Here is a 117,048-nt window from a genome sequence, read left to right as displayed (position 1 = left end):
AAGCAAAACTGAGAACCAAAGGAAATATAGACAATTCCCAAATCCATTGGTTATAATGGATAGATAAAGCAGACAAAGATCAATACAGATATGAAAACATTGAACATTGCCTTGTCCAGTTTGGCTCAGCGGTTGGAATGTCAGCTCACAGACCAGAGGGTCCCAGGTTCAGTTCCCACTAGGGACATGTACCTTGGTTGCAGTTTGTCCCCGGCCCCAGTTGGGGTCCTGTGGGTAGCACCCACTCGATGTGTCTCGTGTCAGTGTTTCTCTCTCTTTCTTCCTCCTTTTCTCCCTCCTGCTCTATCTGAAGGTAAATGCAAGGATGTCCTCAGGTGAGGATAAAAAAAAACAAAAATTGAACATTAATCAACATGATTTACTTGACATTTATAGAACACTAAAACCAACAATTGCAGAGAACATATTCTTTTCACATGTTCATGGAACATTCACCAAGACAGAGTATATGCTGAGCTATGAAACAAAATCAATGAAAGTTATACAAAGCAATGGAAGTTATACAAAGCATGACATTAGACCACACTGAAATTAAAATATAAATAAATAACAAAACCTTAAAAATTTCCAATAGCAGCATTCTGTTAATTAATGGGCCTAAGTAATCACAAGAAAAATTAGAAAATTGACCATTTGATAAATAAGACACCAAAAAAGTAATGCTTTGAAGGAAATATATAGCATTACGTGTATTTATTGCAAAGAAGAATATATTTAAATCAGTGATCTAAGCCACCAACTCAAGAAACTAGAAAAATAAAACCCACAGAAAATAATAACAAAGAATTGAAATCAATAAAATGGGCAAACAATAGAGAAAAGCAATAAAACCAAAGGTCAGTTCTTTATTTTATTTTATTTTATTTTTATCCTCACCTGGGGACATTTTTCTATTTTTTGTTCAGGTAGAGTGGGAGGGGGAGAGAGGAAGAGAGAGAGAAACATCGATGTGAAAGGGACACATCGAGTGGCTGCCACCTGCACGACCAACCAGGGCCGGGGACAAACTGCAACCGAGGTACATGCCCTTAGCGGGAACCGAACCCAGGTCTCTCGGGACCGCAGGCCGATGCTCTAACCGCTGAGCCAAACCGGCCAGGGCCAAAGGTCAGTTCTTTAAAAAGATCAATAAAATTTATAATTCTCTAGCTAACTTATAAAGGCAAAAAGAGAAAAAATATAAATTAACATAATCAAGAATTTATTGATTTTTTTTTTTTTTTAAGAGAGAGAGAAATCAATATGAGGCAGATGCATCAATTGGCTGCCTCATGCATGCCCCTCACTGGGGACTGAGCTCAAAACCCAGGCATATGCCCTGACTGGGAATCTAACTGGGACCTCTCAGCCCATAGAACAATACTCAGTCCACTGAGCCACACCAAGCCACTGAGCCAGGCCATAATCAGGAATTTAAACAGTGATATTCCTTTAAATTGTACAGCTATTAAAAGAGTAATAAAGCAATATTAAGAACATTTTTACCTAACAAATGTGATAGCTTAAATGTTACAAATTTCTTTAAAAATTAAAGTTTCCAAAACAGAAATGAAAATAGACTATCTGAATAGCTAAAGAACTTGAAATTGTAATAAAACTTTCTCACAAAGAAACTCCAGCCCTGCCCTGGCTGGTTTGGCTTAGTGGTGGGAGTGTAGGCCCATGGGCCACAGAGTTGTGGGTTTGATTCCAGTCAAGGGCACATACCTTGGTTGCAGTTCGGTCCCCAGCCCTGGTTGGGGTCATTTGGGAGGTAACCAGTCCATGTGTCTCTCTCACATCAATGTTTCTCTCTCTCTCCCCCTCCCACTCTAGCTGAAAATAAATGGAAAAATATCTTCAGGTGAGGATTTAAAAAAAAGAAACTCCAGTCCTAAATACTTAAAGAAGCAATATCAATCATATACAAACTCTTTCAGAGCATAACAAAAGAGGCAATACTTTCTGTCCGATTTTATGAGGCCAGCCTAACCAAACTTTTGGAAGAAAACACAGGAAAAAAACTTTGTATGTATGGGGTAGGCAAGCATTTCTAAGAACACAGAAAGCATTAGCCATAAAAGATAAAATTAATAAATTGGACTTCCTCAAAATTAAAATAGTCTGCTCTTCAAAAGACACTATTAAGAAAATTAAAATAAAATGCTCAGAGTTGGAGGAAATATTCACAAACAATTTATCTGATAAGGAGTCCTATCCAGAATTATGTAAATTAAGGAACTGTAAATGTTTTTAGATGTTGTTGTTATCTCCAGTTGCTGCTGTAATACATCACTTCAATCTTAGTGGCTTAAAATAATACAAATTGGTTATTTTACAGTTCTGGAAGTCTAAAATCAAGATGTCAGCAGGTCTGTGTTCCTTCTGGAGTTTTATAGGGAGAATCCTTTTTTTTTTTTTTTTTTTACCTTTTTCAGCTTCTGGAGGCTGTTTGCATTCCTTGGCTTGGGGCCTCTTCCTTGCATCACTCCAACCTCTTGCTTCCAATGTCAGCTCTCCCACAACGGACCCTGACCTTTCTACATCTCTCTCTCTCTCTCTCTCTCTCTCTCTCTCTCTCTCCTTCTCTCTTATAAAGACCCCTTGTGACTATTTTGGGCATACCGGAAGGGAGGAAAGGAGAGGGAGAGAGATAGAAACATCAATGAGAGAGAACATCAATTGGCCGCCTCCTGCAAGCCCCTCACTGGGGATTAGGCTCATAACCTGGGCATGTGCCCTAACTAGGAATTGAACCTGTGACCTCTTTTTTTTTCTCCCCCAGATAGAGCAGGAAGAGGAGTGAAGAGAGAGAGAGAGAAACATAGACATGAGAGAGCACACCGACTGGCCACCACCCATATGACCCCAACCGAGGCCAGGGATAAACCGCCACCGAGGCACCTGCCCCCAGCAGGAACCGAACCCGAAACTCCCTGGTCCACGGGCCAGCGATCCAACCGCTGAGCCAAACTGGCCAGGGCAAACCAGGGACATTTTTTTTTATCCTCACCGGAGGACATTTTCCATTTTTTGTTCAGGTAGAGTAGGAGGGGGAGAGAGAGAGAGAAACATTGACATGAAAGGGACACATCGAGTGGCTGCCACCAGCAAGACAAACCACGGCCGGGGACAAACTGCAACCGAGGTTCGTGCCCCTAGCGGTAACCAAACCCGGGGCTCCCTGGACCACAGGGCAATGCTCTAACCGCTGAGCCAAAATGGCCAGGGTGAACCAGGGACTTCTTGATGCATGGGTTGACGCTCAACCAATGAGCCACACCAGCCAGGCAGATTCTTCTTCTTTTTTAATTAATATTTTTTATAATAAACTTTTTAAGCTTAATAAATAAAATATTAAAATGCCACTCTACAGTTTAGAAAGCTCACAAACTAACCTATAACTAAACAAGAGTGGGAACAAAAGACTAGTTTATTAGCTAGTTATTTGTTGCAATAATTCTATTAAAAAGAGTACAGTGGTTTGAACCAGGGTGATGGCAGTGATGTGGAGAGAAGTGGATAGATGTGCAGTATATTTTGCAGGTGAAATCCACATATGCTGAAGATCTTTAGGAGGATGAGGGTAAAGTGAGCATCAAGGATAATAAAAATAGACTAAATACACCAAGTGTCTACTGTCCAGTCTTTGTTCATATTTAATCCTCACAACAAATTTATAAGGTAAAATACGCACCCACATCTTACCTACAATCCATTTCTCCAACCTTGGGAGGGGAGTAGAGGCGGCAGTCCTTGGGACCTGGTTTACATAAAAATGGAGCGGGTGCCCGGGGAAGGGGACCTTAAACGGAAGAAGTAGTAGGGTAGGCGGCTGCAGGGGCAGGGCCCGCCCATGATTGGTCGAGCTGCCAAGAGAGGGATGTGCAGATCAGCCTCTCAAGCGGTTGGGAAGCAACTGTCCTGCTTAGCCACTCTGCTGCGGTCTCCTCCTTCTCTGAGACTTAGGTGGGGAATAAGCGCGCCGAGCCTGGGAGGATGAGGTGCCTGCTGTGGCCTGGAGGCTCTGGAGGGCTCCATCTGCTCCTCTACTTCCTGCTGCTGCACAGTCGCCCAGGGGCTGCAGAGACATTAGTGGCCACGGTCAGAAGGAAACCTGGGGGTGCGGGCAGGACCAGAGAGCGATCCTGAAAGAAATGGGCCAAGGGGCCTCAAGGTTAGGAATTTAGGAGGAAAAAGTGTTTAGGGACGTGAAAAGAGATAAATGTAAAAAAAAGGGGGGGGGGCTCAACCTTGGGGAGGGGGCTCTGCATATGGGATCTAGACATAAGAGAAGCGGACCCAGGGGAAAACTGGAAGTTCGGGAAGAGAACGGGAAAATGGGCCAAGGGATCTATGCGACCAGAAGAAGCAAGACGCGCCGCGTGGCCAGGGAAGAGATGCCCAGGACTGAGGGAAAGTCCGGGGACCAGGATCAGGATCTCTAAGTATAGGAGCAGGGGCCGCGGGTATTGGGGTCCTGGTTCCGGAAAAAATTTGGGCCGAGAGGAGCTACCTCAGAGCCTGGTGTCTGCTATCCGGTTTCTGTTAAGAAGGGGAGGGCTTGCCCTGGCCAGTTTGGTTCAGCGGTTAGAGCGTTGGCCTGCGGTCCAGAGAGACCCCGCTAGGGCGCATACCGCAATTGCAGTTTGTCCCTGGCCCTGGTTGGTCGTGCGGGTGGCAGCCACCCTATGTGTCCCTTTCACGTCGATGTTTCTCTCTCTCTCTTCCTCTCTCTCCCTCCCACTCTATCTGAACAAAAAAAGAAAAAATGTCCTGGGGTGAGGATTAGAAAAAAGAAGAAGAAGGGGAGGGCTAGGCTAGGGTAAAAACGGATGCCAGAGGAAACGGTCCAGCCTTCTCTTCCCCCTCGGCTTTGTGCCAGCCGGGCAGACCAACGCAGACTCTTGCCTGAGCCTCTAGCGACCAACTACGCAAACTCGAGTATTCCCGGCAAATTCCTGGTCTGACGCCAACTCTCCCCTCCTGATTCTGGGGTTTAGAGGCCAGTGCAGAGGACTAATGAAGAACTGTGGGAGGAGGCCCAGTGGCGGATGACAGGAGGGGGAGAGCGGGGTAGAGGGGTAGGAGTCGGGGTGGAGGACGGTTAACCTTGTGGGAATACCTTGCCCTCTTTACCTCTCCGAGCCGCCTCCACGCCAGGCTTCAGCCACCTCTCAGCACCACGGACAGCGCCTGGCGTCCTGTGGGTCTGAGCCAGGTAGTTCCAGTCCCCTCTTTCCTATCAATCCTGGGAGCGCTGTCTCAGAGAGTGATCTTCTCTTCCAGGAATCCGTTTCCTTTTCAGTAGGGTGCTAGAATTTTGGCTCCTTCATAAAGCCAGGAAATTTATATTAGGATCCATTTGATTGGGGAGGAGAATTCCCTTTTCTTTCTTTTTTTTATTTTTTTATTCTCACCCGAGGACATTTTTCCATTTTTGGTTCAGACAGAGCGGGGAACATTGATGTGGGAGAGACACATCGAGTGGCTGCCACCCACACGACCCAACCAGGGCCGGGGACAAACTGCAACCGAGGTACATGCCCTTAGTGGGGACCGAACCCTGGTCGCCCTGGACCACAGGCCGACGCTCTAACCGCTGAGCAAAACTGGCCAGGGTGAGAATTCTCTTTTCTTAAGGCCTTTGAGTAATGATCCATGGTAATTACACTACAGAAAAAAACGAACTGTCTGCCAACCCTATCACGTGTCCTTTCCCTATTCACACTTGGGTTAACTGTGGCCTTCAGGACAAGGATCCAGACACTCAAACCCTATACATACCAATACATTCTCCTATAAGGATTCCAGGCCCTCTCTCTAATCCCCTTCAGGCTTCAAATCCTTCCCCGAGAGGCAGTTCACCTGCTTCCCATAACCACCTGTTCACCTGGTTATGCATTCCATGTGTGTAGCTATCTGAGTCTTTGTTTACCCTAACCTCCACAGGCTACTCTTTGCCTGTAAACTTGGTTCTTACCTGGAAGTTGGTATCAAAGGTAAATGAGGTACAGGGGCTGAAGAACAGGGCAGGTGGTGATGGGGGAAGGGAAAATGGAAAGGAGCACTTGAAAGGAGGATGGGTCCAGCTGGTGTGGCTCAGTGGATTGAGCATTGTCCCATGGACTGAGAGGTCTTGGTTCGATTCTCAGTCATGGCACATGCCTGGGTTTCGGGCTCAGTCCCTAGTGGGGGGTGTGCATGAAGCAGCCAATCGATAGATGTATCTGTCTCTCATTGATGGCACATGCCTGAGTTGCAGGCTTGATCCCCAGTAGGGGCATGCTGGAGGCAGCCAAAGATGTTTCTTACATTGATGTTTCTATCTCCCTCTCTCTCTAAAAATCAATTTTTTTCACATTTTTGTTATTTATTGATTTTTAGAGAGAAAGGAAGAAAGAGGAAAAGAGATAGAAAATCGATGAGAGAGAACATCCATTAGCTGCCTCCTGCATGCCCCCCACAGGGGATTTGACCCACAACCTGGGCATGTGCACCGACTGGGAATTGAATCAGTGACATCTTGGTGCATGGGTCAACGTTATACCACTGAGCCACACTGGCCAGCTGGGACTCTAAAAAATCAATATTTTTAAAAAACTGCAAACTTCCGGTCAATATGGTGGGTAGGTAAACGCAGTATCACGTCCTCCCACAACCACATCAAAGTTACAACTAAACTACAAAACAACCATCATTCAAAACCGCCTGAAATCAAGCTGAATGGAAGTCCTACAACTACAGAATTAAAACAGCAGCCACATGGAGACTGGTAGGAGGGGCGGAGGCAGACGGGCTGGTCCCACACCCATGTGTGGTGGATGAAAATCAGGAGGATACCTTGGCTGGGAAGGTCCTCTCTGAGGACTGAGGGGTCCGCATCCCACACCAGGCACCCCTCTCAGGGTTCCAGTGCCAGGAAGAGAAGTCCCCATCACTTCTGGCTGGAAAACCAGTGGGAACTGAGGCTCAGGGAGGCTGAGGCAGCTAAAGCCCCAGGCAGCTCCTGTTAAAGGGCCCGTGCACACCAATCAGAAAGAATATATGTACCCCCATGTTTGTAGCAGCACTATTTACAATAGCTAAGATCTGGAAACAGCCCAAGTGTCCATCAGTAGACTAATGGATAAAAAAGCTGTGGTACATATACACAATGGAGTACTACGCAGCTGTAAGAAAGAAAGATCTCTTATCCTTTGAGACTACATGGAGGGACCTGGAAAGTATTATCCTAAGCGAAACAAGCCAAACAAAGAAAGACAAGTATCATATGATCTCACTTATTTGTGGAATATAATGAACATAACAGTCTGAGGAATGGGGTAGTCCCAGAGACGTGGAAGTGGGGTACAGGCTGACAATCCCCAGAAGAGGGGGGGGGAGATAAACCACAGAACTTATATGCATGTATGCATGAACAATGGACATGGACAACAAAGCTGGGGACAGGGCAGGGGGGGAGAGGGAAGGGGGATCAGTGGGGGGAAAAGGAGAAACATCTGTAACAAAAAGACATAAATTAATTTATTTTTAAAAAGGGGCCCCTGCACAGACTTATCGGACTCACTCCCTCTAAGATTGGAAGGGAGGCAGCTCGAGGGGCGCCAAAGACATACAGGGAAGAACTCAGCTATTTGGCACTGGAGCGAGGGCTGGAGAGGGGATTTTCTCTGGGACAAACATGCTGTCAGAGGCCTTTGTTCCTTTGGTGAGCCCTTCCCTGGGGCAGCAGACCACCACCATATCTGGGACTCCAGCAACCTGGCTCACACTGGTTGCCCTGCCCTGGTGATTCCCTAGACCCCACCCCACCCAACTTTCAGGCCCACCCAAGCTGTTGCCAGTTGCTTTACCATAGAATTGGCCTGTCTTGGATCCTGCTTCAGGTTTTCCTAAATTCTTTCAAACAAGCAGCATCTGGTCTCAGCTAGCCCCATACCTCTTGTTAAGTAATACATAGAAACAAACACAGGGAGGCAGCCATAATGAAGAGACAAAGAAACAGGTCCCAAAAGAAAGAACAAAAAATATCTCCAGGAAAAGAACTAAGCGAAATGGAGATAAGCAACTTAACACATGCTGAGTTCAAAATACTGCTTATGAGGATGCTCAATGAACTTAGTGAGAACCTCAGCAAACTTAGTGAGGGCCTCAAGAACATAAAAAAGGACCAGTCATAAATGAAGGATGCACAGTCAGAAATGAAGGAAGCACTAACTGAAATAAAGAATAATTTACACAGCTTCAATAGTAGAGTAGATAAAGCCAAGAAGCAAACCATCGATTTGGAATATAAGGAAGCAAAAAACACCCAATAAGAACAGCAAAAAGAAAAAAGAATCCAAAAAAATGAGGATAGTGTAAGGACCCTCTGGGACAACTTCAAGCATGCCAACATTCGCATCTTGGGGGTGCCAGAAGGAGAAGAGCGAGAACAAGAAATCGAAAACCAGTTTGAAACAATCATGGCAGAAAACTTTCCTAACTTGGTGAAGGAAACAGACATACAAGTCCAGGAAGCACAGAGAGTCCCAAACAAGATGAACCCCAAGAGGCCCACACCAAGACACATCATCATCAAAATGCAAAAGGTTCAAGACAAAGAGAGAATCTTAACAGCAACAAGAGAAAAGCAGTTAGTTACCTACAAGGGAGTTCCCATTAGGCTGTCAGCTGATTTCTCAAAAGAAACTTTGCAGGCCAGAAGAGAGTGGCAAGAAATATTCAGAGTGATGAAAAGCAAGAATCTACAACCAAGATTATTCTATCCTACAAAGCTGTCATTTAGAATCGATGGCCATATAAAGAGTTTCCAAGACAAGAAAAATTTAAAGGAGTTCATCACCACCAAACCATTATTATATGAAATGTTGAAGGATCTTTTTGAAGAAAAAGATAAAATATATGAACAAACAAAATGGCAATGAATACATATCTATTGAAAATGGAATCTACAAACAAAATGGCAGAAAACTTCCCTAACTTGGTGAAGGAAATAGCCATACAAGTCCAGGAGGCACAGAGAGCCCCAAACAAGATGAAACCCAAGAGGCCCACACCAAGACACATCATCATCAAAATGCAAAAGGTTCAAGACAAAGAGAGAACAGAAACATCCTCAGAGATACAGAGAACATTTTGTTGGTTGCCAGATGGGAGGGGGGTTGAGGGAATGGGTGAAAAAGGTGAAGAGATTAAGAAGAACAAATTGGTTGCTAGACTGACAAACCTCAACGAGAAGGGGGTTGGGGGGTGGGAAGAAATAAACCAAAGAATTTACATGCATAACCAATGGACACAGACAACAGTGTGGGAAAAGGCAGGAGGGGGGCAGGAGTGGGGAGGAGGGGGTCAATGGGGGGAAAAATGAGGAACATCTGTAATACATTCAACAATAAAGATAAAAAAGAAAAGAAAAAAAATTAAAAACAAAAAAATAAAAAAACTGCAGATAAGCCCTGGCCAGTTTGGCTCAGTAGTTGGAGCATCAGTACCCAGACCAAAGAGTCACAGGTTCATTTCCCAGTCAAGGGCATGTATCTGGGATGCAGTCCCCAGCCCTGATTGGAGTCACGTAGGAGGGTAGGAGGCAACCAATCGATGTGTCTCTCTCACATAAATGTTTCTCTCTCTCTCTCTCTCTCTCTCTCTCTCTCTCTCTCTCTCTCCCCCCTCTCTCTCTTTCTCTCTTCCTCTTTCTTTCCCTCATTCCCATGCTATCTAAAAAAAAAAAAAAAAAAAAAAATCAATAGAAAAATATCCTCCAGTGAGGATTTTTTAAAAAAAACCCTGTAGGTATGAGGTGCCAAGAGCACATCAAGAATGATTTGGAGGTCCTGTGTGGGGTCTTCAAGAAACAACTCCATGAGCCATTAGTGATATTTGCAAAGGGAGACCAGGTGAGTGTTAGCAAGCCCTGGTTCCATTTGTATCCCCTGACTCTTCTAGGGGCAAGTAAGAGGAGAAACTTCAGCTCCTACTCCCCAAGATGGGACTCACGTGTCTTCTCAAGAATTTTAAATCTTTGATTTTGTGTCCTATCTTTTTCCCTCTGGGGCCCTGACACCTTTTTCTGCCTTCTTCTTGACTCCCGGCTTCCCTCCGCACAGAGCCCAATGGTCAAGGTGAACAGGGATTGGTGCTTTACCTCCAAAGTGGTTTCGAGGTTCCTGAAACAACAGGTAACCAACCCTGTCAAGATGAGGGGCTCACTTTTTCTAGGGAGATTGGAGTCCCCAAGGACCTGTTTAAATGAAGAAGAGAATGGGTATTGAAGCATGAATGGATAATCCAAATAAAAGATCTTTTTCCCAATTGAAGAGTACCCCCACTTTCCTTTCTTCTCTCTTATAAACCACCTATGGTATCCATAAGATACTGTGACAGATTGGGAGGGCAGATGCTGGGAGCCTCTAAGGATGAAATGATCTATAGGATCATGTATAGGCATTGAAAACTGCAGTGTTTTCACCCAGCTGGTGTGGCTCAGTTGGTTGAGTGTCATCCCATATACCAAGAGGTCACTGGTTTGATTCCCAGTCAGGGCACATACCTGTGTGTAGGCTGGATTTTCCAGTAAGGGGAGTGCAGGAGGCAGCTGATAGATGTTTCTATCCTCTCCCTCTCCCTTCCTCTCTCTGAAATTAATAAAGACATGTTTTTAAAAAGAAAAGAAAAACTGCAGTTTTCAAAATTAAGTAAAATGTCCTCCTTTTCTCCATACACTCCCTGTTTATAGTAAGGGACAGCAAAGTTCCTTTGGATAAATGGGAATGGTAGCCCAGAGGCCTCCACATTCAGAACACACACACACACACACACACACACACACACACACACACACACACACTCCATTTTCTTGTACTCTGTGGCCTGGGCTAGTCACCTGGTAAAGTTCAGACTTATTTCCTTGAGATGCTTGAACTCTTCAGAATCCAGGTTGGAAACACCCATCTAGCACTTTCTTGTCTTTCTAGATGAGACACTGGGACCCAAGCTGGTCAAGGCACTTACTCAAAGCTGCATAGCAGGTTCATGGCAGAACCAAGATTGGACTCAGCTCTTTCCCCTGCAGCCCCTGCCTTTCCTCTGTGGGACCACAGTGGGGGTTGGGCTGTTCCAAACATCAGTCTCCTTCATATTGACAAAAGTCTTTTTGGGGGAACTAAGGCCTAAATTACAAGAAGGTGGCAGCCAGAGGAAGATTAAAAGAAAGGCCTCCCAGGCAGAGAGTACTGACTACAATGGCTAGTGTTCTGAGACAAGGATACTTTGGCATGTTAGAATAACAGATGAAAAGGTCAGGAGTAGAATATTAGGTTGGAGAAGTAGGCCCAGGACTACATACAGGGTCCCATGGTAAAAAACTAGAATTTTATTTTAAGTGTAGTGGCAAGTTAACTAGGAAATTTTAAGAAAGGGGATTTCATATGTGGTATACAATTTTAAAAGACCACTCTAGTCATGTTGGGGAATGGATTGTGAAGAGCAAGGGTAAAAACTGAGAGGCCTGTAAGGAGCCCATCATTCTGGTCCAGGGGAGACTGATGTGGCCTGACTGATAATGGTAGTGGAACTAGCCATCACTCCATCCAGAGGCAGCCTGCACCTCCTTCTCGCCCCTCATGCTCCCCTGGGAAACTGGTTCCCTTTGTTCCCACTCCTGTAAGGTGGCAGTTGGGCTTCCTAAGCCTGAATTGGTTGCTGAGTCAATGCCCTCAGAGCTAAGTGACAGACCCATCTGTGAGGGACTAGTTACCATGGTGCTTCTGCAAATGCAAACAAGGTGCTGTCATTCTTCAACCCTGAGTCCAGGGGAAACATCACAGGAGCAAGGGTGAACTGTATGTGGGAACCATGGGGACAGGCAGTTGGTGGGCTGAGTCACTGGGTTTACTCAAATCAGACTGTCATTGAAGCATTTGGGGAAAGAGAATAGATGAGGGAGGGGCCACCTCCCCACATACTGATTTCAATTCTTTGTTTTTTTCTTGTTTTAGGGTTTCTTTGAGCCACTGTCCCCCCCACCCCCACCCCTACCCCCACTGTGGGCCACAACCTTATTGCTGATTGAGATCTTGTGTGAAACATCCCTGTCCCATTGTCCTCCAAGGGGGCAGTTTAGGAAGACGAAATCTGGATCATTAAAGTGGACTTCCATGCAAATTCTTTCTGTGACTAGTCTTGAGGCAGTATGGGTGGGGTTTGGGCCTGGCCAGAGCGTCTGAAGTGAGAGAGGTGGACCAGAAAAGGAGGTGGGGGTGAAGAGAGCACAGCTCCTTGGTGCTGGTGGAGACTGGTCTCTGTCTTGTTTTCCTCCCAGTGACCATTCCTGAAGTAGGGAAAGTGAGGGTGGGACTACAGCAGGGATGTCAGCCTTCTTCACCCACACCCAGATACACTGTGTGATCTAGTTGCCCACCTTTCATGTCAGACAGGCCTACACCCTGCTGTTTTATAAGAGTCTTTACCTCTAGCATTACCACCACTGCCAAGAATGGATACAGCTCCCAAGAATCAACAGAGAAGTGCTACAAAGTGTACACACATTAACTATTTTGATGGCTCTTGCCAGTTTGCTCCTAGTAGCTTAAAAATATTGAAAGGGAGTGGGTAAATCTGACCACCCATGCTCAGCCTAACCAAACACTGGAATATCCTATTTGCAGAGCTTTATACTTCTTTTTTGTTTGTTTGTTTGTTTGTTTTTGCATTTATCTTCAGATAGAGCAGGAAGGGGAGAGAAAGGAAGAGAGAGAAACATCGATGTGAGAGAGACACATCGAGTGGTTGCCACCCACATGACCCCAACCAGGGCTGGGGACAAACTGCAACCTAGGTACATGCCCTTAGCGGGAACTGAACCCAGGACTCTCTGGTCCGCAGGCCGATGCTCTAAGTGCTGAGCCAAACTGGCCAGGGTGAGCTTTATACTTCTTGAAGTAGTCTCACTCACTGGATATTCACAGGTATAAGCAAATGAGCAGGTATCAAGATTTGGTGTCTACAAGGGTAAAAGAGTTGTATACATATACTAATAATCACTCTATAGCTATAAACATAAGTTTGTATACTTTACTGGATATGTTATAATTTAATAAATGATAATAACCTATGAACCTCACAACAATGTGAAAAGTGAATAAGAGAAGACAAATGACTTTGAAAAGAAGATGGGATCGCTTGCTCTACCTGATATCAAGACTTAGTATGAAGATGTAATTTAAAAAGTATGGTATAGACAGGTAGATCTAAGAAACAAAGGGCCCAGAGATAGGACATACAACATGGACACCCTATTTATAATAAAGATGGAAGGAAAGAGGGTGATCTTTTCAAGAAATAGTTCAGGAACCAATGGGTACCCTTGTAGAAGAAAAATGAACTTTTTTCCATAACTTAAAACACACATAAATAGAATCCAGGTGGATTATAAGCCAATGTGAGGAATTAAACAATGAAGTTTATCCCATAGCTTTAAGCCATTAGTTTTATTTCACTTCTCTGAACTCCTACTCTGAAAAATTCTGTGGATTAAGCATTTAGAAGATAGTATAAGACAATAACTTCATGGCCTAGTGGTTGGAAAAGATTTCTTAAAGAGGAAACAAAAGTGCTAAAAATAGCCCTGGTCGGTTCCCATCAGGGCACGTACCTCGGTTGCAGTTTGTCCCTGGCCCTCCTGGTTGGGTCGCGCTGCAGGCAGCCACTCAATGTGTCCCTTTCATCTCTCTCTCTCTCTCTCTCTCTCTCTCTCTCTCTCTCTCTCCTTCCCTCTCCCATTCTTTCTGAACAAAAAATGGAAAAATGTCCTCAAGTGAGGATAAAAAATATATATGGTACATTTGATACATTAAATTAAGATTATCTATAACCTCTCCCTTACAGCTGAAGTAAGACAGTTTGTGGGTATATTATTTTCTCTGCTGCCACCTGAGTGCAAACTTCTTCCAGCTGCCTGTCCTGATAACAATGGAAAAGAAAGAATTTTCGAAGTCAGTGGTTGTCCAATAGAAATATATAATTATGTATGTAATTTTAAATTTTCTAGTCATTTTTAAAAAGAAAAAGAAATAGGGCTATGTCACTTCTCCTCTTCTCTGCAAATGATTCTATTGTAAGCATACAGTATCACCTAAAAACATTTTGCTTTAAAAAAAATTTAAACCTGAACCAAAACTTTAGACGTAACTTCCAGTTTATGGGAAATACAGGATATATACAGGGGAAATTTATCATGAGGAAATAACCAGACTAATCCAGAAGAAAAGCTAACCTTGTCTCTTCAACAAGAAAATATCGAAAATTGGGCATTGGGGGTGGGAGAAACCCTGTTAATGCTAATTTAAACATAATTAAGAAACATGACAAAACAAAATGGTGGTCTATGATGCCTATTTTGAACAAAACAGCTGAAAAGGGCATTACAAAAAAAAACAAAAACAGAGACATTTGAATGTGAACTGAGCATCAAATAATATTTGGGCATTATTATAAATTTTCTTGGATATCATAATAGCATTCTGATTATGTGAGAAAATACCTTTATTTCTTGGAGATGCATATTGAACTATTTATAAGGGAAATATGTCTATTATTTACTTTTAAGTACGAAAAAGAAGCATATGTCATAAGGAGTAAGACCAAGTGGGAATTCTAATGAGGCACTTATTTGGTGGAGGAAGGATGTGGTGGGTGGGTCCCCTGCTAAGACAGTGCTCTTACGCCACGTATGACGCAAATGAGCGTAAGAGCCGGGGGTGGAGATGTCGTCACCACTCGCCCTGGGTTGGCCAAGTAGCAGTGAGAGGGGCGTGTAGACCCCGCCTCGTAGGTGGGTGGGGAGTGGCAGGCCCCGCCTTGGACCCTTCTGCGGGCTCGGGCCAGCGTCGCAGCGGCTCAGGCTGGGGAGCAAGCGCGCGGAGCCCGGAGGGATGCGGCGCCCGCGGCGGCTTGGGGGTCCCGGGGGGTCCGGGGGTCTCCGGGTGCTCCTCTGCCTCCTGCTGCTGAGCTGCCGCCCGGGAGGCTGCAGCGCCATTAGTGCCCACGGTCAGGAGGAAAGGGGGGAGCCGGGATGGAGGAGTATGGTGCCGGGAGCAAAACTCGGTGTGGGGTGCGGGGGGTGTCTCAAAGGTGGGAAGCTCTGGTGGAATGTGTGTGGAGTGGGGTAGTGGGAGGCACTGTGAGATGAGGAAGATGAGAGGACCTCTGAGAGGAAAGGGGCGTAGGCCTGGAGGTAGGGCTGGAACACGGGGGCAGGACCTCAGAGAAGTGGGCTCGGGAAGATTGTGTTTGGGAGGAGAAATGGGGATGCATGTGAACAGAGGGACCTAGGGACAGGCTACAAGTCCGCGGGAGAAGCAAGTCGAGCAGAGGCGCCAAAGAAGTGGCGACCGCTGCTGAGGGGTGGAGGGAGAGAGGACAGGAGGAGGGAGGGGGAATCCTGGTCTCCGGGCCATAGGAGTTGGGGCCACAAGCTTCGGAGTCTCAGCTCCCTGTAGAAAATCAGGCCCAAGGAAGAATCGGGGTTTCTCTCTATGCCTAGAGAGGCCGATTGCTTTGATCTGATCTCCGACAAAAGGGGGACAACTGGGGGAGGGGGCAGAAGAGGGTGAAGAAGGAAGGGTCCTCTCCCGTCCCCCTCCCCACAGCTTGGCCCGGTGCTGACTCACATCTTAGCGGACAGAGACAGTCAGCGCTGACTCACGGGCCGGGGAAGGGTGGGGGCGAGGGGCGCGTGGGAGAAGGGGTGCAGCCTAGTCGTCTAGCGTCCTCCTTCACCAGGGACTTGGAGGCAAGTGAAGGGTACTTCCTGTGGCGCTGTGTTGGTAGGATGGTAGATGAAGGCTGGAATGGTGGAGGGGTCACGTCCCGTGGAGACTCCTCACCCTGGCACCCCTCCCTCCTCCTTAACTGCTTCCAGGCAAGCCCTCCGCAGCTCCAGGCTCAAGGATTCAGGACCGCGGACAGCGCCAGCGGCCTGGGGCCTCGGACAGTGCCAGGAGCGCTGCTTTAGAGTCATCCCACCCTTTTCCCTTTCTCACCCAGAGGGAAGATGTGCTAGGATTTTTACCTCTTCTGCGTCCTGGCCTCTCATAGTTAGGATGCTTTTGGAGATTTGAGAAAGTCCCTTTTTTCTCAGAATTTGGCCACAAACTCCCCCATAGTAATTCTATGAGAATAGAAGCTTATGTTCCTACCCCCATGCACCTGGAAATCTCCTTTTCCCCATCATTCATTTAAGAAGCTGAACCTTTTAGGAAAAGGATCTAAGACTCACAGATCCTTCAAATCCAAAGCCAGACCCTGTGGTGCCTTCCTTTAAGAATTCTAGACCTCTTCCCTCTTCTGTTCTCCTCTCAGTTTGAACCTTTCCTCAGGATGAAAAAAGGACCCATCTGCTTCTCCCTTTCCCTGCCTGTCCATTTTCTGACCATTCTATGTGCGTGGTTGTCTGAACCTTTGTTCCCCTGTCCCTCTAGGCTGTCTGTTTGACCACAGACTCTGCTCTCACCTCGAAGTCTGTATTCAGGGTGAGTGAGTTCTGGGCCTAGGATTTACGAAACGAGGACACAATAAAGATTTGAGGGGGAGGCCTGGAAGGGAGAAGGGGTACTGGGCTTTGGCAGAAGGGCTACTGGCCTGGAGGAACAGAGCCAAGAGAGGAGATAAAGAGTCCTGCTCATTTGCAACCTGGACTTTGGAAGGCCTTTTGTTCACACCTCCTAGTAACACAACTTTTGTGCTTTTAGATGGCTTATTTGGACAGTGCCAAGTGGGAGTGGGGCAGGCTCGGCCCCTTTTGCAAGTCACTTCCCCAGTTCTTCAACGCTTACAAGGTGTGCTCCGACAGCTCATGTCTCAAGGTGAGGTCTGGGTGCACTGGAGGAGAGAGACTGGAACATGATTAGATAAGGGTGGGACAGTGAGGGGCCACCTGACTCAAGGATTTCTCTTCTGTCACATTCATTCCTGGAGCCTCACCTTCCCAGGCCTTGCTGGAGAAGGAGGCAAAACAAAAGTGGGGTGGAACCCTAGAGATGGACTGCTCACATTTTGACTCTCTGGAGGAGTCCAGAGGAGGCTTCTAGAAGAAGCCACCGAAAGAGGCCTGCATCTCTCTTTAGGACCACCTCACTCCCTAGAATTGAGTGCTCCAGGGCCGTGAATTCTGGAGTCCTCAACCAGAACACTCGACTCATCCAGTTCACTCATTCAATAAGTATTTGTTGGGTACTTACTATATGGCAAACATAGTTTTAGGTGCTTGGGATGTATCAGGGAATAAAACAGACACAAATCTGTCTCCTGGAGTTTACCTTTGAGGCTGAGAGGAGGCAATACACTGTATAAATTAGAAAACAAATAGTATGTTGGAAGGTGATAAGTGCTATGGAAAAAAATTAATATTACAGTAGGATAAATAGATCAGAAATAGTGAGGTTGGAAGCTAGAGTATACAACTGAGTGATCAAGATAGACCTTATTGAGACTATGAAATTTGAACAGAGATGTCAAGGAGGTGGAGGTATTTTGCAGGTTAACTGAGGGTAGAATGTTTCAAGCCGACCAAAGAGCAAGAACAAAACCTGTAAGGTAGGAGCATGAGTTCGAGGAAAATCATGGAAAACATTTCTATGGTATGGTGGCAGAGCAATGATAAAGAGGCAGAGTAAAAGATGCAGTTATGTAGGTAACAGGGAAGGGATGCAGGTCACTGTAGGGCCTTATAGGAGAATGTGTGGACATTGGCTTGTCTCTGAGTAAAAGAGGAAACTATCTCAAGATTTTGAGCATAGGGGTGCATGATCTCACTTCTACTTTAAAAAGTTCACTCTTGCTGCTGTGTTGAGAACAGAAAGTAAGGAGTTAAAGGTAGAAACAGAGAAACCATTAAAAGCTACCACAACAACTCGTATAAAATATAAATGTGGCAGCCTGGCAGGTGTGTCTCAGTTGGTTGAGCATCGTCCCATGCACCAGGAGGTCACTGGTTTAATTCCTGGTCGGGGCACATGCCCAGGGGAGTGCAGGAGACAGCCAAGCGATGTTTCTATCTCTCCCTCTCCTTTCCTCTCCCTGAAATAAATTAAAAATATTTTTTAAAAAGGTAAGTGTGGCATGGAGCCAGGTGGTTGCAGGGAGGTAGTGAGGAGTAACAGAATTCTGCATGTATTTTTTGAGGTAGTGAGCATGATTTCATGAAATACTGGATAGACTGTGAAAGAAAGAGGACACTTAGGTTTTATTGACCAAACTACTGGGTTGATGAAGATGTCATTAACTATGCAGAAGGATCAACTTTGAAGAAAAGGTGTTTAGTTTTGAATATATTGAGTTGAAGATGTCCATTCAAGTAGAGTGGGCAGCGAGGCCATAAGATTGGGTTTTAAAAGAGAGAGAGGTCTGGAGTGGCGATATAAATTTGGAATTCTTTGATATATATATAGATGGTAACTAAACCTATGAGGAGGATGAGGTAATCAAAGGATTGAGTGTTTATGAAGAAGGACCCTAAGAGGTCCAGGAGGAGAGGAACCAACAAGGGAGACTTGGAAGGGGATCCAGTGAAGTAGGAGAAAAAAAACACAAAAGTGTCTGCTGTCATAGGAGCCAAGTAAAAGGGTATCAAGGAGGAAGGAATGATCAACAGGGTCAAAGAATGAGGGTAGGTTGTTAAGTAAGATGAGATCTGAGAATTAACCACTGGATTTAGATACACAGAAGTTGCTGATGATCTTGATAAAAGCAGTTTTGGTAGAATAGTTGGGTTTAAAATCTTGAATAGAGTAGATTAAGAGGAAGTGGGAGGAAAGGAATTGAATACAGCCAGTATAGAGCACAACTTTCAAGGAATTTTGCTATAAAGAAAAGCAAAGAACCCCCGGCTGGTTTGGCTCAGCAGTAGAGCGTTGGCCCGTGGTTCAATTCCAGTCAAGGGCATTACTTCCATTGCGTTTCGGTCTGCAGCCCTGATGGGGATCATGCAGGATGCAACCAATCTCTCCCCACCCCCAACCCCAGTCTATCTGAAGATAAATGGAAAAATGTATCCTCAGGTGAGGATTTAAAAAAAGAAAGAGCCCTGGCCGGTTTGGCTCAGTGGTTAGAGCGTCAGCCTGCGGTCCATAGAGACCCGGGTTCGGTTCCCGCTAAGGGCATGTACCTTGGCTGCAGTTTGTCCCCGGCCCTGGTTGGGTCGTGTGGGTGGCGGCCACTCGATGTGTCCCTTTCACATCGATGTTTCTCTCTCTTCCTCTCTCTCCTTCCCGCTCTGAGTAAAAAAAAATGGAAAAATGTCCTCAGGTGAGGATAAAAAAAAAAAAAAAAAAAAGAAAGAAAACGAAAAGCAAAGGAGTGATGGAGGGTGATGTGAGACCAAGCATTATTTTTAAAGATAGAAGAAATTTCATCATGTTTGTATGCTAATGGGAATAATTCTGTAGAGAACATGAGATGATGATATAGGGTATAAGGGAGAATATGAGGAAGATGTTCTTAAATAGTAATAGGAGATAAAATTTAGTGCTCAAGTGGAGGAATTGGCCTTAAATAAGAACACAGACAGTTCATCTAATGTTAATAGGCATAAAACAGGTATGGAGCCCGGCTGGTGTGGCTCAGTGGTTGAGCATCGACCCATGCACCAAGAAGTTGCCAGTTTGATTCCTGGTCAGGGCATATGCCCAGGTTGTGGGCCAAGTCCCCAGTTGGGGGCATGCAAGAGGTGGCCAATCGATATTCTCTCTCATCGATGTTTCTATCTTTCTCTCCCTCTCCCTTCAAAATCAATAAAGAAAAAAACCACACACACACACACAAGTATGGATGCTAGGAGATCCCAGAAAGGGTTTAGAGCAGTCCAGACTATTAATCTAGAATCAGGGGGTGGGGAGTGGGAGAGTATTCCTGTAGAACAGGCGACTGAGCTTTCCTGAGAGCAGTTTCACGCTGGGAAAAGTTCAAACAGGAGATCTGCCTCAGGATAATATGATATGATGAGATGATGATGATGATGATGATGATGATGATGATGGAGGTTTATTATTTTTTTAAATCCTCACCTGAGGACATTTTCTATTTATCTTCAGATAGAGTGGTTGGGAGGGAGAGAGAGAGAGAGAGAGAAAGAAACATCGACGTGAGAACACATCAACTGGTTGCCTCCCACACGACCCCGACCAGGGCTGGTGATGAACCGCAGTGGAGGTACCTGCCCTTGACCGAAACCAAACCCTCGACTCTGGTCCACGGGTCACCACTCTAACCACTGAGCCAAACCAGCCAGGGCAATGGTGGAAGTTTAAAACGGATGTATACTTTCAACAATAAAAATAATAATAATAGCATGGCTGGTTTGGCTCAGCGGTTAGAGCGTCAGCTTGCGGTCCAGAGAGACCCGGGTTTGGTTCCCACTAAGGGCATGTACCTAAGTTGCAGTTTGTCCCCGGCCCTAGTTGGGTCGTGTGGGTGGCAACCACTCGATGTGTCCCTTTCACGTCGATGTCTCTCTCTCTCTTCCTCTCTCTCCCTCCCACTCTATCTGAACAAAAAACGAAAAAATGTCCTCGGATGAGGATAAAATAATAATAATAATAATAAATAAATAAATAAATAAATAAATAAAAATTAAAATATAAAAATAAAATAACCCTGGCCAGTTTGGTTCAATGGGTAGAGCATCGGCACACGGACCCGAGAGTCCCGGGTTCCGTTCCCGCTAAGGGCATGTACCTTGGTTGCAGTTTGTCCCCGGCCCTGGTTGGAGTCGTGTGGGTGGCAGCCACTCGATGTGTCTCTCTCACATTGATGTTTCTCTCTCTCTCTTTCTCCCTCTCTCCCTCTCACTCTATCTGAAGATAAATGCAAAAATGTCTTCAAGTGAGGATTAAAAAAAAATTTTTTTTAATAAAAATAAAATAAAATAGATGTATAGTGCCTTAAAGTTTTCTACGCACTTTCATTGCCTTGATTGCACTTGGTCTTTGTAACAGCCCCGTTAAGTGTATATTATTTCCACTTTAAAATTGTTTTAAAAACTAAGTTTTAGGATCAACAAAAAGAAGAATAGGAATAATAATTATAATAATGATAGTGGGAGGAGAAGGTCAACGGAGGAAAAAACAAGGGACATCTGTAATGCTTTCAACAATAAAGATAAATTTAAAATAATTATAATAATGATAATAATAATAGCATTTATTGAAAGTTCACTATGTAACAGGTACTATTCTAACCATTTTATATGGTGTTACTTTAATTATCACAACACTCTTAGGAGATATAAACCCCCATTATACAGATGAGAGAATTAAGCTCAGAAAAGTTCAGCAAACTGTCCAAGGTCACACAATTAGTAAGTGGCAGAGGATGCAAACCCAATCTTACTGGGGGCTGTCTGACTCCAAAATCTGTTCCTGAGGGTGGGAAGAGGACAGTTCAGATCACCCACCAGGTCTTTGGACCCCCTCCACTGCCCCTCTGCTCTGCCAAACTCAGTACACTGCAGGGAAGGGGGTGTGGTTTTGATCTCTACTGCTCCCTGTTACTGGGCCAAGCCAACCTTACCCTATCCTGTCCCCTGGCAGGATTGTCCTGGCACGATGACCTCACTCAGTATGTGATCTCCCAGGAGATGGAACGCATCCCAAAGCTTCACCCCCCAGAGCCCCATTCAAGGGACAGGTAAGCATTCTTTCTCAGCCACTAGCACCACAAGGCTGGAGGGTCTGTGGTCTTCCTGATGGACAGAGGGAAAGGGAGGGACATGGGCACCAAGGTCAGCAGGCTGGGGCATGAATACAAGAGGCTCAGGAATGATCAGACACCCAGTAGGAGCTGAGTTCATCCCCAGGGATCCAGCAAAACGGGTATTTTTTAAGTGTTGTGAAAAACTTGGATAGCTGGTACTTTAAAAGAAGTGTCAAAGTAGGCATCCTGAAAAATTAGAATGTTGTTGGGCTGAAGTTGCTTCATGTTCAGTTTCATTATTGTGTGGAATTGTGTAGGGTAGAAGATAGTAGCATCTTTCTGTGGTTAGAGCCTCTGAAGGCATTGTTCAGACCCTGTAAAGCAGAGAAATGTACATGAGGGCATGGGGCACAGATGATGATGCCAGGATGAAGAAAGCAGAGTGGGACAGGGGTGCAGAGTATTGAATATTTTAACCTATAGGTCAAGAGCCAGGTGTGGGGACATGCACACAGGGCAATGGGGCAAGCTGCAGCCACTGTTTATCCAGAGAGGCTCCAGGCTGCCTTCCCCTGCTGCTGTTCTCCCCTTCTCCAGCCCTAGCTTCTGCCTCTGTGTCTCAGGGACCTAGACATGCTTAACAGAGAGGATACAACCTCTGCCCCAGGCTTGGCCTTCTGGCCCTGCTCTGTTCTACTCTCTCCTCCCCTGGCTGCCTTATTTTTTAAGAGGTCAGGCTTACTCTAAATTACTCAGACAGGCTGAGCCTGCCTAGCCCCACCAGCTCTGCCTTGTAGGCTCCCTATGCTTTTGCCCCACACAACCAACCTCCTCCCCTACCACACACATTTTGCTTTCCTCTCCAGATCTGGCTTGGTGCCCAGGAGACCTGGTTCTGCTGGAGAGCTGCTTGTACAGGGCATCCCCACTGGCTCCACCCCTGCTGCCCCTAACCGACTTCCTGGACCTCCAGTGGGTGGGGACAGAGCTGGGGCTGGCTCCTCCCTGTCCTCTCTGCAGGCTGAGCTGCTGCCCCCTCTCTTGGAGCATCTGCTGCTACCCCCGCAGCCCCCTCACCCTGCCCTGAGTTATGAACCTACCCTGCTGCAGCCCTACCTGTTCCATCAGGTGAGCCCTAGACACTGCCCCACCCCCACCCCGACCCCCCAGCTCTGATGTCTACTCTTACCTGGATCTCTGGTTTCCCACAGTTTGGCTCCCGTGATGGTTCCCGGGGCTCAGAGAGCTCCCCAGGGATGGTCAGTGTCAACCCCATGTCCAAGGCCGAACCCCCTGCCCTTTTCAGCCGAACTGCCTCCAAGAGCATGTTTGGGGCTCACCCTGGCCACTCCTATGGGGACCCTCCAGGGCCTTCACCTGCTCAGCTTTTCCAGGAGTCAGGTCTGCTCTACCTGGCCCACGAGCTGCCAGTGCCCAGCAGGGCCAGGACACCAAGCTTGCCAGAGCAAGGGGACAGCAGCCAGGCAGAGGACTCCTCAGAGGGCGATGAGGAGGAAGGACTAGAGGGTCTGGGGAAGAAGCCTCCTTCCCCAGCAGAGCAGCCAGGTAACAGAGTCCTCAGCATCCACTCCCTGCCTTTGGGGGCTGCTTTGGTGGGCTCCTTCCTGGCTATCTGTGCACTTGTTAATTTGTCCTTAAAGTCATTCATACTAACATTTAACTAATGTTTACTGATAACCTGATCTATGCCAGGCAGTATGGATACAGTAGGGGGTGGAGCTGACATGACTCTTTTGCAGATGGAGAGTCAAGATGTCCATGGTGGGCTTGAAGTTTGGTCTTAGCCCCAGGAAAGTCTTTCCCCCAGAATGTGGACAAGGGCTGAAAGGGGAGGACATTAGTGCCCTGGTGTTTGAGAAAAAGCTCTTAAATGTGTTAGTCCCATTCCACCCCCAACTCACGCAGCTGAATCCCACAAGTTCACCTTGCCACCAGCCCTTAGCTCTGTGTCTGGCTCCCAGCAGATGGGACTCTGCAGAGACTGGCAGCTGTGCTGGCCGGCTACGGGGTGGAACTGCGTCAGCTGACCCCTGAGCAGCTCTCCACTCTCTCGACCCTGCTACAGCTGCTGCCCAAGGGTGCAGGACAAAATCTGGGTGAGTGTCCAGGCAGAGAGATAGCAACAGCCTCTTGCCCCACCTCTCAAGACCAAATGTAGCAGCCTAGAGGGGAAGGGTCAGGGTCAGGGAATAGAGTTCTTTTGAGACATGGGGACATTGCCAGAAAAGGGCCAGGAGCAAGGGGGTGCAGTGATGAGCAGAGGGGTTAGACCAGGAAAGGACTGGAGGGCGGAAGCAATGGAAAAAGAAGTGAACGGGAGGTGTGAGCAAGAATCAGGGCACACTGGGAAGGGTGGGGGGATGGTAATGAGGACCTAAAGAAGGACGTGGCCAATTTGAAAGGAGAAAGCAATATTTATGGATAGAGGGAAGACTGAACAGATAGCTTGGAGAAATGGGCCAATGACAGAGGAAAGAGTTACTAAAACAATTAAGAAGCATAGGGACATGAAGCCATGCTAAGGATGAGACCAATGACAGGGTCTGGTCACTGACTCAGAGGAAAGAGGCCACAGCAGATGTAACAGGCTCAGGCCTCTGGTTCTTCCTCCCACCTGCACTGTGTGGACTTTGGCCTTGGCCCTTTGCCCAGACTCTCGTTTTTCCTGTCTCTACAGGAGGGGTTGTAAACATTGGAGCTGACGTCAAGAAAGTGAGTTCCCAGCACCTCTCTGATTTATAAGTGCCCCATGGCAGCAAACCCCCTTGCTGAAATCTAAACCTCTGGATCAGGACCCAGAACCTGTATCCTCCAACCCCTCGTTTTGGGGAAACCAAGGCCCATAGCCTGCAAGTCATTGCCTAACTTTCACCTCAAGTTGATGGCAGAGCTCAGACTAGAAGCTAGAATTCTTCATTCACTGCTTGTTTCAATGCAATCATTTGAGACCATGCTCTGAGGATCCCTAGGGAAAGAGTGGAGCAGAGAGCAGGCAGGTTCGTAATGCCCCTAGCACTTGAGGAGGTCTATTTCACACCTAAGATTTTGTGGCCAAACCAAAATCTAAAAACCTTTGCCTGCCTAGCACCTTCTACCCTAACCATGCTCCAGAGATTGCCCCCACTCCAGCCCCATCCTGTGGATTATCACCGATCATGTCCCACTCATTCAATCTGTCATTTATTCATCTACTTGGCTTGCTTTTTGGAGTGCCCTCTATGTACCTAACCCTGCACTGGGCCCCTGGGATAGAGAGATAAACGAGTCCTAAGCACCACTGTAGGGAGTTTAGGGTCCAGGGGGTAGACCACCAGCCCTTCCACTGTCCAGAGACCATACTTCTATCATCTCTTCTAAACAGACAATGAAGGAGCAGGTTCAGGGTGGAGACACAGTGGAGCCTCTGCCCCCTACACCCTCCCTGCCTGGATACCCCACTGCCCACCCCACCTCCAATAAAGCCCAGCAGATGCTGAGCTCTGGATCCCCTGAGCCTCCCAAAGCTGCTGGTCCCCCTGCCATGCCTATCCTGATGGAGAAGAAAAGTCCACTGGGCCACAGCCAGCCCATGCTGGCAGGGCAGCCTTCAGCTCGGCCGTTGGCAGAGGAGTATGGCTACATTGTCACTGACCAGAAGTAAGGGCTCCAGCCTGGAGAAGTCTTCCAGTGCCCTGGGGGGTGGGCTGGCCTGTCTGGAAGGAAGCAGAGAGCAGAATCCAGATGTGAAGTAGACGGGGGTGGGCTGCTCTGCACCCTTGGAAGTGGCCTGTTTCAAGAAAGAGGCCAAGAGGGTCCCCATCTCCTTCCTCTGCCTGCTGCCCACCTCCAGGCCCCTGAGTCTGGCTGTAGGAGTGAAGCTGCTGGAGATCCTGGCTGAGCATGTGCACATGTCCTCAGGCAGCTTCATCAACATCAGGTGGGATTGGTATCCTGGCTGGGGAGGAAGGGATCTAGAAGGCAGCTTGAGTGGGGAGGTGGCTGGAGGAGTTCAAGGAAAGAGGGGAAGAGTCCAAGGTGAGGTCAGAGATGCTCCCAGCTGCATTCAAGGTACAGCCACACCTAGCCCTGCTGCTGGCCCCATCCAATATCTCCCTGACCTCAAACATTCTGTAGGGCATCTCTGATCAGCTCCAGCCCCATCCTGTAATTGGGAGAGGGTAAGAGCTGGACTCTCTTTTAGAGTCTTGTGTCTGTGGTGGGTGAGGTAATAACATAGCTCCTATTCGGCAGTGTGGTGGGACCAGCTCTCACCTTCCGCATCCGGCACAATGAACAGAACCTGTCTTTGGCTGATGTGACCCAGCAAGCTGGTAAATTCTGCATGGCCCCAGCCCTAGTAGGATATACCCAGGCCCATGACTGATGCTCTCCTTGAAACAGTCCAAGTCCACATGGGCTCTGCCTGCCAATTGGCATGCATGACATGGGATGGGTACCACAGGGGCTGGAGAGAGCCTGACCTACCTCCTTCCTGCAGGGCTGGTGAAGTCTGAACTGGAAGCACAAACTGGGCTCCAGATCTTGCAGACAGGAGTGGGACAGGTATGAGCTAACTGGACAGTCAGGCAAAGCCCCAGAGGGCTGACATTGCCCACAAGAGATGGAGGCAAACTTGACAAAAGAACCGGAGCTGAAACCTTGAATACTTGGCTAGTCCGCTCGCTTCTCCAAAGCAGCTCTTCCCCATGCAACTTTTTCCCTGGCCAGCAGATGGCCCCAGTGGCTCTTCCCTGTAGGATCTGCAGCTCGCTTGGCAGAACTAGCTGAGATGTCCATAGCCTTCAGAGCAATCTAAATTCCAAGGACAACCTTGCACAGAAAAGACATTAAACTCAAAATATATTTCTATTCTGCATCCAACACTGATGCCTCACAGTCTATTACTCGATTCCTTGGGTTCTCTATGTCCATTATTAAATGCAAATACGCTGGTGAGGGTCACCCACTAAGTCTCCTACAGCTCAGTGTGGCTGAGTTGGTCTGATGGGGATTGACAAGGAGGTTTTGGGGTCCATCTGAGCCCTCTGCTTATTCCACCATACCCCTGCCCTCCCAGTTTTGCCCCAGGAGTTATCCTAGCAAGGAGCATGGCATGGGACAAGGGTGAGAAGCAGCTCCTAAATCTCTCCCCACCACTGCCCCCCTTGATTCTAGCCTTGTTCCCACAGAGAGAGGAGGCAGCTGCAGTCCTCCCCCGACAAGCCCGCAGTGCCTCTCCCATGCGCTCGGTGCTGCTTACTCTGGTGTCCCTGGCGGGTGTGGCCGGGCTGCTGGTGGCTCTGGCAGTGGCTCTGTGTGTGCGGCAGCATGCCCGGAAGCGGGACAAGGAGCGCCTAGCAGCCCTGGGGCCCGAGGGGGCCCATGGTGACACTACATTTGAGTACCAGGTGGGCAGTCCCAGAAACTTGTTGCGGAGAGGGAATGGGAGGAGCTTGGGAGCCTGGGTCTCACGTGGGATTTGGGTGAGGAGTGAGCACCTATCTCTTGGAATGTTTGGGGGGGCGGGTGCTGGAGGAGCCCCAGTGGGGTGTTGTGGGGTGTTTTGAATGGATTGGAATTGGGAGTAGATGATCCCTAAGTTCTTCCCAGTTCTACAATTCTGGGGTTTCTGGGATTCCACTCTGTAATATCTGAGGTTGTCGTAGGCACCACTCATGCAGAACAGCCCCCCAAAAAGACAAGGGCCAGGGCAGGAAAGTCTACCCCAGAGGAGATGAGTGTCATCTCAAATCGATCAAGGATGAGCCAGAATTGAACCCAGGACCCTGTTAAAAAGCTTCAGGCAACCCTTGGACTCCTCCTGATCCTTCCTTTGCAGGACCTGTGCCGCCAGCACATGGCCACAAAGTCCCTGTTCAACCGGGCAGAGGGTGCGCCAGAGCCTTCTCGGGTGAGCAGCGTGTCCTCCCAGTTCAGTGATGCAGCCCAGGCCAGCCCCAGCTCCCACAGCAGCACCCCGTCCTGGTGTGAGGAGCCTGCCCAGGCCAACATGGACATCTCCACAGGACACATGATTCTGGTCAGAACGGGCTGGGCCCAGAGGGGTGAGGGGACAAGATGGTGGGAGAGGCAGGGCTGACAGAGTGGTCCAGAGCCACACTGTGGTGTCCCTGCAGGCATACATGGAGGACCACCTTCGGAACCGGGATCGTTTGGCCAAGGAGTGGCAGGCTCTGTGCGCCTACCAGGCAGAGCCCAACACCTGTGCCACTGCCCAGGGGGAGGGCAACATCAAAAAGAATCGTCACCCGGACTTCCTGCCCTGTGAGTGAGTCCTGCCCGCTGACCTCTCTCTGCTGGGAGCTCCGGAGGGCATGAGGGAAGAGGCTGGGCTCCTGGTTCAAACTGAGTGGCAAAGGTGCCAGGACTCTAATAACTGGAAGGGTACATGGGGTGGGATGTGGGGTCTGTGCAGATGACCATGCCCGCATCAAGCTGAAGGTGGAGAGCAGCCCTTCTCGGAGTGATTACATCAACGCCAGCCCCATTGTGAGTGGCGCTGGTGCCTGCCCCCACCTCTGCCCCATTTTTATCCTTCTCCCATAAACTCCATTCCTATGTGATCACCACCCATCCTACCTGAGGACCTGGAATTTGGGTATCCTAACATGGAAATGGGGGGTTCTCAGAATTCCCCAGACCCTGGCCTGCTCCCTTTGACCAACCCTTTCCACAGAGGCATTTCCCATTCTGGTTCATGGTGTATCTTCCCTGCCCCCAGATTGAGCATGACCCTCGGATGCCAGCCTACATAGCCACACAGGGACCGCTGTCCCATACCATCGCAGACTTCTGGCAGGTGGGCTCTTGGAGGGAGGGCTGCTCCAGGGACCAGGAGTTCAGAATGGAGCTTACCTAGGTCTCTGTCCCTAGATGGTGTGGGAGAGTGGCTGCACTGTCATTGTCATGCTGACCCCGCTGGTAGAGGATGGTGTCAAGCAGTGTGATCGCTACTGGCCAGATGAGGGCTCCTCCCTCTACCACATATATGAGGTCAGCAGGACCCCGTGGCCAGGGGACAATAGGAGCAGGGAAAGTGGATGATAAGCATTCATACAAGTATAAATACAGAGGTGTATAAACATACATATGCATACATATGTATGCATATATTCACATACACATACCTATCTGTGGGTGTGGGTGTGCCTGTCCAGGGCCCAAAAGCATTTTTAAGGACCTGTCACGAAAGCTACAGAAATAAAACTATAAAACTGCTGAAACTGAGGCAGGACGCTAAGAGCCAAGAGACAGCAAAAATAAGTATGCCCAAAGACCACGATTAAGAGCTACTTCAATTAAGCCCAACTTAGCTCTGTTTCCTGGAGGTCAAAGTGAAGGAAGCAATACTATTAGTCACAAGTTACTTATGGAAAGTAGAAACAAACATTTTCATTAGGAGAGAGAATAGGTAGGGAGCTGGACTGAGGCAAAGCAGGGGAAGGAGAAACCAATTCCTGACCAATGGGAGGTGACCCCCCCTGTAGGGCATGAGACATTAAAAGCACAACAGAAGCTTCTCTGGACCGGTTTTTTGTTGTTGTTTTTAAATTCTCACCGGAGGACATTTTTCAATATTTTGTTGAGATAGAGTGGGAGGGAGAGAGACAGAGAGAGAGAGAGAGAGAGAGAGAGAAACATCGACGTGAAAGGGACACATCGAGTGGCCGCCACCCACACGACCCAACCAGGGCCGGGGACAAACTGCAACCGAGGTACATGCCCCTAGCGGGAACCGAACCCGGGTCTCTCCGGACCACAGGCCAACGCTCTAACCGCTGAGCCAAACCGGCCAGGGCTAGAAGCTTCTCATCACCAGATGAGCACTGGGTAGTAGATGTCTCATCACCAGATGAACACTCAACAGTCTTTTTTAGAAAGATTTTTATTGGCCTTGCTCATGGCTACAGAAAAAAAAAACTAATGAAAATATTGCAGAATTGTAGTTTGTGTGTGTGTAGCAGACACCTTCCTGCACTATGTGAGGAAGAGGGAGGAGAAACTGGCCTCAAGAAGTTCACAATAGTTATGCCTAGGTGGAAAAGCCGCCAGTTGCCTAAGCAGTAGGTGGGCGACACGGACAGCTAGGAGTCTTGCGCACAGCTGGGACCGTGAGGGTTGGTGGTTGGGTAGGTAAGCTTCCTGGAGGACGTAGAATTTGAAGTGGCCTACCTGAGGGTGGGAGGACTTGGAGAGGCCAAGGAGCGAGCACGCAGACGTGGAAAGGGCCTGACGTGCTCAGGCCTGGACCCTATTCCTGGGCAGGTGAACCTGGTGTCTGAGCACATCTGGTGCGAGGACTTTCTGGTGCGGAGCTTCTACCTGAAGAACGTGCAGACCCAAGAGACGCGCACGCTCACGCAGTTCCACTTCCTCAGCTGGCCGGCAGAGGGCACTCCGGCCTCCACTCGGCCCCTGCTGGACTTCCGCAGGTGAGCGCACCGGAGGGGCCTGGCGAGCGGTGGGGCGTCCACGCGTGGCTCGGAGAGCCGAGGAGACAGCAGCACAGGAGCAGGGTGGCGGGAGCCGGGCTCCCTCACGTTCTCCCAGCCCACCAGCTCCTCCTGGCCTTGAGAAACAGACCCTCCCTGACCCAGAGACTGGCCTCTGACCTCCGTCCAGCCTCCCCCTTCCAGACGGCCTCAAATCAGGACTGCTGCTCGCGTTCTGTGCCCATCCCTCCACCCCTGTGCTCCAGCTCCATTTCTTCTCTATCACGTGTTCTGCTGTCTCCCTATCAGGCCCTCTTTTCCTCCCTGCCTCTCTATCTGGCTCCTTTTACCCACTTCTCCCTAGAGAGGCTCACCTTATTTCTGGCTCCTTCTCTCCCTCTACTTGGCCCTGCCTCCTGACTCTCGCTCTGTTTCCTCCTGTGCTGCTCTTCCAGGCCTGTGGCACTATTCTGTCTGCTCTCCCCTCCCTATCTCTTACTCCCCCCTGTTTATCTCCCCCTCTTTATCCCTCTCTGTCTCTTTGTCTCTATTTTTATTTCTCTTTCTCTCTTCTCTTTCCTTCTCTTACCCTCCCTTCCCTTTCCTATTCTGTCTTCTCTCCACTCTCCCTCTCCCCCTTATTTCTTTACCTCCATGGATCACTGTCTCATTCTTACCCTCTGGCCTATTTCTCTCTATCTGCACCTCTTTCTTGTTCTGTCTCTCCCACCTCTCTTTTTCTTCACCGCCCGCCATCTCTGCCTGCTTATTTCTGCCTCTCTTTGTCTCTGTCCTAACCCCCTCTTGTCCTGTCTATGTCTCTGTCTCTCCCTCCCTTGGTCTGTCTCCCCTTCTCTGTCCTTCCCTTTCCTCTCTCTCTCTCTCTCTCTCTCTCTCTCTCTCTCACACACACACACACACACACACACACACAGCTACCAGTGTCATTTTTGTGATCTGCAGCTAGTATTCTCACTCCAGTTGCATAGTCACAAAAGTGATCATTGGCAGGTGTGGCCGCTGCACAGACAGGACAGACAGGACACATGGGCCCAGGGACCACCCCAAAGACTGCTGGGATAGCTGGGGGTTGTGGGGACACGGAGAAGGGACAAATCAAAAGGAGTGCCTGAGGATCTCTGGATTCTTGGGGACTCAGAGGAATGGGGTGGGGGCTGGGACAGGACGCTGACTGAGGGACTTACCCTGTTCTGACACCAAAATCACAACCAGGTCAGGCCTTCAGCATCCTCTGCTTTCCCTTCCCTCCCCAGAGAGGTGGCTGAAAAGCCTGTCACCGCTGGCAGGGGCCTCCCCCTCACTGCAGCCCCCTCCTGCTTCTCTGCCCCTTGCCAGGCTAGCCTGAGGTCTCTAGGTGCTGGGCAGAGAGCAGAGAAGCAGAGCTGGGTGGGGACCTGGGAGAGTTTCTGAGCCTCAGAACAATGGTTTCTAACTGGGGACCCTGGGACCTGAGGCACAGGCTTCTCAAAAGCAACACCAGGGGCATTAGAGCTATTTCTTGTTTTCCACATTTTAAAAACCTTTATAGAACAGGAACCCATTTTAAGGCTGCCCAGATAAGCTAAATGATAATGTTCCTTTGCTTTAGGCTGAAATTAAGCAAACCCAAATGGCATTAGGCACCCAGAACAAATTAATTGCTACTTAATATAGTATTTATTGAAGGTCCGCCAGAGGGAAGGCAGAATAATTTTTAAAGTCTCAGGAAGTGACCCCAAGCAAGTTCATTGACCTCCCTGTTTCCTTAACTGTGAAATGAGAATGGTGACCCACCCATACTTTAGTGGGTTGTAGCAAGAATCAATAGGATAAAGTCTGTAAAGTCTAGTTTAAGTGCCTGGCACATAGCAAGGCTCAATTAATTCTAGATACTATTTATTATCATTATTATTAAATGATTGGGAACCACTATTGCAACTTCTGTTCAACCCCAGCCATCTGACATACAAGCCAGTACACTAGAAAACCATGTGGACTCCTGTAAAACCAAAGTCACCTGGCCCCGACATGTATGGGGAACAGGAGTGGGGGACCACAAAGTTCCAAGCTTTCTCAGAAACAATCTATTAACCCTTAAGACAGTCCTCCCTAGCCCCGCCCCATTGTGGGTATCAAGATTCTGCTGATTACTCTCAAAGCAAGAAGGTTTCAACGGGCAAGAGCAGGTCAGACTGGGCCACTAAGGGAGGGAGAAATTCTCTGCTCCTAGGTGAGCTGTGGTCAGGGCAGCAGAGAAGAATCTGAGGTCCAAGTGGACCCTAAGTCTGTATATTAACCAACCACAGAGCACCTGTACTGAGGTGAGGCTGATCCAGGGGGACAGGCAGCAGCACAATGTTGTGAGTTGAGAGATTGTCCTGCCCTGGCCAAAGGAACTTTGTGCCTAGAGTTACAGGACCTCGCAGCTGATGAGCACCAAAGAACACCAGAGTGGGGAGGAGGTCCGCCTGGGGTTGTAGAGGAGGGCAGAGGGGCAGAGCAGTGATGTGGCAAGACTGACACCCTTGAAGTCACCAGAAAGCCATCCTCCCTGTACTTCTGGGAAAGGTGGCTGTTAACATTGTTGTGTATTATCATGAATAGTAGCTACCACTTATTGAGCATCTACTGTGTACCAGACTTTGCACTTAGTTCTTTTTATTTATTTTTTTATCCTCACCTGAGGACATTTTTCCATTTTTTTGTTCAGACAGAGTGGGGAGGGAGAGAGAGAAAAAAAAAAACATTGACATGAAAGGGACATATCGAGTGGCTGCCACCCACACGACCCAACCAGGGCCGGGGACAAACTGCAACCGAGGTACGTGCCCTTAGCGGGAACCGAACCCGGGTCTCTCCGGACCACAGGCCGAGGCTCTACCACTGAGCCAAACCGGCCAGGGCTGCGCTTAGCTCTTTACATGGACTATCTCATGTAATCACGTATGAACCCTAAGAAGAAGGTTACTACTATTATCCCCATTTAACAGGTGAGAAAACAGGCTCAAAGAGGTAAAATCAGTTGTTCCAGGTGCATAGTTTGGGCACAGAGCTTGTAAGTGACAAGGCAAGCCCAGTGCTACATATATCATGTCTGGTTCTTTGCCTTCAGCCCTGACTCCTCTCTCCAGCCCTCTTCCCTCCTCTGTCCTGGGCGTGTGGGGGGAAAAAAGAAAGAGAGGCCCACAGGTGTATGTTTCGGCTCTTTCCCTCTGCTGGTGTCCCCTGGCCCTCACACCTGTCTCTTGTTGCAGGAAGGTGAACAAGTGCTACCGGGGACGCTCCTGCCCCATCATTGTGCACTGCAGGTGCGTGAAGAGGGCCTGTGGGACAGGAATAGGGATGGACGGGGACAGGGTGGAGGGGCCCAGGCCAGAGGGCCCTAAGGTGGGGCAATCCTGAAATTTGCCCCTCTGGTCCTACACCCTGTGCACATTCCCATGCACACTGCCCCGTCCCCTTGATGTCTGCCGGCAGTCCACAGCCAGGGGCCACATTCAGCATACCTTATTTTAGTGGCCCATGAGCTAAGAATGGTGTTCACATTTTTTAATGGTTAAAGGAAAAAAAAGAAGAGGAAGAATGTGCAACAGAGACTATACATGGCCTACAAAGTTGGAAATACCATCTGGCCATGTATACAAAAAACAGGCTGGAAACCCGTTCCCACTTCCTCGTGCTGCCTCCACTTCAGGGCTGAGCCAGAGCTCTCCTTTCTTACTGACTCACTGCCCAGGTGACACCCCATGAGTCACAGGCTCCCAACCCAAGGCCCAATTCCCAAGACTCAGGTGCTATAACCATTCCCTCACCCTTAGCTAACTGCCGCCCTCTCTGAGTGGCTCCACCAGGGTCCTCCCCATCCCAAGCGTTCGTGTCTCCTCCACCCCTCCCCCTTTCTGCTGGATCCTGAGCTGAGCCGAGCCTGTTGCCATCTCCTGTTTCAGTGATGGTGCAGGGCGGACTGGCACCTACATCCTCGTCGACATGGTACTGAACCGCATGGCCAAAGGTGAGGACCTTCCCCAAAGTGCCTGAAGCCCAGCCCAGGCTTTGTCCAGTCCTCCAAGCCTCCCACCCCAGGAAGGCCCAGGATTTCTGCGTCCTGTACACCCTCTGAGCAGCCTGTGCCCCTTGCCCCCAGGAGTGAAGGAGATCGACATTGCTGCCACCCTGGAGCATGTCCGTGACCAGCGACCCGGCCTTGTCCGCTCTAAGGTGACTGTTCCTCTCTGCCCCAGCACCCATGCCACCCTTCCCCCAAACCAGCAGCAGCCTGCCTGCCTCCCCAGCCTGCCTCTCTACCTCCCCCAGGAGAACTGCCCCCTCCAATGTGACCTCCCTGGGGCTGGAGAAGAGACCAGGCCTCCCCATGACCCTCCTCCCACTGCCCTTCCCAGGACCAATTCGAATTTGCCCTGACAGCTGTGGCAGAAGAGGTGAATGCCATTCTCAAGGCCCTGCCCCAGTGAGCCCCCGGGGGCCCCAGTGGGCAGCCAGGCTCTGCTCCTTCTTTGCCTGTGTGAGCATTTATCTGTGTACCCGCTTCTCATCCCCCCACCCTCCCTTGGCCCCTCCCGGGCACAGCCCTTCCCCGAGGAGTGTGTAAGGAAGGTAGGGGGTGGGAAGGGGCAGGCCTGCGAGAGCCTGGGCGGCTGCGGGGGAGCTGGCAGCCAGCCAGGAGGAGGAGTCATGGCAGTCATGGCACCCAGAGCCTTCTCCTGCCTGATTTCCCTGGCCCCTGTCTCTCACCGTCCTGGGTGCTCCTAACATGTCTGTGGGGACACCCCCACCGCCCACCCTTCAGTGTGGACAGAACAGGGTGGAGAGGCCACGACACCCAGCTGCCCCTGCTTTCCCAGCCCCTGCTGCCCACTGCTTGTGGCTCCCTGACCCACTCTGGCCCCTGCCCGTCCTGCCCTCGCCCTCGGAACTCCTCTCCCCTGCTCCCTGCCCTCCTGCCACATGTTGCTCAACTCTTTCCCTCCGGCTCAAGAGAACATTTCTAGAAAAATCTACTTTTGTATCAATGTGAATAAAGGTACTGTGTTGTTTGTGCAGCTGCAACCCGGACTCCTGCGCACTGTCTGCCCTGCTTCCACACTGCAGCCCCGCCCCACCCCCCACCCCGCCCCCACCCCCCATCCCCCCACCCTCCCCCACCCCCGCCTGCCGGAGCCGGCCTGCTGCGTTCCCTCCAGGGTAGAATGGGCGCTAACCGCTAGGCCATCCGTTTTCTGCATTGGACCCAGAGTGGTGCAGCCTCCTAGGTGCCTACATATATTCACTCGTTTAATCTCCATGACAATGCTACCAATTCTTAGCCCGTTGTCTGAGGTACTAGGACTTGTAAGAGATGGAGTTAGGATTTGAACCCAGGCATGCCGAACCTCTTTACTGCTCTCCTCTCGGTTCTCGGTTCTCGGCAGCTGTTTCATGTCCTGGGGCCTCAGGAATAATGTACGTTGTGTAGGACTGAGGTTAAGACTAAACAAACTGCCTGCTTAAGCAAAATCAGCTACACTCCGGTAGACCAAGCCTGTGAGATGTCACCACTGATGTTCACCTGGTGGCAAGGGGCACCTCTTCCCTGTCTCCTTGCTCCCAGAACTGTCCGTCCTGTAAGGTCCCAGAGGAGCCCTCTCTTGTTTTTTTTTTTAATCCTCACCCGAGGACATTTCTCCATTTTTTGTACAGATAGAGTGGGAGGGAGAGAGAGAGAGAGAGAAACATCGATGTGAAAGGGACACATCGAGTGGCTGCCACCCGCACAACCAACCAGGGCCGGGGACAAACTGCAACGGAAGTACGTGCCCTTAGCGGGAACCGAACCCGGGTCTCTCCGGACCACAGGCCAACGCTCTAACCGCTGAGCCAAACCGGCCAGGGCAGGAGCCCTCTCTTGTGTGTCATGAGCCATCACTGGACAAATGTGGTACACATAGATAGAAGACAAAATGAGCCTTGGGCCTGGAGCTACTTGGGAATAGGGCCATTTAACCTTGCCAAGGCTCAGTCCCGCCACCTGGAAAACAGGGAAAGTACCATCTGCCCCTTGCAGGGAGCAAGGGGACCAGCAAGCAGACCACTGGTCCTCCAACGCCTCACCTGGCCTTGGGTGAGGTGCCTACAATTCCAGTATGCTTGACCTCTCAAAGGCTAGAAGTGGCAAAACAGCCACTTGACAAACTTCCAGCAGATTTTTCTCTCTCTCCCAAGATAGAGGCTTGAAATTCTTTCAGGGTAGGCTGTGTCCTTGTTTTGAGAAAAATACACTATAGGCCCTTTGGCTACTGAAGATGAAGCCAAGTGTTTTCCTGGAGTAGGAAAGTTGGTGGGCAGCCACACTGCCCTGCTTGGCAATGGAAATTGCTTGTCCTGTGGCTGGAGGGGCATCTCTACAAGTATCTGGAGCGAGGCACCTGGCTTTCTCCTTCCTGGATCCTGGTGAGTTGGGGGCCTGGACCCTGAGTGGGGCAGGCATGTGCCACTCCATGTGGGAGAGGCGGGCCTCTGAGACTTGCCACTGGCTCTGGGCTAAGGAAACCTATGAAGGGCTCAGTCTATGTACATTCTTACAGGTTTTCACCACGTTCCCTGCTTTCTGTTGTCCCCATGCTTTGAGTCGAGTCATACCTGAGTCTGGTCCAAGCTGTGCTGCTGAGTACTGGGTGGTGGGTCCCTGCGTAAAGGGAACACAGCTGCCTGGGGACAGCCAGGAGGCGAGGGCAGAAGAATGTGAGCATTACTCGGGATTCCACAGTGTACTTGGGGGGCAGCCTGGTCAAAGAGGACACCTGCTGGGAAGGCTTGCAACCTCTAGATGTTTGGGTAATAAAGGGAAGTGTGTCACCCACTGGTCCCATGGGTCCCCGGGCCTCTCTGAAAGGAAGAACACAGGAATACAGCCTACCACCAAGCTCCTGAAACAGCTTTATTGACTTCCAGTGTTTCCCTCTGGTCTGAGCTCAGCCCAGCTGGCTTTGATAGGTCTCTGAGACACAATGTCACAGGGTCTGGCAACACCCTGGCTCCACCATTCCCCTCCCTGGCCACTGGGCTCCCCAGGCAGGGAGGAGGAGAGGCAGCTCAGCTGTGGTGTTGGAGAGAGAACGGGCAGCAGGGTCAGAGGCCATAGAAGCCATACAAGCAGCAACATGCCTGGAGTACCCATTGCATGCCAGTCACACGCACACACACCCCAGAGGGCCCCTCCCTTCAAGCTCTCTGTTGGTCCACACCCATCAGCTTTTTAGATCCTGCTCCGGCTTGTGACCCAGACCCCAGTATTGCCCACAGGAAAAGAGCCTCTCCCAGACGCCACAGGGCTTTGATTTGTTCACGCTAATCCCAGGACTAGCAAGAGGTGTCAGGGGAATGGAAGCACAGACCATTACCCCTTCATCCACATTCTCACCATCCCTGCTAGGGATGTATCAAATGATAAGATCTCCCATCTCACGGCGAGTGATAGGCCAACCTGGGCTGGAACTACATGTCCCAAGATGCACAGCTCCGTAACCACACACCCTTTCCCTCAAGCATGATCTATCAGAAATGAGGCAGGGTGTGTTGCATTCTGGGACTAGTAGTCTTCAAGAGACAGCACCAAACACCCAGTGAAGAGTTTACAGGCTAAGACTACTGACACCTCCCACCCGGCCCCCACCCACCACCCAGGCCCAGCTGTACACTCAGCACAGGTGAGGGAGAGGAATGGAAGGTCCCCTCCCAGTGCACAGGGGAGGGCGCTGTCCTGTTGGAACTGTGCATCGACTCTGGATCCTGGACATCCAGCTCAGAACACATCTGGGGAGAGAGCGGGGGTGGGTGACAGGAGAGAGGGTCAGCAGCAAGCCGTGGTGGATGGCACTGCAGTGCATGCAGACCTGGGCTAGCCCTGTGGCCTCTCCCTGAGCCCTGATGCATGGTGAAGTGGGACGGGGCACAGTCCCCTCCTAGTCCTCCCTCCTGGGGCACCCTGGTCCTATCCCACTTCTCCAGGGTTAGCCGGCCTCACCTCTGCCTAGTCCCGAGGCCTGGGGCTGGCTGAGGCAGCAAGAGGAAGGGAGGAGGAGTGGGCTCCGGTTCCGAATCTGGATGGCCGAGAGGCTCCCGCCCCACCCAGCTAGCCTCCCCGGAAGACCTTATGGCCCTACGGGCCACAGCATCTTCCTCGCCACACTGAGGCCTTCTTGGGGAAGGAAGAAGGGAGTTCTAGCCAGACGGCAGTGAGAGCAAGCGATGCGGCCCACGGGGAATTGCAGAGAGGAGAGTGTGAGGAAGAAGCAGCAGCACCAGAAGGGAAGCAACAGAGACAGTCAGAGCTCAACACTGCACAGAAACCAGGGTGGGGGTGTCCGCAGCTGGACGAGGAGAGCTGAAGACTCCCCAGTGTAGCTGCTGACTTGGGCTCAGAGAACCCCAGGCCAAGTCCTCCTTCCTTGACATCATCAGCAACACAGGTGGCAGAAGACCTGGGCACAAAAGGCCTGCCCCAAACCACTAATGCCCCTTAGAAACCCCCCATCATATAAGAAGTGCACTCTGGCTCCTCAGGATTTCCCACAGCCCTGAGGCCCCCACCCTGGGCTTCACCAGGGACCTATCAGCTCAGCAGAGCAAAGCCCATCCACACTGGAGTCCAGGGGACCTGGAGGGAAACCTGTAGGGGAGCATGGAGTTGGAGGGGCCACACCCTTCTCTGTTCGGACAGTGAGCAGGACCCCAGGTCACCCTGAATTGGGGTGGGTTGAGCCTGAGGATCAGAGGATGAGGCACCGAGAGGCCTTATCCTCCAGGGGTGGACCAGCTTGGGCTGCATCTCCCCTTGCACTCTCAGGGGTCCCCCCCATGCCCAGATCTTGGTACTGGGCCTTGAGATGCCCCTGCCGTCTTCTCTGTGCCTCCCGCCCACCTGCCGGTTTCTTCCCAGCTGCCTCCATCTCTGACAGGCTGTAGGCCATGGCAAGTTGCAGGTCCTCATCATCCTCAGAGAGGTCGCTGTCAGTGGGGCGTGAGGCAGGGGTCTGCTGCACCTGCATGCCCCCAGATCTGGAGGTGACAGACTGTTGCTGCTCGCGACGGCTCAGCTCCAAGCCCAGTGCCAGGTCGTCTGGGATGCCTGCAGGAGTCACAGCCACCATGAGGCCCTCTGGCCCAGGCCAGGGGAATCCTGCCAGGCTGCCTCATGTGGCAATGATGCTGACCACTTCCAGCCCCTCTTGGAGCTGGCATTCATGCATTTTAACCCCTGGCATATTGGTTATGAGCCCAGGCAGGTATTTAGCTCCAGCAGGTATGAGCTATCTGCTTGGGCAAGTTATTCAACCTCCCTGAGCCTCCCTTTTCTCAACTATAAAATGGGATTGATGAGAAAGCCTACATTGTCAAAATGTGCCAATGATTAAATAAGACAGCATAGTGTTCCCAGGGTCGGCAGGCGTGAAAGGGTAGCCATGGCGACCACTTTCTACACAAGGTGTTGTGGCAAAAGTTCAGCTCCACGAATCCTGGGTCCTGAGTTTCATTCCTGGATTTTCTCCTTTCTAAGTAGGACAGAGCCTTGGACCTGGAGGTGCTTGGTTTATGGCCATTAAACTGTGCTGAGGCGCTGCCTCCTCAAATGAAAACTAGGGCGAATACCGACTGCCCTGCTTTCCCCTGGCTGTCTGAAGAATACAGGGGTATGGTATGTGTGCAAGTGCTTTAAAAATAGTAGAGTTCTGCAAACGTACCCCACTAATGATGCCAGTGATTAACCAGCCCTGAGACTCCTCAATTCCCTGCCCTGGCCCCCTTCCCTGCGATCCTGCAAGTCTGGCCTGTGGCTGCCATTCCCTCCCTGCCCCAAGGTTCGGATGGCGGCAGTTCGAGGAGGGAGCTTTGGGGCCCGGGGCTGGGGCTTCCTGCCAGGGGCTGGTGGCAGAGCTGCTCCTCACCATTGATTGTGACTGACTTCAGCTGCCCGTCCTCCTCCACTTCCACCCGTTCCTGCCCATTCTCCATGATCCTGTGGGAGACAGCACAGGTCATTCAGCAGGCATGCCTGAGTCCTACAGGTGTTCGTCCAGGATCTGGGATGCTGCAGTGACAGGACAGACTGCGCTCTGTCCTCAAGGGGCTGACTTTCTAGTTGTATGCAGCTCCCCCTCCACCCCGTATGGTACCAGAAGGAGCCCTCACCTGCGTGTCGTGATGCGGCGTCCTTGGACAAAGGTGGTGGATGTAGAAACAGAGCGAAAAGCACCAGCCCCAGGACTGAAGGAGAAAGATGAGGAGGAGAAATCTGGCATTGGGACAGAGGAGGAGGAGGAGGAGAGGTGGTTAGATGGGGCTGTATGTGGCAGGCTGCAGTCACAGTGGGCCAGGAACCTCAGCTCTCCCCACAGGCAGTGTCCCGGAGAGAAGACTTGGAAGAGCCAAGGACTCAGAGCTTGCCAAAGTGGGAAGGGACAGAACTTACCAGAGTGCCCAGGGAAGGAGGAAGAGAAGGAGAAGAAGGGGCCTGTGTGTCGGGAACCCCGGCTCTGAAGCTCTGAGAAGGGGCCTAGGTCTTCTGCAACAATAAGCAGATTAACGATTATCTGGTGAAGAGATTTCCCCCAAAAAATATGTGAATCCTACTTTTATGTCTAGAAATACAAGCTGCTAAGCCACTGGGTACATTTCTGATTTTTTTCCTTTCTTCTTGGACTTATTTACAAATTAAATTCCTTTTTAATATCATATATGAAAAAGTTCACTAATAAATTCTGTCCACAATAAAGAATAAAGGAAGGAAGTGGGAGAGGGAAAGAGAGAGAGAGGACAAATAGCTCCTTCGCTATAAGAGCAGCATGCCCTGGCCTGTTTGGCTCAGCGGTTAGAGTGTCGGCCTGCAGTCCAGAGAGACCGGGGTTCGGTTCCTGCTAAGGGCACATGCCTCGGTTGCGGTTTGTCCCCGGCCCTGGTTGGGTTGTGCAGGAGGCGGCCACTTGATGTGTCCCTTTCACTTCGATGTTTCTCTCTCTCTCTCTCTTCCTCTCTCTCTCTCCCACTCAATCTAAACAAAAAATGGAAAAATGCCCTCGGGTGAGGATAAAAAAAATAAAAAAGAAGATCAGCATGGTGTGATGTCAGGCAAACACAGCTACACGTCCTGCTCAGCCATCTGCTGTGCCTCTAAGCAAGTTATTTGAATGTGCCTCAGTTTTGTCATTGCAAATGGGGATAAAATGATCTACCTCACAGGGTTCATTCCAAGAAATGGTGTCTGTTGTTGTTTGCAATGGCATTATTATTGTCACATGAGTCTCTGAGCCTTGTTTTCATGGCTGTCATTGTGGGGATCTAACAATGTATTATTGTTGTCATCTCTGCAGTGTCGCTACAGGGTCACGTGAGTTCAGGCCTATGTAAGGTTCTGTCCCTGTTCTCACTGGACCCAGCCCCACAGAATCTTGTCTGTAGAATTCTGCTTCCCTCTCAGCCTCCCCGCTAAGGACTTCCCAGCCGAGGGAGGGCAGGCCTGGAGGAGGAAGTCAAGCCAGTCAGAGGACTCCTGAGCCCACTCACCAAACAGCTCCGAAAAAGGGTCTCCACTCCCGAAGAACTCCCGGAAGACCTCCTCAGGGCTGCGGAAGGTGAAGGTGAAGCCAGGCCCGCCACTGCCAGCTTCTGCCCGAGATGGGCCAGTTCCTGGAGGACAGGCAGGATGAGAGGGGGCTGAGGGCATACATCTTGCCAGAGCCAGGGCACCCCACCTAAGGCATGGCCAGGAAATCCCCCCTTTCCTCCCTGACCTACTTCCATCCCTGGATCCCACCGCTCCACCTACCTGCTCCAGTCAGCCCTTCCCGGCCATAGCGGTCATAGATCTCTCGCTTATGCTCTGGAAGAAGAGACCAGATCATTTCTCTCTCCCTCTGGGATGAGAGCCTCCCCTTTGGGGCTAATATCCTCAGAAGACTGCCCAGAGACTGACACTTGGGAGCAGCGGGGTGCATAGGGGACAGGGGCTGTAGGGTTTAGCAACAGCCCAGCCCTTCTCATCTGTAAAATGGACATAACAGCACCTACCTCCCAGGGTTGTTGCAGAATTCAATGAAATAATCCATGTAAACAGCTTAACACAGTGCCTGATACATAGTAAGTGTTCCATAAATTTTAGCTCCTTATTGCTGTGTTATTATTGATCAGGGCTTAGCCTAAATGTCACTTTCTCAGAGAGGCCTTCTGGGACCATGACAACAAAAATTGCTACCCGTTATTCCCTATCACATCACCCTGTTCCTTTCCTTTTGAATACTCTTGTCTATTTATTTATTTGGTTAATGTCAATCTTCCCTGACCAGAATGTGACAAACCCATCAGGATGAGGACAGTGCCTGCTTGTCCTCCATTGTTCCCCAGTACCCAACAAGGGCTCGAACCACACACACTTAATGAATATTTTTTGAATGAATGAAAAAAAGCCTGCATTCATATTGTAGCTGTGTGATCTTGAGCAAGTTACTTCACCTCTCCCAGCCCCAGTTTCCTTGCCAGTAAAATGGGGGTGATAAATCCTGCCTCAAAGGATGGCTGTGAGGACTCATGGAGATCACACACACCAATGCCTGGCACAGAAGAGGCTTGGCACACACTGGCTACCTGCCCTGCATCCTTCCCTTTGTCCAAGACCCATGCTGCAACTACCAGATCCTGGGGAGCAGACACTGAGCACAGGGGACTAGGGGAAGAATAAAAAGGTGCTTTGCACATAGTGGGTACTCATTTGAAGGAAAAAAAGTCCCAGAGTCCCTGTGGGAGGGGGTCACTTAAATGCCAGCTTGGAAAAGGCATGGCTTTGGGAAGGAGTGCAGTGGGGCATAAAATGGGGGTGATGCCCTGCCCTGACCCTGGCCTTACTGTCCGACAGCACTTCATATGCCTCGGCCACCTCCTTGAACTTCCTCTCAGCAAACTCTTTATTATCCGGGTTCTTGTCCGGGTGCCATTGTAGAGCCTTCCGCCGGTACCTGCAGGAAGCGGGTTCAGAGGGAAGGGTCAAGGGACAAATGCAGAGAACAAAGTGACCCATTTTCCCACTAGCCAACCAATGTCCTTTCACCACTGAGAGCTTGGTCCACCCCAGCTGCTGGGGCTGCCTCCGCTGTGGTGTTTTAATGGCGTCTCTATCTCTCCTCTGCAGCTCGTGCTAGGGTTACTTGTATTAACAGATGATAAAGTGAGAGTGAGAAGGTCCCGGCCCTAACTCCTTCTTGGGGCTCCATGGGGTTGGGTTGCGAAAATGGAGGGGTACATGTGGCCATGGAGGGTAAAGGGGCAGTGGTCTCTCCTAGTCACATTGCCTGGGCATCTCTGCACTGCATCCTGAGAAAGCCCACATCTAGGGACTGGGGTTGGGATAGGAGTGGAAGGGAGGGGAAGGGAGAGTTTACTAAAGAAAGATCCACAGTGCAGCTCCCAGCAGAACTTCCAAGCTATGGATTTTCTCCTACTCATCCAGGGGTCTCTTTCCTCCCTACAGATGTGAAGGGCCAGGTCCCCTGGCACTGCCTCTGAATGGCCACATGGTGCTGGTGGTGGGAGCTGGGGGTTTGACAGGCTTTGTGGTGCACAGCGGAGGCACTTACGCCTTCTTGATGTCATCAGCGGACGCACTTCGCGGCACGTCTAGGATCTCATAGTAGGATGCCATGGCAACTCGTCAGAAGTCAGGCGGGCCTCCCAGCAGCTGCAGGAGAGAAGGAAGAATCAGGCAGAAAGACCCAAGGGCGCCTCCCTGAGGATGGAACCCCCCGCCAGGGTGCCGGGAGGCTCTCTCAGAGGGAAGGGAGCCCACCGGGCTCTGCTTGCGGCGGGTGACTAGGCTCCCTCCAGCAGCCTTATCCGCCCCGCGGGCCGTGCCACCGGCTATCTCGGTGCCCAGGCCCTGGGAGCCCTATCGCAGCCCCCTAATTCCGCAGCCCGGCCCAGGGCCCCCAGCCTGACCGGGCACCCCGCCCGCACCTCCTCCGCCGGAGTCCTCGGGCCCCTGCGGCGCCCCGCGGGGAACCGTCTGGCACCCGCTGCCCGGCTCTCGGCTGCTGCGTAGGACGCTCCCGGCCCAGCTGTGTGCGCAAGCATGCGTCAGCTGCACGGAAACTACTAGAGACTCAGAGAGGCTGGCTTGGCCTGTCACCCGGGGTGTGGGGAGCTGGGGGGGCGGAGGGGAGTGCTGCTGCAGGGGCTGCCGGGAGATGAGGGCGGAGCCGGCTATTTTGGGCTTGCACCAGGACGACGTCATTCCCAGCTGGGACCTGGAAGACCGCGGCGGGCTCCATCCAGGCGTGTGACACTTGCCAACAAGCCAGCTGTCCCCTGGTTCCTCTGCCGCTTTTCTCTGGACAGGCTAGATGATCGATGGTTACTTATCCCGGAGGAAATAGCCACCTCAAGGTCTCACAGACTCCCCTTTAGGCCCAAATCCTCCTCCTTCTTTAGATTCCATCTCTAGTCCCAGGTCCTCAAAAGAGGCTGCCCCGACTTACCTGAAGAAGTCAGATCTGCCTCTTGTAGCATCTTCCGGCATCTTAAAGCACACTTGTCAGTTACAAATTAGCATTCATTTGTTTATTTGATTGACATGCACTTCCTCCACTAAATGTCAATTCCACAGGACAGAGCTTGAGTCTTTTTTCTACTAGAGTATTAGGTCAGTGGTGGGGTTCAAAAATGTCCATTGGATGATTAAATAATAAACAGATGCTGAACCTCTTATTGACAGTTTGACACATTTGGGAAAGTGAGGTTAAAGGGTAAAAAGAAAACAAAACAAGGAAAGGAAATTCCCTGGTTTCAAGATTTTTCTTCCCAAAGTGATCCTGAGTAGACTTCCACCTCAAAAATGATTCCTGCATTCAGGTCTCATGGGAGATTTAGAGAACCTTCCAGAATTGGCTCCTGCTTGATATCATCCAGGCCAATCTACCAAGCATTAATGGAGTGTTTTCTACATAGTAGATGTTGCCAGGATATAAAAAGAAGAATGTGGCCCAATCCCTGCCTTCCCAGAGCTCCAACTTGGTAAGATACCAGCCCATTAATACAGCCCACTGGGAAACCCCAAGGCTTTGGAAATAAAACAGACCTAGGTTTGCAACCTGGCACTACTGTGTGACTTGGGGAAACCGCAAAGGACTCGGTTTTTCCTCCCTAAACACAGGTAACATCTAGGGCTGTTTGAAAGTCAGATGAGGTTGCCCTGGTCGGTTTGGCTCAGCGGTTAGAGCGTCAGCCAGCAGACCAGAGATGAGGTGAGGTACATACATAGAAGGTCTTAGTACAGATCTTCTCTGGCATCATTATTGGACCAAGCAGTAATGATTATGTGAGTCCAGAAGTGTGTTTTAGGCTTTGTGACCCAGAAATACTTCACCAAAGAGAAGAGCTTGAGCCAGATATGAGAAAAGAGAATGGTGTGCATTTGTCCAGTTGTCCTGGCTACCCATGGCCTGAGCTTCCTGCCTACATTTGGGGAATTCCCACTGCGTAGGTCTCGATGGCAGGCAGACCGGCCACCGCCTGCCTAAAAGCCCAGACACTTGCTCTCCTAGACTTCTCGGCTCCAAAGGTACAGGCAAAAGACATGAGCTCTGCCAGTCGGAAGCTCCCACTGGGATTTTGAATCTGGATCAAGTCACAGAGAAGCTGGGGCAGCTGAGGATTTATTTCTGCAGCTGTGGTGGCAGCGGAGCCAGCAGCGGCCTCTAGTGTCTGGAGGAGAAAATGTCAGCCTCAGTGCCTGGGTAGGAAGGGGCCTCACTGCAGTGGGTAGAGGGTACAGGGGTGTTTCAGGTAGGATTCCTATGCCCTTACCTGACTATGGTACTGGCTGCCCAGGTTCCCTTGGTGCCTACCCATTTATAGAGATTTCCTATTGGTTCTCTGTGTTATCCGATATCTCTCCAAGTATCTCTGTGTGTGTTTTCTTTTTTTAATTTGCCAGAATTAGTTTCTGCTGTTTACAACAAGAGTCCTAACTGATCTTGGTATAAGAGGAACAAATAAGTTAGATCACTTTAAAATATTCTCAGTCTCTTTCTTCTTACTTCTCTTATCTCCACAGACATTTGTCTAGCACCTACCTTGTGTGTGATTATATTAAGCATAGGAATACAACGAGGTTTAAGTTCCAGTTCCTGTACCCGACAAGATGAAAATCTAGTTGGGATATAGATAAATGACAGCTGAGGGAAATTATATAAAACACATCTAGCAAACAGGGTTAATTACCTTTGTTAACAAAGAATTCCAACAAGTTAATAAGAAAATACAAACAATGCCTTTTTTTTTTAATGGGCAAAGGGCACAGACAAGACAGTTCACAGACAAGAAAGTACTGACTTTTAAACAATTGAAAAGATGCTCAATCTTATTCATAATGAGAATTATAAAGGAAAGCTGTGACAAAATACTGTTTCACTTATCAAATGATTGACCAAAATAAAAAAGTTTAATACACTGTATGGGCAAGGCTGTGGGCACAGGCATTTTCACATACTGGGAGAGGGAGGTATAACTTCTAACTATGGGGTATTTTAAAATGAGAGTGTGTAGCCTCTGACCAGCAATTGGGATTCTAATAACTATCATTGGACATATGTGCAAAGAAATATATACAAGAGTTACAGCATTCTTTTCAATAACAAAAAACTGGAAACAACCTAAATACCCATTAGTAACACACTGTTAAATAAGCGATGGAGCCCTGGCCAGTTCGGCTCAGCGCTTAGAGCATCGGCCTACAGTCCAGAGAGACCCAGGTTCGGTTCCCGCTAAGGGCACGGGCCTCGGTTGCAGTTTGTCCCCAGCCCTGGTTGGTCGTGCGAGCCACTTGATGTGTCCCTTTCACGTCAATGTTTCTCTCTCTCTCTCTTTCTCTCTCCCCCCGCCCTCTCTCTCCCTCTCTCTCTCTCCCTCCCACTCTATCTGAACAAAAAATGGAAAAATGTCCTCGGGTGAGGATAAAAAAAAAAGTGATGGAATAGAATACAATGGAATACTAAATTGCCACCAGAAAGAATGAGGTATGTTCTGATACAGACCACCTTCCAGATATATTGTTGGGGGAGGGGGGCAGGCATAGAAACGTATCTAGATGTGTATATACATAGATGTCTCTGGAGGGAAACACTAACAAAAAGTTAACAGTGGTGGCTGCCAACAGGGGAACCAATGAAGGAAGCATTTTCACTGTATAAACTTCTTTTAGTTGTTTGTAACCTTCTCTGGCACTTTCTGAACTCTGAAGCATGTGCACATCACTATACAAATACATACAGAATTTTTTTTAAATCAAGTTGGAGAAATAGGATATTGGCAAGCTAGGTGCTACCATACAAGGCAGTCCATGCCAAGTACCAAATGAGTGATAGAGACCCAGTAAGGGCGGGGAAGATCTAGAGGCGGAGCTCCCTAGGGTTGGATGGGTTCTGGGTCACCATGACCTAATCTGGAAGGAATGGCAACAAAAGTGTGTGTGTTGGGGGGGGGGGGCATTCCAGAAGGAGGGAATGGTGAGAATGGAGCTTTGGAAGCAGGCATGTTCCTGATACATCAGAGGAGAGAGAACAAAGGTGTTCAGTGGGATCCAAGGCTGGGAATCTGTCTCTTGTGTCTGCCTGCAGGAGATAATTGTAGCCTGGCTTTAGAAGCATCAGGGATGAAAGCATTCCCCTGCACTGAGGGAGCCCCCAGGAGCCAGGCTGGGTGGCACTCCCAGCTGCCCCATGGAGGTCAGAGTTGCCACCTCCCTATACCCACACCCAGTCCAACCTAGGCTTGCCGGCACCTGCCAGTAGTTTCTAGCTGGAGGCCTTTCGGGGTCTGAGAGGAGATGGACTTACAGCTGAGCAGGGCGGGCTGGCTGGGACAGCGGACAGGAGGGAAGCCTGACCGCCTCTCTGGATGCCCAGCCATCCTGGCAGGTGAAGATTCACCTCCATCTTGGCCCTCCCTGCTGGCCTCTTTCAAGCCCTCACTTCACCTCCTGTGAGATGTCAGGGGTTAGGGAGAGGGCTTTCCAGAGGGCGCTGACAGGCCCAAAATATGGCCCCAAAGATACCTCTGCCCTTGTTCAGCCCAGAAACTAGGTCCCTATACCTTACTTCCCAACACATGCCCTCCACCACAGTATCTGGGCAGGGCAGTGTCAAGAGGAGTATCAGCCCACTCCCTGCCTTTGAGGCACCTGAGTCACTGTCTGGGAATTGGGGACCAGGCAGACCCAGAAAAGGTGGTGTCTGGAGCAGTGCTTAGAACTGTTATGGGCAGGAGGAGAGAGCATCTGAAGAAGAGGGCAGCAGCATATGCTTTGGCCCAGGCTGATCTGGTTAGAATCCTTACTCCTCCCTTTACTGGTTGAGTAACCTTGGACAAGTCACATCACTTCTCTGAGCCTCAGTCTCCACATCTAGAAAATAGGCATTCATTTAACAAGTCTATTTGACAAGTACTGAGTATCTAATGTGTGTTGGGCAACATTCCGGTACTGAGAGTAGAATAGGCCTTGTTCCCATGAAGCTTCCAGTGCAGTGGGTATATCTGTATTTACCTCAGGATTAAACAAGATAATGTGGACACAGGGCCTAGTACATAGTAGATGCTCGAAAAATGACTGATTTCTCGATGTTTGAAGGGCTCCTCCCCCAAAACCCTCTTCTCTTCCCAAGTTTGAAAACAGTCAAAAGAAGGACATGAGTTGAATAGAGACTTGGAAATCAGTTCTCCTAGTGGAAAAAATAAACAGATTTGAAGATATAGCTGAGCTATTCAGCCAAAATGGGCTTCAAAATTCTCCCTCTGAATTAAATTACTTCCCACCGCCAGCACCACACACATACACACAGCTGTGGGCCCCTCTCTTCCCAGGGCGGACCTTCCTCTATGAGCTTAAATCCTCAAATTGAGAATACTTGCTCTCTCTGGACAAATGATTCCAAACTAGAAGGAGAAAATTGCTATGCTAGGCATGCCTCTTTTTTGTTGTGAATCCTCACTTGAGAATATGTTTTTCTGTTGATTTTTAGAGATAGTGGAAGGGAGGGAGGGATGGGATGGGAGAGAGAGAGATTGATGTGAGGAAGACATCTCGATTGGTTGCCTTCCACATGAGCCCCAACCCTGGCCAGGGATTGAACCTGCAACCTAGAACATGCCCTTAACCAGGAATCAAACTATGACCCTTCAGTGCACAGGTTGGTGCTCTAACCACTGAACACCAGCCAGGACTGGGCATGCCCATTTTCTTCTCTAAACCCCCTACCACCCTGTTGCTTCCATTCCATCCTCTACTTACTTGCTGGGACAAGTGACAGGTACAGGTAATAGGTCCCTGGAGAAAGGCAGGAGACACTCCATTTCCAGTGCTAGACCTAGGTGCTGGTATGTATTTTATTTGCCTGTTTTCTCTGAGATCTATTCCCCCACCTTCCCTGCCCTTATCTATAACTCACAGGCTGCACCCTCTTTTTCTTAGTCCCCTTTGCCAACTAGCTTCCGTCTGTGTTCAGCCAATGGGAGACACTGGCTGAAGATTGAGGGTGGAAGGAAGAGAGAAGCCAGGGTATTCCTCTCCTTGTCCCTAAATTGGGGGCACCTCACACAGTGGTTGAGTCTCCTCCATGGCTGTGACTCTTGCCAAACACCCCTCCTTCCTTATTTTCTCCTGCTCACTAGGTAGCCCTGCTGTGGTTTCAGTTCCCACCTGGTGTCCCAGTTCCAAGCCTCTGGCATCACCATCTCATCCCTTGGCCTCCAGCCCTAGGGGTGATAGCACCTTCTTGGTGTTACTCACTTTAGAGTTGGCTTCCTAGCATCCAATCCTGGGAAAGGGAGACTGCAGGAAGGACTGTAGAAGGCAACATTGGGCACTGAATCTCTCTGGAGGCTTGTGGGTAGGGTGGGGATTGCCCAAGTTTCAACAGCTCCAATGGATGAATCCATCCTCCAGCCTAGCACCAGCTAAAGAGAGTCCACAGACAAAGATTTTAGGGGCAGCCATCTGGTTGGAAGTGAGGGCTTGAGGCTGTGCTTGCATAATACATGGCACGTGAGGAAAAGGTCAGTTGTGCCCAGCCGGTGTGGCTCAGGGGATTGAGTGTCCTCCCATGGACTGAGGGGTCGCAGTTCAATTCCCAGTCAAGGCACATGCCCAGGTTTCGGGCTCAATCCCCAGTAGGGGGCATGCAGGAGGCAGCTGATCAATGTTTCTTTCTTACATCTGTGTTTCTATTTCCCTCTCTCTAAACACACACACACACACACACACACACACACACACTAAAAACATATATATTTTTAAAAGGGTCAATTGTCTTCATTAAAAGTGGTGAATGTTGCCCTAGCTGGTTTGGCTCAGCGGTTAGAGTGTCGGCCTGCGGTTCAGAGAGACCTAGGTTCGGTTCCCGCTAAGGGCACGGACCTCGGACCTCGGATGCAGTTTGTCCCTGGCCCTGGTTGGGTTGTGCAGGTAGCAACCACTCGATGTGTCCCTTTCATGTCGATGTTTCTCTCTCTCCCTTCCTCTCTCTCCCTCCCACTCGGACAAAAAATGAAAAAAATGTCCTCGGGTGAGGATAAAAAAAAAGTGGTGAGTGTTAATGGAGCTTGCTGGAAGGTAAGCCCAGCCCCTCCCCCTCCCTCTCCCCCTCCCCAGCCATTCTCCCATGGTTGCTGCCACTGTGCCACTGTTCTGCCTTAATGCCAGCTTCTGTTCTCTCTAAACCCAAACTGCCTGCCTGAAGAAGATAAAACCCCAATCTCTAGGGTAAGCACCAGCTATATCAGCTGTATCAGTTATATCAGACTACTCTGAGGCACCACGTCAGCCCCTCCTGGCTCACCAGGCTCTGCTTGCAGTCTTAGGAAGCTCTGACCAACTTCACACACACGCAGTTGAAAAGCACCTCGCCTCCTGTGCCAGGGTTTCTTTGTTAACCCTGCAGCCCAAGTGTCCATTCTGGACGTGCAGGGGGTTCTTTCCAAATGGACTGAAGGTTTAACCAATGGAAGAGTGGATCAGGGCATAAGTTCTCCCACCCTCACCGCAACTCCTGCCCCTCACCCAAGGAATTGTTCTGAGATGCCATCTACTCAGCTGCATCTATTTTAGGGTAAATTCTCCCTCCTTCTCTGCTTGACTCCCCGTTGCCCCCATTCTGCTTCCTGGAATTGTACCCTTTAATAAATTCTGAAATCAGATCTACTTTCCAGGGAGTCCAGATTAAGATACCAGTCTTCTTATATCCCAGTAAGGAGAAGCCCTCCCGCCATGGTTTTTCCCAAGAGAAAAGACATTTGTGAGACAGTAAGGCCACAGAACTTTATTTAGGATAGACACGAAGGATGTAGTGGCCTCGGGCATAGTTATTGGCAGCATCTTCCTTGCCTGTGATGAGCTGCTCTGGTACGTGCCCGTCCGAACTTCATCTGCAATGAACAGAGTTTTAGGCTCCACTCCTCTGGCAGCCTGGCTCTCAGAGCCCCAGGGTACCCAGTAGAAGTGTGGTCTCCAGGCCCAAGTCCTACCCTGGAGGAGCCCCATTCAGGTTTCTGCTATTACCCTTGCCTTTAGGTGTTCATCAGTGAAAAGGAAAGGGATGTGGGGTGACATTGAAACTTGGAGCTAAGTGACAGTGGTTCTGCAGATCTGGAGTTTTAGTTGGCTGCAGTAGCTGAGAACCACACACTCCAGTGCTCTCCAGTTATAGGGAAGGACTTGCTGTGCTACCTGGGACAAGGACATGGCAGAGAAGAATCATCACTCACCAATCACAGTGGGCTCCAGATCCACAAACACCGCCTGGGGCACATGTTTTCCAGCCCCAGTTTCACTAAAGAAGATGTTGAAGGAGTCATCTCCTCCCCCGATGGTCTTGTCACTGGGCATCTGCCCATCTGGTTGGATTCCATGTTCCAAGCAGTAGAGCTCCCAGCAGGCATTGCCAATCTGCACGCCAGCCTGCCCCACATGGACTGAGATGCACTCACGCTAGGGGCAGAGCAGAAAACACCTTCAGCAGAAAGAAGCATATCATGCCTGGACAAAATTCCTGCCCTCCTTCCTTGAGTGGCTCTCCAGATGAGGGCAAAGGTTCTTGGACTCTGCTCCTCTTGCCCCACCTCCTGTGGCTAAGCATTTACTGGTGGCATTGAGGACCAACAGGCATTGGCTCTGGGGGCTGGACCAAACCCCTCAGGGAAAGCAGAAGATGTGGACAGTTGTCAGATAATAGAGTTTTGCTCGGTGACTAAGCATCTTGAGGAATGTTGAGAGGATAAAATGAGTCTGGCAGAGTACAAAGTCAACTGCCCTGGCCGGTGTTGCTCAGTGGTTAGAGTGTTAGCTCTCAGTCCAAAAAGTCATGGGTTTGATTCTGGTCAAGGGCACATACCTTGGTTGCGGCTCAACCCCGGCCCTGGTCGGGTCATGTGGGAGGCAACCAGTCAATGTTTCTCTCTCTCTTTCTCTTCCCCGGCCCTCCCACTCTACCTGAAGATAAATGGAGAAATATCCTCAGGTGAGGGTTTCAAAAAAAGAACAACCCACATGTGTTTAGAAAGAAATCAGGGGCCACAGGTGAGGGAAGCAAGCTCCAAGTGAAGTTCCAGAGGTCAAAGATAAGAAAGAGGTTTATAAAAGCAAAAAGAACTCTGGATTCATGTTACAGCTAGAGATGTCAGCAAGGAAGGGAAAAGAGGGCTTGGAATGGCCATACATTGGGTGTGGGTGGGTCTGGAGTGGGCTGCGACCAACATGCTTCAAGGCTGGTGGTCAAAGAACTCTTGACCCCTGAAGCAGGACTGTTGGTCTAAGAAAAGAGAAAGATCAGTGTCCCTCCTGGGAAGTCCCATGAGAATCAAGAAAGCTTGACCCTCTTGCTTCATCAAAGATTTATTGGACCTCTACTGTGTACTGAACACTGTGCTGGCACTGTGCATAACACCTAACACTCAGTCCCGATCCTCAAGAACTCACTGTCCAGGGAAGGGAGCATTTCATGAGTTAACAGGTATGTGACAATGTGGTAAGTACTTCTCTGGGTACTACCAGAGTACTTCGTTGCTTGAGAAGTCATTACCACAGACCTTAAAAATAAAATGAGCACATTCATCAAATTTCTCCAAACTTTGAGGCTTAACAATGTGCAGGATATGGAGAAATGTGAACTCTTAACACATTTAAGCCTAGAAGCTTAAAGTGATGTATCTCAAATTAAGACGAATCATATACTATGATACCATTTACATAAATATTTAACTTGTAAAATAATACTATGCATCATTGACAGATAATTTATGTATTTATTATATAGTCTTATAATATGTGTATATCTCAAAAAAAGAAAGCAAGAGAAACTATTAACACTAAATTTGGAATAATGATTCTCTCCGGTAGAGATTAATGTAATTGGAAAGAGATTTTATTTCTTAAAGTGGGTACCAGTTGTTCATTATATTATTCTTTATGCCTTTTTGCATGTCCAAAATAGTTCATACATTTTTAATAAAATGCTTTCTCCATAAACTTGACAAATCGTTGACATTTTTATATGACATAAGGGCCTTCACACATGATTTTTAGATGACTGGGATTAATCCATAAGTTATTTGTATCCCAGCCCCATTACTCCTCCACTTGTCTCAAGCAAGAGTCTTACCCTCTCTGTTGACATCCTCCCCAATGACATGAGGGCAATAATAAGAGCCCCCTCTTAGAATTCCTCTGAGGATTAACTGAAGGAATATATGCATGTCGCCTGGTTCATTTCATGACACATGCTAGGGTGCACCATATGATGGGTCCCCCTACCAACACCCCTCTCCCCCAGTTGCTAGTGTCATGGTGAGAGAAGTTAATGAATTAATCTGGGAGGGATTTAAGGACACAGTTCAGAAGTCCCCAGGTCCAGGAGAGAGCGCTAACTCAGCTTCTCAGCTTACCAACCACCTGGTGAGGCCAAGGCCAGCTGCTGCATCTCCGAGCCTGGCTGGGCTCTGTCTACAGAACCAAACACTGTCCTGGCCCCTACAACTGCTGGTGCATGCAAGGTGTCTCTGACCTCTTGGGTATGTCTGAGGTACTGGGATTGATGCCCCTTACGGTGAGGCAGCAGGTTTGGGCAAAGAAACCTTTCTATGACCTCAAATTATTTCACCTCAGTTGCCCTAGCTCCCTTTTTACTGTAAAAATAGCATACTCTTTTACCTGTACCCAGCAGACTTTGTCATTATGTTGATTAGTTCCCATACATTAAGCATTAATTAGGTTCCAGGCACTATGCTAAGTGCTTCACATACTTTTTAAAATTTAATTAATTATTTTTTTATCCTCACCTGAGGACATTTTTCCATTTTTTGTTCAGATAGAGTGGGAGGGAGAGAGAGGACGAGAGAGAGAGAGAAACACTGACGTAAAAGGGACACATCAAGTGGCTGCCACCTGCACAACCCATCCAGGGCCGGGGACAAACTGCAACTGAGGTATGTGCCTTTAGCGGGAACCGAACCCGGGTCTCTCTGGACCGCAGGCCGATGCTCTAACCGCTGAGCCAAACCCACCAGGGCAGGGTAGGTACTTTTTAAAATATATGTTTTTATTGTTTTTTTTAGAGGGAGGGATAGAAACATTGATGTGAGAGAGATACATCAATCAGCTGCCTCCTGCACGCCCCCTACTGGGGATTGAGCTCGAAACCCAGGCATGTGCCCTGACTGGGAATCAAACCGGGACCTCTCAGTCCATAGGGCGACATTCCATCCACAGAGCCACACCCGCCAGGCAGAGTAGGCACTTTTATTAATCTATTTTACAGATGAGGAAACTGATTCTCAAAGAGGTTAAACAACTAGCTCAAGATCATGAGCAAAATGAGGAATATTCAAAGTAGAGACAGTATGGCTCCAACCATGCTCTTAACTGCTCTTCTGTCCTGCCTAGTGGGGATATGGATTAAAGATATCAAATGATCCCACACCCAACCAACTCTCGATGACTGGTAGCACCCTCCCTCTTCCTCCTCCTCCCTCCCCCCACTAATATGTAACTGCAGTTGAGCAGGGCTATGAGGATGTATCCCCACAACTGGAAGGTGGGACCACAGTGATCTGCCATGGAGCCCAGGGTTTGTAGGTAGTGCCTGCATTTTGTGCTCCGGTCCTGCTTACCCAACACTCCATACTCCTAAATTCAGAACTTTTAGCAGCCCTGCTACTGAACCCAGGCTCAGACCCACATCCTGGTTACCATCACCCTGTCCTTCTCTGCCCACTGCACATGCCCCCACGTACCAGCACATTCGGGAAGGGGAACACTCACATCTGGAAGTCTCTCTCCTTTCCCCACCCTACCTGCCCACACACTGTAGCCCCGAGTACCTGGACTCCCAAAGTTCCCTCACACCACCCACCTGGGTCCACTGGGACCCTCGCTTGCTTGCTCAGCCCCTCACCTCTGCTCACCCCCCCACCTCTGCTCACCATGCAGTTTGGCTGGGGGCTGGCTGGGTTGTCTGTCTGCTGCTAGATGGAAAGCAGGAATGGGTCCATGAGAGACCCACAGCCTCCGACCTCCTTATACTCTCTGGACTGCTCTCAGGGTGGGAATGTTGTTAGAAACATCCCCAGGAGGGCAGGCCTATTGATTTGGTTACCAGGCAGCAGGCAAGTCCTGGGCCTGGGCCCAAATAGGGGAGCGAGGTGGAGTATAGGTGGGGCTATGAAGAGTCTGTGGTGAACTAGAAATGAGTCCTGGGGCAAGAGATCAACATTGGGGCCTTCTGGGTGGGAACTCAGACTATCAAAGAACATAGGGAACAAGAGCTCGGTTTTAGCCCCATCCCTAGCATTAACTTTAGGCTTCAGCTTTCTTATCTGTAGAATGTGGAGAGGTGGTACTGTGAGGATTAAACAACACATACTTCCTAAGTGCTTTGTTATTCTCCATGGGGAAAGCAAGCTGATGAGCAGGGCACAAAGCTCTTTGTTGGTATTTCTCCCTATTTCAGTGCAAGTTGTTACTGGTCTAGCTTGGTCTGATTTCTCCACAGGACTTGCCCTATGGCCTTAGGCAAAATTGTAAAATAAAAATGTTACCCTCTTACTTTTGTTTTCTACACTGTAGTTCTTAAGGCTGCTTCACCCCTTATCTCCTTTTTTTTTTTTTTTAATCCTCACCCGAGGACATTTTTCCATTTTTGTTTTTTGTACAGATAGAGTGGGAGGGAGAGAGAGGAAGAGAGAGAGAGAGAGAAACATCGACGTGAAGGGACACATCGAGTGGCTGCCACCCGCACGACCAACGAAGGCCGGGGACAAACTGCAACCGAAGTACGTGCCTTTAGCGGGTACCGAACCCGGGTCTCTCCAGACCGCAGGCCGACACTCTAACCGCTGAGCCAAACTGACCAGGGCCACCCCTTATCTCCTTTGAGTCCCTTAACAACTTTGTGAGGTAGGCAAGGCAGGGCCTCTATTCCTATTATGAAGAAAAGGAAATTGAAGCCTCATCTGTCTTGCCCAAGGTCACATGGAGGTTAATTAGTGGTAGAATTAAGAGTCTCTGGGCCTCAAGCTCAGTGTTTCTCCTCTTTCCACATGGCAGAGTTGTCACTGTCCCTCATCCCCTTCCTGTGTCTTTATTCTCTTCCTTCCCTTTTAAATTGCATGGTCAGTGGTGAGCACCCTCTTGCATACCCCTCAACTCCTTTGCCTCCCTCTAGCTTCAGCAGCCTCGTTTGACTAAACCATGACCCTACTTAACCCATTTCTTCACCAACTCTCTGCCTGTGTTGGCCCAACGAAACAGTGGAAAAACACAGAACCAACCTGATGGATCTGACTTCAAATTCATGACCTCGGACGGACCCTATTGCTGCCTGGGAACCACACTACATCTCTTCTGTCACTTTTCCAGATAGCAACCATGACTCGAAACAGGAATGCCAGATTTAGCAAATAAAATAATTTTATCTAGCAATCCTACTCAGGATGTAGTTGCTACTGTGAAATCTCAGTCACTGTGGCAAATAGTGGGGGTTATTTTGAGGTAGAGGCTTTTTCAGAGCCCTTCTCATCACAGTATACTAGGGAGTGACCCATAATATCAAGATGATTAACTCTGGTATCAGTTGTGCACTGACGTCTTCTTTCTTCTACCTGGAACTAAGAGGCCAGGATCCCCAGACAGAAGACACAGCCAACAAGCACGTCAAAGGGAACGAAGCCCAGCCTCCCACAGAGTTGATCCATGAAGGCATAGCCCTCAGGAATGATCATCCTGGGGGATTATTATCCTGGTGGAAGAATTTGGGACCTAGAGGGCCCACCGGGCCCAAAAACCTCTTGTCTATCACTTTAGCTTCTCCCAGTTGGGCTCAGAGTCAACTGAGATATCACCATCTCTGGAATGAAAATTATCCTAAAAGCAGATGGAAGGAGGGGCCTTATGTAAAACAGAATAAAGAGACAGATTTTAAAATCATATTAATGTACCTAAGTTATAAAATAAGAGGCAGTCAATACTCTTAATTCCTTCAGAAAATATTTATTGAATGTCTACTATGTGCCAGGCACTGTTCCAGATGCCAGGGATACAGTGGTAGGCAAAAAGAGTCTGTGCTCTTAAAGAGTTGACATTTTCACGGGGAGACACATAACAGATAAAGAAGACAATTTCAGAGAGCTATAAGCACATGAAGAAAACAAAACTGGAAATAGTCAGAAAGAGATGGGAGGGGCTACTACTAAGAAGGAGCAGCTCTCTAAGAAGGTGACATTTGAACTGAGACTGAATGACAAGGCATCAGCCATAGCAGGATCTGGATAAGAGTGCTCCAGGCATAGAAAACAGTGAGTGCAAAAGTTCATAGGTAGGAGCGAGCCCCATGTGTTCAAGGAAACAGAGTGAAGGAAAGAGAGATCTTTAAGATCACAGAGGCAAAAGGGACTTGGAAGGAGAATAGTTTTTATTACGTACAATAGGAGGGTTTAAGCAAGCATCATCGCCTGCTTTGTGTTCTAGAAAGATTATTGCAGCTGCTGTGTGGAGACTGTGTTATAGCAGTTCAATAGTAGAAGCAGAAAACTGGTTAGGAGGCTACTGTAAGGCATTCAGAAATGAGGGAATGGGGGCTTGGACTAGAGTGGGGATGGTGGGAAGTAGCTGGGTTCAAAGTAATGAGACATGTTCATGTGTGTGGCAGACCCACCCACCGGCCTTACCTGTACCCTGCCTCCACTTCTTTGCTGGCAGGGTCCTGATTTGTTTAATTACTCACCACTCACCCTTGCCCTGGCCGGTTTTGCTCAGTGGTTAGAGCATCGGCCGGCAGTCCAGAGAGACCCGGGTTTGGTTCCCCGTAAGGGCATATACCTCGGTTGCAGTTTGTCCCCGGCCCTCGGTTGGGGTCGTGTGGGTAGCAACCAGTCGATGTCTCTCTCTCACATCGATGTTTCTCTCTCTTCCTCCCTTTCTCCCTCCCGCTCTATCTGAAGATGAATGCAAAAAAAAAAAAAAAAAAACCCAAAAAATGTTCTCGGGTAAGGATAAAAAAAAAATTACTCACCCTTCACTTGCTCAAGGGGTGAATATAGAGCAGTTTAAACCATTCATGGTAATTCTATTCCCTCCTCCCAGAGACTGGTTTAGGCATGGGGCTAGTGAGCTATGAGGGGAAGTCCACAAGGGTGCTTTAAGGAAAGGTTTTTCTCCCTGATAAAAGGAGATGTGGGAGGAAACCCCCCCTTTCCTGCCTTAGGACAGTGTCAAGTGAAGACATAATAGTTGGAGTTGCTGCAGGCCTCGTGTGATCATGAAGGAAGATGCTACCAGCTCATTGAGGACGCCAAAGCAGAAAGCTGGAAATACCAGAGTTATTGGTGACATCACTGAATCAACCCTGGAACCTCCCTACACTCAAATTTCATCCTTGCTGTTTAAGCTGATGTTAGTCAGACTTTCCATTCTAACTAATAAAAGAGGAGAAGGAGAGAGGGAAAGAGAGGAATGCAGGGTGATCCTGGGTTTTTAACTTAAGCATGTGAGTGGAAGATGATGTTCATTCCGACTCACAAGCCTAGGACGGAAGCAGGTTTGGCAGGGATTGGGGTGAGGGTATTGAGAGTTGTACTTTGAATGTGTTGTTTGAGATGTCTAATGGGTTTTCAATGGGTGATGTCAAGAAGGCAAAAAGTCACATGAATCTGAAGTTCAAAGAAAAGGTCCAAAATAAAGATATAAATAGATATAAATTTGAGAGTTATAAGTATATAGGTGATATTTCTTTCTTTGTGTTCCATTCTTTCACCATGGTTTGGGAATGTATATACTCTAGCTCTATTCCTTTTGGATAAACCTAGAAATGTCATAACTTTTTATTAAGGACATTTAAATATATACTTAAAGTAGAGATGATATAATAAAACCCCATATACTCATCACTTACTTTCAGCAGTTGCTTTTTCAGGGACAAAACACACACACACACGCACAGAGAGAGAGAGAGAAAAGAGAGAGCCTGGGACTGAGCTATAGGAACTCCCTTTAGAAATAAGCCATCAAAGGCCACCAAGAAGGAGTGGCCAGGACAAAAACCAGGAGAGGGGCTTGGCATTGAAGCCAAGAAGAAAGTTTTTCAAGGAGGAAGGAAGGGTCAACTATGTCAAATTCAGCTGAGAGGTGGAGAAAGATGAAGACAGAGATGTAAACTTTAGCAATATGGAGGTCACCAGAGAACTTGGCAAGAACATCTCAGTGGAGCATGGGAACCAAACCTGCATTGAAAGTGGGGAGGAGAGCAGACGTGGAGATATCCCTTTAGAAAGGTGGTGCTGTGAGGAGGAGGACAGCTGGTAGATGCTCCAGTCTGAAAAAACAGAAGGATGCGCACTAAGGCTCAGCTTCACCTCTCTCAGATGGAGTCAGTGGAGTCATCTGAAACTTTGAGGACCTTGTTGCACTGCTCCAAAATGGAGGTGTGAGATTCTGGGAAGAGGATAGAAAAGATGGAGAAAATGATGGGCAAAGAAAAGAGAAATAGAGATCCAAAGAGAGTGTGGCTTGCTAGACACCCATGCAGGGTAGATGGACTAAGCAGTGGTTCCATGGGAAGAGTGAAGAAGTGTCTGGAATCATCTTCTAGATTCCATACATGTATGTGTCTGTCTAAAAGTTTTCTATCTGGCGATATGGACCATTACCTGCATACCCACCCAGAGCTCATGGTCCTAATTCAGAGGTACCTGTATATATCCTGAGGACATACACACTCACAGTCATGTATGTGTGCATATGTGTGCATGCACACACACACACACAAAATCAGAAGCAGAATCTGCATTCCACCAACATACCTTGGGCATTTTTTCCTCAACCCTTGTCTTCTCTATTTTCCCTGCCAGAAGGCCTGTTTAGTTGTAAATTTCTTGCTACAGGGGACAGGGTAATATAAAAGTATAATGTAGGCTGAACATATGATGTTAAACGGCAACAGACACTTGTCTTCTGTGTCAGGGAGACACAGAATGGTGTGGACTGAGTGAACTGGAGCAGCTTGTTGCTTGTCATAATGTAGCCACCACCCAGTTCCATTTGTTGCCACATTGGTTTCCTGTTGCTGCTGTAACAAATTGCCACAAACTTAGTTGCTTAAAACAACACAAATTTACTATCTTACAGTTCTGGAGACCAGATGTCCAAAATTGATCTTAAGGGGCTAAATTCAAGGTGTTGGCAGGGTTGTCACCTTCTAGAGACTCTAGAGGAGAATCTGTTCTTCGCCTTTTCCATTTTCTAGAAGCTGCCCACATTTCTTAACTCATAGCTCCCTTCCATCTTGAAAGCCAACAATTACATCACTCTGACATTTGCTCCTGACTTCTCTTTCCCTGACTCTGACCCTCCTGCCTCCCTCTTCCACTTACAAGAACCCTTATGATTACATTGAGCCTACCCAGAAAATCCAGAATTATCTCCACATCTCAAGATCATTACCCTAGTCACATCTGCAAAGCTGTTGCCATGTAAGGTAATGTAGTCACAGGTCCTGGGGATTAGGATGTGGATCTCTTTGGAGGACTGTTATTCTGCCTACCACTGTTGCTAAATGGGAATGCAGGCCTGGTATGGCCAGACCTTCTCGTTTGTTTTTGTTTGTTTTTTTCTGTTAAAGCTAGAAATCTGCATTTTTATATGATAGTGCAGAAAAGAATTAACATAGCAGGTCTGAGATTGCTATCCTCAGAAAGGCCTACTTACAAGGTTGGCCATTGGCTGGCATCTGGGAACTTGGCTCTTGAAGTGTTTCCAATCAGCAGTTAACTGACAATGATGGTTCGTTATGCCTAGACTGTTAATGTAAATAATATGGTTTATGCGGAACACCTGCTTTTCTTCTAGGAGTCTGGAATTTTTGTATGTGCTAGGCAGAAGTGCCTATGTGACTGATACCCAATAAAAACCTTAGATGCCGAGTCTCTAATGGGCTTCCTTGGGCAGAAACACTACAGGGGAATGTTTCTCTATTTTGTGAGCCCTTATGGAATGGAGAGGGCATAGATTACTTCAGACTCCCCTGTGTGTCTCCCCCTTACATTCCAGCTGTGTATCCCCCCTACCTTGATGTAAAAAATCTTAGTTGTGAATACAGTTTTATGCTGAGTCCTTCTAGTTCTTCTAGGTAATCTCCTAGCAGAGGGGTGATCTTAGAGATAGCCCAACATAAAAACAATTCTTGAATTTTTTCATATTCTAAATGTTTCAGAGGTTAACACAAAACATTTCTGAGAGCCAAACAAAACATTTCTGAAAGGGAATTTGGTCTTCAGCCTGCCAATTTGTAAATTCTGACTTCTTAGACTTCCACCCTAATTTTAGTCCCATCTCTGAAGTGAAACAATTCAATTGACACACACTTAGCAAATGCCTACCATATGCTAAGCATCATACTAGGAACAAAAAACACAAAGGTGCCCTGGCCGGTTTGGCTCAGCGGTTGGAGCGTCCGCCTGCGGTCCGGAGAGACCCGGGTTCGGTTCCTGCTAAGGGCACGTACCTCGGTTGCAGTTTGTCCCCGGCCCTGGTTGGTCGTGCGGGTGGCAGCCACTCGATGTGTCTCTTTCACATCGATGTTTCCCTCTCTCTCTCTCTACCTCTCTCTCCCTCCCACTCTATCTGTACCAAAAAATAAAAAAATAAAATAAAATAAAATAAAAACACAAAGGTGAATAAGACACAGTCCTTACCTTCAACAAGTTTTCTGTGTAGTAAGATGGAAGTGTGCACGAATAAATGCAGCCATGATGCACTACACGCACTAATATAAGTGAATAAAATGCTCTAAGAATCCAGATAGCTGCTTAAAGTGCTTTGCTGTGTCTGTGCACAGTCCTAAATTCATCTGGTCCTCACAATGTGAAGTTATCCCCGTTTTACAAATGAAGAACCTGAACCTGAAGGTCAAAGACGTTTCGGGGTTTGCCTAAGATAAAATCTCTTTCAGTATTCATCTTGCTGGGGTGAGGGTGCACAAGGGGAAAAGAGAGCCAGGGAAGGATCGCAAGAGGTTATGTGTTCTGTAATTACCAAAGGTTCTTGCTCTGTAGAGACCATGACCCCATTTCCCAAAGCAGCCTCACTCTATGCTGTTGTCAGTTTTCTTTTACATGAATGAGTCTTGTTCTTCCAACCAGATGGTAAGTCCACTGAGAATAGAGACCTTGTCATATTTCACTGTTTTCCTTTCCATGCCCTGCCTAAGAAAGTTGCCATGCTAGTTATTTTATCCTACTGTGTTATGCTGTTAGACAACTCTAGCCCTAGGAAATACTATGGTAGGAGAGGCAGGTGAATCCTTTCCAAGTGACTAGCCAGGGAGACAGACTTCTTAAGGGCGTGCCAAAGGGTACATGAGGCACTTCCTGATGAATTTCACCAATGAATGGAGACAGCTAGAAAACATAAGGTATGTAAGGGAAAACAGAGGTAAATTGAAAAGCTAATTCTTGCAAGAAGTGGAAATTAAACATAGAAAGGAGTAGCTCCTGCTGAGGCCTCCACCTGAGTACTGAGGGTGTTAGGATGCAGGTCGTAGTGGGCCATGGTATTGCTCAATTGATTGAGCCTCGTCCCATGAACCAGGAGGTCCCAGTTTTGATTCCTGGGGCTTGAATCCCAGTCAGGGGCATGCAAGAGGCAGCCAATTCAAGTTTCTCTCTCCCTCTCCCTCTCCCTTCCTCTCTCTGAATATATATATTCCCCCCATGACTGAGGATGTGAAAGTCAAAACCGGCCATGATATCAGAATCTTCATTTTCTTTTTTCCTCTTTAGCGTCAACAAACATTTTGATACTTCACAACAATGCTTTCAGGGTGGAATCGTCTCCTTCTCATGAATGAAGAAGCCTAGAGCTCAGTGACATTAAGTCACCTGCCCAAGGTCACACAGAGCAGTCAGGTTGCGAATCCAGGTGCTAAGGACTTCAGTCCAGAGTTCCCGCGGTTCTGGCAGCAGGAGAGCGGGCAGGTGGCAGTGGCAAGGGCTCACTAATAGTGACGGCACTGATGACGAGGCCACTGTCCGGCGGGCAGCGGCCGAGCTGAGGCAGATTCTCCGAGTTGGCCCTCGCAGACAGGCTGCGGGACTCGGCTCGGCGGGGCAGTCTAGAGAATCGGCACCCTGGGGCTCAGGCTGTGCAGCTCGCGGTCCTCGGCCGCACACAGGCGTTGGCGAAGGCCAGCCGTCCCGGCCAAGGACCGGCAGGCGGCGTGCAGCCGCAGGGGGTTCCTCAAGGACCGGCCGGAGCCAGACAGCCGGTTGGAGCCCCTAGGCAGGCAGGGCGGGGAGGGCACCGGCCAAGACCTGCTGCAGCCACCCAGGGAGAACACTCTCTACGGCACCCGGCCTAAGTCAGAACACCTGAGCGACCGGCGCCCCCATGACGCAGGTGCAGGCGAGATGCGCTCTGGCTCCGCGCCCTGCGTACCTGCAGCGGAGCTCGAGAGCCCGGAGTGTCGGCTCAAAACCGAAAGCGAGGGGTTAAAGCCCAGGTTGCTGCTCTTAACGCAAGTCGTACAGGTGAGGGACCCGGGCTGGACCTGAGGTAGGGGACCCGTTCTGGCCCCACCCCTCGGAGCCGCCTACCCCTCGGGGGGCGTGGCCTCCGGGCCTCTCAGCTTCCAGTGGGCGAGCGAGCGGGAGGGCGGGGGATGGAGGGCCCGCCCCAATATATAAGACCGGTGCCGCACTGCAGCTGGCGCACTTCTCACTGAGACCCGTCACCCGGACTCTACGTGAGACCCACCACCCGGACTCACCATGGTGAGTGCGGCCCGACAGAATCTTGCCCGTCCCCTAATTGCCCCTCTCCTCCAGGGACGCTCCCTCCCGAGATGCTCGGAGCCCTCCATCTGGCGTTCCGGATCTCGAGGAGGTGCGAGGGTGTTTGCATTACCTCTACCCCCACCCCCACCCCGTCCTACTGACTTTGGCCGAGCCGTCTTGTCCACTTTCGAAGGCTGGGGAAGGGGGTGGGTGGAGTGGGATTCTTCACTAGTAGAGAGGAGCTCTCCTGGAGATCCCTTCCTGCTCCACCAAGGATTTGTACCCTAATCCTCCTAAGGGGAGTCACGCGGTCCTGCGCCCAGTTTCCGCGGGCGAGGGAGACCCGTTTGGCTGCCCTCCGCCACTAGCCTACCTACCCGCCCGCCCCCAGCCCTCCTCCCAGTCCCTGGAACTGACCGAACACGTGCTTGGCGTAAGAAAGTGGAAGGGGGTCAGGTTACTTGGTCAAGCATCCCCTTTTCCTCCGACTGTGTGTGCATCCCTTCTACCCACATCCTCCCCCTACCGTGACTCAGCACCCCGCTTCTGAGCCAGGAATGGGGTTCGGTCTCGTGAGGCGAGCTGGCCCCTCTCCCGCCGGAGCCCGGTTGCGCGGACGGGCAGAGACAGCTGTCGCTGAGCAGTAGCGCGGGCCGAGGCCAAGTTGGGGGGAGGGGAAGAGGTGTGTGTAGGGGGTTGGTATTTATAGCCCGGGAACGGGGGCCGAAATCTAATTCTCGCTTTCTGCTGGGATGTAACTGGAAAGAAGAGGGGCAAATAGGGCCAGGGAGTAGGATGGCGCTCATCTTGCTGCGGGCAAGGCAGGTTATCTCTGAGGCCTCACCGCGGGTTCCGCTTCCTCATGAGTATTTGGAAGCCTTCACCCCGCCATTTCCGTGTTGGGCAGGGAGGCTGCGCGGCCTGGTGCTGCACCACGTTGGCGCTTCAGGGGTTACTTTCAGACTGGCACGGACTAGCCTAGGGCAGCGACTGCCACAGTGCTCACAACCCTTATTGCCCTCACCTGCCCTCTGTGCTCACCAGCAATATCGCTGCAGGTGGGGAGAGGAGCCAGATGAGATTGATCCCCAGAGCCAGATGGGATTTAGAGGTGGGGCAGAGGGCATCCTGATGGCAGTGTGGTCAGTTGATGCCAGACTGAAAGGCTGAGACATCTTTGCAGCCCACAGAAAAGAAAGGGGGAGAGGGTTATATGCAATTCTAGTTATTCATCCTCAAAGCAAAGAGTTAATTGACTAGGGGCCGGTAGCTACAAACTCAGGTCTGAAAAGCCTGTCTTTTCTCAGGCTCTTGAGAAGCTGGTTTTATGGGAATAGAGATAGAGGAACAGCTGAAAAGTTGCTTGTCCTTGTCTCAGTTACTGCAGTGTGTGCTGCTCTCATATGCACTTGCCCTCTCCATCCTCCCTGAGTAGCCTATGAATGTGGCAGGGTCATGTGGAGCCACAGCTCTTAATTGACAAGGTCCCCATGGAGAAGTAGGCTAAGGGGCTGGCCTGCCTTACTGGGTGCCTCCAGTTGGGGAGTCCTATGCAGGGAAGGACAGGCTGCAAGCCTTTTCTGACTTCTGTCCAGCCCCAAGCCTCCACTTTTGCCAACTGAGTCATCCTAGCTAGTAGGTGATAGGGTGGGAGAGAGGTTTATGAGGTGAGGACTTATGGATGTAGAGCTTATGCTGTGTCCCTTCTCTTTATCCCTCAGCGTGAATGCATCTCAGTTCATGTGGGGCAGGCAGGTGTCCAGATGGGCAATGCCTGCTGGGAGCTCTATTGTCTGGAACATGGGATTCAGCCTGATGGGCAGATGCCCAGTGACAAGACCATTGGTGGAGGAGACGACTCCTTCACCACCTTCTTCTGTGAAACTGGAGCTGGAAAGCACGTGCCCAGGGCAGTTTTTGTGGATTTGGAGCCTACCGTAATTGGTGAGAAAAGGGGGGGTAGAATTGAGGGGAGTGGAGAGTGACTCTAAAGCTTCTTTCTGGAGAGAAGGTGTCTAGACCTGGCTTTCTCGCCCTGAAAACTCCTCGCCCAGTTTGACTCTAAAGGAGGCAATCTAATCATAGGCTGGCCTGCACAGCAGGTCTGGGTTTCTTTCACACACTGATATCTTAGAGTGGCAGAAGGATGAGCTATTCCACATATCTGGCTGCAGCTACCACATTGAGGGAGGGCGATCCTGGCTGAGCACAGCCTTGTGGTTTGGGCCCTGATGATGTGGTTTATGCCATTGCAGATGAGATCCGAAATGGCCCATACCGGCAGCTCTTCCATCCAGAGCAGCTCATCACTGGGAAAGAAGATGCTGCGAACAACTATGCCCGTGGTCACTATACCATTGGCAAGGAGATCATTGACCCTGTACTGGACCGGATCCGCAAACTGGTGAGAGTCTGGCATGGAAGGGAGGGAGCTTTTGAGATGATGCTAATGGTCAGGAACTTTTTTTTTCCAGGTCTTTTTCAGGAAGTCATCTCTAATTGTACATGTTCCAGAGCATGTTGCTGCTGTGAAATACTCATTAGTCTTAGCCCTGGCTCCTGAGATGTATAGGCTTTTGTGGAGCCAGAAGATAGAGTTCCTTAGGCTGAGAGTTCTCTCTTTCTTGCCTTTCAGTCTGACCAGTGCACGGGACTCCAGGGCTTCCTGGTCTTCCACAGCTTTGGAGGGGGCACCGGCTCCGGCTTCACCTCACTCTTGATGGAGCGGCTCTCTGTTGACTATGGCAAGAAATCCAAGCTGGAGTTCTCCATCTACCCAGCCCCCCAGGTGTCCACAGCCGTGGTTGAACCCTACAACTCCATCCTCACCACCCACACCACCCTGGAGCACTCAGACTGTGCCTTCATGGTGGACAACGAAGCCATCTATGACATCTGCCGCCGCAACCTGGACATCGAGCGCCCCACTTACACCAACCTCAACCGCCTCATCAGCCAGATTGTCTCCTCCATCACAGCTTCCCTGCGCTTTGATGGGGCCCTCAATGTGGACCTGACAGAGTTCCAGACCAACCTGGTGCCCTACCCACGCATCCACTTCCCCCTGGCCACCTATGCGCCAGTCATCTCTGCAGAGAAGGCCTACCACGAGCAGCTGTCCGTGGCAGAGATCACCAATTCCTGCTTCGAGCCTGCCAACCAGATGGTGAAGTGTGATCCCCGTCACGGCAAGTACATGGCCTGTTGCCTGCTGTACCGTGGAGACGTGGTGCCCAAGGATGTCAATGCTGCCATTGCTGCCATCAAGACCAAGCGCAGTATTCAATTCGTGGACTGGTGCCCCACGGGCTTCAAGGTGGGCATCAACTACCAGCCGCCCACTGTGGTACCGGGAGGTGACCTGGCCAAGGTACAGCGTGCTGTGTGCATGCTGAGCAACACGACCGCCATTGCCGAGGCCTGGGCCCGTCTGGACCACAAGTTCGACCTGATGTACGCCAAGAGGGCGTTTGTGCACTGGTATGTGGGCGAGGGCATGGAGGAGGGTGAGTTCTCTGAGGCTCGGGAGGATATGGCTGCCCTGGAGAAGGATTACGAGGAAGTTGGCATCGACTCCTATGAGGACGAGGATGAGGGAGAAGAATAGACCAACTGCCTGGAGCCCACTCACTATGTTTATTGCAAAATCCTTTTGAAATAAACAGTCTCATTGCACGGTTTCTTGTTCCCTCTGTGAGTACTTGAGCTTCTGCTGCCTTCCTCTTTCTGCTGCTGCTGCTGCTGCTGCCCTATTTGCTGCTCATGACCCTTTTCCCTTCCATGGCAGAAGGTGAGACCTGCCAAGGATCTCTGCCAGGCCCAGGAAACATGACCCCAAGGACGTTGATGTAATATCCTAAGGGGCACCCAGGATAGGGAGGAAATGAGGACCGAATCCTGGACCAGTCTTTCCAGCCACAAGCTATTGAAGGATATGAGTCTTCGCTTTCTTTCCAAGTAGAAGTTTAAGTCCAGCAGTCACTGTATTTGTTAGACTAGTACCCTATACTTCCTGCTGCGTCTGCATTCACCGACTCTGGAAGCAAGGCTTGGCCCAGGCACCTCTGTTATGAGGGCTTGGGAGTGGGGCTGAGCTGGCCCAGAGTTCCTTGGCATGGAGCCTAGTCATAAGCTTGGGGGATGGGAGGGAACACGGCCATCTAGAGTTGTTTATGTGACTGCATAAACAGCTTTGCATAGCTTACTGTCTTGCTGTTTTGCTGGGGCCTAGGGCTGTGCCATTAAAAGTCAGGTCATCTCCCCTTTGTTTGTGCTTTCTTTCTGGCCTCAGCCTCTGTGCTAGCTGGTGGGAGCCTCTTGCCAGGGCCCTAGGGAAAATTCCTACTTTGCTAATAGGCACCTCGGGACCCACACTGACATCAGCATGTGGGGGTGAGCAGGGTTGGGGGAAGGAAGCTTCAGTCTCAGAAGCAGGTAATGCCAACCCTGCCCTTGCCCCCCCTTCCTATGATTCAGGTACAAAGTGCCCTTCCCTAGGGAACAGGTTCAAGCCCAGCAAAAGCAGGGACCCTGTTTACTCAGCAGGGTAGGCAGGAAGTGGCAGTTGGATACTGCCACACCACACTGGCCTCATTAATCATTAACCATATGTGAGCTAAAACCGTGTGGGAGACTCGGAGCCAAAATGGCTGCTACCTCCACTCCCTTTGCCCCAGGCTAAGGCTGAGAGACCTGTTACAGTGCTGTCCCAAAGCTTCCCCAGGTGTCTCCACCCGAAGCCCTTGCCTGGAAAACCGGCTGGGCTGCTCTGACTAAGCTACCCACTCCTGGGAATGAAGAAAAGAATAAGTTGAATATGTATTTAGGGGACCCTTGTCCCAGTTCTTGGCATAGAAGCCTGCTCAAGCCAGAACAGCTTTAAGGTTATAACTAAGACAAGCTAGAGGAACTGTCCATTGCCAACCAGCCAGATTTAAGGTAAGGATACCTATCTCATGTGGAATGATGAAGTCACTCCAGTCATTCTTCCCAGGCTGTTCCTTGGAAATGGCAACTAGATTTTGGGCCCCTTGAATCTCTTCTCTCACTCCAGGAACAATGAGACTAAGATCAACACCAAACTGCTTTCACTTTATTCTTCTATTTACACATTCTTCTGCTCCCAGATTTGGAGGCAGACCATGATGTAAGCTCAGCAGTCCTACTCGGATCCTTTACCAGATTCTATCAGTTTCCCTTTCCCCATCCCCTACCCGCCACCCCCCAACTCAGACTCCCTGTCCAGTTCTGGGGGTAAGAGAACAGAGCAGAGACAGAAGACTGAGCTGATTCTCCCCAACACCCCTGACCCCAACTATCAGAGAGCAAGCTTGGATAGACAGGATGGAGATTCCAGTGAGGGATGGGGGCCTCTTTCCAAGGCACAGGGGCCACCTCAACATGGCCACTGGTTCAGATTTGGGTAGTGTGCTGGCCCGGAGCTGGGGGTTGCAGTGCCTCCAACTGACTGAGGAGGAAAGGAATATGAGGGCGCTGCTGGGGGTCCACAGTCATCATCGAGGCAAGCAGCTGCCGCAATGCCAAAGAATGCCTGTGGAAGGAAGAGGGCAGGGTGACTGAGGGGCACTGATCCGCCATGCCGAGGCGCCACCTTCAGTACTGTCAAGGAGAGTCTGAAGTGCTTGGTGCCCCTTCTATTGCTCACCTGGGGCTTTGTGGGATTCTGAGTTGGTTCTGTACAGCCAGGGCCACACTGTCACCCTTCTGGAACACCATGTCATAAGGGCCTTCCCCAAACATCATAGCATATAGCACACAGCCTAGGGACTGAGCATAACTTGGTTAGTCCATAAAATGGGACCAGTGGAGGTTATAACTCTCTTAGTTCTGTAGTGAAAGGAGACTACATAAGCTAAAAGGATTATACTGACTTCAGCCACATGCTACCACGAGGGCACAGAGAAACTGCCAGTTAGCTGGAGACCTCTGCTTAGCCACTGTCTTCAACCTTGACTCTGTACCAACCCTGTTCAAAGGGCAGGGTTTTACCACTTCCTGAGCAATTGAATACAGTGTCAGTGACAGTTCCCAGGAAGGAAGTTGAGGGGGATGGGGTCATACATGGTTCCTGGGGCCCCATGCACTGGAAACCAAAGACCTACTCCTCGACTTCACAGGAGGTACAGAGCAACACTCCTCTCCACCCAGATTCCCACCCAAACGCTCCTCACCCAAACATCAGTCCGCTCATCGATGACACAGTGGCTCTGCACAGAGAAGAGCTCCGGGGCCCGGTAGGAAATGGTGCACCGCTGGGCTGCCCAGTCCTGGAACAGTGGCCCCAGAGCTCAAAAAGTGAGGCACAGGTTATGGTCATGTGACCAAATTGGGGAATGCACCAGAAGAGGTCAGGGATGGAAAGCAGGTGGGCAAAGGAAACTGGAGACTCTTACCTGAAGAGCCAGAGCCTGGCGGGAGCCCTCCACACAGATGCGTGCTTGATTCATGGAACCCAAGTCCATTAAAACTGGCTGCCCCTCATCTCCAAGCAAGATATTGGTGGGCTTCAGGTCCCTGTTGGGAAGTGGAAATGACCCATGAGCATCTCTGAATAGGGAGGCTAGAATCCCAGGGGCAAAAAAAAAAAAATCACAGGGGCTGTTCCTTGGGAGGAGAGCCGAGATCTCTCATTTCTCCTGGTGGGGCTTTCTTTCTGCCCCAGAAAGTACAAAGGGCCCTACCACTGACCTGTGGGCATAACCCTGGGCATGAATGGCCTCAAGGCCTCTGCAGATGCCCAGCAGCAGCTGAAGGATTTGATCTTCAGTCAAGAAGTTGTCTTTGTCTTTCAGCCTTTCTATCTCGTTCCACAGTGTACCTCTCTGCAACACAAGTATCCCCACAGTTGTTTTCTGAGCTTCTGCTCCCTAAGCCTGATCCCTTCTCTATTTCAAAAGTCTATCCATCTTTCACCACACACACCACACCTTACAGTCCCATTTAGATTCCTCTAAACTCCAAATTTGAAGTGGTCAAATCCAGGACATAGCCTCTGCTTCCTAATATACTTGACTGCTCACACAGCCCTTGGATGGTGGCTCTGTTGCAACCCCTCCATAGCAAGGAGACTTTCTGACCTTGAAGAAAGGTAGCAGCAGCCAGGCCTCATGTTTAGTGCCCCGCTCCTTCACACAGTAAGCCACGAGGTGAAGGATGTTGGGGTGATGGAAGAGATGATGCATATCTGCTTCTCGTTGGGCCTCCTCCAAGTCCTGCTGCTCGTGACACAGGATTCGCTTCAGTGCGTAGAAGTGTCCATCATGTAACCCCTCCACCAGGTCCACATAGCTGAACCCACTGTGGGCCAAAGGGGTCAGTGAAGGACCATGGTCATCTCCCACACAGCTTAGACCCAGAGGAATTCCGGGGGGGGGGGGTGTCTTTCCCATTTAGTAGAAACCCTCCCAAAAGTGGCTCTAAGAGAAGTCTTAAGATTATTACACTTTGAGCTCTAGAGCTGGGACATAGTAATCTTTAAGGTTCTGTGGTCATAACCCAGTGCTCTGCGCATGACAGAGGCTCAATAAACAGTAAACAGTCAACATTTATTAAGCGCTGTGAACCAAGCACTGGCCAGACCTTTTATATGCATTATCTCATTTAATCCTCACAGCTCCATCAGTTACACACGATAGTAATTATCTCCATTAAGCAGATGAAGAAACCATGGCTTATCAAGGTTACACAGGTGGATTAGGAGGCCTGGCTACAGAATCTACTCTCTTGACCAGCATGTCACTAGGCTCTGTCAGGTGAGTTAAAAGATAGGTTACAGAATAAAACCTTTGTGACCCTATCATGTGCTGACTACTGTCCTTCAATCACCATAACCCTGGGGACTAGTGATTTCCAAACACTCACCCCTCCCCCAGTTTCTGAATGAAGAGGTAGCGCTTATTGTCAATGATGACAGTTCCCGGAGAGCAGATACACAGTGCGTGGCCCATAATGTCTCAGTCATCCTCCTCAAGCACAGTCTGAGGCTGCCAAAGGGTTCGTCCAGGTTGAGTGGGCTCTTCCAGGCAATGCGCTGGGGGCCCAGAGGATCATACTGGAAGTAAAAGAACGGCAGGGTCGGGGGCCGAGCACGGTCCAGACGACCCCTGAAGTCCTAATGTGGAGAGCTCAGGCCCAAGTCTCGGAATCTGGAGAAAACGGGGACTGGCGATACCACCTCCAAGCAGCTGGGATCAGGTGCTTTAAAGCCTCAGGCCACGCAGCGACTACCAGAACGCTTCCGGCACCACCGGCCCACCTGTGGGAGCCCCGGTCCCCCACGCCCGTCGGGCCGCAAGGCAGGGCACAGGGCAGTTCCCGGGGGAGGGGGGTGCGAGGCTCGGGACCATCCCTTGCAGAGCCCACCCACGGCCTCGGCGTGGAGACCCCGGGGAGTCCAGCTGAGCTTCCCCACTGACCTGGCTTGGGCAGCAAGGACCGGAAGCCGCGGTTGCGTCATCACTCCGCGCCGAGTAACGGCCTGCGGTATCCTAGCAATCGCCTGGCATCCGGAGGATGTTGGGGGCGCGGAGCTGACCAGCTGGGGGCGGGCTAGGCCTGCGTGAGGAGCGGTACCAGGACCCGGGTGAGGGTTCCACACCTGGCCTTTAGTAGGGGTCAGGACGCCAGCACCTACGCCGGGGGGGAGCAAAACCGGGCTCGGCCCGAGGCTCCCGGGACCTCCATTTCCCAATGCCGAAGGTAGGAGTCCTCATATCTCTCGCGCGCTGGGTGGCTGACTACAGTCCAGTGAGGGGGTGGGGGTGAGGAGGATTCAGGGAGGGGTGGGTGCTGGCGACCTGGACTTCTGGAGCTCTGATCAGTACAACCCTGTGGGCTCTGACTTATGTCCCAGCACCCTTATCACTGGTTAAGAGCTCAGGTTTGAACCAGACTAGGGTCTAAATTTGGCCGTAATAATAGCCCACTAGCTGTGTGACCTTGGACAAGTTATTTAATATCACTTTCCCTATCGATAAAATAGGTATATCAGTACCTAAGGTTAAGTGCATGATCCATGAGGCCAGATTGCCTAGTTCAAATCCCATCTCTACTAAAGTGTCACTTTGGACAGGCTACTTAATATTTCTGTCCCTCGGTTTCCTTATCTGTAAAATTCAAATGATAATTAGCTACCTCATGGAGTTGTTTTAAGTGTAAATGATATGTGAAGTGCCTCGAATAATCTGACGCATAGTCCTCAGTAAGTGACAAACAGAAGTATTAGTATTATTACCCTGGTCCTCACGTCCCAGGCTTGGGACTGTGAAAGCAAGAGTAATGGAAATTCCCAAGCCTTGGCACCAAGCAGTTGTCCTTGACATCTCTTATCCTGGCAGGCAGGGATAAATTGGAAAAGGGGCACACATCCAAAGAAGATGGAATGTCCTGGATGGTGTTTTTGCTGAAATAGTGCTCTCCAGAAAAAATATCCCTTTTCTAAGCTACCTCCCCAACACCCCCTTACATATCACTGGGAAGATTTTCCTAGTTTCCCTTGGTTCTGAACCTGTTTTAGCCCCCCGCCCCGTTATGACATTTATCTAGATTTAACCTGCTTTGTGTGGGCCTTGTGCTGGACGCTGTGGATTCAAGATGAACAAAGCACTTCCAACCCTTAGGGAGCTCAGTCTAGTAGAGCACTGATTCTCAATCTCGAATGTGCTTACGATCGCCTGGGAATCTTGTTAAAATACAAATTCCGATTCTATACGTCTGAGTAGGACCTGAGACTCTGCATTTCTAACAAATTCCCAGGTGACGCTGATAAAGCTGGTTCAAGATGTAGAGGATTTTACAAACTAATAGAGTAGTGGGAGACAAAGTCCAGGCTAACTGCCTGGCAACTTGAGGTGGTCTCCGCCTCTCCTTGCTCGCTGAAGTTCCCTCCCAGGAATCCACCACGTGACAGTTGGACCGCTGTCAAAGCGCCATGGCGCTGAGGAAGCCGCTCTGCCTTCCCTCCCTGCTGCTGCTCCTGCTGCTGCTGCTGCTGCTGCTGCCCCAGGTGAGATAAGAGGATTGAGCCAGCCCGCGGTGAGGCTGCATCAGATCTGGTGTAGGAGACAAAGTGAAAATAAGAAAACACTCTGCAGAGCCAGTAGTACCATCTCTCTGCTCTTGGCAGATGCCCACCCACACGCCCATACCTCCCCCTGCCTCTCCTTCAGACCTCTGCTAAGCACGTCTCTCCCTTTGCAGGCAGACACTCGGTCGTTCGTAGTGGATTGGAATCAGGATAGATTCCTCCTGGATGGGGTTCCGTTCCGCTACGTGTCTGGCAGCTTGCACTACTTTCGGGTACCTCGGGTGCTTTGGGCTGACCGGCTTTTCAAGATGCGAATGAGTGGCCTCAATGCCGTACAGTTGTAAGAGGGCTCAGGAAAGCCATGGAGGGGTGGGATTTACTCTTCCTACCACCCCCTTAAAAAGGGGGTTGGGACTGGAAAACTGGGTGGGTATGATGAGGGGTTAGAGCTCTGGGACTTCCAGGCCAAGGGTGGGCCAGGACCTCCTTCCAACAGCTTCCTGGAGATTCCTTGCAAGGCCAAGAGCCCTTATGTCTCCAAGGCAACTCTCCATGCATGCTTTGGGTCCTGTTAATCTCTTCCTTTCTCAGTTATGTGCCCTGGAACTACCATGAGCCAGAGCCTGGGGTCTATAACTTTAATGGCAGCCGGGATCTCATTGCATTTCTGAATGAGGCATCTATAGCAAACCTGTTGGTCATACTGAGACCAGGACCTTACATCTGTGCAGAGTGGGAGATGGTGAGTTAGTTGAAGGGATAGAACAAAAGCTACCCATGTGGGTTTCCTAGGCTATTCCCTTCTGCCCATACTCTAGGGCCACTTCCAGCACTATCTTAATTTTTTCTTAGACAACAAAACCCACATGCTTCTTTGTTGTCTTTGTTTTTGTCTTAGGGGGGTCTCCCAGCCTGGTTGCTTCGTAAACCTAATGTTCGTCTGAGAACTTCAGATCCAGGTGAGTTGAGACAAAAAATTTCACACAAAAAGAGCAAGTAATGATGACAAAATGGGTCATTTGGGTGTCCAAAACAGAAGAGACCATCGCCAAACGGGAGATCATTAATATATATTGAGTGCTTCCTTCATGCCCAGAAGAATACTAGAAACTGGGGAATCAGACAGACCTAATCCCTGCAATGGAGCTTGTAATATAGTAGAAGAAACAGATTTTTAAAATATGTTTTTATTGATTTTTTTAGAGAGAGAGGAAGGGGGAGAGAGAGAGATCGAAACATCACTGTGAGAAATATCCATCAGCTGCCTCCTGCACTCCCCCTACTGGGTATTGAGCCTGAAACGCAAGCATGTGCCCTGACTGAGAATCGAACCATGACCTCTCAGTCCATGGGACCATGTTCAATCCACTAAGCCACACTGGCTGGGCGAAACAGATTTTTTAAAGAAACCCCAAACCTGTAATATTATTGCAAATTATAAAAACACCACACAAGAAAATAGAAGGAGTTGAGATAGTGAATAATAGAGAGGACCTCTTTTAGGAAGGGAGGTCAGGAAATGCTTTTCTGAAAAGGTGACATTCAGTTGACTCTAGGGAAGGAAATGCTCTGGTCATATGAAGAGTGAGGTGCAAATGACCAGGTAGAGGGGATGGTATATTCTAAGGCCCAGGGATCGGAAAGAACATGGCATGGTTGAGGCCAGCATGGCTGGAGCATAGTAGGTAAGGGAGAGAGTGGTATAACATAGATTGGAGATAGAGAGGAATTACTGATGCAGGACCTAGTAGGCCATTGTAAGGGGTTTGCATTTTATTCTTAGCATAGTGGAAAGTCTTTGAAAGAGTTTAATCAGAGATGTGACATGATCAGATTTGTTTTCAGATTACTTTAGCCTGGATATGGAGAATGGATTGAGGGGAATAAGAATAATGGTGAAGAAACCAATTGGGAGACTAAACCTGTAGTTGAGGAGATGATGGCTCCTGGACTAAAGTGATGGTGGTGGAAATGGAAAGAAGAGAGTAGAATTGAGATATAGATCGGGGATAAAATCACCAGGACTTATTGATAGATTTTGATGGAAGGGGTAGTGGTGGGGGCATTGTGAATGGGATCTGAAAAGAAAAGGATGAAGTTTCTGGCCAGTCAAGATGGTGGTGCCATCTACTGACAGGGAGAAGATAGAGAAGACAGGGTGTGGCAAAGGAACAACTTTTTGGGAGAACATAGTTCAATTTTTATAATTTCGTACCTATCTGAGGATATTAAGAAAGCAATAGGATATGTGCATATGGAGCTTAGGGGGAAGTCCGGGTTAAAGATATACATTTGGGAATTATCAATCTACAGATGGCACTTAAATTCATGGATACTAAGATATCACCTGGAGAAAGAGTGTAGAGAAAGAAAAGATGAGAACTCAAGATTAAGTTCCGAGATACCCAATATTTCATGGAGTTTGAATTTCATTTCAGGTGCATATAGGAAGTCATTAGAGCAAGAGAATAATTTTATCTGATTTATGCTTTTTAAAAAGATCACTCTGACCCAGCCAGTGTGGCTCGGTGGTTGAGTGTCAACCCATGCACCAAGAAGTCACCAGTTCGATTCCCGGCCAGGGCACATGCCCAGGTGGTGGGCCTAGTCCCTAGTGGGGGACATGCAGGAGGTGACCAGTTGATGTTTTCTCTCATTGATGTTTCTATCTCTCTCTCCCTCTCCCTTCCTGTCTCTAAAATTAATAGAGGGGGGAAAAAAATAAAAAGATCACTGTGCCCTGGCTGGTGTGGTTGGTTGAGCATTGTCCCATGCACTGAGAGGTTGCCAGTTTGATTCCTAGTCAGGGCACATGCCTGGGTTGCCAGCTAGATCCCCAGTAGTGGCATGCAGGAGGCAGCTGATCAGTTTCTTTCTCTCTCTCTCTCTCTCCCCCCCTCCCTCTTTTCCCTTCCTCTCTCTAAAATCAATTTTAAAAATTTGCCCTGGCCGGTTTGGCTCAGCGGTTAGAGCGTCGGCCTGCGGTCCTGAGAGACCCGGGTTCGGTTCCCGCTAAGGGCATGTATCTCGGTTGCAGTTTGTCCCTGGCCCTGGTTGGGTCGTGTGGGTGGCAACCACTCGATGTGTCCCTTTCACGTCGATATTTCTCTCTCTCTCCCTTCCTCCCACTCTATCTAAACATAAAATGGAAGAAATGTCCTCGGGTGAGGATAAAAAAAAAAAAAAAAATAAAATCAATTTTAAAAATTTAAAAAAAAAAAGATCACTCTGGTAAATGCTTTATATCTGCTAAGGAATCTCCAGGTGCTGTTTCATTTCTTAGGGTATTGGAGAACTTTAAGCCCCGATGGCATTTCCCAAACTCAGCTCACTATGAAATACATTTTAAATGATAAAGTATTGATGGAATACCCACATGCAATCTGTCTCTATTTTTTTAAATGGTAAAAATGGTGAGTATTACGTGTAGTCTCTCACTTCCTTTTTTTATTGATTTTTAGAGAGAGGTTGGGAGAGGGAGAGACACATCACTGTGAGAGCGAAACTTTGATTGGCTGCATAACCCCTACCATGGATTGGGCATGTGCCCTGACCAGGAATCAGCAACCTTTTGGTGCACAGAATGACGCCCAATCAACTGACCCACACTGGCCAGGGCTGCAATCTCTGGTTTTCCCAAGAAAACCAGTAACTTCTCTGGACCGCAGGCCGACGCTCTCACCGCTGAGCCAAACCGGCCAGGGCGAAAACCAGTAACTTCTTTATCGTTAACTCCATGGTGATTTCTCAGACCTCTTCCTCCTTGACCACTAAGCAGCATTCAGCACAGTTCATCACTATCTTTGAAATACATTTTTCTCTCAGCGTCTATGATACTACACTTATCTGGTCTTTGCCCCTCTCCCCACAATCTTTCTGACCACTCCTCAATCTCTTACTGGCTCTTCTCCATTTCCCCTTCTGCTAAATGTTTGAGTGTTTCAGATCTCAGTCCTTGGATGCTTCTCTTTTCTGTCTAAGTTCATGTCCTGGATGATCTCATCCATTTGCATGGCATTAAATTCCACCTAATAACTAATGACTTTGAAAAATGGTAACTCCAGGACCTTCCTTTGGCCCCCAAAAACATATATCCAACTGCCTACTTGACTTCTGCATTGGAAGATCTAAAATTCATAATCATACAACTAAGCTCTTGGTATTGTTTCCCAAAGCAGCTATTCCTACAATTTCCCCATCTCAGTTAATGGCAACCCTATTTTCCAACTCATCAGACTAAACACTATAGTATAATCCTTCATGTCTCTCTTTCTCTCACACCCCACACTCAGTCCATCAGAAAATTCCGTCAGCTTTACCTTCAAAATATATTGAATTCAACTACTTTTCATCGCTTCCACTGCCACCACGCTGGTTCAGAACACCTCTCTCAGCTGGGTTACTTTAACTGCTTCCTAACTGGTTTCCCTTCTTTGACCTTCCCCTATATAGTCTATTCTCAATACAATAGCCAGTGTGATCCTGTTAAAACATGTTTAAATATATATATCAGATCATGTCATTTCTCTGCTTAAACCTCTCCAACAGGTCCTCATCTCATTCAGAATATGAACTATAGATTCCTTAAAATGGTCTACCAGTTCCTACTCTGGCTGGTTTGGCTCAGCGGTTAGAGCATTGGCCCATGGACTGAAGGACTGAGGTTCGATTCCCAGTCAAGGGCACATACCTGGGTTGCAGGTTCCATCCCAGCCCTGGTTGGGGTCAACCGATCAATGTGTCTTCTCTTTCTCTCTCTCCCCCTCCCTCCCTTCCACTCTATCTAAAAAATATCCTCAGGTGAGGATTAACAAAAGTCCACTCTATCTAAAAAATATCCTCAGGTGAGGATTAACAAAAGAAAAAAAAGGTCTACTAGTTGCTAGTTGGCTCAGTTACCTCCCTTACATCTACTTTTCTCATTGTTTGCACTGACCTCATTGCTGTTCTTCAAACCCATCAGGTCTTTTTGCAGAATCACCTTCATAGTAAGGCCTTCCTTGGGTCAGCCTCTAAAATTTAAGCTCTCCCCCAACCCCACCATTTACTTAGTTTTTTAAATCCACACCCAAGGATATTTTTCCATTTATCTTCAGATAGAGTGGGAGAGAGGGAGGGAGAGAGATAGAGATAGAGCAACATCTCCGGGAGAGAGACACATAGATTGATTGCCTCCCAAACGATCCCGACCAGGGCTGGGGACCAAACTGCAACCAAAGTACATGCCCTTGACCAGAATCGAACTCATGACTCTTTGGTCCTGGGGCCAGTGTTCTAACCATTGAGCAAATCTGGCCAGGGCCCCATGCCACCATTTTATATCTTCCTTTCATGTTTTATTTTTCTCCTTGGCATTAACCTACTATATTTTATTTATTTATTTATTTATTTATTTATTTATTTATTTATTTATTATTTTAAAATTTCACCAGAGGATACTTGTCCACTGATTTTAGATAGTGTTTAAGGGAGGAAGGGAGAGAGAGAGAAAGAAACATCAATGTGTTAGAGACATATTGATTGGCTACCTCCTGCACAACCTCAACCAGGGCCAGGTATGGAACCTGCAGCCCAGGTATGTGCCCCTGACCAGGCACCAAACCCATGACCCTTCAGTCTGCAGGCTGATGCTCTAACTGCTGAGCCAAACCGGTCAGGGCAAACCCACTATATATTTTACCTATATAATGTACTATCTGCTTCCCTCACTAGAAAGGAAATTCCACAAAGAGAGATTTTTGTCTCTTTTGTTCTTTTCTGTATCCCTAAAACCTAGAACAGTGCTTGGTGCTTAGTCACCACCCATAATAAAAAGGAATTAAATCTTTTAAGAATACAAAAATATCCTCCAAAATATCTTTAACCAAATCCACCTTCAAGAGTCTGCTATCTGCCCGGCCAGTGTGGCTCAGTGGTTGAGCATTGACCCATGCACCAAGAGGTTGCTGGTTTGATTCCTGGTCAGGGCACATGCCCAGGTTGTGGGCCCAATCCCCAGTGGGGGGCATGTAGGAAGCAGCCAATCGGTGTTCTCTCTCATCGATGTTTCTACCTCTCTCTCCCTCTCCCTTCCTCTCTTTGTAATGTCAATAAAGGGGGGGAGGGTAGTCTGCTATCTGCTAGGCATTGTCCTCAGTGATAGGGACCAAGCAAATGAACTTGACAAAGTTCCTGCTCACTAGTGGGGGAGAACAACAGGAAACAATTACATAAATAAATGTTTAATTATAATTGGCAACATGCTTGAAAGAGAAGTGAGGTGATATGAGAGTGTGTAACAGGGTGATCTACCCTAATCTGGGATATCAAAGGCTTTCTTGAGGAAGTGAAATATATGAAGACCTGAAGACTGGGTTGGAGTTGGCTAGGTAAAGGAGAGTAGGGAAGTGTCAGGCAAAGGTAATAACATGCATGAAAACCATGAGGATGAATCAACAAAAATCACAAATAGGAGTTGAGATTTAAGGCATGACTTAAATTATCTGGACTGTCGATTACATCAAGGTCAGGCAATCTACATTTCTGTGAATTTCCATGCTAGTTCATAGCAATCTCAGGTGTACATCGATTACATAATAATAGCTCCATGAGATGTGTTTAACATTTTTGTTACATTTAAAAAATAAGCTTACAAGAAACACTGGTTTCAGGTTTCCTGTGCTCAAATTTCATTGCCATGCAAATATACTAGTGCTTAGGGTTGAGAGCTTAAAAGTTACTGCTTCCCACATTTAGTTGTGGACAAGTGGGATATAAACTTCAGTCCAAAGTTCAGGCAGCACTGAAGTTGCTGGCATTGTGGGGATGGTGGAGGTGGTGGGCCCTAATGAGCAGAGCACTGCTCCTTCCTTTAGACTTCCTTGCCGCAGTGGACTCCTGGTTCAAGGTCTTGCTGCCCAAGATATATCCATGGCTCTACCACAATGGGGGCAACATCATTAGCATTCAGGTACAAATGGAAAGTTGACTGGGCAAGGGGAAGGAGGTGACAGGGGTCCTTAACCTTCTCTACATCATAGCTGGGCTCCTCTTTTCCTTTTTGCTGGCAGGTGGAGAATGAATATGGAAGCTATAGGGCCTGTGACATCAGCTACATGAGACACTTGGCTGGGCTCTTCCGGGCACTACTAGGAGAAGAAATCTTGCTCTTCACCACTGATGGGCCTGAAGGACTCAAGTGTGGCTCCCTCGAGGGACTGTATACCACTGTAGATTTTGGCCCAGGTCTCCTGAGCAAGGGTTAGGAATGGAGTCTGGGGAAGGGGCACCTCTTCTGATGTTTATCTTTCACCTGTGCCTCCTTTCTGCAGCTGACAACATGACCAAAATCTTTGCCCTGCAAAGGGAGTATGAACCCCACGGGCCATTGGTGAGAAGCCAGAGGGGAGGGCAATCAAGGCAAGAGTCAGGGTTGGGAATGGGTCGAGCTCAGTTCCCCATCATGCTCATGGCTCCTTTCACTTCACACTAGGTGAACTCTGAGTACTACACAGGCTGGCTGGATTACTGGGGCCAGAATCACTCCACACGGTCCATTACAGATGTAACCAGAGGACTTGAGAACATGCTGAAGTTGGGAGCCAGTGTGAACATGTAACTGGAGACACCAGGGTCAACATGAATCTGTAACTGGGTGTTGGGGATGAAAGTTAAGATTCCATGGGTCAGCTGTGCCTTTTCCTCCACCTTCCCCCACTTCAGGTACATGTTTCATGGAGGTACCAACTTTGGTTACTGGAATGGTGAGTTCAGATGTTCCCTGGGGCGGAAGGAGGGAGGTAGCAAGGAATGAGAATCTGAAGGCTGGGTAGTTTAGGATATCTAGAAGGAAGCTGGATACGGCCACCACTGCTCCCTCTGAAGGCAAAAGTTTCTGCATGTGCCTAGATAATATTGAATTAATTAAATTGGTTTAACCCCAGGTGCTGATGAGAAGGGACACTTCCTTCCAATTACTACCAGCTATGACTACGATGCACCAATATCTGAAGCAGGGGACGTCACACCTAAGCTTTTTGCTCTTCGAAATGTCATCAGCCAGGTGCCCTACCACTTCATTAAGCGCCAAAGGCTTTTATTAATTTGGGGGAAGGAGTGCCTAAATTGTTTGTAAAGGGTTCCCAGAAATCACTGGTGGTTGTCTGGGCTACAGAGCCCTGTGAGCACTTCCCACTTGCCCAGCTGGGACTACATGGGGAGATACACACAAGTATGTGCAAAATTACAGGATCTTCATGACCCCTGAAGCCCTTCCCTGGATGCCAGGTTAAGAACCCTGTGCTAGGGTCTTGGAATAGGGGTGGTGTGGTTTTTCTATGGCTCCTGAGAGAATTTGGGCTCAGTTCCAGGAAATCCCCTTGGGACCTTTACCTCCCCCCAGCCCCAAGATGATGCTCGGACCTTTGACCCTGTACCTGGTAAGCTCCTTCCCACTTCTTCTGATTCTACCCTATTATCTTCTAAATAGCCCTCCATTCTGCCCTTCCCTCTCTTCTGAAACTTCCTTTTATTCTGAAACTGCACCCTTATTCTAATAGGATGGGTATATGCTGGATTTCCTGCACTTACTGTGCCCCCAAGGACCTATCCATTCCATCTTGCCAATGACCTTTGAGGCTGTCAGGCAGGTAATGCATAATCCCACATCCAGGGGTTAAGGCAACCTTCCTCAAGGTCTGCATCTTCCCCACAGTATCATTTTTTATCTGTTTATCATAAGTACTCATTCTTCCACACCCAGGACCGTGGCTTTATGTTGTACCGGACCTACCTAATGTACCCTGTTTTTGAGCCAACACAGTTCTGGGTTCCAAACAACGGAGTACATGACCGTGCCTACGTGATGGTAGATGGGGTAGGAACCTAATTCCAGGCTACCTTGTGAGCCCCCTTTTCCTCTCCTCCCAAGCACCCTTTAGTCTTAAGTTCCCCTATCTACCTTTTCCCACTGCCTACCCACATTTGCAGGGGGTCCAGGATAAGCTGGGATGAGAAAGAGTCTGCCTAAGGGTAAGCTTCTAGAATGGATGGGTGTTTGACAGATGGGCTACCTTCTCTTTGCCCTCTGAATGAATATCCTAATGTGGCTTCCTGTTTGGTGGCCAGGAGCTAGATTCTGAGCCCTTCCTGTCATAGATCCTCTTATCCACAGGTGTTTCAAGGTGTTTTGGAACGAAACATGAAACACAAACTATTTTTGACGGGGAAAATGGGGGCCACAGTGGATGTCTTGCTGGAGAACATGGGGAGGCTTAGTTTCGGGTCTAACTACAGTGACTTCAAGGTGAGCTAGCTTTGCCCATCCCCTCGCCCCCATAACTTTATTGACCAAATATAAAAGATAGGGGCCTGATGGAAGATAAGCAAAAGCCATGTCCTTAGCAAAATAGTGGCTTGCGGGGATCTAGACATGGCTACTAGTTGCATCTCAGGGCTTGATTAGGGACAGTCTCACCTTACAGGTTATTGAATGATGAATTTTCATTTACCCTCTTCACAGGGCCTATTAGAGCCACCAATTCTGGGGCAAACAATCCTTACCCACTGGCTGATGTTCCCTCTGGAAGTTGATAAACTTGTAAAGTGGTGGTTTCCCCCTCAATTGCTGAAAAATTCACGTCCTCAAATTCCCTCTGGCCCCATCTTCTACTCCACAACGTTTTCAATTTTAGACTCAGGTGGAGACACATTTCTCTTTCTACCTGGATGGACCAAGGTACTGCTGATGGTGGTGGTCGGGTGGGGGTGGGGGATGATGAGACAGGAAAATCATGGAAGAAAAGGGAGCAGAAGTTGTTATTCTAATTAGAAATCCAAAAGAGGATGATTCTATCCTTTTGACAACTAGCCATTTATTATTTTCCTCTCTCCTCCCTCCACCACAGGGCCAAGTCTGGATCAATGGGTTTAACTTGGGCCGGTACTGGACAAAGAGAGGGCCACAACAGACCCTCTACGTGCCAAGACCCCTGCTGTTTCCCACAGGATCTCTCAACAAAATCACATTGCTTGAGCTAGAAAATGTGCCTCCCCAACCTGAAATCCAATTTTTGGATAGTCCTATCCTCAATAGCACCTTGCACAAGACATACATCTATTCCCTCTCAGCTGATACACAAAGTGACTCTGAACCAATGGAGTTAAGTGGGCACTGAAAGGTAACCCTTGGACCTGGGTGGGACGTGGAGTGGGCAGGATCCCTCGGTGCTAGCCATGGTGACCACTAAGTATCAAAGGCCACAACAACTGTACAAGTGCAGTTTCCTTGCCAAACTTTATTGTGATTAAAGTTCCAGAGACAGTACCAGCTCCACACACCTCTGTGGCCCTATCTTTGTCCTGGTTCCTGAGTGTCTCTCACCCCAATCTTCCAAATACTCTGGTTTCTCGGGGAAGAAGTAACCTAGGACCATTGTAAATGTGCCCTCTCAGGGCCTAGAGTTGGCCCCAGGTGAAGCTGTGAGAGATCAGGAAGAGGGCTTCCTGGCCCGACAGCGATGATCCTGGAGGCAGCGTGTGGAGCAGAAAGAGAAGTCAAGGTAGTGAAAGGGAATGAGGCCTTGGAGGGATGCTCCACAACTCCAGCAGCGTCTGAACAGAGGAAAGAAAATAGATGGACAGGTGCCCCAGAAACTTTCCAATCCACGTTCTCCCTATCCCTCCTCCTGCCATTTCTGTTTTCACTCCAAAGGTTCAAAGAACTTCTCATATCCCCTCAACAGCCTTTCTATGTATGCACTCATTCTACTTGCCCAAACATGGCCCACTCATTATCACTCCTGCCCCCTCCACATACCGAGCATTGACAATTGCAGAGTCAGGGATCTGAGGCGCAGGGGCTCCCAACTGGGCAGCTAGTCGGCGCTCTGCGGCCAGAGCTCTCTGAGGGAAAGAGAAGTTGTATTAATGACAAGGCCCGAATGGTGGATAGGTTGCCTAAGAAGTGACAGCTACACACTGGGAAGGGATCAGACCTCTAAGGAAGTCTTCACTGTGGAAGAAAGAACCTCTAGCCTCACCTTCTCTCTGTCACTGAGAGCAGCAAATCGCTGCTGCTCTTCTTGCTCCCGCTTCTCCTGCTCCCTCTGTTTCCGCTGCTGTTCCTCCCGCTGTCGCCGGGCTGCCTTCTGCTCCCTTTTCCGCATAGTCTGCCGTGCCTCCATTTCTGATGTCAGTGGCCCTGGTACCTGGAGGATTTCCAGAAAGGTATGCGGTAAGACCTATACAAACTATCCTTGGTAAAACTGTAAGAAAGTAGAAGAGATCTAGCCAGAATCTATGATGCCTTCCCACTCTGCTGCTGCTTCTGGTCCCAGCTGACCTGAGCCTTGCTATAATCATAAGCATCTGGATTCTTCTCCATGAATCTTCGGAACTCATTACGTGTTGATTTGTCAGCTGCAACCATATATGGTGGCCAGGTCCGGGAGTCCCTAGGTGTAAAAACCCCCCAAATGGGTTTAACTTGCCTCTAGCATCTCCTAACACCACCTAACCAGACCAAGGGGGAATACTGTCAAGTAGCCAATGCCAATGTTAGCCTTCAGATCATCCTTTCTATACCCTAAAGGGCTCGGCATGGGACCCTTACTTACTGGATGGTGGGGTCAGCACCTGCCTCCAGCAGCAGGCGAACCACTGCGCCTCTCCCAGCTGCAGCTGCTGCATGCAGGAGAGTGAAGCCTCTGGAGCCCAAGGGGGCATTGAGAAGAGACAGAACTTCAGGGTCTATGGGGCTGGCAGTTAGCTGGATTTTCAGCATCCCAACATCTCCAGCTCGGCAAGCAGTGAGAAGCATGTCCCAGAGCTGTGATTGACCAGGGACCTTGGCCTCATCCAGGGAAGGCTCCAAAGGGGCTGCATGTGCCCTGGCTGACTGTGAGAAGGCCTTGTCTTCTTGAGGTTGCTGGGGAAGAGTCATCTGTGCCCCAGCCTCCAGGTCTCGGCTTTTCTCCCTCTTCTTCTTTCTCCTCCTCCGCTTGGGCAATACCTCAAACTCACGAAGATCAAGGGTCCCCAGTGTCGACTCGACTAGCTCCAACTCTACCTGGAAGCCATCTTCTTCCTCTGACCCTGAACCTAAGGAAAAACTTGACATGTTAGTTCCATCTAAAGAATAAGCAGAGGATGGAAGGATACGGGCTGCCCCAGACACATAAGAATGTACATAAGGAGATAGTCCAGATCATCCTGAAATAGAATTATTTGTATTGTCACCCAAGATAAAGTAGCACATCAAGAGCTGAATCCCTTAATATCACATGCAGAAATGAGGCTGTCAGCCCAGACAAGGACAGGCCCAGAAGGAGCTAGGCAGAGTCAAAAGTCCCTAGACTCTCCCATGAGCAGCCTTAGGGTGGTGCACACAGAGGAAAGCACAGGAGCACTGACAGCTATGCAGGCCAAGAGTCTGCAGCCAGGGAAGCAGCCCTTAGCATCCAATAAGACAAGTCAATTCTGTGAGATTCATACAACACATATTTAAGCATCTACTACATGCTAAGACTTTTCTGAATATTGGAAATGTATGAATGAACAAAAGCGGTAACAGATTTAAAAAAGTCACTAAACATGTCTCAGTAATTGCTACCACATATCCCATATTATAAACAGACCTGTGTGTGTGTGTGGTGTAAGGGTTCATCTATAAATAGGAAAGTGAAAGTAGGGGATTTGCTACTAAATTTCCAGGACAGACACCCAGATAGAGATTTGACAGTTGACAGATTGTGCTCAAACCTTGTTTGGGAGACTCCTCATTCTGTCCTAGTGTCCCATTTTCATCACTGGGGACCTTTCTTTCTTCTTCGATAGCCTTCTTCCTTTCTCTCACTGTCTTCCAGTATGACTGAGGTGAGTCCAACCTGACTGTCTCCCGGGGGTTTTCTCCTACCATAAAACAAGATTTTTAAATTTAACTGAGGAGAAGCCAGCTCAGGTTTTCTCAATGAAGATGTGATTGGGCTGCAGTCTAGACTAGAAAATCATTTGGATGCACAAATGAGAACCCCAGGTTTGGGTTAGAAGGAACGGGAAGGTCTGGGGAGTCTGGGGATTGGGATCAAAGGCTCACCATGGATATGCAAAGTGGTCAGCTTATGGAGCACACGCTGTAGCTCTTTGAAGGTGGGTCTGCGGGTAGCGAGGGGGATATCCCAAAGTCGGGGATCCCCCCGTTGTAGGGGTGCCCCTTGGCCTCCAAAAAACAAAGACCGGCCAGAGCGCGGGACACGCAGCAGTATTGTCCCAGCCTCCCCCAGCGCCTTAGCCCAGCCTGGCCCTGCCAGCAGCTCACGAACATCCTAGAGGAGAGAATAACTCAGCCCTGCATATCTTCACTTGTTAGTTTTAAATCTCCAACCCCAAAATGGCCCCATGTATAAGGAGTGAAAGGTAGAAATTAACACAGAGGGAGGAAGAAGACTAAGATTCCTAGGAATGCACCCTATTCTACCTTTTGTCTACCCAGAAATAATGAAGACTGGGAGATAAAGGAGTCAACCTCTTTACTGTAACATTTAAAGATTTGATGAAGAAATGTGCAGTAGTGGACCACCAGATCTGAGATGCCTAACTTACTTTATATAGTGTAGCTTCATTGTAGCGCCTCAGGTTGGCTCCAGCAGAGCGAGAAACCCCACCCCGGGCATCACGAAGTCCCTGGGCTGTGCCACGCTTGGCCCGTACTGTGTAGCGGTGAAAGGTTTTGTGTGTCACCACTTCTCTTCTGTAGACAACACAGACTCAGTACTGGAAACCTGCTACTCCCAGTTTACCAGGATCAGTTCCATCCTTAACCCCACATAGCACCCACCCTCTCACCCTTGGAAAATGGCACCAGCAAAGTGCCCAGCTGCAGCCATGAGTACCACGCAGTGTTTAGGACCTCCACTTTGCAGGTTTTGTAGCAGCAGTTCTGGCCCTTCTGGGATCACCTGGATGATAGGAGTAGCATAAACATGTTACATTCATTGAGAGCAAAAAACCAAATGTCAGTGCTACTTCACATGCATTATCTCATTTAAGACAACCACCCTGAGGCTTGTCTCCACTTTACAAACAAGGAAATGTGAGGCTTGTAGAGGTAGTCAAGATCAAGCGGTAGAACTACGATCCAAACCTAGATTGTTCTGTTTCCAAACAATTCCATGGCACTTGACCCAAGATTCAGGCCAGTTCAATCCAGGACTATGCTGTCAAGTATGATACCCACACCAAACAAAAAGGAAGGGAAAGAGTGAGAAATGGACTGGGCTAAGTGTAAATCTAGGCTGAATGTACAAAAGGTTGGAGTTAACCACACAATGTGTGCCATCACTTACCTGGTGAGGGCCTAGGACACAGCGATAAGCATAAAGAAATTGACCCTGGGCATTTTGGAAAAGAACCCGATGGGAGCAGAAGCCTCGGGATCTGTTAGACTTCTCAAACTCAACCCTCTCCTCATCCAGTATCTGTAAGTCTTCCTCACTGGCTGAATCTGAGTCTTCTGATCCTGAGATGCTGGAAAGATCTCCTGAAACATGAGATACACAAGTTTGATGCCTCATTTTTTAACTTTCCTCAAGCTCCTAAATGAGGGCCTTCTTCCACCTCCATGTCCTACTCCCATAAAGGTCTCCCACCAGTCATCACCTGTGGAGCTCTGCTTTTCAAAGTCCATGGCAGACAGGAGAGGCTTGTCCTTGAGACGTTGCTTTAGGTTAAACCGATGCCAGTCAAGCTTATAATGTTCTCTCTGGTAGGAGTCAATGAGGGAAGCAGAATGTGGAAATATGCCCCAGCCTGGCCTTTTATGGTACCCAAGACCAGTAACAAGACTCCAGGGAGTATAACTGTGTAACACCAACTGAACCTTTATTCAATAAACACAAATGAAATATCTACCTCTCCTCACCCACCATTCTACTTTTGCCTCCACCATTTAGTTCTGCACCTGGACTTTTACCTGTTCCTGGTGGTTCTGGAAGGTCTGGTCACAGGTTGAACAAAATAACTTCCCTGAAATATCCAGAGGACCCTGGAGTGGTTTTCTTTCTGGACTTGTTCTCTTCTCTGAACCTAAATAAGGGGAGGATAATAAGAGGTGGAAAGGGAGCCCAAATCCATGGTACCTGGAATTATATTCAGTGTTTGATATATAAAGCAGAGGCGGGTACAAAAGAAAAAGACTGCATATCCTTGCCTTTAAGAAATTTACAGTCTAGTAATCATGAAATAAATGGCATAGTTATCACTTCATACAATAAATATGCTTCTGAAAAGACTTATGTAAAATGACTATAAGTCAAACATTGTTTTTAATCAAAGGGATTTAAAGGAATCTTGCAGAAAATATGTGTTGGTATATATTTTTAACTGTGCAAAAACCACCTCCTGAGTACCAATTTTTTAGCTTACATTCCCAATTACAGTGTGCAGTTTGTTTCTAAAAAGGTTCAAGAAAAACATAGCAAGAAATAAACCAAAGTTGCACAAAACAAAATATTATAGTTTTTTATATTCAGCATAAAGAAATTATTTGATTGGAATCCAGTTAAATTTGCACTATATCTAGGAATTTTGAAGTGTATTTGCAGGAAAGAAATGTTAATGAGACAAGACATAAGCAATGGGAAGAGGCTTGTCTAAAAATAATTCAGAAGCCTGTGCTAGAAACAATCTAGAGATTGAGTGAACTTAAGATAAATTTTTTTCCGTGGAAAGAGATATCAACAAGGGCTCCTAAACTGGGAAATACCAATAAGAGTGTGTTCTCTGGAGGAGCAATAAGATGCAGAGTTCTGTTATGTTCTTCATGGGTCCACCCCAAATCTTCCCAGATACCTGGACAGGAAGTCCGCAGAGCCTGGGACACAATCTCCCCGGGATGGTGTCTCACTAGACTCAGGCCCCGAAGAACCGGGGCATCCACGTTGAGATCAAACAGGGAGACCGACGTAGGAGCCTGGGCTGCAGCTGGAGCCGGCGACATGGCTGAGCAGAAAAGAAAGGGAAAAAAGCTAAGCCCTCCCCAAGCGAGATCCGACAGCCTCGTTTGCTGCCTGCCAGACTTGGTTTCCACCGCCCCGCAAGACACCTCGGCCCTCGCCCAGGTGTCAGGAGTCAGCTTTGGGGTTAATATGTGAACCCAACCCGCTTTCTCATACCCTCAGTCTCGGACTACACAAGAGTGAAGTGGGGGAGCACCCAGCTTCCAAATCGAATCCAACAGTTAAAATCACTGAGATTCCCGAACAGAACACTCTTCGTTACCCGTGCGATGAGCTCCAGCAATGACTAAACCTCGTGGACTCCTCCCAGCCCTCAGAAGTTGCACCACAGGTCTCCAGCTGCTGAGCCGTAAGTACATCCACAGTTCCAAGCCTGGATTTCTGCAACACCACAGCAATCTTGCCACTACGGTGCAGCGAAGAGGACAAACAACATCCCCACACCTGAGCCCCGCCCCACGTAAAGGGCCCTATTGGTCCTCTGACCGCTCAAGGCCCGCCTTGAGCCTTTAGTCCCGCCCTCAGAGCCAAGAATTGGCCGCCCTGTCTCCACCCCCCCATGCTCATTGGTCATGCTAGCTGCTAGTGACAGTGAGTGGCAGACGCCGGGCCTAGCGCTGTGGTTCCTGCCGAGTTCAACGGAGTCGTCGGAGCCCCTGGAATCATCCGGGCCACGGTTCCTTAGGTGAAACGCGAGACCGGTTACTGGTATCTCAGGCACTGGGCCGGACCTGGACAAGAGTGACCGCGGAGACCTAAGTGAGCTCGCGGCGGGTAACGGGGGAAGGGGCACCGCGTGTGGGGCGGAGGCGCGCAGCCGGAATGTTTTGATAGCGGGGTCGCGCGGGCGCACGCGCGAGTGTCGGAGCCGCGCGCAAGGTTGTCCGCTGTAGGAAGCCAAGCCCTTGCCCTGGAGACGGGAGACTGGGCGCGCTGGGCTCGGGTCGTGGCTGCTGGGTGTGGGGAGGCAACCCAGCCCATCAAGGGTATCCGCTGTCGGACTGGCTCCTTCCTTCAACATCCGCAGGAACCCTTGAGCCCAAGCCCGGCCTGCTGGGGTTCCATGGGCCCTGGGTCCACATTGCCCTGGTGAGTGGTGAGTTCCCTGAGGGTTTGGTCAGCTCCTTTGGACCCAGGCTCTCACTAACCCAGGGAATCCCACCGGGGCCAAGCCGGGCCGTGCTCCAGGGTCCCAGGGTCTACACTGACCGGGTGAGTGCCACCTAGACCCGGTGGCACTGGCTACATGGACCGACGGCACACACAGTTTGCCCAGGATCTAGGTCTACACTGACCCAGTCAGGATGTCCCATCCAGGAGCTATGCCTGCCAGTGTTAGGGAAGCAAGTAAAGGGGTTGAGCAGAAAGGTCCTCTTCAGAAAACACTCGCTTCTTGGGTTTTGGGCTTTGTGGACCCTTTTGACCTACTTTATGAGGCTGAGGTGGAGCAATGGAGAGGCAGTCCAGAGGGGCTTCCTGACCTCAGGTATGTACTGACTCAGTCTTCTTGAGTTGTATAGGACTACCAGAGGAGATGTGCATAACCCTAGGCTGGAAGGATGCCTCCCTTTCCCATGCTTGGCCTACTCTTAATGAGGGGGTGGGGAGGTGCCTGGGAAGGTTGGGTGTTTTTCTGTCCCCACTCCCCAATCTCTGAGGCCTGACACCTTCTCCTCCAGCAGCTGCAGAGCCAGGGCATCAAGGGCTGGAGTGGAGCAGGCACTGTCCATGGAGCTGGTAAGGCCACGTGCTTATTTCAAACCTTTGTTTACAAAGTGCTCCCAAACTGCTAGTCTCTTGGGAGACTAGGTTTCTGCAGGATCGCAGGGGGAGGGCCCCTCCTCTTCACTAATAGAAGATGAAATAGTTCCCCCAAAAGGGCAGAGTCTGGCTCCAGGCTAGTAAGGCCTCAGCAGACACTCAGTAAAGGCTCTGAGAATGACTGACCTCACTGGTCAGTTAAGGTCTCCGAAGCCCTGAGCTTGCTGCTCTCCTTTCACTACTAATCCTCCTCTGTCTTTGAGCCAAGGAAACTGGTAGTGGGAACCAAGGAATCTTTCTCACTCTTGGTCTAGTAGGCAGGACAGCAGACAAGCAGCACCAGGGGCTGACCCTGGGTCTCTTTTTCCTCATTAATGGCAGGTGGATAAGGTGGACAGGGGGCGGCGGTGATGGCGCAGTTTGACACTGAATACCAGCGCCTAGAGGCCTCCTACAGTGATTCACCCCCAGGAGAGGAGGACTTGTTGGTGCATGTCCCTGAGGGGAGCAAGTGTGAGTTTTTGGCCCTGACAGCCAGAGCTGGGGCATGGGGGAGAGTTGGTGGAGGAACACTGTGGGAAAAGGGGGCTTACGTTCCTTCAGCGTTCTGACATCTCTGCTCCTGTGCCCACAGCACCTTGGCACCACATCGAAAACCTTGACCTCTTCTTCTCTCGAATATCCTTTGTGCCTCTATGTTGGAGCTGTGGGACCTTTAGCCCCTCTCTAAGCCAGGCCCTGATGACTTTGGGGGAGATTTGTCTACAATCCATGTAAGGGGGATGGAACTCTTGAGGTAGAAAGAGGATGAGGAACTAATGATTGTTGTAAATAATGATACCCCACATTTACTAAGAGCTATGTGGGTTTCACTTTGTGGTGTTAATTTACAAGGAATTAAGAGTGATCCTCCTTTTTGATGGGATGCTAATAACCATAATAATTAATGTCTTTTGACTCATTTGTCAGTTCTGTGTTAAATACTTTACATGCATTACCTTAGACCTAATGATCCTATGAGACAGGTGCTATTATTCCCAATAAACCACAGCAAACAAAAGCTTAAAGAGGTTAAGTTCTTGGTCAGAAATGCATGGCTAGAAAGTCATAGAGCCAGGATTTAAGCTCAGATATGTGAAACCAAAGTGTGTGCTCTTAATTACTGTCTCTACCAACCACTTTTTCTTAAGAATTACACGTTTATAATCTACACCAGAAGAATGGCTTCACTTGTATGCTCATTGGGGAGATCTTTGAGCTTATGTAAGTATAAAAAGGGATGGATGATTTGGTGAAGGAATACCTCTTAGTATTACTCTTCTTGAGCTCACCCCTGGTCCTATCTGCCAGTACATCTCAGTCCTAGGCTCAAAATTCTGCAAACCTTTATATTTCAGGGACTGGATATGGCACCAAAATTTACAGCCTTCACCTTTTTTATCTCCTGTATAAGGAAAGCTTTCCAAGTTCTTTCTCTTCTATGAAGAGAACCCATACTTGATCATTTCATCAGAGCTCCAGTGGAATGGGCATGGTTCAATCAGAGATGCCAGCTACTTGAGAAAAGTGTCTCTGTTCCGCCTCAGTTGCACCTTGGGCCTGCTGCTGGGCAGAGAACCTTCTAAAAGGAAGGAGCTATAAGGCCTTGCCAAAGAGGAAGGGGTTGGGAAACCCTCCCTCAGTAAGAAAAGAGTTCAAATCCCCAAAGGGCTTCTAACTACCATCTCAAAAGGAAATCAGGGACTAGGAACCAGGAATAACAATAATAAGACTCCTAAAAGAGTCCAGTAAGCAGTGTCAAAGATTACTATGTGGCAAAAGCAGACTGATTCTGTAGGGCCTGAGGCTAAGAGCAAAAAAAATAGGAGCTTGTTTATGGAGCTGAGCAGTAGAGAGAACCCATTGGGAGTTCTCCAGCCCCTTTACTTCCCCAGAGGCTGCTTCCTAATCTTGCTCTGCTGCTTCCAGACTCCTCTTTTTCCTATGTTATTTCACTGGTGCCTCTCTGACTCTTGGGCTGTGCCCCTCTTCCCAACTCTCCAGGCAGTTCCTCTTTGTGGTTGCCTTTACCACCTTTCTGGTCAGCTGTGTGGACTATGACATCTTATTTGCCAACAAGATGGTGAACCACAGTCTTCACCCAACTGAGCCCGTCAAAGTCACTCTGCCAGATGCCTTTTTGCCTGCCCAAGTCTGTAGTGCCAGGTAAGGGCTGCAGGTCAGAGGGCATCGGAGCCTGTAGTTCTGCTAGCAGGTGGGGAATGGAGTGGAATATGAGGCAGTAACACATTCCTTAGAACTCAGAGTCAGGCTCTGTCTTGCTGAATCTTCCAGGAGAGCAGCATGTTTGCCAAGACTCCTTAAGGGCACCCCTTCTCCCCCTTTTTACCCCACCAGGATTCAAGAAAATGGCTCCCTCATCACCATCTTGGTGATCGCTGGTGTCTTCTGGGTCCACCGGCTTATCAAGTTCATCTATAACATTTGCTGCTACTGGGAGATCCACTCCTTCTACCTGCATGCTCTGCGCATCCCCATGGTGAGATTGGGAAGTTGGGCAGTTAGCACCACAGCCCAAGACTTCTTCTGCAGCTTGGGAAGGGTGGGGCAAGGGGTCCACTCAGCTAAACACAGGACCCCTGAGCCTCACAGCTAATGCAGGGCAAGAGGTCAAGGCAACCATCCCACCTTCCCATACCTTGTCTCTTCCCCACCCCACAGTCTGCCCTTCCATACTGCACATGGCAGGAAGTACAGGCCCGGATTGTGCAGACCCAGAAAGAACATCAGATCTGCATCCACAAGCGTGAGCTGACGGAGCTGGACATCTATCACCGCATTCTCCGTTTCCAGAACTACATGGTGGCGCTGGTTAACAAATCCCTCCTGCCTCTGCGCTTTCGTCTGCCTGGCCTTGGGGAGGTTGTCTTCTTCACCCGTGGCCTCAAGTACAACTTTGAGCTGATCCTCTTCTGGGGACCTGGCTCTCTGTTTCTCAATGAGTGGAGCCTCAAGGCTGAGTACAAACGTGGTGGGCAACGGCTAGAGCTGGCCCAGCGCCTCAGCAACCGCATCCTGTGGATTGGCATCGCCAACTTCCTGCTGTGCCCCCTCATCCTTATCTGGCAGATCCTCTATGCCTTCTTCTGCTATGCTGAGGTGCTGAAGCGGGAGCCTGGGGCCCTGGGAGCACGTTGCTGGTCACTCTATGGCCGCTGCTACCTCCGCCACTTCAACGAGCTGGAGCATGAGCTGCAGTCCCGCCTGAACCGTGGCTACAAGCCCGCCTCCAAGTACATGAATTGCTTCTTATCACCTCTGCTGACACTGCTGGCCAAGAATGGCGCCTTCTTTGCTGGCTCCATCCTGGCCGTGCTTATTGCCCTCACCATCTACGACGAAGATGTGTTAGCCGTGGAACATGTCCTCACCACCATCACACTCCTGGGGGTCACTGTGACCGTGTGCAGGTGGGCATGATAGCAGGTGGGAGCAAGCTGACTAGCATTTCCTGGCAAAGCTGACATCTCACCATAACCCTGATCCTGCAGGTCCTTTATCCCGGACCAGCACATGGTGTTCTGCCCTGAGCAGCTGCTCCGCGTGATCCTTGCTCACATCCACTACATGCCTGACCACTGGCAGGGTAATGCCCACCGCTCGCAGACCCGGGACGAGTTTGCCCAGCTCTTCCAGTACAAGGCAGTGAGTGGAGTTGGAGTTAGGGCCTACTAGAAATTGGCTGATAACTCGGTGGTGAGGGCTGGGATCCTTCCTGCTCTCATGACCTCGGTCCCTTCCCTATTAGGTGTTCATCTTGGAGGAGTTACTGAGCCCCATTGTCACACCCCTCATCCTCATCTTCTGCCTGCGTCCACGGGCCCTGGAGATTATAGACTTCTTCCGCAATTTCACTGTGGAGGTCGTTGGTGTTGGAGATACCTGCTCCTTTGCCCAGATGGATGTTCGCCAGCATGGGCATCCCCAGGTACTGGGAGAGGAGGGGGTAGGTGGCCAGAGACAGTGCTAGCAAACTGAAAATAGGTACCTTTTCTGAGCCAACATATCACAAAATGGCAGCACTGTACCAGGGCACACACTGCATGATAAACAGGAGCCTGGGCTGTATTTGAGCCCTAAACTTGCACTCTTGGCCAAGAAGCTCCCTTGAGCAAGGCACAGGCCAAGCAATTAGCCCAGCATGTGGCCACACCAGGGCCCCTGGACAAGATACAGCAGTACAGCCCTGGCTGGTTTGGCTCAGTGGTTAGAGCATTGGCCTATGGATCAGAGTTCCCGGTTCCCATTAAGGGCACATACCTCGGTTGTAGTTTGTCTCCGGCCCCAGTTGGGGTCGTGTGGGTGGCAACCACTCACTATGTCTCTCACATCGATGTTTCTCTCCCCCTCTTCTTCCCACTGTATCTGAAGATAAATGCAAAAATGTCCTTGGGTGAGGATAAAAAAAAAAGATACAGCAGTACATTGTGATCTCTGTCCTCGAGGAGCAAAGCCTCCCCCCTAATAGGAAAGGTACAGAAAGAGTTCCTGTAAGAGTTCCTGACTGTGGTCTCCTTTGTGCAGTGGCTATCCGCTGGTCAGACCGAGGCCTCAGTGTACCAGCAAGCCGAGGATGGGAAAACAGAGTTGTCACTCATGCACTTTGCCATCACCAACCCTGGCTGGCAGCCACCACGTGAGAGCACGGCCTTCCTGGGTTTCCTCAAGGAGCAGGTTCAGCGGGACGGAGCAGCTGCTGGCCTTGCCCAAGGGGGTCTACTCCCCGAAAATGCCCTCTTTACATCCATTCAGTCCTTACAATCTGAGTCAGAGGTATGTTCTTGGGGACTGGGAGATGATGGGCAGAGTGGATTCCAGGAGCTGGAGTTGAGGACTCGGGGTGGAAGAACCTACCCTATACTTTTCCTTCTGTCTGTTCAGTCTGTGCCATTTGGTCCTGGTGTGCAGAATATTGGGGGCCCCAGTGGCCTCCTTCCTGCCCTGAGAATTCTATTCACCCCTTTTCTTTCATAGCCACTGAGCCTTATTGCAAATGTGGTAGCCGGCTCATCATGGCGAGGCCCCTCACTACCCAAAGACCTGCAGGGTTCCAGGCACAGGGCTGAAGTCGCCTCTGCCCTGCGCTCCTTCTCCCCTCTGCAATCTGGTCAGGTTCCCACGGGCCGGGTTACCAGTACCATGACAGGCTCTGGGTGAGTAGAGGTGGACCAAGATGGGAGGGCGTGGCAGTAGCACCTCATATTTTGTGTAGGTCTCATAAATGTTAATGAGTGCTCTCTGTCTGTCCTGGGAGGGATAGGATGGATGCCAGGACAGCCAGCTCTGGGAGTAGTGTGTGGGAAGGACAGATGCAGAGCCTGGTGCTGTCAGAATATGCAACCACTGAAATGAGCCTGCATGCCCTCTATATGCACCAGGTGAGTAGGCAGCAAGAGGCAAGCTACAGAACCAACGTAGCAGTTGAAAAATAGAATAGAGGGCCCTGGCTGGTTTTGCTCAGTGGTTAGAGCATCGGTTCCAGGTTTGATTCCAGCCAAGGGCACATACCTTGGTTGTGGTTCGTCCCCAGCCCCAGGTTGTGCAGGTGGCAGCCAATCGATGTGTCTCTCGCACATCGGTGTTTCTCTTCCTCTTCTCCTCCCTCCTGCTCTATCTGAAGATAAATGGTAAAATATCCTTGAGTGAGGATTAAAAAAAAAATGAAAAAATAGAATGGAGGGTTTTAGATATGGAGAAGCAAGATGTAGATTCAAATCCCTGCTTTGTCATTTACCTACTCTGTAATTTCCATTCCAACATTTACCCTCTTACTATCCATTTAGCCACGCTTATTCTCATCTAGCACCTTTATACATTGTGGTTTCCCCTGCACGAACCCCCTTCCCGCCCTGGCTGGTGTGCTTCAGTGGTTAGAGTGTCGGCTTGCAGACCAAAGGGTTGTGGGTTCAATTCCTGATCAAGGGCATGTACCTGGGTTGAGGTTTGATCCCCAGCCCCAGTTGGGGTACATGCAGAGGCAACCAATTGATGTCACATAGATGTTTCTCTCTCTCTCTTCCCCTTCCTGCCTCCCTTCTACTCTCTCTGAAAATCAATGGAAAAAATATCCTCAGGTGAGAATACAAAAAAATAAAAAAGAATCCCCTTCCCCGAGATATTTATATGGCTCCCTCCTTCTCCTTATGCAGTTCTTACCTTTTCCATTAGACTGTCTCTGGCCACACTGAGTAAAAGCCTTCCTTGCCCACCCTTCTGAATCTCCCTGCTCTATTTTTCTCCATAGCTTTTAGCACCATCTGACACATTGTATTTTTTCCTTATTTATTTGTTGATTGTCCATTCTCTCCCTCCTGGGTACGTAAGCTCCACAAGGGGTAGGATTTTTATCTATTTTTCACTGCTATATCCCTAGCACGTAAAAGAGTGCCTGGCACTTCGATCCATAGTTTGTTCTTGAATCAAATGACTAGGTACAATGAGTGCTGTTATAACCATGTACAGGCTCATTCCAGGGATTTGCTAAGAATTTAACCTGTAAAACATCATATGTATGCTATACACTATTAATACAATAGGAACTCTGGGTCAGTTGTTTTAGGTGAGGTAGTATAAATAGGAACTGGCTGATACCATGGTGGGGAGCAGCTATTTCAGAAGGTATCTTCTGTCTGCAACTAATGAGCCCTGCATGTCTCAGCTCCACAAACAGCAAGCCCAGGCTGAACCTGAGCGGCATGTGTGGCACCGCCGGGAGAGTGATGACAGTGGGGAGAGTGCCCCTGAAGAAGGGGTAGAGGGCACCCGGCCCTCCCAACCTATCCCCCGTTCTGCCAGCTATCCCTGTGCTGCACCCAGACCAGGAGCACCTGAGACCACTACCCTGCAGGGGGGCTTCCAGAGGCGCTACGGAGGCATCACAGGTATTCAGTGGGCGTACAGAAGGACACAGCCTTCAGGAAAGGGTGGTTTTTTTGGTGCCTCTTGGTGAAGAAAGAGGTCAGAGGGACAGGCCAAGGAGATTAACCTCTCCCTGCCCCCACCCAGGGAATCCCCAGAACCTTTTTCCTCATTCCTGTTTGTATTTATTCTAAGAGTATGTTTACTTGTGTCTCTAGATCCTGGCACAATGCCCCGGGCTCCCTCTCACTTCTCTCGGCTGCCTCTTGGAGGGTGGGCTGAAGATGGACAGTCAGCATCAAGGCACCCAGAACCCGTCCCTGAGGAGGGTTCAGAGGATGAGCTTCCGCCTCAGGTGCACAAGGTAGGGGCTCCAGGACCTGATAACAACTTCCAGAAGTAGCAACTTCCAAGCTGAGGTCAAAGCTTCTCATTCAAAGGAAGGTGGGCCTCTTAAGCACCCTCCCCTCCAACATACATTCCCCTTTCTTCCTTTACCTGCTCTGAAATCCAGGGTTTGATTATTTTCCTTTGCATACCTCCCTAAGAATCAAACTTTCCTTTTCCTTATCTCTAGGCTTCTGTTGGGTAAGCAGATAGCTGAAGACTGTCTCTGCTACCAGCCCTTTTCTCTCCACAGGTATAGACAAGGCTGAAGAGGGTCCCTGTGCCCAGGATGGAGGCTTCTGTTGCCCTGCCATCCCATCTACCTGCCATGGAGGGCTTCTCTGAGTGTTGCCTGGCTCCACGCGTGTGGTATTTGTGTGTCCGTGCCTGGCCAAGGGAGGTGCCAATACTGGGTTCACCACAGTCCCAGGAGAGAAATTGGGGGCCTAGGAACCAAGGCACACAGGACTCTAGCCTCATCCCCAGGAACCCACGTGGCTCAGAGTGTGGTGCTAGAAACTGGTCCCCAGCCCAGCCCCAGTACTGCCACCTTTGCACTTACCCCTGCAAGTCTTGAGAGGACTGCCCACCACAGAAGCTGCCAATCAGGGAGAACCTGTGCCAACTGTGGAGTGGGGAGGTTGGGCCTGGACTCTCAACCTCTGTGGCCTCCCTTTCCCCACCCTGAACAGATGAGCAGCTCAGGCTGTGGCCCTTACCTCACCCCCAGTTCTCTCCCAGTGCTGCAGCCTGCTCACCCCTCCCCTTCCTGCACACCGCTGGCATGTGAGCTGCTTGCTCTGGTTCTGTTCGCTTGCTCCCCTTCTGTTCAGTTTTTGATTTGCGTTGGCATAGAGGTCCTAGCTCTCAGCTCCTCTCATGCTATCTTTTGACACTAAGAAGGAAGGTTTTTACATTGCAGGAACAGGATGGAAATTTTTTGCTGCCCTGTCCACTTTTTTGAATGGGCCCCTGGGGGACTGAGGGCTTCCTGGCCCTCATTACTGCTTTTTTTACCCACCCTCTCCACCCCCACCACTACCACCTGCACAAGGGACGGTGTTAGAGTGTGCCCTGGTCTGTCTACCTCCCAGCAAGAGAGCTCTGGCCTGCATCCTGCTGTCCCCTAGGGGGGGACAAAGGGGCAACAGGATGGCTTCGCCCTAGGCTTTGGGCTGCCGCATTGCATGCTGGGACCCAGCCCTTACCCTCCACCCCAGCTCTCACCAAGCTCTGGTCCGCTGCGGGTGATTGGTGAATTGCGCTGCCTGAACTCACAGCGGAACGCGGTGGGGACCCGTGTACAGCTTGATTACCCTTAATAAAGAAGGGACTTTGACCAGGTCGCGGCCTTGTTGTCTCACGGGGCTAGGGTTCTGGGAACCAGCGAAGTGGGGTGCGTGTGATCCCTCCAGGTGGCTGGGAACCAGGACAGGCCCTGAAAGAACGTGGGCCTATGCAATGGCTCGGACATACCGAGCTAGCTGGCTTAGCGGCAGGGCCTTTTCAATTCCCAGACTCCTTGGAGGTCAAGGTCTCCAGCCGGATGGGCGGTCAGATTTCCCGCTCTGGACACGTGACCAAGCTGACTACCCTGGTCTATTTTGCCTTCCCCAAGAGCACCATTTAGCTCCGCCCCTTTGGTGACATTTGACCAATGGGGGCCCTGGGTAGGGACTGGGCGGTTATGGTGGGTGGAGCTGCTGCGAACCGGAGCTGCTCGAGTCAGACACTGAAGATTCTTGTGGGCCCGAGGTCGGTGGGTCCGTAGTTGGTGGGTCCCGGGCAGCGAGCGAGGGGCTGACGGGAGGAGACGGCATACGTGCCCTGCGTGACTGTGAGGCGGCGGCGCGTGCGCGAAGCGAGTAGGCGGTGTGGCTCGGTCCACGTGCGTCCCTGACAGCGACCCCCGCGGCTCCATGACCCGAGATTCCCCGGCATCCGTGCCCCTCCCGGAGTGGCCAGTCCGGATCTCCCGTCCGGCAGTCCCTGCAGACTCGGCCTCTGGTCACGCATTGCCATGGTGACTGTGGGCAACTACTGCCAGGCCGAAGGGCCCGTGGGTCCGGCCTGGTCGAAGGGTGGCCTGAGCCCTTGCTTCTTCTTCACTCTCATGCCCTCAATTCTGATGGCCCTGGGGGCTCTGGCTGTAGTGCTGGTCCTTCCCTGCAAGCGTCAGCGTGGGGAGCGGCCAGCTGTCCCCGATGCGCTGTCTTGGGGGGCCGGCCCTCGTGTGGCTCCCTACGTGCTGCAATTGATTCTTGCCACAGTTCAGGTGGCATTGCCCCTAGCCGGCCTGGTTGGTCGAGTGGGCACTGCTCGAGGGGCCCCACTACCAGGTTACCTACTGCTGGCTTCCATACTGGGGACTCTGGCCAGCGCCTGTGGCTTGGGGCTGCTCGTTGTGGAACGGAACCAGGCACGGCAGAAGCTAGCAATGGGCGCCTGGATCAAATTCAGTCACAGCCCGGGTCTCCTGCTCCTCTGGACTGTGGCATTTGCAGCCGAGAATTTGGCCCTGGTGTCGTGGAACAGCCCACAGTGGTGGTGGAAAAGGGCGGACTTGGACCAACAGGTGAGGGACCTCATGGGGAGAGGGGAAGCATGTGTGGCAGGGGCTGGGAAGGATGTCAAGTCTGATCATACTGGCTCCACGATTTGGGATATCTCTAAGAAAGGGAAGAAGGGAGGGGCTGGATCCTGCTAGGAGTTGATAGCCAGCTGGTGGGGCGTGTCTGTGCTGAGTCATTGTGGATTTTTTTTCCCAGCCCATTAGATGCTGGGCCCCTGAGGAGGACCTGGGTTCAACAGTCCCCAGCCCTGTTATAAGTAGTGACAATGGGATTTGGCCCTGTTTGATAACTCTCCTCACTTATGTTTCTTTCTAGGTTCAGTTTAGCCTGTGGGTGCTGCGGTATGTGGTCTCTGGAGGGCTTTTTGTCCTGGGGCTTTGGGCCCCCGGACTTCGTCCCCAGTCCTACACGTTTCAGGTCAGTGGAGAAGATCAAGATGTAGAAAGGAGCCAGGTACACCTCAATTTATGAATCTTAGGGTCTGTCTTAATTTCATTTTCTGTCATCATTTTTCCCCACCATAATAAACTATTTTCTCCCCGAAGCTCATATTGTGCCCTTTTAGTCTTTCTGACCCCATCAGGGATTACTTGTGGATCTAAGATGACTGGGAGCTGTAATCCCCTAAAGATATCTGGCTAGTGCACTTCTTCATGATTTCTGAGTTTCCCTCTCCTATGCATTTCACCATCCTAGGATCAATCAAGAGAGGGGCCACCACCGTCCACCTGGCGAGACCTTGGCAGGAAGCTCCGCCTACTGAGTGGCTACCTATGGCCTCGGGGGAGTCCATCTCTGCAGCTTGTCGTGCTCTTCTGCCTGGGGCTCATGGGGTTGGACCGGGGACTGAATGTGTTGGTCCCTATATTCTATAGGGATATAGGTGAGGGGGAGAAGGAGTGCCAGCTCAGCGCTCTGGTCCTTCATTGGCCTGGTGGGTGGGTGGGGCTAATTTAGGGCAATGGGACAGAGTTGAGAGCTGGGTGGTCAGAAAGAAGCTATGGCTAGTGCTTGGGGCAGTCTCTCCTGAAAAGATTCTTAGGAACCATAGTGGGCTTTGACTCATTTTCTCCGTAGTGAACTTGCTGACTGAGAAGGCACCTTGGCACTCCCTGGCCTGGACTGTTACCACCTACGTCTTCCTCAAATTCCTCCAGGGGGGTGGCACTGGCAGTACAGGTATGAGGTAGTCGCACCCTGGTTGGTACTGGCCCCTCCCTCCTACTGATAGTCCCCTCCTACAGGCATTCCTCCCTGGGCTCTTTGGTGCTTTCTGACATTTCTCATCTGGGCGCTGGGCTGATGTCATTTGTCCCCTCAGCCCTACTGAAGCCTCCCCTGGCTCCCTGCAGGCTTTGTAAGCAATCTTCGCACGTTCCTGTGGATCAAGGTGCAACAGTTCACATCTCGGCAGGTGGAGCTTCGCCTCTTCTCCCACCTGCATGAGCTCTCACTGCGCTGGCACCTGGGGCGCCGCACAGGGGAGGTGCTGCGGATTGTGGACCGGGGCACATCCAGTGTCACTGGGCTGCTCAGGTACCAAGCCCACATGGAAAGGGAGTGTAGGAAGGTGGGGCTGGAAAAGCAGGGATGGAGAGGCTGTCAGAACAGACCCAGCTTGAAGAGCTGCCTCTCTGCCCTCTTTTTGTTTGTTTGTTTGTTTTTTATTAATCCTCACCTGGGATTTCCATTGATTTTGAAAGGAGGGAGGGTGAGAGAGGGAGAGAGAAACATCCATGTGAGAGAGACACATTAATTGGTTGCCTCCTGTAGGACCCCAACAGGGGCCGGGATTTGAACCGACAACCCAGGTACATGCCCTTGACCAGAAATCAAGCCTAAGAACTTTTGCTCTGGGGGGGCCGATGCTCCAATCTCTGAGCCAAACTGGCCAGGGCCACCCTCTTTCTTTTTCAAATAAGATTAATGTATATATGCTCTCATAAGAACTTAAAGTAGATTGAGAGCAAATCTCTTTTGAATTCCTCTCACGTCTCCAGAGGTTCCCACTGCATTTAGTATGTTGAGTTCTGCTTCTTTGCAGTTTTACATATGTATGTGCAGACTCCCAGAACTAAAGTGGTATTGTGCGGGCTTTCCCTAAAACAAATGGTATCGTGACATAGGCATCATCCTCAGAGTTGCATTATTAACAAAATGTTACAAAGATGTATTCTCAATCGGGCATGAAGATCTCCCTCCTTCACTATGATTGACCCAGACAGAGAATTCTGTAGTTTGGGCATGCTGTGTTTCATTTAGCCAACTATCTCTTGAGGGGCATTTAGCTTGATTCCAGTCTGTTGCTCTTGAAAACAAAACACTGCACTGAAACTCCTAGAGGTAGAGTTGCTGGCTCTGAGCCCCTATACCTTTCTTTTTCACTGACTTCCCCTCCCAGCTACCTGATATTCAACGTTATCCCCACGCTGGCTGACATCATCATTGGCATCATCTACTTCAGCATGTTCTTCAACGCCTGGTTTGGCCTCATTGTGTTCCTGTGCATGAGTCTTTACCTCAGTGAGTACTGCTTGGTGAAACCAGCTTCCTGAACTCTCCAAGGACTCCCTTGAACATGAGCTCTGATCCCACTTGGGTACCCAGTTTGGGAAGCGGTAGATTAGTGAACTTGCATAGTCTGCTGCTGCTCCCCAACATGGTGGGTGGGCATGCTTCTCTACCAAGGGAACCTTAGCTCAGCCTGTGTGGATGACCAGAGCATCTTGGGCATCTTAGGTGCCCATTGCGGATACGGGTCAAAGAGAGACCTCACTATGAAACATGCAGCTTGCCTTGCTTTGTTCACCAAAAGCATTTTCACACATGAGGCTTTGTGCAGGCTGCAGAGGCATCTTGGACACAGCCCCTTCCCTCAGGGAGCCTAGGGCTCTCCCTGGGCCATAGCGTAGGGTTAGTGTATAGTTGGCAACAGACATACACATGTGATCTCTGCTGTGGGAGTGATGTCTTGATCTCTTCTCCTTTCCCTTCCTCCTTTCACTCTAGCCCTGACCATTGTGGTCACTGAGTGGAGAACAAAGTTTCGTCGTGATATGAACATACAGGAGAATGCTACTCGGGCACGAGCTGTGGACTCTTTGCTAAACTTTGAGACGGTAACAGAGACCTCAGTGGCAGTGGTGTAAGGCATGGAAATGTGGAGGAGTGTGCCTGGGACCACTGGGGCTGCTGAGGAGCTGGGGGGTGCGAGACATACTATTAAATTAGGAAGGAAGGATTAGGGATCTGGAGGCAACGATCCAGGTGCTAATGCTGCAGCCATGTCCAACAATGGTGCTTTGAATTCATCAGGTGAAGTATTACAATGCGGAAGGTTATGAAGTGGATCGCTATCGAGAGGCCATCATTAAATATCAGGTGAGGATGCTAGTTTGAGGCCTACTGACAGCAATGGCCTGGCCTTGTGGAATTGCCAGGGCTGAGAACAGTAAAATTTGGGCTATGAGGTTGAAGGTGCCTCGGTCCAGGTTTGGTGTTGGTCAGCTCATATGTGACATTCCTCTCTCCCATGTTATTTCCACAGGATTTGGAGTGGAAGTCAAGCGCTTCACTGGTTTTACTAAATCAGACTCAGAACCTGGTGATTGGACTCGGGCTCCTCGCTGGCTCACTGCTTTGTGCATACTTTGTCAGTGAGCAGAAGCTACAGGTGAGGGAATTGTGCTGGGGACAGGAAAGAGGGACCTGGGGCCTATGTCCGGGCCACCAGGCTCCTGGGTGGGAAGTAGAGAGATGACAGGAAGTGGGCAGGGCGACAACCTGAAGGCTTCTTGTGACATGGTCTTCTTCCCTGGATCTCCACAGGTTGGGGACTTTGTGCTTTTTGGCACCTACATCATCCAACTATACATGCCCCTCAACTGGTTTGGCACCTACTACAGGTAACCTGATCCCTGGTCCTCACCTGTCCAATGCATTGTCATTTCCCCAGCTCTTCAGAGGGACTCCAACCATTACTCTTCTTGCAGGATGATCCAGACCAACTTCATCGACATGGAGAACATGTTTGACCTACTGAAGGAGGAGACAGAAGTGAGTGAAGAGAGAGTGGGGGTTTGGGGGAGTGGGAGCCTACATGGCGTTTCTTGCGTCTGGAGAATACCAGACCTGTAATAGCACCACACATTGGTGACACTCTCCCAGGTGAAGGACCTTCCTGGAGCAGGGCCCCTTCACTTTCAGATGGGCCGGATTGAGTTTGAGAATGTGTACTTCAGCTATACCGATGGGTGAGCCCCTCCCCTTTTTCCATCCCATGACCCCATTTCTCACTGTCCACTTACACACTGCCTTCCTGCCTGTCATCCCTGCTTCTCAGTCATCCCTGCTTCTTGTGAAGAGAGCCCAAGCAGGGGAGGGTCAGGGCCCGGTAGTAGCCCTGGTGATGGAAGGGGACACTGGGTGTATAGCAGGCCTACTGACCACACCCGCTCTTCCTTGCAGGCGGGAGACGCTGCAGGATGTATCCTTCACTGTGATGCCTGGACAGACCCTGGCTCTGGTAAGAGGAGACCCAGCCACTTGACCCAACCTCCTTGATCTTCCTTTATTCCAGTGCCCATGGTAGCTTGTGACCCAGGCTACAAGTCAGAGTCCTGTCATGACTGGTCACAGGAGTGAATGTGGCAGCCTCCATGGACATTGGTGGCCTCTTGGAGAAAAAGCCTTAAAAGTCAATGGGCCTAAGAATGGTTTCCTTCTGTTTCCAATGTAACAGGTGGGCCCATCTGGAGCAGGGAAGAGCACAATTTTACGTCTGCTCTTTCGCTTCTATGACATCAACTCTGGCTGCATCCGAATAGATGGTCAGGACATTTCACAGGTGAGGTTGTTGGGAAGAAACTGTCATTTAGGAACCTGTGTGTAAAAGAATGGCAAGTGCTGAGCATCCAGGGAGAAGGAGATGTCACCTCTGCCAAAAGTTGGTGCAGAAGACCTTAGCCTTTCTAGCGCCATCTGACCTACACAGTAAGAGTCATGAGAATGACTGATACGGTGCCGTACAGGGTACAAAGATCTACAGAAGTCTAGAGAAGCAGGGAGAGAAAATGAATTTTCTCTTTATTGATGGGGATACAGACTCAGAGAGGTTGAGTGATTTGCCCATACAGCCAGGGTTTGGGGTGGTGGTGGCAGGAATTTTACACAGGGCCTTTCATCCCATGTGCTTTCCACCAGCCCATCCTACCTCCCAGGTCTGGGGGGATCTCACAGGCCAGGGCATGTGGTCTCTTGGCCCCAGGTGACTCAGATCTCCCTCCGGTCTCACATTGGAGTAGTGCCCCAGGACACCGTTCTCTTCAATGACACCATTGCCAACAATATTCGCTATGGCTGCATCACAGCTGGGAATGACAAGGTGGAAGCTGCCGCCAAAGCTGCAGGCATCCATGATGCCATTATGGCTTTCCCTGAAGGTGAGCTTCCCTGGTCCTTTGGCCCTGTTACTCCCTCTGACCTCTGTTCCATCCTTTCCTTGCCTCCTCTGGTCACAGAAACCAGGTTTACCATGTGTGACTTGAGGGAGATGGGCAATATCCACAGGGTATGACACTCAGGTGGGCGAGCGGGGACTGAAGCTGAGCGGTGGGGAGAAGCAGCGCGTTGCCATCGCCCGCACCATTCTCAAGGCCCCTGACATCATTCTGCTGGATGAGGTGAGGGCCCTGGGAAGCCTTCACCCCTCCCTCCTGCCCTGCCTGTGCCCATACCATTCCTGCTGGGCACTGTTTTCCATCTGGGAGAGATATCATGAATCCATGTTTCACAAAACATCTTCCAGTTCTCAAGCGCAAGCAAGGTTTTTTGATACCCGAGGCCTCAGCCAGCAGCTTGCATCCTCCTTCCCCTGGGGATTTGGGTGGCAAGGGCAGTTTTACTCAGACCCTCTCTGTAGGCAACATCAGCATTGGATACATCTAATGAGAGGGCCATCCAGGCTTCTCTGGCCAAAGTCTGCGCCAACCGCACCACTGTCGTAGTGGCACACAGGTACAGGACTGGGGCAGCAGGCAGCAGGGCCCACTTTTGGTGGTGTGGTAGGTAACTGGTCTCTGACTTCTCAGGCTTTCAACTGTGGTCAATGCTGACCAGATCCTCGTCATCAAGGATGGCTGTATTGTGGAGAGAGGACGGTAAGGGACACCGCAGGATAAACAGGGCTGGGCCTCTGAATTGTATGTCCAGGGTATGGTTGTGAAGTCCCAGGGGTTTCTGGATGAGCTCTCTCTCACCAAACCCCCGTCATCTCTGTGGGCTGGTGGTGAGGACTCTTGTGGTAAAGCTGATACTGGGACTTACACTTTCCTTCTTGCCCCAGGCATGAGGCTCTGTTGTCCCGAGGTGGAGTGTATGCTGATATGTGGCAGCTGCAGCAGCAGGGGCAGGATGAAATCTCTGAAGACCCCAAACCCCAGTCTAAGGCATGGTGACCAAAGTTGTAGCCATTTCTTTCCCAAAGGGTAACTCACAGGGTATAAGATGTATCCTTCTTCCCTGGCATATTTCATCTTGGTCTTGGGGTGCTATGCTAGCTACAGTGAGGGAAAAGGACCTTTCAATAAAGCACTTTTTTTGGGAAATAAAAGTGTGGACTGTGCTAGGATCACTATGGCTTTGTGGTGTTGCATACTATAGTATGCCTCTATCCTTACATCAGGTGAGCATTCCTGACAGGGCTCTACTGGTTTTGGTTGGAAGAGAAAGAAACGCACCACTTGGATGTGTTATTAACTACCAATATCCTTTATTCTTCCCAGGGCCCTCCCTGTCCCTACACATGGGGGCAGTCCCAGTGTAAGGAGGATGACATGATGCAGGGAGTTGAGTGGGGCCTAGCCAGCGTCCTTCAAGGGCTCAACCAGGGAACAGTTCATAGTTGCTCTCTCCCACGCAGCTAGAGAGGCCAGTAGGGCCTTCTGTAGGCTCAGTTCCACAAGCTGTTTCTCTTGATGCTCCCTGGAAACAGCCTCTACGTCACTCCTTGTCTTCACTCCAGGCTGCTCCTGGCCTCCTCTCCCTGTGAACCCTAGAGACGTGAGGGCCACAGTCCTCCTCAGATGAGCCTCCCTCCCCTAGCCCAAGGCCCTAGCACAGGCTGCAGTTGGACGGCTTCAAGCTGCGACTTTGGGCCTGCAGCAAGGAGAGGGGAAGGAGGGGAAGATAGTGTGTGATGTCAAGGAAATAAGGGGACAGTGCTCACTTCCAAGCTCCACATGGGCTGGAGTCATACTGAAAACAAAAGGATAACCACCATTCCAAAACCGTGCCACCCGTCCCCCCAAACTCCTTACTCTGTCCCAGTGCTGAACCCCATCTCTACCCCATCCTCATACCTGCTGCCGTCGGTACTCTGCCTCACTGGCTGACAGTGCTTGTGCTAAAGCTAAGTCTTCTTCCTCCTGAGAACTGGGAGAGAGGAACAGCTTAAGTTGGATGACAATAATATCTAAAATGTAAGCATCTTATCTGTTAGCCATCATTGAGCTGAACACTTTGAGTATTATTTCAATCTCTACACAACCCTACAAGGTAGGTATTAATATAGTCCCATTTTATAGAGGAAAGTAAGCCCTTAATGGGTTAAAGGACTTGTCAAAGGTCATATAGTTAGTAAGCTTAATTTGGGCCTGAGTTCCTCACTATTATCTTGTAAAAGTTCAGAGTGGCTCCCACCTACCACCTTCCAGAGTCCTTGCCTACATCCCACCCTCTTCACTAGAGAGTAAGTACCTTGGGACCTGAGGTTTGGTCTCTGCCAGGGACAATTCCAGGGCTCGCTGCAGAGCCTCATCCTCACTCTATGAAAGGAGAAACAAGACCAGTTGCCTTGTACTTTACTCTGTGTGGGTTTGCTTCTGTCCTTCCAACCTCTGCCCAACTCACCAAGCCATTCTGCAAAGCAATCACTGGAGGGGCAGTCCATGACGGAGACTGGGCTGTGGCTCTAAGGCAGACATTCAAGACACGAGGTAAGGCATGTGAAGGGAAAAAAGGGAGAGAAGAAACAGGCAGGCCTACCTGCTGGGAGAGGTAGATGAAGGCAAGGTCCGACTTGGGCTGGGGATGGTGCTTGTAGAAGCCAGACCTTGTGCTCTGGAGATGGCAGCAAGTCTGTAGGGAAGAGACACTCTTGGCATGTCTCCAAGAGCAGCCAGCTTGCATGCTCCTCCCAGGCCTTACCCTGGAAGTCAGGAGGGGAGTTCCTCCAAACAGTCTGGAAAATTATGCACTTGAAATGGAAGTTAAGACTCCCTCAGTCAAAGGGGACAGGGTTCAAATTTCCCAGCTTGTAATAAAGGCCGAGTCAGTTCCCGAAGGATAGGATGGTCCCAAAGGCAAGTAGAAGACTTGGCTGCAATTACCCTGCCAGGCTGGTTGGGTGCCCCTCCCCAGAGCAATCATGGTCCAGTGGGTGACGATGCTTGATGCAGAAGTTTCGGCCACAGCGTTCACAGGTCAGTCTCATCATTTCCCGCTGCCGGCAGCCAGTGCGTTCACACTTATTGGTGAAGATCTGAGGTGGAGTTGGGAAGGTTTGTCTCTGCTGAGACTCTGACCCCCTTTTCCAAACCAATTAAGAACAGCCATTCAGGTTTCTAGGCATCCATAGGCCCAGCTGGGCCATGGCCAACCCCTCCAAAGCTTACCTTACGTTTTTGCTGTGCTGGATCAGAGCGACAGTCTCGGTCAATGTGCTCCCCCACAGCACGGTCAGGGGGCTCCCCTCTGGCCACAGGCACAGGCACATTACAGAGTGGGCATACAGGTACTTGGATATCCTATATTTAAGGAACAGGGTTCAGTCCGTGATCCACTTCCACTTCAACCAAATCTCTGGTCCTGAAAGAAACTCAGAAAGACAATAAAGGAGAGAAAACAGGAGGCAGAGGGATTGGGAGATTATGCATGCATTCTCCACCCACCCCCTTTTCACCCTCAGACCGCCCCTTCACCTTTTGGTAAGCAGATCCACAGTGATGCTGAGCATAGGCCACATGGTCTGCACAGAAGATGCCCGAGCAGGCGTCGCACTTGAGCGGCAGAAAATCTGCAGGGAGTATGTCAGATTGCAGGTCCAGCGGGACCCTGACATCGTTCCGGGTTAGTCAAGCCTTCCACTCAGAGGGAGGAAATCACCACCTTGTTTGCAACAAACCACCCGGGCCCTAGTCCACTATCCTTAGCCACGCCCCCTGACACCACCCCAACTTCGAGCCCCGCCCCTCCCGGCAAGTCTAGCCCCCGGAGCCCACCCTTCACTTCACCTGCAGCTCCAAGCCCCTCTCCACCCAGCCCCACCCCCTCGCGCTTCGCCCCTCACCCAAGCGCTGACAGCTCGGCTCGGAACAGTGAGCCCCGAGGTCCGGAAACTCCATCGCCGGGCCGGGCGGGGCCTGCTGGGAGAAGAAGAAAGTGATGCTGAAAATCCCTACGGCTCCCGCTCCGGGTCCGGACCACAACCCTACACTCTGGAAGGGGCTTCCTGCCCCTCCCCTCCTCTTCCTCTTCCCCGCCCAGCCGGGGTTACCAGAGTCTGCGCCTCCCGGCCCTAGGCTCCCACTCCTCCCCCGACGCGCACGGGCGCACTGGCGTCATCGCGCAGGGCGGGCACGTCTCGCGCAGACGCGGGCGGCCGGAGGAGCGTCGCACGGAGCCGAGCCCCGCCCGCTGTTGCTCCTGAAGGCTGGGACCTGGGTTGGTGCTGCGCCGAGGGCGAAAGGGCTGGCGAAGGCGAGAACGGGTGGTATGTTGGGGAAGGAGGGCTGAAGTGGTTTGGGGTCTTTCGCAAGGCCGTCCTCCGCCGTTTCTCACCCTACGCCTAGCCATTTCGTTCTCGGCCGCGGTTGCACTTAACAGATTTCTCTCCAGACCTGTACAGTCGCCCTCGCCACTTCGCGCGTCGACTATCGCGGCTCTTTCGAATACAGAAGAAGCCGCGAAAGTGGACGCGCGAAGCGGCGAGGGACGACTTATATAAACAAAGAGTCCTACTTCGCGGACATTCCTTTATTGCGGTAGAGCCTGGAACCCGTTAACCGCGATAAACGAGGGCCGACTGTAGCTCCTTCCTCCAGGCTTAGCTCTGATGCCCTTTCTGTGACTCCCCTGACCGTCCCCAGTCTGAGCTAAGCACAATCGCTATGTGATCTCCCTGGTTCTATTCTAGCACCCACATCATCTTGTTGTAATCAGCCGTTCACACACAAATATACTGGGAAGTCATAAACCATGGCTACCTGGTTCTGTGTCAGGTGCCTAGAACCGTGTGACTTCAGTGTGAATGCGAATTATTTGCAGAGCTGGTTTTAAATGCAGATTCCTGGGTCCTGGAGATTTTGATTCAGTAGGAAGCACACAGGTTATCCACATACTACTCTTTGAAAAACACGAACCTTGCTCTGGCCGGTTTGGCTCAGCGGTTAGAGTGTAGGCCTGCGGTCCGGAGAGACCCAGGTTCGGTTCCTGCTAAGGGCATGTACCTTGGTTGCAGTTTGTCCCCGGTCCTGGTTGGGTCATGTGGGTGGCAGCCACTCGATGTGTCCCTTTCACGTCGATATTTCTTTCTCCCTCTCCCTCTATCTGAACAAAAAATGGAAAAATGTCCTCGGGTGAGGATAAAAAAAAAGAAAGAAAAACACGAACCTTGAATATTTTGAGTGCTTATTAAATATTTATGGAATGAAGCATGAGAGCCACTGGACTGATGTCCTGCTTTATCTCAGGGAGCTTCTTCAGCTTCTGCACACTTAGCTTCTCACTTGCCTCTCTAGCCTCTCATGCCAGTGGGTGGTCGTGCTCTGTCTTCCCATAAGTTTTACCATGGGAACAAGTAAACAGGTGGAATAAGCTCAGAGTTGAGCAGTGTCCTCCAAAAGGGAGGGATAACCCAGGCCACAATTGGAAATGAGGAGACACTTCTCATTCTTCCCATCTCTCTCTTCTCCAACTTTTGGCTCCATTTCCTTATGTATTTGCTTCTTCCATCCTCACAGCTCTTACGCCAGTGGAAATTAAAAACATTTTTCCGCCCTGGTCAGTTTGGCTCAGTGGTTGAGCGTCGGCCTGCAGACCAAAGAGTCCTGGGTTCGTTTCCTGCTAGGGGCACATACCACACACACACACACACACACACACACATTTTTCCTGAGTCCTCAAGCAAAAGGCCTAATCTCAACTCTGACTGTGCCCATTGCCTTGACTTGGAGCACCTGCCAAGCCCTGACCTGTGGCCCTATGGCTAAGGTATGTGGGTCAGGCCTGAGTCTCATCTTTGGAGGCAGTCAGCTCCACCTAAAATGAAAATCACCCCGCTGGCTTAGACAATCCTTCTAAAAAATTCAAGAGAATCCATTCAACTAATTTCTTTCTTCATTCAACAATATATTGAGTGTTCTCCGATATGCCTGTCACTGGATGACACATTCAAACAAAAAAATGTACAGGGTAGTATGGCAGTACATTTCAGGTATCCCATTCCGGGGTTGACAAATGTTATTCAAGCCAAAACCTGAGGGGTGAGGAGATTTTGGGAAGGTGAAGTTCAAGAGAGAAAGGAATAGGGTGGAAGAAGATGGTATTCCAGGCAGAGGAAACAGGGACAAACACTTGAAGATAAGAGAGAACAAGGTCCTGTAAATGAGCTTTAAGAAAGCTTAGGGCAGTCTGGTGTGGCTCAGTCGTTGAGCGTTGACCCATGCACCAGGAGGTCGCTGGTTCAATTCCTAGTCAGGACACATGCCCAGGTTGTGAGCCCAATCCTCAGTGGGGTGGCATGCAGGAGGTGGCCATTCAGTGTTCTCTCTCACTGATATCTGTCTCTCTCTCACTCTCTCACTTCTTCTCTCTCTAAAATCAGTAAAGGAAAAAAATAAAAAGAAAGCTTGGGGCATCTGAATCTTATGGTATCTGAGTCAGGCTAGAAGGGAAATGAAGCTGGAGAGTTAGCAGAGGCTCAGGTAGTGGAGGCCACATTAGTTTGAAAATTTTAAGTAAATATAATGAGAAACTATAAATAACTTTAAGCAGAGGAATGACATCAGATTTTTAGTTTAGGAAAGTCACTCTGGCTTCAGAGTGGAGACGAGATTGGAGGAAGTATGAGATTAGAAGCAGGGAGACCAGGTAGGAGGCTGTTGGCTGTAAACCAGGCAAGAAATGATGATGGCCTGAACCAGAATGGGGACAATGCTTATAATTAATGAGAGCTCAGTAGAGAGGTTAGATATGAGATAGATTTTTTTAAAAATAAGTAACTTTCAAGTGTGTCACTGTAAGAATAAAATGGAAAAAATAAATAAATTCTATTTCTAGGCCCTGGCCGGGTAACCCATTTGGTTAGAGTATCACCCTGATATGCCAAGGTTGCGGATTAGATCCCCATTCAGAGCACATGGAAGAATCAACCAATGAATGCATAAATAAGTAGAACAACAAATTGATGTTTCTCTCTCTATCTCTTTAAAAAAAAATCTGTTTTCAGAGTAATCACAATGTACACATGGTCCCCAATTTATGATGATTTGACAGTGTGTTTTCAACTTGATGATAATGATCAACAGAAACTGGCTAGGCTAAGCTATGATGATCAGTAGGTTAAAGGCATTTTTGACTGAACGATATTTTCAACTTACAGTGGCTTTATAACCCCATCACCAATTGAGGAGCATCTGTATTCAGAACAATTTTTAAAACGAAAAATAACAACCCTATTTGCAAGAAACATGTTGACCTACTTCTATGCAAAAATTCAACCAAACATTCAGTTAGTATATGGAACACCTTTGACCAGTCCTTCAGGGAAATTCTGGCAGCTGCTTCCTTTATACTCATTCCCTGAGGTAGGCCCTGGGCAGCCATGTTTCTGCCCCTGCCAAAGTTGATTGGTCTGGGAGTGGTTATCTGACATATATATATTGGGCATCAAAGTTTGTGTTTCCCTAAAACCATAGTCTGAGACAAGGATTTGGGTGCAAGGAACTCATGTGGGAGGTAATCCTAGCCAGAGGAAGGAGACGGGGAGGAAGGAAAACCAATAGAGTGTTATTGAGCTGGTTACCACTGTGGTAATTGGAGCACATTTCCACTGGGAACCCTAGGTGCAATTATATGGAATGTACCTCAGAATTGCCCCTCTACGGGTCAGGAGGCTGGGCTGACTTCTGCCTTCCATAAATTGGGAGTTACTGCTGGGGTTGACAACTCCCCATGCTTACCTTGCACAGCCAACCTGCACCTATGTTTAAGCTGACAGAACTGCAGAGTCTGGGGAAAGCCCCAGGACAGAAATCCTGAGGCTGGCCTTTGAGATGGGAAGTGGTGGAAGCTCAGAGGAACTGTCCACAGCAGCAGCTGAAGTTAGAAATAGGCCAAGCAGAAGTGGCCCAGAACATCAAGAACACCTGCTATATTTGACCGGTCAAAGTCTTTACTGGGAGTTTGAGACTGAGGCCAAGAAATCAGTGTTCATAATACCACTGGGCCTGTAACATAAGCTAGGAGATGGCCACTTACCCTACTGCCATACCGTCATGTTGACTGAGGGACAGGAAGAGATTGTTATCTGCAATACTCTGACTGATGGGACACAGTGAGCTCCATACAGATAGATTGATTTTATAGTTCACACACATGGATTTAAGTTACATCATTACCTGACTCTTTTGTCTCCTTCCAAAGTCTACAATCTCCAACAAAACTGTGGCTAACTGCCATTACTTCATCAGTTTCAATTTGTCTTTTTAAAGATAGTTATAAGTCATCTAGCCCAGCTAGTGTGGCTCAGTGGTTGAGCATCGACCCATGGACAAAGAGGTCGCAGGTTTGATTCCCAGTCAGGGCACATGCCTGGGTTGTGGGCTTGATCCCCAGTGGGGGGGTATACAGGAGGCAGCCACTCGATGTTCTCTCTCATCGATGTTTCTCTCATCAATGTTTCTCTCTAAAAATCAATAAAAATATATTTTAAAAATATATAGTTATAAGTCATCCCAATAGATTCCAGATACTGTATTTCTCAAGGCTTTGTCAGAATCTCTGGTCACAACCTGAAGTAAGGCTAATGACATGCAGGAGACTTTTAATCCAAGTATGCACCTAAGGGCCATCTGCCATAAGGATTCAGCTTTTGGCCTAGGCCTTTTAGAAAGATAGTTATTGAATAGTTTGTCATTTGTGAATCTCAAGACTCCATATCTGTTAAATCCAGCACTAGTTCTGTTAGATTTTAAATTATGAAATGGCCAATATTTGACTTTTTTAATTAAAAAAATAATTTTGTATGGTTTAATCTAAGCAGCACATATCACAGTCAAGAATTATTTTTCTGACTCTAATCTTTAGCCTGCTGAGTTTTGAAACCCAGACATGACAGCAGTCACTGTCTGAAAATGTAGTTTAAAGTCCACATACCTTAAAGTCAGATGTGCCCAGTTTCTATGTACCTTAGCCCTTCAAACTTTCACCATTTCCTACTAATCATGTATAAGAAGAAGGTATTAAGTAGGACATAGGTTACACTTTCGTAACAGGGGCTCAAAATGACAGGGGCATAAACAAGAAAACAGTTTAATTTCTTGCTTCCATAATAATCCGGAGCTGGTATAACAGCATCTGTCAGGACTCCTGTTTTTTTTGTTGTTGTTTTTCGTTTTTTTATCCTCACCCGAGGACATTTTTCCTTTTTTGTTCTGGTAGAGTGGGAGGGAGAGACAGGAACAGAGAGAGAGAGAGAGAGAAACATCGATGTGAAAGAGACACATCGAGTGGCTGCCACCCGCACGACCAACCAGGGCCGGGGACAAACTGCAACCGAGGTACGCGCCCTTAGCGGGAACCAAACCCGGGCCTCTCGGGAC

The 117,048-nt window shown here is 49.6% G+C and overlaps 10 protein-coding genes and 1 pseudogene across 38 annotated transcripts; 6 read left to right on the top strand and 5 right to left on the bottom strand.

Moving 5' to 3' along the window:
• Positions 1-3,580: 3,580 nt before the first annotated feature.
• On the top strand, positions 3,581-10,277 carry RESP18 (regulated endocrine specific protein 18). The gene is given in 3 exon segments (XM_036253358.1): positions 3,581-3,591; positions 3,933-4,104; positions 10,113-10,277. Coding segments are annotated over 3 exon segments (348 nt in total).
• Positions 10,278-14,873: 4,596 nt separating this feature from the next.
• Positions 14,874-35,131, top strand: PTPRN (protein tyrosine phosphatase receptor type N). 2 transcript variants are annotated; one of them, XM_036253555.1, is made up of 23 exons: positions 14,874-15,051; positions 16,485-16,535; positions 16,755-16,868; positions 21,591-21,687; positions 22,560-22,821; positions 22,905-23,259; positions 23,679-23,810; positions 24,392-24,426; positions 25,076-25,350; positions 25,544-25,630; positions 25,945-26,024; positions 26,192-26,256; positions 26,883-27,101; positions 27,533-27,733; positions 27,831-27,978; positions 28,130-28,203; positions 28,436-28,513; positions 28,588-28,707; positions 29,980-30,146; positions 33,401-33,454; positions 34,094-34,158; positions 34,291-34,364; positions 34,547-35,131. In XM_036253555.1, the coding sequence occupies exons 1-23, from the start codon at positions 14,937-14,939 to the stop codon at positions 34,616-34,618; spliced, it is 2,940 nt and encodes a 979-aa protein (XP_036109448.1). In that variant the 5' UTR covers positions 14,874-14,936; the 3' UTR covers positions 34,619-35,131. The 2 variants fall into 2 exon arrangements, with proteins under 2 accessions (XP_036109448.1, XP_036109450.1); XM_036253557.1 differs by lacking the exons at positions 14,874-15,051; positions 16,485-16,535 and having other exon boundaries at positions 16,812-16,868; positions 23,676-23,810.
• A 3,673-nt stretch (positions 35,132-38,804) lies between these two features.
• Positions 38,805-49,599, bottom strand: DNAJB2 (DnaJ heat shock protein family (Hsp40) member B2). Its single transcript, XM_036253558.1, has 9 exons — positions 49,471-49,599; positions 43,766-43,866; positions 43,038-43,147; positions 41,965-42,018; positions 41,703-41,825; positions 40,612-40,704; positions 40,332-40,434; positions 40,088-40,158; positions 38,805-39,270 (listed from the first exon to the last, which is right to left on the bottom strand). Exons 2-9 carry the CDS (start codon positions 43,828-43,830, stop codon positions 38,912-38,914), a joined length of 978 nt encoding a protein of 325 aa, XP_036109451.1. The 5' UTR covers positions 43,831-43,866; positions 49,471-49,599; the 3' UTR covers positions 38,805-38,911.
• Positions 49,600-51,496: 1,897 nt separating this feature from the next.
• On the bottom strand, positions 51,497-55,848 carry LOC118625056 (annotated as a pseudogene).
• An 8,537-nt stretch (positions 55,849-64,385) lies between these two features.
• On the top strand, positions 64,386-68,173 carry TUBA4A (tubulin alpha 4a). The gene is made up of 4 exons (XM_036254145.1): positions 64,386-64,490; positions 66,215-66,437; positions 66,749-66,897; positions 67,129-68,173. The coding sequence occupies exons 1-4, from the start codon at positions 64,488-64,490 to the stop codon at positions 68,098-68,100; spliced, it is 1,347 nt and encodes a 448-aa protein (XP_036110038.1). The 5' UTR covers positions 64,386-64,487; the 3' UTR covers positions 68,101-68,173.
• Positions 68,174-69,563: 1,390 nt separating this feature from the next.
• Positions 69,564-73,038, bottom strand: STK16 (serine/threonine kinase 16). Of its 4 annotated transcripts, none has more exons than XM_036254146.1 (8): positions 72,929-73,038; positions 72,375-72,564; positions 71,591-71,810; positions 71,202-71,335; positions 70,907-71,027; positions 70,685-70,780; positions 70,159-70,280; positions 69,564-70,044 (listed from the first exon to the last, which is right to left on the bottom strand). In XM_036254146.1, the coding sequence occupies exons 2-8, from the start codon at positions 72,458-72,460 to the stop codon at positions 69,906-69,908; spliced, it is 918 nt and encodes a 305-aa protein (XP_036110039.1). In that variant the 5' UTR covers positions 72,461-72,564; positions 72,929-73,038; the 3' UTR covers positions 69,564-69,905. The 4 variants fall into 4 exon arrangements, with proteins under 4 accessions (XP_036110039.1, XP_036110041.1, XP_036110042.1 ...); XM_036254148.1 differs by lacking the exon at positions 72,929-73,038 and adding an exon at positions 72,688-72,904; XM_036254149.1 differs by lacking the exon at positions 70,159-70,280.
• A 61-nt stretch (positions 73,039-73,099) lies between these two features.
• GLB1L (galactosidase beta 1 like) lies at positions 73,100-84,718 on the top strand. 7 transcript variants are annotated; one of them, XM_036254139.1, is made up of 17 exons: positions 73,100-73,211; positions 74,404-74,517; positions 74,712-74,878; positions 75,130-75,280; positions 75,437-75,497; positions 81,393-81,487; positions 81,588-81,762; positions 81,849-81,907; positions 82,010-82,131; positions 82,240-82,280; positions 82,461-82,579; positions 82,881-82,955; positions 83,076-83,165; positions 83,279-83,392; positions 83,690-83,821; positions 84,038-84,253; positions 84,423-84,718. In XM_036254139.1, the coding sequence occupies exons 2-17, from the start codon at positions 74,443-74,445 to the stop codon at positions 84,690-84,692; spliced, it is 1,962 nt and encodes a 653-aa protein (XP_036110032.1). In that variant the 5' UTR covers positions 73,100-73,211; positions 74,404-74,442; the 3' UTR covers positions 84,693-84,718. The 7 variants fall into 7 exon arrangements, with proteins under 7 accessions (XP_036110032.1, XP_036110031.1, XP_036110037.1 ...); XM_036254138.1 differs by having other exon boundaries at positions 74,268-74,517; XM_036254140.1 differs by having other exon boundaries at positions 73,106-73,211; positions 74,393-74,517.
• A 257-nt stretch (positions 84,719-84,975) lies between these two features.
• Positions 84,976-90,912, bottom strand: ANKZF1 (ankyrin repeat and zinc finger peptidyl tRNA hydrolase 1). 2 transcript variants are annotated; one of them, XM_036254136.1, is made up of 14 exons: positions 90,793-90,912; positions 90,364-90,513; positions 89,486-89,598; positions 89,173-89,275; positions 88,860-89,053; positions 88,360-88,472; positions 88,117-88,264; positions 87,611-87,839; positions 87,277-87,426; positions 86,133-86,616; positions 85,859-85,970; positions 85,557-85,724; positions 85,334-85,419; positions 84,976-85,128 (listed from the first exon to the last, which is right to left on the bottom strand). In XM_036254136.1, the coding sequence occupies exons 1-14, from the start codon at positions 90,887-90,889 to the stop codon at positions 85,005-85,007; spliced, it is 2,271 nt and encodes a 756-aa protein (XP_036110029.1). In that variant the 5' UTR covers positions 90,890-90,912; the 3' UTR covers positions 84,976-85,004. The 2 variants fall into 2 exon arrangements, with proteins under 2 accessions (XP_036110029.1, XP_036110030.1); XM_036254137.1 differs by having other exon boundaries at positions 90,687-90,910.
• A 230-nt stretch (positions 90,913-91,142) lies between these two features.
• On the top strand, positions 91,143-100,939 carry ATG9A (autophagy related 9A). Of its 9 annotated transcripts, none has more exons than XM_036254131.1 (16): positions 91,143-91,289; positions 92,210-92,267; positions 92,673-92,804; positions 92,926-92,969; positions 93,490-93,554; positions 94,335-94,496; positions 94,689-94,830; positions 95,013-95,761; positions 95,843-95,996; positions 96,100-96,279; positions 96,876-97,124; positions 97,326-97,504; positions 97,612-97,729; positions 99,010-99,232; positions 99,428-99,573; positions 99,850-100,939. In XM_036254131.1, exons 3-16 carry the CDS (start codon positions 92,702-92,704, stop codon positions 99,853-99,855), a joined length of 2,520 nt encoding a protein of 839 aa, XP_036110024.1. In that variant the 5' UTR covers positions 91,143-91,289; positions 92,210-92,267; positions 92,673-92,701; the 3' UTR covers positions 99,856-100,939. The 9 variants fall into 9 exon arrangements, with proteins under 9 accessions (XP_036110024.1, XP_036110023.1, XP_036110018.1 ...); XM_036254130.1 differs by having other exon boundaries at positions 97,606-97,729; positions 99,850-100,441; XM_036254125.1 differs by lacking the exon at positions 99,850-100,939 and adding an exon at positions 91,558-91,619 and having other exon boundaries at positions 97,606-97,729; positions 99,428-99,823.
• Positions 100,940-101,352: 413 nt separating this feature from the next.
• On the top strand, positions 101,353-108,791 carry ABCB6 (ATP binding cassette subfamily B member 6 (Langereis blood group)). Of its 6 annotated transcripts, none has more exons than XM_036253778.1 (19): positions 101,356-102,171; positions 102,485-102,586; positions 102,866-103,052; positions 103,247-103,348; positions 103,522-103,705; positions 104,571-104,692; positions 105,179-105,288; positions 105,485-105,550; positions 105,717-105,842; positions 105,998-106,074; positions 106,162-106,225; positions 106,337-106,422; positions 106,637-106,694; positions 106,911-107,015; positions 107,436-107,610; positions 107,738-107,850; positions 108,090-108,184; positions 108,259-108,327; positions 108,513-108,791. In XM_036253778.1, exons 1-19 carry the CDS (start codon positions 101,617-101,619, stop codon positions 108,622-108,624), a joined length of 2,508 nt encoding a protein of 835 aa, XP_036109671.1. In that variant the 5' UTR covers positions 101,356-101,616; the 3' UTR covers positions 108,625-108,791. The 6 variants fall into 6 exon arrangements, 4 of the variants coding, with proteins under 4 accessions (XP_036109672.1, XP_036109673.1, XP_036109671.1 ...); XM_036253777.1 differs by having other exon boundaries at positions 101,357-102,171; positions 102,485-102,622; XM_036253779.1 differs by lacking the exon at positions 107,738-107,850 and having other exon boundaries at positions 101,353-102,171; positions 102,485-102,622; positions 107,473-107,610; positions 108,513-108,781.
• Positions 108,792-108,918: 127 nt separating this feature from the next.
• On the bottom strand, positions 108,919-111,776 carry ZFAND2B (zinc finger AN1-type containing 2B). 5 transcript variants are annotated; one of them, XM_036253783.1, is made up of 10 exons: positions 111,723-111,776; positions 111,516-111,591; positions 111,148-111,242; positions 110,842-110,973; positions 110,557-110,708; positions 110,213-110,305; positions 110,078-110,138; positions 109,925-109,992; positions 109,528-109,600; positions 108,919-109,324 (listed from the first exon to the last, which is right to left on the bottom strand). In XM_036253783.1, the coding sequence occupies exons 2-10, from the start codon at positions 111,568-111,570 to the stop codon at positions 109,280-109,282; spliced, it is 774 nt and encodes a 257-aa protein (XP_036109676.1). In that variant the 5' UTR covers positions 111,571-111,591; positions 111,723-111,776; the 3' UTR covers positions 108,919-109,279. The 5 variants fall into 5 exon arrangements, with proteins under 5 accessions (XP_036109676.1, XP_036109677.1, XP_036109675.1 ...); XM_036253784.1 differs by having other exon boundaries at positions 111,516-111,588; positions 111,723-111,768; XM_036253782.1 differs by having other exon boundaries at positions 111,516-111,762.
• Positions 111,777-117,048: the final 5,272 nt, after the last annotated feature.

This window comes from Molossus molossus, unplaced genomic scaffold (genome assembly GCF_014108415.1).
Source record: "Molossus molossus isolate mMolMol1 unplaced genomic scaffold, mMolMol1.p scaffold_m16_p_11, whole genome shotgun sequence".
Lineage (NCBI taxonomy): Eukaryota > Metazoa > Chordata > Mammalia > Chiroptera > Molossidae > Molossus > Molossus molossus.
Note: the sequence above shows the minus strand (reverse complement) of the source record. Positions and strands in the feature narration are given on the sequence as shown.

Excerpts from the sequence above, each read along its gene's own strand:
- PTPRN (XM_036253555.1), top strand. The coding sequence starts at position 14,937 with ATGCGGCGCCCGCGGCGGCTTGGGGGTCCCGGGGGGTCCGGGGGTCTC. Across the intron at positions 27,979-28,129 it reads TCACCCGGACTTCCTGCCCT|ATGACCATGCCCGCATCAAG; the intron begins GTGAGTGAGTCC and ends GGGTCTGTGCAG. Across the intron at positions 28,204-28,435 it reads ACATCAACGCCAGCCCCATT|ATTGAGCATGACCCTCGGAT; the intron begins GTGAGTGGCGCT and ends CCCTGCCCCCAG.
- DNAJB2 (XM_036253558.1), bottom strand. The coding sequence starts at position 43,830 with ATGGCATCCTACTATGAGATCCTAGACGTGCCGCGAAGTGCGTCCGCT. Across the intron at positions 42,019-43,037 it reads ATATGAAGTGCTGTCGGACA|AGCATAAGCGAGAGATCTAT; the intron begins GTAAGGCCAGGG and ends CTCTTCTTCCAG. Across the intron at positions 40,435-40,611 it reads CTCCTTCCCTGGGCACTCTG|ATTTCTCCTCCTCATCTTTC; the intron begins GTAAGTTCTGTC and ends TCCCAATGCCAG.
- TUBA4A (XM_036254145.1), top strand. Across the intron at positions 66,438-66,748 it reads TTTGGAGCCTACCGTAATTG|ATGAGATCCGAAATGGCCCA; the intron begins GTGAGAAAAGGG and ends ATGCCATTGCAG. Across the intron at positions 66,898-67,128 it reads TGGACCGGATCCGCAAACTG|TCTGACCAGTGCACGGGACT; the intron begins GTGAGAGTCTGG and ends CTTGCCTTTCAG.
- STK16 (XM_036254146.1), bottom strand. The coding sequence starts at position 72,460 with ATGGGCCACGCACTGTGTATCTGCTCTCCGGGAACTGTCATCATTGAC. Across the intron at positions 70,781-70,906 it reads GCCAGGCTCTGGCTCTTCAG|GACTGGGCAGCCCAGCGGTG; the intron begins GTAAGAGTCTCC and ends CCACTGTTCCAG. Across the intron at positions 70,045-70,158 it reads AGAATCCCACAAAGCCCCAG|GCATTCTTTGGCATTGCGGC; the intron begins GTGAGCAATAGA and ends TTCCTTCCACAG.
- GLB1L (XM_036254139.1), top strand. The coding sequence starts at position 74,443 with ATGGCGCTGAGGAAGCCGCTCTGCCTTCCCTCCCTGCTGCTGCTCCTG. Across the intron at positions 81,488-81,587 it reads GCAACATCATTAGCATTCAG|GTGGAGAATGAATATGGAAG; the intron begins GTACAAATGGAA and ends TTTTGCTGGCAG. Across the intron at positions 82,132-82,239 it reads TTGGGAGCCAGTGTGAACAT|GTACATGTTTCATGGAGGTA; the intron begins GTAACTGGAGAC and ends CCCCCACTTCAG.
- ANKZF1 (XM_036254136.1), bottom strand. The coding sequence starts at position 90,889 with ATGTACTTACGGCTCAGCAGCTGGAGACCTGTGGTGCAACTTCTGAGG. Across the intron at positions 89,276-89,485 it reads TCCAGAACCACCAGGAACAG|AGAGAACATTATAAGCTTGA; the intron begins GTAAAAGTCCAG and ends GACTCCTACCAG. Across the intron at positions 87,427-87,610 it reads GACCACTTTGCATATCCATG|GAGAAAACCCCCGGGAGACA; the intron begins GTGAGCCTTTGA and ends GTTTTATGGTAG.
- ATG9A (XM_036254126.1), top strand. The coding sequence starts at position 92,702 with ATGGCGCAGTTTGACACTGAATACCAGCGCCTAGAGGCCTCCTACAGT. Across the intron at positions 94,831-95,012 it reads ATGCTCTGCGCATCCCCATG|TCTGCCCTTCCATACTGCAC; the intron begins GTGAGATTGGGA and ends CCCACCCCACAG. Across the intron at positions 96,280-96,875 it reads GCCAGCATGGGCATCCCCAG|TGGCTATCCGCTGGTCAGAC; the intron begins GTACTGGGAGAG and ends TCCTTTGTGCAG.
- ABCB6 (XM_036253777.1), top strand. The coding sequence starts at position 101,617 with ATGGTGACTGTGGGCAACTACTGCCAGGCCGAAGGGCCCGTGGGTCCG. Across the intron at positions 103,349-103,521 it reads GGGTGGCACTGGCAGTACAG|GCTTTGTAAGCAATCTTCGC; the intron begins GTATGAGGTAGT and ends GGCTCCCTGCAG. Across the intron at positions 104,693-105,178 it reads GTGCATGAGTCTTTACCTCA|CCCTGACCATTGTGGTCACT; the intron begins GTGAGTACTGCT and ends CTTTCACTCTAG.
- ZFAND2B (XM_036253783.1), bottom strand. The coding sequence starts at position 111,570 with ATGGAGTTTCCGGACCTCGGGGCTCACTGTTCCGAGCCGAGCTGTCAG. Across the intron at positions 109,601-109,924 it reads ACCAAACCTCAGGTCCCAAG|TTCTCAGGAGGAAGAAGACT; the intron begins GTACTTACTCTC and ends CCTCTCTCCCAG. Across the intron at positions 109,325-109,527 it reads CAGAGTACCGACGGCAGCAG|GCCCAAAGTCGCAGCTTGAA; the intron begins GTATGAGGATGG and ends TCCTTGCTGCAG.